Source organism: Coenobita brevimanus, chromosome 26, assembly GCF_032717465.1.
Source record: "Coenobita brevimanus isolate Jiangsu-jjx chromosome 26, ASM3271746v2, whole genome shotgun sequence".
Taxonomy (NCBI): domain Eukaryota; kingdom Metazoa; phylum Arthropoda; class Malacostraca; order Decapoda; family Coenobitidae; genus Coenobita; species Coenobita brevimanus.
Window position 1 is genome coordinate 8,849,855 of NC_136979.1, and position 144,179 is coordinate 8,994,033.

At 43.1% G+C, this 144,179-nt stretch overlaps 2 protein-coding genes across 2 annotated transcripts; both read left to right on the forward strand.

The window, feature by feature from the left end:
* Nucleotides 1-8,300: 8,300 nt before the first annotated feature.
* Nucleotides 8,301-70,124, forward strand: LOC145394153 (uncharacterized). The gene is made up of 17 exons (XM_080268132.1): nucleotides 8,301-8,506; nucleotides 10,964-11,151; nucleotides 19,660-19,773; nucleotides 20,272-20,496; nucleotides 29,104-29,246; nucleotides 36,675-36,819; nucleotides 38,869-38,999; nucleotides 41,619-41,772; nucleotides 42,359-42,664; nucleotides 43,216-43,379; nucleotides 45,643-45,814; nucleotides 51,937-52,085; nucleotides 55,799-56,781; nucleotides 56,887-57,241; nucleotides 60,142-60,232; nucleotides 69,009-69,186; nucleotides 70,058-70,124. The coding sequence occupies exons 1-17, from the start codon at nucleotides 8,301-8,303 to the stop codon at nucleotides 70,122-70,124; spliced, it is 3,771 nt and encodes a 1,256-aa protein (XP_080124258.1).
* LOC145394171 (transient-receptor-potential-like protein) lies at nucleotides 69,030-114,835 on the forward strand. Its single transcript, XM_080268151.1, has 20 exons — nucleotides 69,030-69,186; nucleotides 87,027-87,123; nucleotides 88,039-88,145; nucleotides 89,398-89,638; nucleotides 89,843-89,985; nucleotides 90,237-90,438; nucleotides 91,004-91,177; nucleotides 92,249-92,356; nucleotides 92,671-92,797; nucleotides 95,192-95,344; nucleotides 97,678-97,847; nucleotides 101,018-101,237; nucleotides 101,889-102,012; nucleotides 103,181-103,376; nucleotides 105,122-105,295; nucleotides 106,661-106,886; nucleotides 108,795-108,895; nucleotides 110,313-110,419; nucleotides 112,620-112,894; nucleotides 113,435-114,835. Exons 2-20 carry the CDS (start codon nucleotides 87,043-87,045, stop codon nucleotides 114,718-114,720), a joined length of 4,215 nt encoding a protein of 1,404 aa, XP_080124277.1. The 5' UTR covers nucleotides 69,030-69,186; nucleotides 87,027-87,042; the 3' UTR covers nucleotides 114,721-114,835.
* The last annotated feature ends 29,344 nt before the right edge of the window (nucleotides 114,836-144,179 follow it).

Consider the following 144,179-nt stretch of genomic DNA (forward strand, 5'->3'; position numbering starts at 1 on the left):
TGCCAGACGCCTCAATCCCGTAAGGGGTGGCCACAAACAAATCGCCTCCTTGTCGCCCTGTCCAACGCCATTTCACTGCCATGCTCCCAGCTCACACACCCCCTGTCTCATATACCTCTCCACTTCATCCCTCCATTTCATTCTCGGCCTCCCTCTCCCTCTCCCTCCCTCCACGTTACTCGCATACACTCTCCTCGTTAGTCTCTCGCTGCTGCTATACTGGTGTCACTCATTGGACCTAAAATTGCCGTCTCACCATCTCCAGCTGAGTTATGACAAGAGATAAACACTGGAATATGATGCTAGTCACGAATAAGTGCCACGGAAAGGATGTGGAACTGTAACATTCTTTTTTTCCCGCCACTGAGCTACGTGAAATATGCAACAAAAAGGATGAAAGTGCGAAAACTAAAAGAGATATATGCTAGTCACGAATAAATGCTATGGGAGGAGTATAGAGCTTTAGTATTGTCTTTCTCTGCCACTGAGCTACGTGAAATAAGAGAATGAAAATCTGCGTGACGTAATGGAGGTAAGAAGAATTTTAGGGATCTGTGAATGCTATATAATTTTAACTCCTCTAATTTGCAGTGTCCCGGGTTAAATAAAATCGTGTGGTATTAAGAAGAATAAGCCAATAAAACGTGTTAGGGCATTGAAGGGTTTAATGTTGTCTGTCTGAGTATGTGATTTGTGTTTTATTCCCGCTGCTTCTATACGATGTTTAGCACTGGAGACTTTTTACATTAAGTGGGTGTCAGACAGCCTGCCCTTGTGTCTTCCCAACCAGTTTCTCTGCTGAGCTTGAATGAAATCATTTTGAGACAGCGATAATAATAATCTATCTATCTATCTATCTATAGCCCGACGCCCTAATACCGCAAAGGGTGGCCGCAGCAAAACGCCTCCAAGTCGCTCTGTCACCCACCATTTGACTACCCTCCCCCCAACTCACCCCCCCATCCCTCATATACCTCTCAACTCCATCCCTCCACCTCATCCTCGGTCTACCCCTCCCTCTCCCTCCCTCCACCTCACCTACATACACCCTCTTAGTCAGTCTTTCATTCTCCATTCTCTCCACATGTCCAAACCACCTCGGTGTATTTCTCCTAATCTTCTCATCCACATCCACATCCACCCCACAACGTTCCTTCACTTCTTCATTCGTCAACCTGTCCCTCCATGTCACTCCACATCCTCCTCTCAAGTAACTCATTTCCACTGCCCTCACTCTGGACTTGTTCCCCTCTTGCAAGGTTCACGCCTCGCTTTCAAACGTCAGGGTAGGGATTACAATACTATCATGCAGTGACTTCTTAACTTCCATGTTCACCTCCCTATTTCTCATCACTGCTTTCAGTAATAATAATAGTAATAATAATAATAATAATAATAATAATAATAATAATAATAGTAATAATAATAATCAGTCAATCAATCAGTCATATCCTGTGGCACCCCACGGGATGCATCGGGCATCAGTGAACTCTCTCCACCAATATTTGTCTCTTGCCATCTCCTTCAGGTCCCACCAGCACTCCTCTCCTGCTTCTCTTTTCATTGTCCTCAACCAGGCCTCCCTCGGCCTACCTCTTCCTCTTCTTCCTCTAGCAGTCCACTCTGGCACATCCTGTATTAAACAACCTTCTTTTCTGTATATGTGCCCCAGCCACTTCCAGCGAGACAGTCTCACATATTCATTAACTGGTTCCACTCTCGTAATATCCCTTACTCTTTCATTTGTAACTCTGTCTTGCCACTTTACCCCAAGAATCCTTCTCAGTATTTTATTCTCAAATCCTAATACTTCCTGATCTGTTGCAATTGTACTGTACCATGACTCATGCCCATAAATTAAAATTGGTCTAATCATGGACTTGTAAATTTTCACTTTAGTATGTACCGAAAGCATATTATTATTCCAAACAGATTTCAACATTCCAAGAGCTCGCCAAGCCAGTCTAATCCTCTCCTCAATTTCATTGTTTAATGATCCGTTAGATGATACAATCGTTCCCAGATATTTAAAGTTTTCTACATTCTTCACCACATTATTCCCAATTACACAATCGATTTGGTTCTCCACGTTCATATTAATAGTTTCAGTCTTTCCACAATTTATTGCCAATCCCACTTTTTCTCCTTCCTCCACCAGACAACCAAGCACCCTCTGCATCTCGTAAATACGTTCGCAGATCAATAAATATCATCAGCATAATCCAAATCCATCAGCTTCTTATTTTCTTTCCAGTTAATTCCTGCACCTGTTCTCATTACAGCCTTTTTCATAACATAATCCATAACCAAAACAAACAGCAAAGGCGAAACAGCTCCTCCTTGAATCACTCCTGATTTAACTTCAAACGGATCACTCAAAGAACCACCCACCATTACCTTACAAAAAGTACCTTCATTCAGGCTTCTAATAATATTTACAAACTTTTCTGGTATACCATAGAATCTCATAATTTTCAACATAGCTCCACGTGAAACACTATCAAACTCCTTTTCAAAATCCACAAAACACTAAGTGGCATTTTCATCTCATTAGCTTGTTGCATTAGATGCCTTACAATAAAAATCTGATCATTACAACCTCGACCCTTTCTAAATCCCGCTTGTTCTTCTCTTAAAATTTTATCAGTTACTGGCTCTACTCTGTTCAACAAGATTTTGGAAATAAATAATAGTAATAATAAGTCATAATAAAAAGAATGATAATAATGATTTCAATGACCGTAACTACCCCTTTGTATGTCTCTGATACACACTGCACAGTTTATAAAGCGATATACAAAACATGCATGGCGATGTTAAAATATAATATGCAAAATAAATTGCTAAGAAGATGCTGAGAAGTCTGCTATGCCACACAGAATCCAGCTTGTCATATACACAGCTGCGGGACAAATATTGCGTCACTTCATTACGATGCTGAGGGAGACTGAACAATCGACTTTCTAAACCTAGTGATGCCTTTTTCGGAACCCAACAAGCTTTTTGAGAATATTATACAAGATTTTCATAGCTCAAAGTTATACCTAAAGCCTGAAAATTGTGAAAGAAGGCCCGGGTAGGAGTGAAATTGTTGTACCTTCACAGTATACACAGTTCAAGTATGAGGGTGGAATTTCTTGCCTTTGAGTGACTGGTGACGCTGTGAAATAACCCACGGCCCTATTATTGAACCAAAGGGAAGAGGTATATTTTAACTCGCAATTTCTGGCGGTATCGTATGGAATTGTGAGTATTAGAGGTGGTTTGTTGCGTGCCACATTACAGACGCGCTCACTGGCTAGGCGCTGATACTGGCTCAATCCCACCCACGGGAAGCATTCAAGAGGGTACTGTAGTATTTATGTTTCTTTGTGTGATCTGGCATGTTCTTACCTTGGCGAAGTTCTTTTGGTGGCAAATAGTCTCTCTCTCTCTCTCTCTCTCTCTCTCACACACACACACACACACACACACACACACACACACAACCACTACAACACAGTGCCCACAAACTCAACTCACTTTACCCTCAAAAATCCCAACACACTTATACCCATACGAGAAACACTGGGTGGGGGTGGGTGACTTCTGCAGTGATAGAAGATGGTGTTTTTTCTGTGTTTTAAATCAGTTGACCTTTAGAACCCCTAAACACGGCTCTGATGTATGAAACTGGCCGTCCAAACCAAGGCGTGTGCATGCCGACCTCTACAGTACATACCCTTGACTCTCATTATCAGTTTAACGAGTGACCACAAAAGGAGAGGCTTACCCGTCCCTTCGTGCACTCAAATTTTAAACTCTCACGCTCCTATGACTCCCTCGCAAACAAACTAGAATAAATTGCCAGCTGGAATTAAGTACGTGGGAAGAGGGTTTAATAATATAGATGTCATAATTGTTGCACACACACACACACACACACACACACACACACACACACACACACACACACACACACACACACACAAAAGATACTATTGTTCAAAAGTGTTCATTCCGCAGGCGTTCTTGTTGCTAACGGGTGTGGCCTGGAGGAGACGGGGTGTGGGGGTGGGGTAGGGAGGAAGAGGAGGGTGTGGAGTGAGGGAGGAAGGGATGAGGGGGAGAGGGGAGGGGTTGGAAAAAAAAAAATGTGCTTTGTGGATGAGGGTGAGGACATCTGAGGCGATAAGAGGGTGAGAGGATGAAGGGAGAGGAGTTTGTGTGTGTGTGTGTGTGTGTGTGTGTGTGTGTGTGTGTGTGTGTGTGTGTGTGTGTGTGTGTGTGTGTGTGTGTGAGGACGGAGAACGAAAGGGGGAGGGGGAGAGTGAGGAGGATGGTGTGGATTGATGAGAGGGAGGGAGTGGTGGGGATGAGAGGGACGGGGGGGGGGTTCAGCTCTCCATTCGTGTCCCACAATCCGATTATGCACGCAACCATGGTTTTTACTGGAGATTAAATCCATGCCAGGACTTGTGAATGGAGCGTCTTGTGTACGATAATACACACACACACACACACACACACACACACACACACACACACACACACACACACACACACACACACACACACACACACACACACACACACACACACACACACACACACACACACACACACGCAGGCAGTACAAGTGTTCAATTTCCTCACGACCTACACACCTTTCCCATTCGTGCTTGGCTTGCATGGGGAGGGGCGAGTTCTGGCAGCCACTCTCACTCCGAAGAGAATCATCGTAGTGAAGGGGCCAGGCATATATTAGCTCTGCCAGTATAATTATATAATATTTTGTGTTTTTCCCGCCACAAGGTATCATTACACGCCTATACCATTCCTAACTACACACTCGTTCGTCTCCACTACACAGATTTCCTCAGTCCACCCGCTGCCAAATTATAAACCCTAATTCCTCCTTCATCTTTAGCTCTTATTCATCTGCTGCCGATTTGATGTGTGGATGGTTATGTCTGTGAGGTGGAGTCAGGATTCCGGGTGCTTGGATGATGAATGAATGAGTGTGTGGCCCATATCATTTGGCATGTTGTTGATTAGCTCTCCCTTCATCATGTTTTTTCTTATCCTTCCATGATGATGATGATGATGACAATGATGATGTTAACCCTTTTTTCATTGCCCTCCCACCCTGCTTTTTCCATACTCCTCTCATCTTCACCATCCACACTTTACCCATATCATCACGCAGTCCTATCCACATCTTCTTCCTTCCCTTCATATCGAGGACTTGATTTTATTTATTTATTTATTGATTTATTATTATTATTATTATTATTATTATTATTATTATTGTTGTTGTTGTTATTATTATTTTAAGTTCATGCTACCTCTAGGCAATATCACTCAAACATTTCGAAACAGAGAGATGAGATACAGGCTTCATTGACTCTTCACAGCTACGCGTCCACTCTGAATTAAATAAGATTGTGTAGAGGCAGCAAGAATGAATAAAAAGGACGTTATGGGATTGAAATGGAGAGGCTGGAAATAATGGTAAAATGGTGTGAAAGTTAGCAAGGCGTAATAAGTCAAATCCACCATGGTGCTAAGGACATGTGGCCTTAAATCCAAGTGAGGCTAATAAGGAAAATAAGTGGTGTAAATGATGAAAATACGTGGTGTAAATAATGAAAATACGTGGTGTAAATAATGAAAAATACGTGGTGTAAATAATGAAAATACGTGGTGTAAATAATAAAAATACGTGGTGTAAATAATAAAAATACGTGGTGTAAATAATAAAAATACGTGGTGTAAATAATAAAAATACGATGTGTAAATAATGAAAATACGTGGTGTAAATAAAATACGTGGTGTAAATAATCATACGTGGTGTAAATAATGCAAATACGTGGTGTAAAGTAATGCAAATACCTGGTGTAAATAATGAAAATACGTGGTGTAAATAATGAAAATACGTGGTGTAAATAATGAAAATACGTGGTGTAAATAATGAAAATACGTGGTGTAAATAATGAAAATACGTGGTGTAAATAACAATACGTGGTGTAAATACTTGAGGGTTGTGTTGTGTCATGATTACTGCTTGTGTCCTAACGCCGTGATGGACACTACCCTCGGACACCCCCCCCTCTACACCTGGTCCGTATGCTACCTGCCGTGGGAGCCTTCGTGGCACGGTTTTCATAGTGATTTATCCTGCAGTTTACACCTCAGTATTGTCTTCTTATTAATGAAAAGTGTGGCCGGCATTCTCAATAGCTTTGGAGATTTCGTGGCACCTCTTCCTTAAGCGATTTATTCTGCATAGTACATTGCAATTAAACTAGTTATGACATTGTGTGCAAAATAAATAACTAAGGAAAAGGTGTTACGTCTCCTGTGCCATGGAGATATTAAAACTCTATCAACAACATCCAAGGCAATATTAAAGTGTGATACTGTATACAAAAATAAACAGCGGAGGAATAGTTGCTACGAAGGCAGGGATGACAGGTAAATACGTGTCATTACCCAGGAACATCACCCCTATGGCCAGCAGTGCCTTGGCGTGTGAAGAGAGCTATTGTGGGTGCAACAGCGCTTAGGTTAATCCTGCTGTGGTATTCATGCATTCAGCCACACTCCTGAGCCGGGGGTAGCTGGGGTTAGGTGAGGCTATACTAGGTTAGGTTGGTCTGGGAGGAGTGTTCATGTATTTAACGCCACTCTGGGCTAGGTTAGGTTAGGTTAATCTAGGAGTTGTATTTTCACACACACACACACACACACACACACACACACACACACACACACACACACACACACACACACACACACACACACACACACACACACACACACACACACACCTCTTGCTTAGGCTGGGTTAGGTAAGGATAATCTGGGGTCGTATTCATGCAGTTTCAGACACACTCAAGCATACGCTATATATCAGATTGTTACACCCGCGCTGGCGAAGCTAATGCTAGCACTGTGTTTTACTTGTGTGTGTGTGTGTGTGTGTGTGTGTGAACAAAATAACGCAACTACTTTTTATTCAAATTAGCCAGACTGAATGAAGGGGATAAGATATGGTCATTATTTTATAAAACAACTGGTCATTGGTGAAAGTCACTGGACGAGGTGAAAACTTGACCTAGCAGGATTAACCTACTGTAGTGAGTTTCTATCCAATTTAGAATAATCCCAGGTGGTAATACTTGAGGGTAAGGTAAGCACGAGGCCATTCAATTTTGAGAACAGTTCGTCAAAGGTCATGGTTAATGGGTAAGATCAAATTTCGATCCACTGTGTCTGTGTGAATTTGAACCAAATTTGGTGGAAGTGTTGAGGATCACCCAAGGGTTGACCTACTGCTTTTTAGAACAATATATCAATGGTCAAGGTAACATAGTAAGGTCGACTGAAACAATTTTTATCCGATTTTGACCAACGTGTGTGGAAGGATTCAGGTTAAGGCAGGGATAAAGGGATTCGATTTTGAGAACAATCAGTCAAAGGTAAAGGTCACAGGGAAAGGTCAAAGATCAAGGTCCCCAGGGCATTTTGTGGGCGGGGGTGTTGTACTCTTTGCGTGCTGCCTCTTCTTTATGTTTATACTCGTATGTTCACTCATGGCTGGTGTGGCCTCCCTTGCGTGTCAGGGAGGCCAATTTCCGTCCACCAGCACTTAGGTCAATCTGTTACTCGACTCGGAGGTAATGAACCGGCCCATTTTGTGTCTAGGAGCTTTGTTGTCATCGTCATAATTATTTTCATTAATATAATCCAGGAGGTCTTATGTAAGTCTGGTACAACGTTCACAAACTTTCTTGATTCCAAGTTATCAGGTGTAATGTTTGTGTGTACATGATAAGTATCTGTCTGCATAAAGTTATTGTGTATATCGTACCATAGAACACAGTGGCAAGGGTGGTGTGGCAACGTAGCAGAAGGCTATGGCCATATTTTCTGTTAAGTAATTGCTTTGAAGTTTATTTATTTACAGACATCATGAACTGCAACAACTTCTGCAGAATGGAAGAATCACTGCGTATTAATAAGTAAAATATTCTTAACGCATAATACGTAGCTGTTATTATTAGTTACATCACAGATGCGAATTTTTAAGTCTCTCTCTCTCTGGTTTATATATAAATATAAATATATATATATATATATATATATATATATATATATATATATATATATATATATATATATATATATAGACACACACACACACACAGACACACACACACAAAGTATGTATGTAGGGTAACTGTGCATGGTCCATCTTTCTCAGTACTAGACAGCCAGGAGAACTTCATTAATTTAATATTTCTTTCCACACGGCCATGCTTACCCCTGCATCAACGCCCACGCCTATGGTGTTGCTGGTGACACCCACACTGACGGTGGTGGTGGCAGAGGTGACGGAGTACGTGGAGGGTGTTGTGGGTGGTGTTGCTGACCTGCAGTGCCACTACTACCCCTCCACCCCCGGGGACGCTCCCAAGCTGCTGCTGTGGTACAGGACACACACACCCACGCCCTTCATCAGGTGGGTGGCGGCGGGACATCAGGTACAAAGACTGGCTGAGGGGATGGCACGCACCACAAACCAGGTTCATCCATGCTGCTCCTCAACGACTTTCTCTAATTAGCGTTATGGTGTTGATGTGGATGTGCTGGCAAGTGTTTACAGCAATGCCCCGAAATGGTGTAATTATGTGGAAAGAATGGAGGATGAGGTATTGACTAGGACAGAGTACCGGTATGCGAGTAAGGTGGAGAAGTAGAGAAAGAGGGGCAGGCCAAGGATGAGATATAGGGATGGGGTAGAGATGTGTATGATTGATGGTGGTTTGAGATGATGTGGAGGGGGGGTTACCTTCAGCTTGGAAAACAGGATGTCATGGAGACGATTTGCTTGTGGTAGCCTCCTCCGGGATTAAGGGATCTGGCAATAGGTACAAAGATACACCTCTTCTACTACGACTAATGATCATAATCAAAATAACATTTCGTCTGCAACTCACATGTAACTATTTTTTTTTTTTTAATGTACAGTAACATTCACACACACACACACACACACACACACACACACACACACACACACACACACACACACACACACACACACACACACACACACACACACACACACACACACACACACACAGACTGAGTGCAAGAAGGGCCAACGTCAAAAATTGTTCATATGGAGATGAGGGTACCAGGGAACTTGTAAAATATAGGTTTTTCAGTGGTATAAAGGCCAATGTCGCCCGAGTGTTAGGCAGGCTGCTATAACACAACCAGACGACAGACCACGGAAACTTGCCCCTAAAAAGCTGAAGGACCTGATTGGTCTCCTTCCTCTGATTTCTGCTGACAGTAGACATTTGTACAGGAGTATACAGGCAGCAGGTGGTGTACATGATGATTATTTAGATGATGACACCAGAGTGTAATTTCTCATTGGTCGTTAAATACTGAAAAACGATTGTCTCAAAATTTTTGGAGATGTGGCTAATGTTTCAAATCAGGAATGTTTTTATGAAAAAATTATATATATATATATATATATATATATATATATATATATATATATATATATATATATATATATATATATATATATATATAATTCTCAATTCTTTTTATAAACAATGGAAATATTAACTAAGATAAGGAAATTACACTTAGGTAAATTCAATATTCAGTTAAAAACATGTAACAATAATTTGATTTTAAAAATGGGCTAATTATTACCGAATAGGAAAAAAATTATGTCATAGGAAAATACTCTTTACATTTATTTATTTATTTATTTATTTTACAGTGCAGAGCAGCTTTTAGTTACTGAAAAAATGTTATTGCTACTTGGCTTAAACAACAGCAAAAAATTACTTTTATGTCTGTTCTTTTTAGCTGAATTTTAGTAAAGTCTGCAAACTTTTAAATGCATTTTTCTCAAAACCACATTTTTTTGACATTGGCCCTTCTTGCACTCAGCCCTATTATATATATATATATATATATATATATATATATATATATATATATATATATATATATATATATATATATATATATATATATATATATATATATATATATATATATATATATATATATATATATATATATATATATATATATTTATATAATTTGCAACGATGAAGTAATGGTCCATTGCGGGCTAAGTTTTCTTTTCCCCCAGATGTATTTATGTTGTCAAATACAATGCTGGAGCAGCTGAGCAGCCAAAACAGCATGGGTATAAACAGTAGCAGCAAAATATATAGTTGACAGTGCCATCTCTCAACAGTGAGCAACTGTTGTTTGTTGTTGTTCAACGATCTGTCTGGCCTAGCAGACCCATCAACCACAGGCAAGCAACAGTCTTGGAGGGCCGTCCCATGCAGTGAACCAGTGTTGCCTTGCCTTAGAAAATGCTTTGGCACGGCAGGGCGCGGGGAAACGTGTGGAGGTTTGGTTGCTAGATGGACGCATCTCTCCACCCAGTTAACAGGGACATCACAGAAGGCTCCACATCACCCTGTTATTTGGTTATATGGTTACCACATGACCTTGTATATGGTTTCCTGGGTTACAAGAAACTACTAGGCTTGTCACTCAGTGTACACGTGATGGTACCTGAAGTGGAAGGAAGAGCAATAAAAATTTATTTGCAGTCGAATGTTATTGATGCAAACCATATTCATACTAACGATGTAAACAGCATACAAGAGAATGTTAATATTTGATATGTAAACTAAAGCGCTAAGGAATTGATGCTCTGGCGTTTTTTTATGCCACTTGGAATATGACCGTGTGTCTCATCAGTGTGTGAGTGTGGAAGTGTTCACGTAGGCCCGTAAAATGTATAAACACCTTTACCGTCACTTGTATGTTATGTCAGTTGGGGAGGAAGTAAGACGGGCATTCAGGTAAAAACAACAGCCCAGTAACAGTATGGATGTGTGTCTGTAATTCCCTGTGTGTGCAGCTACGACGAGCGCCAGTCCCCTGGGCGAGAGGTGGTGCGTGGTGACGGTTCGCGGCTGCGGGTGGGTCACGTGGCGGCCACCCTCACCCTCACCAACCTGACCCTGCAGCACTCAGGCCTGTACGAGTGTCGGGTGCACTTCCACGCTTCACGGGGACACACCAGCCTCCTCAACCTTACTGTTGTGGGTTAGTCAGTATTTCCACCAATGTACTCCATCTACTTGTTGTCACTTTATTTTGTTAGTCTACTTATCACAAATTTCCATAATCACCTATATTTATGTCTCGCATCAACCTTGTCTCTCTCACTCATTATCTCGCTGCTTTTATGTACCTGTTGTCAAGGATTTCTGACCTGTAGGTTTTACTTGTCTGTTGTCACGTAGGGTTGGAATTCGCTGCCCAAGATTAGTTTCCCGCTAAACATCAACCAACATTATTTCAGGTCAGCTGTTACAGATTTTTTTTTTTTTTTTTGTAATGAAAGGACGCATGTAATCTAGTGTATGGATTTTTTTTTTCTATATTTAATTTGTTCTTCAATCCTGTGTTAACTTTCTACTAAAAAAAACGTTAACATCGCACATTGTATTTACTTATCTCACGTGTTTCGGCGGCCTCGTCAATATCTCTGTTGTTGGTTACTTGCAGTGTTTATGTAGGTAATTTGACGGGTATGTAGTGGCCTCCCTCACCGCCACCCACGCCAGCAATACCCTACACCACTCCAGCATATACCAGTGTCGAATACAAATCCCCACACCGCGAGGACACACCAGCTTGGTCACCCTAATTTTTGTAGGTTAGTTGGCCATTTATTTGAGATTTACTCGTGTTTTTTTTTTTTTTAATGTTTACTTACGTCTTCTTACCGATTTCGGCAATGACCACCAATCATTTTTGCCCGTGTTGCAAGAAGAAAGGCAAAGGAGAGTAACGCGCGCTTGTCTCATTCTTGTTGGTGAAATCTTTTAAATAAACCTCCACTGCATTCAGAACCATTAATCTTACAACACCTGTTTTCGCACGGTTCTTTCTCATCGCCTTCTCCCATCCCCTGCTACATTTCCAGCTTATTCCACCCATTTCTTTGTCCCCACGCCTCTTTCATTACATCCCTCCCATGACACTTCATTTTGCTGATACAATATAACTCATTGTTGAGACTTTCTCCCCTAATTCCACTTTTAACAATTCCGATGCTATTCTTCCATCTCCTTCTCCTTCTAATATCTTCATGCCTGTCATTAAAATTTCTTTAAAAGATGTATTTTGTGCCACCATTGCCCTGAATACCAATTAGGAGTGCGAGCCTGATAGGGTACGTCCTGTTGTCTTCAAGAATTGTGCTTCTGTTAAAACCCTACCTAGGTAAGCTCTTTCGCCTTTGTCTTTCAACTGGAACATATCCTTATTACTGGAAGCTTCTCATTCAGCCTGCCCCAAAGAAGGATGACCATTCTCATTACGCTGACCATTGCCAGTACTCTGTCATCCAGTTATTTTAATGTCTTGTTTCTGAAGTTTCAGTTGGTCCTTAACAGACAGGTTTTGAAGCATCTTTCCTCTCATAAGCTACACTCCGCTCACCAGTATAGATCTTTTCCACGTGACGTCACGGCTCATGCGACTTTTGTTTACGACGCCATACTGGACGGCAAATTGTCTGACGTCTATAGAGAGAGAATTGCAGATTCCACAATGGTATTCCATTGTCGTGCCTTCGGCTGTAAGACATGGCAGAAAAGTGGAAGTGGGGTAAACTTCTGCGGTTTCCAGTCAATGAGGAAAGGCAACAGAAGTGGATAGGTGCCGTGAAGAGGGAGAATTGGCAGCCGACGGCCTACACCCGACTCTGTTGCAGGCATTTCATATCAGGTGAGCCACCCCCCACCCCCTCCAACCCCACCCCATCCCCCCACCGCCACCCAACCACCTCACACTCCCCCACCCCACCAACACACCCCCAACACCCTCCCAATGCCACCCCAACTCCCTCTCAATGCCACCCCAACTCCCCTATCGTCACCCCGACCCCACCCACCGCCAATTCCACCCCACCACCATCCTCCACCACCCCTCACTTCCACCCCGCAACAACCCACGACCCCCCACTTTCGAACCCCCCACACCCCCACACCCCACGCCCCTCAACTCCCCTCCACAAGCCCCCCAGCTCCCCACAATACCCCCCACCACCACTCAACCCCCTTCCCCTCCACCCCCTACCCGTCCCACCCCTTACCACCCATCCCCAACCCTCCCCCACACCCTCACCCCCACATCCCTCACACCCCCACACCCCAAACCAACCCTAATCCCACCCCCCCACCGCCATTCAAACCCCCCATCTTCCCTCCACCTCCTTCCTGCACTCCCACGCCCCCACCACTCATTCATCAACTATTTGATCCCCCCTTGACCCCACGTCAATATTTTACTGATTACCAAGACGATTTACATGTACTGTATGTCAGTTCCAGCTAGATATGTTACACATATTTACCTTGAGGGATGCCCCGGTGAACTTTCACAGGGTGTTCACGGAACAGTGATAGAGATCGCCATATCTGAGATCTAGTTTCGGTCTCCCGTACTTGAGACGGGTGAATTTCTCCCTAGATATGGTGTAAGCTTCCAGCTTCAAACACGATCTTGTTCCTGTACAGATCTTGGTGGCGTTGATCCAGATTTCTGCATATATCAGACAGTTCAATCTCTGAGAGCCCTGTCTGGACAGCCATTACTGCGAGGTGTTTGCCGTCCAATATGGAGTCGTAAACAAAATCACGTGATTTCTGTGACGTCACTGGGAAAGGTTTATAGGTTCTGCAAAAGATCCTTCGCTGGTGATCTGATCTTCCTTTCTTATTCTTGGTCATACTCCTTTCGGGAATTGACGAAACTTTTATTATTGCTCTTGACATCTCAAAGATGTTCGGTTGGGTCAGCCACAATCCTTAATTTCCAGACTGACCCCTTACAGTTTCTATCCTCGTATCTGTGCCTTCATTTCGAGCTTCCTTTTGGTCGTTCAGTTGCTGCTGTACCTCATCTAAAGCTATCAGTAGTGGTGTTTGTCGAGATTCAGTCCTAACACCAGCTATCTTCCTTCTGTTCATCAGTGATCTGAGCTGCACATCTGGTCAAGTCCACTCGTACATTGATGTCTCAACCCGTCGCATTTCCACCCACTTCCCTCACCATCCATCTCAACAGTTGCTTCAGCAATCACGGAATGAAGCTATGACATAATTTCTGACTGGGATATATTAATCAGAATCTCAGTTCTTGCATCTTTCGGCATGTCAAAATCTTCTACAGAAATGTCCCTTAATATTCAGCACTGCACAACTCAGTTCTCCCTGGTCTCTCAACGTCCTTGGGGTTTCCTTCTCTAGGGATCTGTCGTGGAAAGATCATAGTACTTCCCATGCCAAATCCGTTTCCCAGAGATTGGGTTATTCTAGCCGACTCTGTGTTTTCTTTACCCATACACAGCTGTTGACTTTATATCGGGGTCTTATTCGCTCCTGTGTGGAGTACAGCTCGCGTGTGTAGGAGGTGGATCATCCCACTAACAGCTCATCTGACCTTGGTGGAGTTAGAGGATTATCGTGTCATCAACTCCCGTCTCATGGACTCCCCCCAGCCTCTCTCCCTTTGCTGCAATGTTGCATATTTATCTCATTACTGTCGCTAATTCAATGGTTACTGCTTTTCTGAACTGTCTGATCGATTAAGGCGGGGAAGTAGAACCCGTCTGGCAGCAACATCTCACCCTCTTTCAGTCCATCTCTCTAATGTAAGAGTTAACCGATAATCTTAGCCATTCATGTGTGCAACAGGTCAACTCTGGAACTGTCTTCCTCCGTATGAAGTCTATTTCTCTCTGCCCGTGACGCAGTGTTGTCAGCCATCGCAGAAGGAACGTATCTTGAGTTTGGTTCTCTTCAGTTTTCTCTCTCTTGAAGAAGAAAATTTTCGTAGCAGCTTTTTTGCCTTTGTTCTTTATTTGCATAAGAAAAATAAGCGTTGACTCCACTTCTACAAACCCTACTACCATCATTTCCACGGGGCATGCTTTCACTCCCTTGCTCCACCCTCACCAAATTCCCAGCCCATCCCACCCATTCCTCTGCTCACCACGCCAATTTCTTCTCCGTCTCCCGACCCGCACATTTTAAAATAAGCGTTCACATCATTATTTCTACAACACCCATTCCCACAGGCCATACAGTCCTGCCCAACCACCGATTCCTTTACCTTTGATGGTTGTATGCACGATTAGGCCAGGCGGTCGACCAGTGCACTTACACTCCATCCCACCAGCCTCGTCAGTTTAGTTGTGGTGGATTAATCATTGTCTCTCGCCTTGTATTTACCTGCTGTCACGTAGATTAGGCCCTCGTATCTATTTAATTTTCTCACATATGTCGCCAGTTGCCTATTTCTTATTGGATGTGGGAACTTATCTAGGAGCGGCCCCTGTCATTCTACTAACGATTGTGGAAATGTGGTGCTTCACTCCCGTAGACTTACAAGCGAAGCCATACCACGTCAGACCACACCGCACCGCACCGCACCGCACCACACCACACCAAAGGCCTGGATCTCAGACATTTAGTGCTTTTCTTCCTATTTTAATCCCTCCGGTCTCGTCAATCACACCGCTGTAGAATATTTCACTGTTTATAGCTATATACAGTAAAGAGCGGTAGGTGGGGGCACTCGCCATCCACTCACTCGATGTAGTGCTGCTCTCGGGTGTCTGCCCTTTTCTCTCTTCCATCCTTCTTTCCTTCCACCTTCTTCTCTCTTTCTTTTCTTCATTCTTTCCTCGTCTTTCTGCCCACGGGTGACTTTACACTCCCTCTCCTGTCTTTCTTTCCCTCATTCTTCCCTCTTCCTTCTGCCTGTGGGTGACTCTACACTGATTGACGAGCCAGATGGCTTCCTGTACACCAGGAAACTATTTACTTCGCTGGGTGGTAACCATATAACCAAATTTTGGCTCCTCGTGGTTTAGTCGGTAATTACGGCGCACCAATCGGATTGAGCCGGTGAAAGTTTATAGCCAAGGGATGGTTGGGGTTTATTGCTCATGTAATGCCGCTCAGGGATAAGAGGCTGGTCACTGTCATCTTAAATGTCAGGACCAACTTGCCTAGCCCAGGGCTCCTACGCTCCTCATGGGGCAACGTAGGACTGGATGATGGACTGATGGATGGATTCTATATAAAGTCTGATTTTATGAATTTCATCAGTGACCTTTGCTGTTGTGATGTTATACTGTCTCTCTCTCTCTCTCTCTCTCTCACACACACACACACACACACACACACACACACACACACACACACACACACACACACACACACACACACACACACACACACACACACAGATGTGATAATTAACGTGATCAACTTGGGCTACGTGCTGTCCCTCTGTTGTCAGACACCGGCAGGCAATTTTTCCACGCCCCCTCCACTACACCTACACCCTCACTACTCTCTCTCTCTCTCTCTCTCTCTCTCTCTCACTTTAAAATCTACACCACCTTCCCTCATTTCTCTTTTATTTCTGTATTTATTTTCCCACGGGACTTACTTGATCTTGTTTCTACTGTATTTTGTACCTGGTTTAATTCTCGCCTGGCTGTGTACTGTATTGTAATCTGTAATTTTTATATCCACTGTATTTCTCGTGTATCCAGTGTATTTTATCATTTCGCAGCTGGTTATTTTCTCGTGTATTTTGGTATATTTTTCACCCGCCCTCCCCCCGCGACGGTGAAATGGTACGGGGTGATGTGACGACTGAGTGGCTGGCTGGGAGTGGTGGGTCATGTAGGGGTACAGGTGGAGAGACAGACTATAGGAGAGCAGCTGAGGAGGTCAAGGTGATGTATCTTGGCAAGGGTGGATCTTTACTGATGCTGGATACAGACGCCTTCACGTGGTGGCCCTGATATGACCCGGCGACTCCACTGCCAGGTAGTACAAGCGTCCCTCAACTTCTTCCCTGTCCCCTGCAAGGCGGTTGGTGAGCTGAAGAAAAAATCACCTTCGCTTTGCAGTTCGAGTTCACGTCCAGATGAACCTGGAGCAACAACAACAACAACAACAACAACAACAACAACAACAACGACGACGACTACGATGACAACAATAGCAGCAGCAACAACAGCAACGACAAGAATAACGGATCGTTACTGAGTAGGGACAAAAACACCTGGAGATCATTTTTCAGGCTTGTGATATGCTTCAGGATGGTGCGTCGTGTAAAGAGAGGTCGTCACTGAGTAGGAAGAGAGTGCAATCCTCTTACCAGCTCAGAGTTTGTTGGGTGGAAGAAGATTGCTTGAACGCGCCTCAGTGCTCACATGAACTTATGGGTGTGAGAATGTGCCATGGCGTCAGAGTTATGGATATTTGGTATATTGAGTGTTTATGTGACTGAATGTGGTGCCTACCTGACTGAATGTGATCAATGCATATCTTCGCCTAGAAATGTCTCGCTGTGTCTGCCGAACTGGGCGTTGAGAGGACAAATTAAGGCTTGGAGGCAGCATGCATTGCCTTGGTGTCTGTACGTATCAATAAACCCAGAGATAGTACTACAGGGTTTATTTACGCCCTTAAGACTCTCTAGGCCAGCAGTACATGACTGTGGGAGGTTAAAATTAAACGCAGTGGAAATGTGGCTGTTGAGAATTGTGTGTGATTTGCTAAGAGTGGAGAGAGTAAAAAACTTTGTGATTCGAGAATGATGTGGAGAATGGAAGTCTGTTGATACTAGGGTGGAGGAGAGTGTGCTTAGAGAATGGATGTAGATAGGATGTATGTGACTGTAAATGAAGGTGGGAGGAGGCGTGAAAGACGATGATGGATGGATGTGGAGGTGTGCGGTACGTAGGAGGACTACTGGGCCTTGAAAGCAGGTTGTGAAGCCTATGCCCGGAGTCGGTCACATAAAAAAATAAAAATAAATAAATAAAAAAAGATGTGATCAATAAGTGTGTGAGAAAGCGAAGTTGAGGAAGTTAGGGACAGACAGGGGATGGACCTGATTGGATGACGTATGCATGGAGGAGTTCATAGGAGTGGTTTGGCACCCAATTTTCACCATGATACTCGGTGGAATGACTGATCTGGCAAGTGTGGGAAGGGCAACTATGGAGAAAAAGACCGGTACACTTGATAAGTCTAGTGAGGTGGAGCCAGGATATCGGGATTTGAATGACTGGCTTGTTTCACTGGACATGCCGTTCATAGTTCTTATACTCTGGCACTTTCTTTATCCGTTTTGGGTTCTGTCTCATCTTATACTTGGGTCAAACTGTTAACGTCATTTATCTTCTTGCATTTGGATCCTGCCTCATATTATCCTTTGGTGGGGAGAAGGGATGATGATGATGATGATGATGTGTATGAGTTAAGGTGATGCGGTGCAGAGGGAGGAGTCGTTGATGAGTAGGCAGAGAAAATGCCACGTCTTATTTTCATGCCAGCCATAACAGAGCGCAGCGCCAGACAATAACTGATGGGCAGAGAGAGCAACAGACCCTGCATATAAATCAAACAAACTGTGCATTACCGGGATCACACCACCAGCTTACCCTCTGATCCCAACACCAAGCATATCAACTCTCTTAATCCTTCCATTGTGGTATTCAGGAGTAAATATTTCATTCTCAGTTATCTGCGGACAGTTTTTCTCAGCAAGGAGGTATGTGTAGTGAGGGGGTTAAAAATAATCTCTTTAATCCTTTCAGAGATTTAGTATTTGATTCTCTTTAACACTTGCCGATTTAATTCAACACAGATTAACGCAACACTACACAGTTAGTGGGTTAAATCTGCTGACTGAAATTATTAATGAAGTTCACACACACTCTATAACCCAGATTGTTAAATACCTTGCTATACAATAAATACCTCTGCCATGATGGTGGAAGCACAACTATAGGCGAATTTCTATGAGGTCAACCGTCGTGAGTGGTGTGCGCACAGTGCAGAACGACGTATGGCAGCTTCAAAGCCAATCATAGGTATTTATTGCACACATAACCTACAGCATAAAAAGCTATAACAAATAAAATATAGTGGCATATATAGCCTTCTGACAACTAACTTGTTGTTCGCTAAGCGCAGACCTAAGCGAGCATATTTCTACAAACTGTTCTCAGCTTCATAATGAATAAGAGTACATTAGAAACACGCTGCGCAACAATGGCTTCTCCAGTTTTGCTCCGTTGTCGGATATTCAATAATATAATTAAATTGCTAACCCTTGTGACGCTAAAGCTTATCCTGTTTTCGATACATACGATATATTTTGGACTTGTTTACACAGGTCAGCTTGGTTGTATAACTGAAAAACAAGCTAAGCGAACTCCGTAACCGTTCATACCCACAAACAGGTTTCAGAGGTCTTTTTAATATTACAGAGGGAGGCATTCTCTTCAGACGAATATTATCTTTGCACTTAGAGTCGTCTTTTGTTTACAGAAATACCCGTGACGGCTGCCAAGAGTCAAAATTTGTTGGAAGAGGTTTAGAGTTGTTGTCCGTACCGACAGGGAACGGACTAGCTACAAAAATGTAGGTGCTTTCATTCTGTGCCCGGTCATATCCCTCTCCTCTTGTGTATCCATTGTCTGTTTTTTATTCCCGCTTTATTCATCAGACCCTGTGCTGAGCGTGGCTGTGGAAGAGGCAGGTGTGGGTGAGGTGCATGGAGGTGTGTTGGGGCCATACCGTGTTGGCCACACCATCAACATCACCTGCATAGCCGGACCAGGTATGCCTCTTTCACTTCTCCGCAAACAACAGTAAGTCATCGATGTAAGTCGCCCCCCCCCCCTGTTTTTTTAAATCTAGGGACAGGTGGTGTGGCTGTAGGGATCATCTAAATTTCTCTCTCGTCCACTGTCATGTTTCCTTTACCCAGGTGTTGCTCCTTCTGCTTGTTTACACAGAAATAAACTGTATATTTATATTTTTCACCATGATCATTCTTGCTGTGTTTCTCATCCAGCCCTCGTGTTTCTCCCCTTTTTCCTTCCTCTAATGTTTTCCTCTTTCTTCGTCTTGTGTTTCCGTTCAGCTTGTAACTCTCCTTCACCTTCCTCTTTCTTGCTAATGTTTCTTTCTCTTTTTCTCTCTCATGTTTCTCTGTTCATTGTTTCTCCTCTCATGTCTTTCAGGCTTCATCTCATGCTTCCCATCACCTTGTTATCTTCTTTTCTTCGTCCACCATGTTTCTCTTCTCCCAGTTTACCGAGTACCGTATATCCAGGCACTCCGGCGCCGACAGTGCGATGGTGGAGGGGTGACAAGGTGTTCAAGAGCTCCCGGGGGGACGGTGGCGGCGGCGGTGGTGCTGGTGGAGAGGGTCGGGTGGAGAACAGGCTGGTGGTGGTGAACATCTCCCGCGCCTGGCACCTGCGCTCCCTCACCTGCATCGCCAACAACACACTCCTACACAACGCTGCATCAACCACCATCACCATACATATGACACGTTAGTACATGGCAGGGTGGTAGTTGAAGGACAAGGTATCAGTAGAGTGGAAGGCTGAGGAAGGGAAAGTGGAGGGCAGTGGAAAGGTAGGGAAGAGGGTAGAGGAAAAGGAGGGAAAGAGCAAGAGCACGAGAGACAGTTGAAGAGTTGTAGGTTATGTGCAGTTTGTTGATTTGATTGGAGTGATGTGTATAGTTCTGTCCGTGTTTTGTTTGATAATGACATACATCAGACCCTGCACATGCGCGGTAAAGTGTCAACGTAAGGTACCACGTATATGGAATCCGCGTGCTCGGAGATTCATACCATAATATTAAAATCTAATGTGTCAACCAACCCTCTGGCCCAACCCAAATGTACCCTCTGAAGACCCTCCATGACCCCAACTAACCTACAGATGTGCTTCGTGAGGGCATAGCCAGCTTTAAAGAGGTAAAACAGACATAAGATAGTGACACTGAAGAGGTTAAATGGTTAAAAATGTGAAGTAAAAATTAACTGTGATGGAGCTGTAACTGCAAGAGACTGGGTATGAAAAGCATGCTGCACAGTCGGCATGCTTTTCCCGCGTATATGACGCCTTTGGGACCACTATTTTTGCCTTCGCATTGGAAACCTATACATACGGAGCCTGGGCGTGTGACTACTAAACCATCCAAGATGAGTATATTAAATCTGATGTCTCGTATTTGTTGCCGCCCAGATAAAGTTTCTCGTATTCCCTAAAGATTTTAAAGTATCATATCTGATTACGTACCGAACCTGGTAGCCTGTTCAACTACTGACTGAATGAATGTGTGAACAATATTCTGCATATTTGATCTAGTACATTACGGTGACAATAAAGCATCATAATGTAGTTGGCCACATTATTTTCTTTTAGCAGTGGTGCACTATGGCTTAGCCTTGGTTGTTTCGGGAATATTTTTTACTATAGTCAGGTGTCAGATCCGATCCCCGAACCCACCGACAATATTTTTACTGTATCCTCAGGTGGACCAGGACGCGGCACTGCTGTTCGGTTCACGATGACCGCTAATATATATGCTCATCATCGCCAAGGAAAAAAGAACTCATGGCCCGAAGAGGCTAATTATAAGTACAGCATAATAATAAAGATGGTGTCGGAGTCTTTAATACAGTTGATGGAGGTGCTATCAAAATTTACCTAATCTGCTCTGCCCTGAATCTTCATCACTCAGTATTTTCTCTTTCATTCCGTCTCCCACTCTCCATACGTCGTGTATTATCTCATCGCCTAAAAATACGTCGGTGAACAGTGATTGCAGAACCTCACCTTCCACCCTGTCATTCGTCCATCAGCGCTGACGGTGGCCACACGCACCACAGGCACTCCACACCTCCACACCCCCACACCTCCACATCCCCCCACACCTCCACATCCCCCCACCACTCCCTCAAACATCCATGAGACACCAGTATTACCCGCATACACTCACCCAGATCCATTTTACCTTCTGTGATTTTCATTTTCTGTTTCTTTTCATCTTCTTTCTCTCATTTCTTTTTACCTCACTCGCATTGCATTTTGGACTTGAACCTCTGTGTGTGTTTTTTTTTCGTCCTTTCATCTTCTCTTTTACCTGCTTGTTTTTGCGCCTCTGTTTTTATTTCTTTCTCTTTCCCGTGTTCGTTTTTTTGCGTTTTTTTTTTTCTCTTTTAGTGTACCTGTTCGTTTTCATCCTTTGCTTCCATTCCCAGCCTCTGTTACACTTCACCCTACGCCATTACCACCGTCATCACCATCATCATCATCATCATCATCATCATCATCATTATCATCATTTTCATTATCGCCACTGCCACCACATCTCCACTACCGCCACCACTACCACTGCTGTCATTACTACTGCTATTGCCAGTACTGTTTCACGACCACTATCACTACCATTACTTGGACCATTTCCACTACCAGTACCGCCACCAGTACCACTACCGCATCCATTGCGGCTACCAGTACATCTGCCATTACCACTACCAGTTCAACTACCATTACCACTACCATTGCGGCTGCCACTACCATTACCACTATCATTACGGCTACTACTACCATTACCACTACCATTGCGGCTACCATTACCATTACCACTATCATTACGGCTACCACTACCATTACCACTACCATTACGGCTTCCACTACCATTACTGCCACCACTATCACTACAGTTGCCTCTTCCACCACCACCATCACCTAATCAAGCAAACTGGCACACACACACACACACACACACACACACACACACACACACACACACACACATCTCAGCGATCAGTTCTGTGCCTCTTCAAACCCCGTCCTGAACCTTCTCTCCTATGACTCACTCCCAGCTGAATAAAATCGTCTGGCATTAGCTGGGGTAGAATCGTCCTAACATTCAGTGGGTTAATATATTCCTTTTACCATAACCTGGCCCAGATTTGAGTCCTTTTGCGGCTTGTTTTACGTAGTTGGTGCATCTGGGTATTTTGTTCAAGTTAAAACCAGTTATTATGTGCATATGAGAGGATTTCTGAGAGTCAAAGGCTTCAGACACTATCTTGAATATGTAACCCCTTCTCTGCTGTCTGGCCTCCTAGAATTTTTATTTTGGCTTACACTGGACGATTTTGCACAGCCGAGAGAAATCCTTGCCCTCAAAGGATCACACACACACACACACACACACACACACACACACACACACACACACACACACACACACACACACACACACACACACACACACACACACATTAAACTCGTATTATTCGTGTATACCGATACCTCTTGTACTGAAGATATTAATTATAGCCATATCTAACCCCTCCAGCTGGCGTAGACTCCCAAGGCTGAATATAATAGTTTAGTGACAATAATACGATGACATTCTCGGGCGGAAAGAAATGTTAAAAATGCAGAGTGACAGCGATGATCGGCTATATTTCGCAGAGCTGTTAAGTTGTGGCTCGCTGCATAAATTGGAACAGACTCGCAAATCATCTTTATAGGTAGCAGTGGAATAATTGTGACACGCAGTTATTATTTAATGTGCTGTTGAACGTATACATAAAAAGGTTGTTGTAACGGTGACTGTGTGTATGTATGAAGGTGCAGTTTACCAGTGTCATGTGTAAGCCGTGATGATGTTAGGCTGTGTGACTTATACAGTATATTGCTGGTTGCACGGAATTCTTTACAGTGCACCCCTGCCTTACCCCCTCACTCCCCCCATCATCCTCTCACCCTTCACCACTCCCTAACCTCCTTCTTCATTCCCTCACCCCCCATCAACACCCTCACATTTCGCCCGTCGTCACCCCTCACCCATCATCACTCCCTCATCCTTCCTCCCTCCCTTATCTCTCACCCTTCCTCCCTCCCCACCCTCACCCTCACCCCCATATCTTGATGCAGGGGTCAGTAACACCCATCACTCACTGTGGTTGGCGTGGTTATCATTGCGTATTTTTATTCAGGCTACGAGAGGTTTGGGAAATGGATGGGTGAAATAATAGCCGTCCTTAACTCTTTCACTACCACAGGTCTGCCCAAGCTGCGTCACGTCATGGTACAGAGGCTAGAGCAGAATTTGAAAGACGTCCTCGGGCTGAAGAGGTTAATACTAATTCAGAGTTACCAAAAGTCAAAAGTGTTAAGTTAATATTCCAACATGACATCTACTTAATCATAGATGTCCAATCCCTGAATTGACCGAGGGTGGCAATGACCAAACAGCATTCAGCATTAAGACTTTTTTTTTTTTATTACCTAAACACAGTCAGCTGATTTAAACTTAGGAGACACTCAGCAACGTGGAAGGATCAGATGAAGCCATAACTATAAGCTTTCACTACTTGAAGCTCTTCTTTAGTTGAGTAAAATGGTCTGGTCGTATCCTTGCTTATTTGTCTGAACTCTCCCTCTCTCCTCCTCCTCCCCTCATGTTTGTCTTCCTCTCTCTGTCTTTCTCTGACCACTTCCTCTCCTCCTTTCCTTCCTCCCTTCCTCTTCGACTTTCCTTCCCTCCTTTCCCTCCCTCTTTTCGTCTCTAACTCATCCCTCGCTTCCTCCCCCAAGCATCCATCTCTGACCAATTCTCCTCTACATCATGTATCACCTCTCTTTCCCTTCCTCCCTCCATCCATCCATCTCTGTGGATTCTCTCCCAAACCTTTTCTCTTTCATTTCCTCTGACCCATCCATCCATCCATCCATCCATCTCAGACACGTCCCTCCCGACACCACCATACCATATGCTGTAATATAACACCATACGAACAATTAGAATTATGAACGGAGGAGCACGTAACAAGGGTTTTGCACTGTATTTTTTTTTTTTTAATTGAAAGTCGATGGGTTGACTCGATTTGGTGGGTAATTCGAAACGTATTTATGGAAGAAAATTAAGAAAAAAATGTGCAGATGGTTATAGCTCAGAGACGGACAGGAATCGGGGAGCTGAATGGTGTTTGAATGAGTGTGTGGCTCATTTCCCTCTCTCGTGCTTTCCCTTTTGTTGTTTTCTGGGTCCTGCCTCGTCCAGGTCGTAGGTGTGGAATATAAGGTCAGGTTAATGATGACGGTAATGATGCTGTTGGTCATCTCCGACATCTAGCAAAACACTGGGACCCCCTGAACAGAGGATGAGGGACAACGCCTCTACACTTCCTTATCCTCACACACCTCTCTCACTCTCCCACACACTCTTCCTCTTCTCTCTCTTTCAGTACTCTTCCACTCGCTTCCCTTACCTCATAAGGTCTGCTTGTATCGACACTACTCTCAGTCTCCCCTTCATAGACTTTTTTTCTGTGTGCATTTCGTTGTATCTCCATATTGTCTCAGCGTATTCCTTTTCATCCACTCAGCAATTCTACATCTCACTTCTGTGCCTCATTATTCCATTCCATAAAACCCATAAATTTTACTTACTCCCCCATCCTCCCCATGCCTGCAACTGGTCTGAGAAAATTAATTTATAGTGCTTGCAACCTGGGCCATTCTGTGTCACTCACTGCCCAGGTTTCAGTGCGCTCCATACGAGACAGTCGGCAGTAAGACACGCTCATACAGGGCTCTCCTTAACCTCCGTGTAAACTCTCCTGCCCTTCAAAGTACAACCGATGTCTCCAATTACTGTTCTGCCCTGTCGTGATCTCCACTTCACATCCTACTTCAGTTTGCCATATTTACGCAGTACAGCTCCCAGATACTTAAAATTATCAACTTCTATAAACATTTCACCGGCCGTCTGGATTGGGAGTTCCCTGTGTTTCTTCTGTCTGCTCTACAAGTATACTGTCTGCTAAAACCTATTGTGGCTTATTCTTTCTCTTATCATGTGATTATCTTACTTTTCTGTACACCCACTTTTAATTTTCTTCTTGTTCAAACTCTGCGAATCACTCTCAGTTCCGTCGTATCATCGTTTCGTTTATAAAGGCTCCAAAATGCATGCATGTCTCGGACTTGGTCACCTAATGGCGGCTGTCCACGCTGCTCGATCTCTGGCAGCCTCCCCATTCAGTCCCCCATCCCTGAGGTCACACTGTATGACCCCGTTCCAGGCTTTCTTCGGCCTGCATTTCGCAACCCCATCCTCTACGTTCAAACCTCTCACCCTCCACATCCAATTGTCATCCTCCATCCTCTCATCATGCTCAAACCATTTCGATTTACCCATAGAGGTAGGAGCCTCTATGGATTTACCCCTCATCATCACAGCAGCAATACACTCCGGTCCCATCCCTCCTCTCAACTTTTCAATTGTAATTTTAGCCCCTCCCTCAGGCATCGCATTCAAGGACTCACTACACATCCATCCAGTCATTGTCATTTCTGTATGTTTGAACTTACTAATATCCTATTCCTTTACTGCCCAGTTCTCACCACCACACAGCATTACAGTCCTAACAAATACCGCATATAAAGATTAGCAAGGAGAGAAAGTTCTCTCAGTGTCAGGAGAGGCAACAGTTCCCTGAATTTCCTCCAACCTCTCCGCACCTCAGCCACAGAACTAGCTCCAGCCTTATCACCAGAACATAACATGTCTCTCAAATGACAAAACTCTTTCACACATCCAAGAGACTCACCAGCAAGATCAGTCCTTTCATGTCTGAAACTCTTCACATGCTTTCTTGTACACACTGTGCACACGAAACCAGCATTATCTCGCAGTCTGCCTCAAACACTTCTACATCTCTCATCCATCCACTCATCACAAGCACTGGCAAACTGCACGTGGCCACACTCCTGCTTTGTCAGTGCTGCCACCAGCCCCAGATATCATCCCTTCTGCTTTATCTGCGTTTACTCTCAAACCCTTGTGCCCCATTCCGTCTCTCCATTTCCTAAATCTTTCCTCCGCCTCTCGTTCATTCTCTACAGTCAGCAGCTAGTCATCGGCTTAAACATCTCCCATGGGAGTCCATTTCTGAAGTCACGTGAGAGAGCTTCAGGCACCATGACAAACAATAAGGGGCCAAAGACTGACCGCGAATGCATGCGAACATCCACGGAAAAATCATCCCTCAAATCTCCTGTCGCTCTTACCTGGGTGCGAGCACTCTCATACACAGGCCATAACATCATCATCAGCATACAGACAGGTTAGAAGACTCCATTCATTGCCATTTTGCTTAAGATTTGCTCCTGTACCTGCTGGAATTACTTTCTACTCTTTGACTACTTCATCCAACAACTAAGGTAACATGACACCTGCATGTCTTGTACCTACATTACAGTAATGTTAAAGGGATTACTGAGCTTCTTCCCCAACTTGATACATGCGCTACTGCTTTCATAAAAAGATTTTGCTTCCTACCACCCCTCCATAAGCCTTCTCAATCCACCTTATCATAAGTCTTCTCCAAGTCCATAAATACATCATGTATCTTATTCTGTGTACTTCTTCACTAAAGACCTCATTGTAAAAATCTCGTCTACACATCCTTTGCCCTTTCTAAATGCACCCTTTTTCCCACCTGTGTTATCTTTTATTATGCCACACACCCCTTCTGTAACCACCTAACCTACACATACTCAGATATACTCAATAAAGTACTCCCTCTGTGATGCTTACACTCATCCTTAGTTCTTTTCCTTTATACATTGGAACAATGACCACTTTTCTTCAGTCATACGGTACTTTCCCCGTAGCCCAGGCAAGTCTACACACACTGGGCACGTTATGATGACAGCATAATCACCACAATACTTTGTCATTTCCTCACTAATGCTGTCTACACCTGATGCATTAGGTACCTTCAGCCTATTGATTGCTGTAAGTATCCCCCCCTCCCACACACACACATTCTTCCCCGCGCCTCGCTGTGGCCGTCTATTGCAGGGAACATTGGTTTACTGCACGGGACGGTCCTGCAGGCGCGTTTGCTTGTTAATGGTCGATGGGTCTGCTTGACCAGACAGACCGGGGTTACTTAACAAAAACAATTAACTGGTTCCTGTTCCACCGGTCTACCATCTCCCCATATCCTCGCCCAACAGGATAATTATTGCTTTTTCTTATCTGCTGCTGTCAGAGAAATAGCCTACAATATTCTCTTTGTGTCTGTTATATCATCCTCATCCTCTGGCACATTACCACCTGGCAGTCTGCTGTTGTATGATGACAGAAAATAATAATACATCCAGATTTCTCAGCTTAATAATGTATAAATATGCTGTTCGTCTCTTTACAATCAAACTCTTTCCCTTCCTCTTGGTCTTGTTCGTGTTCTTTGTGTGTGTGTGGTGGGGGGAGAGGGGAAACAAACACACCCGGTAAACATGGCCTCATTTGTTTTTATTATGGTTGATTTGTTTACTGTTTGTGTATTCAGTCCCCATCACCAGCTGCAACACACTGAAAGGAAATACACTGCAATGCGTGTTTAGATGTTCATTCTTCTCTGTCCCTGTCTTTGTTTCTGTTAGTCGTCTTGTTTGCCTGTTTCGCCTTCTCTATACGGGAGACCTACATTCTCTCTCTCTCTCTCTCTCTCTCTCTCTCTCTCTCTCTCTCTCTCAGATAAAAAAAAGAGTGCGTGCTTCGAGTGAATAACGTAATCTATGCATCTCGCCTGACGCAGTATCAACTTTTTACCCCGGGGGTCGACACAAAACACCGTCACGCAACCCTATCCACTACAGTCCCTCAGCCTGTCCTTACCTAGCCTAACCCAACCTAATCTACCTGTCTGCAGTCCCCTAGTCTTTCCTAACCTGACCTAACATTATCCTGGGTTAATTGCCGTTCCTTAGTTTCCGCCAGCTTAATCTAATCTTGTTTAACCTAACCTTTATTTTGACTCAGTTGGAATCTCTCAGTCTCCTCCTACCCAACGTTACCTAACCTACCCTAACTTAATTTAACCTTATCCTGGCTCAGCAGTGCCTTAGTCTATCCCAGCCTTACCTAGTTCACCCTATCTTAAGCTAACCCAGCCTGACCTAACTTCTCCTGACCGTATATTGATTCAACAACAGCCCATCATTCTAACCCAGCCTAGTAGTGTTACATTGTTTGTGATGTGTTACGGTGGTGCTGTAATTGTGTTGTGCAATCGTATTGTGCTGAGTTATAGTGTTGTGTTGTGTTGCAGTGTTGCCGTGTTGTGTTGAAGTCAGCACTCCTGGTCCGGTGTTGGAGGGAGAGTCAGCACGGTTCACCTGTCGGGCCTTCGGATCCAACCCACCGCCCGCCCTCACGTGGGACATCAACGGTGCTCCTGCCTCACCCGAGAAGGTCAGCTTAGCACAGGAGGGGGGAGGAGGAAAGGGGAATGGAGCTGGTGCGGGAGGGGAGGAAGAAGCTATGGAGGTGGGGGAAGAGGTGGTGGTGGGAGAGGCAGGGAAGAGGTGGTGGCGGGAGAGGCGGGGTAAGGACGAGATTCGCAAACCCTCACCCACACAGCCTCAACAAATCGATTGGTCGAACCACAGCGAATGCAGAATAAGCTCTTCGATTTGTCAGCAGCGAATGATGCCCTTGGAACATAACCTATAAATAGACGCCTGAGAGATGCTGCCTGTAAAGTATGGGAAAAAACATAAATTAGTGATAACCTAAATTTCATATGACACACCTAGAGAAAGCCACACACATGGAATGCACATTATTCCCTCAGAACCTGAAAACTTTGAGATCACCGCAACTCCACAGTTTTACCTAACTTAATGAGTCCAGTTATTGGCATAGCATAGAATCTCATTCATAAACAAACAAAAACATTCACATAGACACCTGTGGTAGGCGGGGGAACAAAAATAAGGCAACTCATTATCTCAGCACTAACAGCATCACGTAACCTACACCGCACAGCAATACTCTTTTGTTGTGTTCTGTTTCAGCTCTGTACATTTTTGACAAACCTGTTCTCTTCCTATTAGGCATCTTCTTAGGTTCCCGCCCCCTCCCCTCCCCTAAATGGATCACAGTTAATGAATACTGTATATCAGTAGCCAGCTGGGTCAGGTTTTCAGTTTTGCAGTCTTCCCCTCTCCTCCATACATTTGTGGATGACGTATCTCAGTAATCTAGCCACCTTTTGTTGTGCAGTTTTACACAGTCATTATGGGATTGGTACAGACAGAGCCTATTAGTTTTCAAGATTCTCTGTACACTTATCCTTTCACTGATGGCCGGCCACTCTCCTCCATTTTTATTTTTTTTAACATTACACTCTGGTCCTTATCCTCATTGACTGAGGAGGCTCCCCATCACCTATTCCACAGCGATTTATTTTGTATATAACACCTTACTATTTCATGTTATTTGTCTTTGCATTATCGACACACTGTATATTGCATAATTATTATACAAGAGATTAGTAAAGTTCCAAATGCATTCATTAGTTAGTGAGGGAGAGGTATTAGAAAGCTTACTAACCTCATGAAAATACGACCCGATATCTTAGTAACCAAGCCACCTGATGGTGTCCAGCCGTACACATACTATGGGCCAAGCCTGCTAGTATTCTTTGTTCCAAGTTCTAGTTCCCCAAACATCACAGTTTGTGGAGGCTTTATCTCAGTAGGATAACTAAACCACCTCATGCTGTACAATGTTCCACACTCGATAGGCCTGCGGTAAAGGTGTTGCCTGTCAGCTTTGAAGGTTCTAGTTTTCCTCTCCCCTATAACCTTGATGCCTTGCAGTTTATGAATCCTGTATTTTAGTAGCTAAGCCACCTTCGGTTGCTCTGCTCTGTATTTTGAGTCGGCAAAAGTCCTTCCCAGGACTCCCTCCCCCTTTTAGCACGGCCTGTGCATATCATACCTAAATAATAAGACTGTTTTATATCACCCTACATGCACACTCGGCCTGTGGTGTAAGTGTAACATATGGGCACATCATTGAAATGTTATGGTGTAGAAGAATATGGCTGAATATCAACCCCATTGCCTTGAACCAGTATCTGTCAGCACCATACATAAACACTGGAAAATCTCATTATCTATGCCTTTCAAATACATCGCAGTATGTGGGTGCCTTATCTCAGTTACCAGTCCACCTTTTGTTTTACTATTTTATACGCACACAATAGCACCACGGTAAATGTCAACCATATTGCTTTTCCATATTCTTGATCTCCCCCCTTTCCCATCGATCCACACCTTGGACACATGGTAGTCTGTGGGCTTTGTATCTCCAGAGCCAGGCCACCTACGGTTATACTACGTTAGAGAGATTACAGGCCTGTGTCAGTCCACCCTTTTGATATTCAAGGCTCTATATCCTCTGTTGCATAATAGTTTGCAGATGCCGTACCCCAATAACCAGGCTATCTGTTGTTACACATTCCAACACGCAGATACAACAGACCTATGCCTAACAGATGGGCTTTGCTAAATAAAAATGCATTAGGGAAAAGGCTGCTGAAGTCATCCCTCCTTTACTAACACCTCTTTGCCCCGATTCAGCAAGTGTGTTACATTACGTACGATGTAACCTACAGATTTTCAAAGTTTTTAAGGTCCTGAAACCCCACTTCCCCCTCCCCATGCATCACAGTTTGTAGACACTGTACCAGAGTTTATGTGTAGGCGTACTGGATAATTGTAATATTACCAGAAAAACTGCAGCCAAATCTTGTTCTGTGGTACAAGTAGTTTAGGGCACTGTCATCCATTATGTAATTACTGTTATCTAAGATCCTAGCGATCTGTATTTCTTTCACATTTGTGCCAAGACTGTGAACATATATTTTCATTTTTTTACAGGAACAGGTGTTTCTGAACTATGAATGTTTTATAAATCCTTTATAGTTCCCATCCAAAACCTATAATATATTACGTTTACATTTTGCTATTGCATATATCAAATCAAATTTACACAGTGACGATTAATTTGCATGTGTTTTGCGTTTTGTAATCAAACTGTTGCACAGAGGAAGTGGTTATAAAAATTAGCAGCTTCCTATTGCCTTATACGTTGACTTTTATTTCACTCTAAAGACACAGCTGAGGATCTTCAAAATTGAGCTTCATTTAATACTTCGCTGGTTCAAACCCTGATATAGCTAGTTTTACAACCTCTCATTGGACAAATCGAGTTTTCTCCTTTGCTAAACTCTGCCAGACACACATTTCTTGATATCAGTGTATTCGACACAAGTAAGCCATGTGGTGTTTAATTCCAAATATGCTATAGAAGGTAGGGATGCAAGGAGGGGTGAGAGGGAGGTAGGGGGACATGATGATAGTCAAGATTAGAGTGGGTCTGATGAGAACAGATGTGTCAGTCCTTAGGGAATACAGACATGAGAGAGAGAGAGAGAGAGAGAGAGAGAGAGAGAGAGAGAGAGAGAGAGAGAGAGAGAGAGAGAGAGAGAGAGAGTAAGCCAAGGGGAGGAAGGGAGAGAGGGGAGGGGTAAAGAGTGAGTTTACATCTGAGAGGTGTAGGCCACAGAGAATTTGTCTTGATGCCCAGAAAGTTCCAACACGGTCTTATCCTCCACGTTCAAAATGAAATACGTACAGTACTGAATGATGTAAATTTACGTCTCAGCCAGCAGGGGATGCAGTGAACATTTGTGTCTCAGATAGCGATGGTTGAAGTGATTTGCAATGGATTTGAGAACAGTGATGCAAGCTAAAAAAGTGTAGTGTGTTTACCATGTATGCTACAGATTGGTGGGTGTTTAAGTAATCCGGTGCCTGGTCTCCTGTCTCCCTCATTAAGAGTTTAGGATATTACTGCATAATTAGTAAGAATCTGACTAAAATCCAATTACTGTAGGACAGAAAAATTAGATATACTATGACTGATTTGGGGGATGTAATTACCAGGGCACCACTCTTCCACCGGGTAGTGCTGTAATTATTCCTGTAGAGTACTGCTTATACTATCGATGAACGTAGCCGTGGGGGTGAGACTAGATGGAGAGAGACTGTAGGTGTATCGTGATGAATGACTGCACCTGTATCACCAGTGGAGGGTGTGGGCCGCTGAGAGTAAAATGGTGTGTCGTCAAGTAAAGGGATCTCTCTCTCTCTCTCACACACACACACACACACACACACACACACACACACACACACACACACACACACCTTCTCACTTTGTGTATTCTTTTATCTTCTTATTACAATGGAAATACTGAAATAATTAGTTAGCAGAAGAAGACAATAATTACAAGTGACAAAAAAAGAAATATATCAGAGAATCGCAACATGGCATGAGACAACAGGACATAAGAATATTTAAAAGCATAACAGAGCAGTTTTACCGCATTATACCGCTGGACGTGTGTACCATGATGTGCCTCGTAAGTTTAGTTGCCCATAAGGAAATATCTGTAGTAATGTCCATTTTTCTACGTCTGAGTATTAGAATATCAAGTTGCCTGTTACTGTACGGACCAAGGATATGAATTATCTAGGTTTAATACGGTACAGTGTTGTGTTCAGTAGTATGACCGCTGGTGGGTACAGTGGTGTGTGTGTCGGTGTGCGGATCATGTCTGGTTTTACTCTGGATTCTGTATTAACTGGTGGGTTAACTGAGGGGGAGAGGGTGGTGAGGTGCAGCGGTCATCATTGTTTTCCTCACTACCTGCCACACTGCCCATATATTAACACCAAACATTCCTTTACTGCTTTCACTCTCAGAATTGTAATCACAGATGAATGAAATTATATACAGTACAGTCGGCATCAGAAATTTTATCACCACACTCATCTGTATTTAGGGCCAAATCTGTCAGCTGCTGTGAATTCACCACAACGATTTTCAGAGTCCATGGTGAGGCACGCAGGACACGCCACAGGACTTTTGAGGCCGACTATACGTATTATCCACTCAACCACACCTGCACCTTATATGTGGTTGTGTGGTAGGAGTGGTGGATGAGGAGGCTGTGGTAGTTGTAGTGGTGATAGTAGTGGTGGCGGTAGTAGTAGTGTTGATGGTAGAGCTGATGGTAGTAGTAATGGTTGATGGAGTGGTGGTAGTAATAGTAGAGTGTGGAAGTGGTAGTGCTATTGAAGTGGTAGTAGTGGTAGGTGTGGTAGCAAGGTGAAGTGATCAGTACACTACATAATTCACTCTGCCATTGATCACTTTCTCTACCTTCGTGTCACCACTTCTTTGACTCACGCTCTCAAAGTGTGTGTGTGTGTGTGTGTGTGTGTGTGTGTGTGTGTGTGTGTGTTCTTCGTGGTCGGATTTCTCTCTCTCTCTCTCTCTCTCTCTCTCTCTGAACATTTCCAGAAATTGTGTCCGTCTGTCTGTCATTAACGATTTTCGGAAACGTGGAGCTTTACTTCCATAGACTTTAGCGACAGCCGTTTCAGAGCTTTCTTGCCGTCTCCTTACGATTTTCTTCTGGTCAAGGGAGACTAGAGTGGAGAGGTTAGGTATACGCTGATTTACTGGCTTCAATACTATATACTTCCTCTAAGCTGCCTGAAGTGTTGTAGTGATGGGATGTGAAAAGGATGTAATCAGAATGAAGAAGTTAAAGTTTTGTGTACTGATGTGGTGTCGGACACTATGAGAGAGAGAGAGAGAGAGAGAGAGAGAGAGAGAAACCAAATTACCGTTACTTAACCTAACTTAACCTACTTGCATTCACAAATGTTATGCAGTTTAAGATCATATCATGCTTGAAGGCATTCGAAATGACATCATGATTTGCAAGCACTCTCCATACACGCAAGACAGGAGGCTCAAGAGCATGAATAATGGAGATAACTCACCCTCTTCATGACAAAAGAAGGAAGAAGGGAAAACAGATGGGAAAATAGTTTAAACCTGGGGATGAAAAGAGGAGCACGGGAAAGGAGCACCGGGCATGGACAGTGGCGTAAAGTGTTAGATGCGGGGGATGGAGGAAGGGCAAGTAGTTTTTTTTTTTTTTTTTTTGGTTCTTCGTGTCACGGTTTCACCAAAAACGATGTCGTTGATATGGTAGCAGAAAAAAGTGTCTTTCCCTGCCGTAAAATGTTCAATTAATACAACTTCCGCCTGGCAGCCGAACGGTCAGGGGCACTACTCGGAAATGTTCTAGATTACTTTACGACGGGAGTTCATAGGTCCCAGAGGTGACCGAAGATTTTTTGTTCGTGTGCATGTTTCCAGGGCTGGGTAAAGATTGGTCACATAATCTTAAATGTTTCTGATTACCAGGTAATGTAAAATGGCATGAAACGAGGTTTACACTGGAGTAGCAGAACACAGAATAAATAACTCTGGCATTGTTTCGAGTTTTTAGTAGCAGCAGCGCATCACTGATAGTGCTTTATTCCTGCCTTCACAAATATACATGCCGCGTACGGTAATCTCTAAGCATGGACGGTTTTCCCTCCGTGTTAAGGGATCCTTGAATACGGCATGGAGTGCAATGCAGTATGGTACTGAGACCTGGGTAGTAAAAGAAGAGGGTATTTGTTGGCTCATACGTAAAGAAATGACAATGATTAGATGCATGTGTAGTCCGTCCTTGAATTCGGGGCATGGGAGGAGGGGGAAGGAGGCTATGATTACGATGAAAGAGCTTAGAGGAGAGATGGGACTGGAAGGTATGGTGTGATGAGGAGGGGTGGATTGAGATGGTTTGGGCTTGTTGAAAGGATAGAGGATGACAGTTGGGTGAGGAAGGTGAGAACTGTGAACGCTGGGGATAGGTTTGCGAGAAGCAGACCGAAAAAGACCTGGGACGAGGTCATAGAGTGTGACCTCAGGGGTAAGAGACTGAATAGGGAGATTGCCAGAGATCGAGCAGCGTGAAGAGTCGCCGTTAGGTGACCAAGGCCGACACATTGAAGCATGCTGGAGTCTTAACAAACGATACGAACGATTCACTCGGTGCAATTGGGCCACTCCCACAACTTGAATAAGTCGTGATTATGTGAAAATCGGTGACCCTTAGTTTTGAGATGGGAGTCACCTTGGTTACGAAGCATGTCTAACCTTCACGTTGACTACACGTGGACATCAACTGAGCTGAAAAGGTTTAGAGTGCTGTGTCAGATTAGAACAAACGTGCTGTCATTTGTGTTAAAATGAAGATTGTTGGATCTATTTGTGAGCTTGGACTGTTGTATAATTGCTACGTTGATGTGTCTGTGTGTAATTATATATATATATATATATATATATATATATATATATATATATATATATATATATATATATATATATATGCGGAGAGAGGGAGATATATATATATATATATATATATATATATATATATATATATATATGCGGAGAGAGAGAGAGAGAGAGAGAGAGAGAGAGAGAGAGAGAGAGAGAGAGAGAGAGAGAGGTTTAATTTTGTAGTTTTGATGATCAATGCATTGATATTTACTCTCTTTTTGTGCGTGTGTGATCTTTTGAATGTCGCTGCAGCATGTGTCAGTCGTGAGGTGGGTGTTTGTGTTGGCAGACCCGCACAGCCGATATGGAGCCACTTTTTACAACAATTGCTCTTGATTGAACGGTGTCTGTCTCTGATGTGTTTACATTTTGGACACTGTATCTATGTGGCCCAGGGTTGTATGCCATGTGTGCGAGGGAGTAAGGGAGACTGGCACGCTGAGTAACTGCAGGCCTTAAAAAAAACTGATGTATGTCTCCTAACCTAACCTAACTTAACTTTTAATTCAACTCAGACATTACTTAACCCAATCTAATTGGTGTTAATCTAACCTGTGAATGTTGTTGTGTCAGGGTGGTGTGGAGGGCAACGTGACGTGGTCTGTGGTGGAGGTGACGGCCAGGCGTGAGCTGCACCAGGCCCGTGTGACCTGCACCGCCACCAACCCAGCCATCAGCGACACACCGGTAGCCAATACCACCACACTCATCGTTCACTGTAAGGCCACACACACACACTAACCCATGTACCCTCGAAAAAAAAAGTATGGGCACCCTGGGGTCGGATAAGATGTGAAATACTTCGTCTCTGGTGCAATCGGTGGTGTTGGTATGCCTGTTTAATTCACAAAAATAGTTGATTTACCATGTAGTACAATGTTACTCCAACTAAATATTTGAAAGATATATGATAACACAAATGAAGGATACGAAGCGACATAACCATGGCATTTCCCGTAAATCATAGTCCGTGTATCATAATGTCTCACACTGAAAGGGTGCCAATACTTATTTCATCGATGGTAAATTAACTCCTCTACACAGTGAATCCCTTCTCCTCACCCCTTGCCTACGATGACCCCTGTTTCATTTAATTCTCTGTCTCCCGATTTCTCTCTCGCTTCATTTTTCCACTTTAATGAATTACTGTATGCCAACTACTGAAATTACGTTGTGTGAGGCCGCGATAAACATAATGTCAATACGGAGGGATGTGTTCTGTTTTATTCTGTTTTTATTCTTTCAAACACCAGGGGATTTTCTGTTGTGTAGGCGAGATTTTAAAAACTGGATTAGGATAGATAATTTTAGCCTTCGTTACACCCTTCACTGCCATTTTTTTTCTTGTTTGTTTCCTATGCTGAGTAGTTTTCTGAAGGGTTAAGCAGTTCAAGAAGGAGAGAGAGAGAGAGAGAGAGAGAGGATACGGAACAGGAAGAGGACTGTACTCAACACAGATTTCCGAATTAAAGGAGTTATATGTATCCTTCAATAAACGATTCATTACCAGTAAATATAACTCAGATAAAATAGTTTGATGGTAGGAAGATTAGAGATACGTCATTGGACTGAAGGGGTTTATGTTATTGTATTTGGGAACAGTGTTATGGTGATGAGGTGTAGACTAATGTTTCTATGTTTATCTACTTCTCTCTTTATCTATCTGTATATCTACTTGTTTATCTCTCCATCTACCTATCTATCCATCTATCTATCTACATATCTGTCTATCCACCTACCATATCTGTCTGTCTGTCTATCTATCTATCTGTCTGCCCAGCTAATATCTCTCTATATCACTCATTCCCTCATTGGCCCATAAGGAGCGTCAGGGCCCAGGGCTAGGCTACTGATAACCAGACACAGAGGACGAGACCCGTCTTTCCCATCCCTGAGTAGCATAACGGACCCCAGCACACCCCAACCATCCCTCAGATACAAACACAAGCGGTCCACGGGTTTTGAAAAGTTTGGATCAATTTTACGTATTCCTTGGTGTATTAAACTTACCATATATCTTTTCGTTTTACTGGCAATACGTTGATTTTGTTTTTCTTATTTTTTTCTGAAGAGTTGGTGGTGATGGAAGTAACCTGGATTTTGTATTTGTTTTTGTTGTTGTTGTGGTATTGATGCATTTTGTGGAGCGTATGTTAGCGGTGTGATTTGTTGGGTCTGTTTGTGCTCTGTTTTGCTTGTGGCTTTCATTCCGTTGTTTTTCTTGGTGTGTTGTATATTTTTAAATGTAGGATTTCTCTCTCTCTCTCTCTCTCTCTCTCTCTCTCTCTCCAGCTAAACATATTCACCCTTCACTGATACATTTTAACATTAATAATACAAATCGTGAAGGGACAAGTACAGAAAAACATCGCTATATAGTAATGTTCATGTTACGGTACTTCTCCTCATTGTGTAAAATAGTGTATAATATATATTTCTTTCATCCTTTCCTTTTAAATTTTCCTGACAGTTTTTCCTTGCTTCATGGTAATCCTTTTCACAATTTTTATACTAGCTTCGGCTGCAGGGATTGGTGGGTGGGAGGAGTGTTGCTGTTTGGCTGCCCTTAATTTAGTCTCTCCTGCTCTACCTTCGTTTTCTCTCTTCTTTTTCTATTCCTGTTTCTGGCTCCTCCGTCTCGCTCTCTCCTGCCCTCTTCCTTCCACCTCTTTCTTGGTTATAATCTCAAGAACAAACTACCTGATGGGCCAATAAATCTGCTGGTGTTTGGTGTCCTTTGTACTCCCTTCAACCCCCCCGCCTCCAGACCCGCCCTCGGTGAACGCCTCGCTGGGCCCGTCACTCAGCCCTGCACTGCTGAAGGAGGGAGATGACGTGTACTTCACCTGCACCGTCCACGCATCGCCACCTGCCACAACACTCAGATGGTACCACGAGGTGAGGCAGGGCACGGCAGATGGACTTGGGTTAGGTTGGGTTGGGTCAGGTTAGGGGTGGGAGCAGAGGGGAAGGTTGCTTGTGTTGCGTCAGGTTAGGCTGGACTGCACTGGGTTAGGTTAGGTTGATTTAAGATAAGGTAAATAAGATAAGGTTTAAGTTAGGTAAAAGTATATGATAACTGTTTGGCCGAAGATAAAATGTAAAATAATCACTCCTGTACACAACTTAACCCCAAGAATGTCATTGAATATGGTTATAGAGAACAGTGGCGAGGTGCGACCGTGTGAAGAAGCCAGAGGTAGTGACTGATAAAATGCGGACAAGGAAGCACAGCCAACCCAAGACCCACATACAGCCAAGGTCTAGTGAGAAACCCCAGCCACGCGGGTCACGAGCCACGTAGAGATATTACCACCTTGAGTCACGTAACTTATTCTCGTGGTGCAATCTTGTTTGCATCCCGCCTCATGATTTTATTCAGCCAGGGACGGACCTGTCATGGTGAAGGGGTTCATGAAGGATATACTGTACATATAACACCTCAGAGTCCAAAAATTCTCTCAAAATAAATATTAAGTAAATAAAATCGTCTGGTGATAGCAATAATAGAACGCACAATACGTCATCGAGATGAAAAAGATAATGAAACCCAACATAAACGCAAATTAAAAAAAAAAAAAAAAAATGAAGGCGATCCCAGTAAACTCTACTTTCTCTGCCATGGATTCCCTTCAGTATGTACAGCACAGCACCATAATCTGGAACCAGACGGCGTGTAATACCTTTACTCCGATGACGTTATTACGTCGTCCGGACGGAGTTCGACGAGGTATTGTTTTTGGTCGAGTTTGTTTGGTTGTTTGTCTGTTAGCAACATTACGGAAAAACAGCTGTATGAAATTACATGAAACTTTCAGGATATGTGTGTACTGGTCCCAAAAGAAAGTTATTAAATTTTGGAGGTAATCAAGTGACCTTGAAAGGCCAGAATCAAGGTCACAGATTTCCAGAGGACTATAACTTGAAACCGGTTGAAGACAGAGATATTTACTATTATGAACATGCAGGAAGTAGTAATATGGGCTTTCATTTGGCATCAAGACTTTGACCTTGAGTGACCTTGAAAGGTCAAACTCAAAGTCACGGATATTCAGGGGACTATAACTCGAAACTCGCTGAAGATAGGTATTTACTATTATCAAGATATAGTAAGTCTCATATGGGCTTTCATTTGGCGGCATGACCTTTGACCTTGAAAGGTCAAATGCAAGATCACGGATTTTCAGAGGGCCTAACTTGAAATCACTTGCACCATTACCGTAGACTTTAATTGTGTAAAGAACTGACACTATATGGCAGTACCGATTCAGTATTTAACAGCAATGAAACAACTGCTGTCAAGCGAGGTTTGTTCTACCTGGCACCGCTTGTTTATATTCTGTTTTGCCACCACTAGACAGTTCTGTTCAGTTTTAAAGAGTCTGTAGACGTGTAGAGGGTTAGATACAGCATTCCTTAACCCTTTCACAACAAGGAATCTCCCATAATGTGGATAAAATCGGCTGTAGGTAGCAAAAGTTAAAAAAGTCATCGAACTGAAGTGGTCAAAACGGAAGTAAAGACACACTAGACTGAAATATAATACACAGTACAAGGTATTATCACGATCAGAAATCCGCCAACACTTCCCTACCGACTGTCTTGATGGAAGGCGTTATGTGAGAAATTTACTGTTATAACAAAATGAAGCAAACAGCAAAGGAACATGACGCCTGGGGAGCAATGAGAAATATGAAAGACAGAACACAGTAATGGCAGGAGGACTGTCTGGGAAATTTAGCTTGTAATACTGCTGTGTAAGAGGAGATAGCTGGGTGTCAAAATAATGTCCAATAGTTGATTCTATTTATGGAGGCGATTTGTTTGTGGCCACCCCTTACGGAATTAAGGCGTCTGGCAATAGGTAGATTGACTTGTGTTCCTCTCCCCTGCCACGGTAGGGATGGAAGGAGGGAAGAACAGGGTAGGAAAGTAATAGGGGATCTGAAGGCGAGGATAAAGAGTAGATATGTGGCTTCCAGTAGTTAACATGACCAGTAGTATAGAGACGAGTGATAGTTGAGGACAGTGAGTGAAATGAGTTACCAATGAATGACAGTGGCGTTACCTGTAGGAAGAGGCAGGCAGTGGAAGGATGTGTAGACAGAGAGGAGTGGAGGTGAACGTGACTGATGTGGAAAAGAGGAGTGTGTTTGTATAGTTATAAATTAATCTTTTTTTTCACAATAAATGGTACAAGGAAGGTTATTTTTGGCACTGCAGGAAAGTGGCACAGGACAAGTAAAGATTTCTGTTGGTGTGTAGTTCCTAATTCTTAAAGTAAATCATAGCGAGGGGAGCGTACTTTATATTTACTTCACTTCCTGACGTCAGAGCCAGAATGTGAGACTAAACTATCATGACGAGAGAGTTGACATTAAGGTTTTGGATTTAACTTTTTGAGTTGAAATTGTGGTGGTGATAAGAGGTTGTGAGGCTGGTGATGGTGTTGGCATGGTGATGAACTGGGTGTTATATTTCATGATGCTTTTCCTGGCCTGGGTGGTGTTGGTACAGGGGCGTGAGGTGACTGAGGGTGCTGGCGTGGTGGTGAGCGGGGACTCCCTGGCGCTGCAGAAGGCCAGGCGGGACAGGGCCGGGAGTTATCGCTGTGCCGCCACCAACACACTGGCCACCGTCAAGAGTCAGCCCGTCACACTGTCGTTCAGGTGTAAGTATGCAGACACACTGGCACTCATCGCCACATGTAAACACTCACACACTGTTACAATCACAGTTACCTGTGACCAATAACTCATTTATATTCACACTCACCTTCATAGGAAAGCAAAAAGTACACACTCACCCACTTGCACACTCGCCTTCAACATGTAAGCTCTCACTCACTCAGTACTTGTACACACACACACACACACACACACACACACACACACACACACACACACACACACACACACACACACACACACACACACACAAAGTACTTGAAAAATAAAATCAAGAGGATACAGGAGGAAATTCTAAATGTGAGAGGTGATAAAAATGTTACGAAGCAACATAGTGTCGGAATGAAAGCAGTTGACTTTTGGGAGCAGCTACCAGTTAAGCTTTGTGTCACAACAGTTCCTAAACGTACAGAAATTTATAATAAAGTACTAATAGGAAACTGGACATCAATACCATAAATCGGTGCTGAAAAAATACAGTTAAGAACATTGAGATAACACACACACATGTAGTCCCGTCAATACTGTATATCCTTACCTCATTATGAATACTTGTCCTCTGTCCACCAGACAAGCCTGAATGCCTGACATCGCTGACCTCGTACTTCATCTACGACAAGGCCATCAACGTGACCTGCACCCTCACCGCGCACCCCGCCGTCACCTCAGTGCAGTGGCAGTGGATGGACCGGCGGCGGGGCGGGGGCGGGGACAGGGCCAACGTGACCACCACGGCGCCATTCAGGGTGGAGGGCCAGGTGGCGTCGGCGCAGCTCACCGTACACCCGACATCTGGTGGCGAAGACAGGAAGCTGACCTGCTGGGGCGTCAACCAGATGGGTCAGCAGCTGTACCCCTGTAACTTCACCATAACAGGTGCATGGCAGCCTGACCCACTACATGGCAACGTTATAAACTATTACTATAACTACAGGGACCCTCTCGAAATTTTGGTAATAATTGGAATGAACTGAAAAATGGGATAGAGATCAGAATTACATTTATGTGAGGTCCACTGAAGAAGAGGGATATATACATAACTATATATATATATATATATATATATATATATATATATATATATATAACTATATATATATAACTATATATATATATATATATATATATATATATATATATATATATATATATATAACTATATATATATATATAACTATATAACTATATATATATATGTATATATATATATATAACTATATATATATATATAACTATATAACTATATAACTATATATATATATATATATAACTATATATATATATATAACTATATATATATATATAACTATATATATATATAACTATATATATATATATATATATATATATATATATATATATATATATATATATATATATATATATATATATTATACTGTTGATTTAAGGAATGTATATTTTGTCAGCTGTGAAGGTGCCAGTGTCGTCATGTGGTGTTGCTCACATCACCAGTACGTCCCTCAGCCTGGCCTGCCACACACCCCACCTCCCACCCCCGTCACCAGCAGCGCCAGCATCGTCATCAGCATCAGCATCCACCGCTGCCAACACTACGCTGTATACCGCTGAAGTATGGCGTTTTGATCCTTGGTTTTTATTGGTGTTTTTGTGGTAATATGGGGGTTTGGGAGAGGGTGTAATGTGGGATTGGTGGTTCTCGTTTACAGTTCTTTTTATTTTGATAGCTTTCTCACCCATCTTTAGGTGAAGAAAAAGCCAGGATGGTGATGAACATAATTATTTACGTTGCATTTGGTTGATGGTCAGAGTCTGTTACATGTATTCAGCTGAGACGTGTAGGTTGCATTCTAGGTGGTATGGGAGGTTTTGTAGCACTTTTTTGCAATTCATTTTGCATACTGCACTTTCATATTCTCCTGTATGGTATTTATATCATTATAATATGATCACTGGTTTCTAGCAATAACATAAAAATAATATTGATGTTTAGTGTGCAGTGCAGATCGCTACAGAAGATGAAGAGAAAAGTGGTAGGCAGACGTCATGAGGGGCTTAGTCACGATGGTCATCTCAGTTACTTTGTCCTTTGAGTCGGCTCGTCTGTCGGGGTACAAGGCCACTGCATCATCCAGGTTGTTACAGTTGCCTCCCATTGGTATTTCCATACTGTAAGAGTTCATTTTACCAACCAACCCATGAAGGGTGGATGAACATTTGTCGTGTGGCTGTAGGTGTCCGCACCAGGATTGGAATTCTGACGTGAAAGTGCTGGCAGCTTTCTTTCTAAGGACACTAACCAGTCGGCTACTGCGGCGGTGCCTAGAAAATGTTACGAAATCTCCAGAGCCACTTAACAATCGGACTCATGACCTTGTGAATGTAGCCACTCCTGAGCTACTTGGCCTGCGTCACGGAATACCTGGGGTGTATAAGATTTTTAACACCTTCAGTCCCGTCATGTATTTTTCAGATCATTATTGCTACCACTAAACGATTTTTGTCCAGTTTAGGGAGGGGGGTCAGTTAAGTCTGTATCTAATCCCTCCAGTTCAAAAAGTCTCCAAACCTAAATAAAATCGTGCGTAGGTATAAAGAGCAAAGCAATAGATTACGTCACGGGATTCAGTTGGCTAATACACTGAACACCACCCGTACATATGCATCAGTTTAAAATGGACACCTTCATCATCTCCTGTCATCAGTATTGCCTCTTTCAAACAATATAGCTTTTTCCTTTTATTTACACTACACCTTCCCTCCCTCCTTCACCCTCTCTCAAGCATTTGTCCACCTCTCACTTAATCTTTTCATAACAGTATCTTTTTCTTAAGTGTTCGTTTCTTTCTCATTTCATCCTTCGTCATCCATACTTCAGTAGTCTCCCTCTACTCTCTCCAATAACATTATCTCGCTTTCCTCAACCTCATTTATCGTGTGTTATTCCATTTTCCCTTCAGTTTTCCCTCCAGTCAACGTAATTCATCCTGTACTCTGCCTCTCCTTTTATTCTTTCCCAGTCAGGTTTTTAAAAAGTGTTTGTGTCTACATATGTATTTTTCCTTTACCCTTACAACCGCTCTTTTTGCTGAGTGTGTGTGTGTGTGTGTGTGTGTGTGTGTGTGTGTGTGTGTGTGTGTTTACCTCTGTTTTCATTTTTTTCCTTTCTAAACTAGACATTTTTCTCTGAGAGTTCATGTTTATACATATATATATATTTTTTGCCGTCTCTCGCCCAGCTTTTTTTTGTGTGTGTGTGTGTATGTAGTTATCTCTATCCAATCACCCTTCCTCTTCCACGTCTGCTTAAAACTCAGGCTTCTATAACTTTCAGCTGACTAAAATCGTCTGGCATTAGCTGGAAGAGAGTACAAGAGTTATCCTGATCATAAAAGGGGTAACGTGACAGATACATAAGAAACTAGTAATGAAGGAAGAAATAATAGGATGCTTCGTTACCTCCTTCAACCTGGGAACGTCTTTTATTTATTGCTTAATTATTTATTCATTTATTTCGTCCTTACTGTCAACATGGATTTTAATTAACGTAGGAAGGATCTAGAACAAGCTATATCAAACCCCTCTAGGTTGAAAATCCTCACCTAACATGAATAAAATGATCTTAAGTAGCAATAATAATAGAATGAAAAGATCACAGGAAACTAAAGTACATTATATAATACGTTGGAGTGATAGATTAGCACTAGATTATTATATTAGTCACGAAGAAGTGTTATGGGAAGAGTGTAGATCCGTTGCAGTGTCTTGTTTTGCCACTGAGATACGTGAAATAAGCAGCCAAAGGACGAGAATCTCACCCAAATTAGTGTAAAGGGACCATAGAATACATACCATGATTCTTGTCTCCCCTTCAGGTGTACTTCGCCAACCGCACCTTATTTACGAATGTGTCATCAACGCGTCCCACCTTCAACGTGAGCCAACTGGACGCCGGCACCAACTACCAGATCAAGGTGTACGTGACGCAGGGCACCGTCACATCACCGCCCGTGGTTGTGTCCGCGTATACGTCACGACCTCCACCCGGTTAGTACACACACACACACACACACACTCACTCACACACACACACACACACACACACACACACACACACACACACAAGGAGTACAATGGAAGACAAACAGCGAGACGCCCACTAAGCCCTTCGAGGCTGTCTCTTCTAGGGTGGGTTGTAACTAACAAAACTACAGTCCTACGAGTCAAATTCATGAATAGGAAGACAGGAAGGCTCTTCCCCATCCACCAAATCCTCCAGCAGAATCGGTAAGAAAACAGTGCGAAGGACTGCCATGTAGCATGAAAAAGCTATCATGGAAATTTGATAGGAGAGGATGAAAGGAAATCATATTTTGTACTACATTACAGTGAAAAGGAAGATACATCCAGACAACATTAGGTATATCACTACCGATGTTCCTCTTTGGTTATGCCGTCCAGTGTAATTCAGAAATGAATTTATCAAAAATGAATATGCTTACCTGGGGATTGTAAGATAACTACTTATCCAACAGGTTTTTAAATGTTAGTACTGTATCACAGTTTAACCCATTTGGTGGCAACTTATTCTGTATATTTAAAACTCTGTTGAATAAGCGCTTAGCTTCATGTGATTTGAAAAGCATGCCAACAGATGTGACCATTTCTTCTACTATATATTGACCGATCTTTTGTGAAGTATTTGCTGACAACCATATTATCATGTCTTTGAAGATTTTTGTCTACTTGTATAAAATTTTGTCTTAGTCTGCGCTTTATTATGATGAAAAAATTAAACTCTTCTAAATGTTCCTGATACGGTTTACTTCCCAGTCTAGGCATCATTTTTGTCACACTTCGCTAATCTCTCGTGTTGCTCCATACTTTTTTCTTTTATTGTAATAAGGTGACCAGAACTAGACAATACTTAAAGTGTGAGCGTACTAAAGTGAGGACGATATTCCCCGAATTATATTAGAATGTTGTGTCTGTGAATCCAGTTAATGTATTGGCTTTTGTAACATCCTTTGCACACTTGCTTTAAAGTTGTTTCTTATTACAATTCCTTTTTTCTCATGGTTTATATACTTAAGTTGAATATTATTCACTTTGTAAACAGCCCTTACATTTATACTGCCAATGTTTAGTATTGTACTTTATTCATACTGAAGTCCATCTGCTGTGTCTCAGCCCACTTGAACAGTCGATCAAGGTCTCTCTGAACTGCTTGCCTTTGTAATGATGTGTCTTCTCTGTTACTGTTGGGAAATCTAGATATTTTACAAAATCATCCTTCATCAGTATCATTTATGTACTGAAAACACACTGCGAATTAACACTTGTAAGTTAAGGTGGACGAAGTATGGATAATTTGTAGCACAAACATTTTTGTTTCACGAATATTCTTTTTGTGATTAAATACTGATTAACTTCCCTGACTCGCCATCAACTTAATAAAGTCTAGCGTATTAACTCTCAGGCTGTTTAACTTTGAAAAAAAAAAAAAAAAAAAAAAAAAACCTGGGCGCGTTATCTGGAATAGCATACCAAAGCTTTCCCGACCGTGAGGGGGCGAAAGTGGACGATATATAGTTAACAGGGATAACATTTCAGAAGGTTTCTTGTTACCATGATTCAGTACCGATTAATGGCAGCTCTTCTCATGTACTGTACATAAGGCATTCGTTTATAACACTGCACAGTAACACCGCGTTATAAATCGCCTTTTATGTTATTCTTTTCTTCTTCAGATCTTCAGTAAGCCACACAAACATTGCCTATCATAATTTCGTTGTTTTATGTAGGTTTTATTTGTCAGGTCCTTCACTTTGCAGTACCAGCTGTATGAAAAAGCCGTAATATTCCGACACATCCCACATTTACACAGAGGACTGTCTGTGTTCTCTCTTGTGGCAATTATGGGTGACGGTGGCCGGGTTGGCACTGCATTCTCTCATGCTTTACTACTGGTTAATTCCAAGCCTTCCCGTATAACAAAAATATAATTCCGTCTGATTAATATTAAGCCTGCTCATTAGGAAAATAAAAATGCTTCCTTTACTGATCCACGCATTGTTGACAGCTGGTGGTGATGGTGGGGGTGTGGGGAGGGGTGTGGCGGTGGGCGGTGTGGTGTGTGGTGTGGTGGTGGCCGGATGTCTGCTGGGGGCGGCGGTGTGGGCAAGGCTGTACTGGACCAGGCGCATACGTCACCCTGCCTCACCCACCACTGCAGCAAAGACTCTCACCCTCGCCACACCAGAGGACGCCAGGCCAATGCTACACCAGGGTATGCCTTACTTATTTCTACCCCACCTTCACTCATACCTACCCTACCTTTACTCATACCTACCCCACCTTCACTCATACCTACCCTACCTTTACTCATACCTACCCTACCTTCACTCATACCTACCCTACCTTTACTCATACCTACCCTACCTTTACTCATACCTACCCTACCTTCACTCAGACCTACCCTTCCTTTACTCATACCTACCCTGCCTTTGGGATGTGGCGGTGGTGTAATAGGAAACATATTCGGGCCGCAACCGTGAAGTCCCAGGTTCGACTCCCGGGCTGGCTATAAGATCTTTGGTCGTTTTTTTTTTTTTTTTTTTTTTTAACAGCCTGTATCTAGAACTGAAATAGGGACTTGGATTATATATTCGACGGTTGCCTGTCTGTCTGAGGAATGATTTGGACTCAGTAAAAACCTCTGCCTTAATCACCTTCGTGTTGTCGATAGGCATTAACCCTAAGCCTTCTCCCCCCCCCCCACACACAGTGATATCTTCACTGTTAGTTATGATGGTAAGAGTCATGTTATTGTCCTTGTCTAGCATGTGAAGTACGGTACGCCAGTTTTAAATCTGACCTCTCTGTATCTTCTCATTTTCTAATCATCATCATCATCATTTCCAACGCCTTCCTCCCTCCTGAGGGGATGGCCATGACAGAACCACTTCCAGGCTACTTTGTTGTCACATAAGCTACCCCTTATTCTTCCATTTTACGTAACACCTTCCATCACCATAGAACGTAGGGAAGTGTCAGCGAACATTTGTTCGTCTATCTATCTATCTATTGCCAGACGCCTCAATCCCGTTTGGGGTGGCCACAAACAAATCGCCTCCAAGTCACCCTGTCCCCCGCCATTTCACTGCCCTGCTCCCAACTCACACCCCCCTCTCTCATATACCTCTCCACCCCATCCCTCCATCTCATTTGTTCGTGATACATGTAATACATGCAGGTATTCACTGTGGAATACGACATTAGTGTAGGAGGACTGGTTGCCAGTACTGACCAGAAGAACCAAGGCTTCTCCTTGGTATTAATGTCAGTAGAATACACGAGGGTTATTGAAGCAAACCACTCACACACATCAATGCTGTAGCCGTCAGTGTCATGTTCAGTTTTCCAGTTGTACTGCCGGATGAATAGGGACAAGGGGGAACAAACCACTGTCCATGAGTAACAAGCCTGAGAACTGCATAAGAGTTCTTTGGGCTGCTAGCTATAGCTATGCCAGCCAGTGTGCTACCAATTCCCCCTGTTAACCAATATAATGTTAGATTGTTTTGGTTGCCACCATCAACTCCTCTGTGCATCACCTTTGTTGGTGACCCATTCACTAAGGTGACGCCTTTTTTATTGTTCTTGCTATCTTCAGATAACTTTTTATGTCTTAGGAGTAATTTGTGAGCTGGAAGTGTTACAGCCGTAACTAACTTTCGCTACAAGGAACTGAATCAGAGGGTGAGGTAATAGCAAGAGTGGAATAAAAATGGCGTCCTCTGGCTGAAAGAGTTAACCCGTTTCACCTTGTCAAGTGTGTTACCTGCCATACCTTTGTGTTTCACCTTTGTTAATTGTGTTACCTGCCATACCTTTGTGTTTTACCTTTGTAACTTGTGTTACCTGTCATACCTTTCTGTTTCATCTTTGTTAATTGTGTTACCTGCCATACCTTTGTGTTTCACCATTGTAACTTGTGTTACCTGCCATACCTTTGTGTTTCACCTTTGTTAATTGTGTTACCTGCCATACCTTTGTGTTTCACCTTTGTAACTTGTGTTACCTGTCATACCATTGTGTTTCACCTTTGTTAATTGTGTTACCTGCCATACCTTTGTGTTTCACCTTTGTTAATTGTGTTACCTGCCATACCTTTGTGTTTCACCTTTGTTAATTGTGTTACCTGCCATACCTTTGTGTTTCACCTTTGTTACGTGTACAACCTGCTATACCTTTGTGTTTCACCTTTGTTACGTGTGTTACCTGCCTTGCCTTTGTGTTTCACCCAGGTCACGTGTGTTACCTGGTATACCTTTGTGTTTCACCTTTGTTACATGTGTTACCTGGTATATCTTTGTGTTTCACCTTTGTTACGTGTACAACTTGCTATACCTTTGTGTTTCACCTTTGTTACGTGTGTTACCTGCCTTGCCTTTGTGTTTCACCCAGGTCACGTGTGTTACCTGCCATACCTTTGTGTTTCACCTTTGTCACGTGTGTTACCCGGTATACCTTAGTGTTTCACCTTTGTCACGTGTGTTACTTGGTATACCTTAGTGTTTCACCTTTGTCACGTGTGCTAGGGGTCTTGAATGATGCGTCTGTGAGTATGTAACCATTTTGCTATGCTTGCTGTTGATAGCTATACAGTACGTCTACTCTTTCTTTCCTTGTTTTCTGTTTCTTACCTAATGCCATGATCGCTTGGGAAATTAGGTCTGGTTGATGCTGCTGGTGGTGGTGGTGGTGATGATGATGATGATGATGATGATGCGACTTTTTTATCTCCTTTTTTTTTTTTTCACCTTTGTCGCGTGTGTTCCCTGCCTCACCTGCCTATATATTATTACAGGTGTGGGGTGGCTGGGTGGACCGGTAAGAACTTCCACCACACTGGACCGCTGGCACAAGGGTTAGTCTCCCACCCCTCACTCCCTCACCCACACTACTATAATCACTAAACCCTCTCCCCCTCACTCCCTCACCCACACATAGTTCATACCTGGCAACGTTATAGGCTACTCCCTGTCCCCCTCAACTCTCACCAGTATACTTTGTCTGCCTTAACTTTCTACTGGAGAGGGACGCCTTCACGTGGTGGCTCTGATAAAACTGGGCGGCTCCACTATCCACTTATACAAAGCCCTTCATTTACCTACCTATCCTCCGAAAGGAGAATGATGGCCTGCTGGAGGAGGGAAACTTTAGCCTGCCGTCCTTTGTGTTCACATTTTAGATGAACCTGGGGCTACGACAACAACAACAACAACAACAACAACAACTACTACTACTACTACTACTACTACTACCACCATAATTTAGCAGTGGTTTTCATTATGCTGTTGTTACTTCTCGTAGCTTAGTTGCAGAAGCAGATGATATAATGGCTTTACACCTTAGCCAGGGTCCCAGGGCAATCCAGTGAACAGAACTGTATTGTAATCTCTTGTTATGGGATTCTAGATGGAGGGATGGCAATTTTAGGCCAAGACAAAGTATACAGAGCTTAGTTCATAATATTTTACTCTCCCTTCTCCTTCCCTTCACCTCACAATAATAGTTCATGAAAGTATCTCCTCTCTTCCCTTATTAAATTCACACTACTAGCTCATGTTTTTACTGTCACCCCTTCTCACAGTAGTGGTTCACAATCCCCTCTCCTCACACACACACACACACACACACACACACACACACACACACACACACACACACACACACACACACACACACACACACACACACACACACACACTCTACTAACTCCTGTACCACATGTTTACCTTTACGTATTATCCTTGTCACTGTCATTGCCTCCTTTTTTTATACTTCGTTTGTTGCTCCGTTTGTTTTTCGTTTTAGTGTGGAGGCGACTGTTCGTACCTGTAGAGGTGAGAATCAATCTTCATTAACCATTACAGTACAGATTCATGTTTTCATTTATTTTATATTTGCATCAACCAAGCAATTTGATCCAGTTTAGTCTTCAGTTAAAAAGTTCAAGATTCTGTTATTACATTTTTACTTGCTTTCTGATATATAGTTCATGTTGCGCTAAGACATTATACAATAGGTTATGATTTAGTTTCCTGTCTGTCCTCACTTCCTGTTTCCCTCTCTTACATAAATTCGTGGTTGTGTGTTGTCAGGGGAGGAGCCGATGTACCAGGTGGTGGCCGGGGACGATGAGGAAGACGACGACGAAGAGGAAGAGGAGGATGAGAGGGACAGACTGCTGGAGAGGAGCGAGGACGCGTACAGCGTGGAGGTGGATCCCGTGGCCCTGAATGCTGCCCTGGTGGGTACCGCTGCTCTCACTTTTTTCATCCCTCCCAGCACCTTTCCTACTTCATTCATTCTAAAGATCACTTCTACATCTACTCTTCCATCCACAGCAACATGTGACCCTAAAGACTTAAAACACTCTACCTCCTCAAGCAACTCACCATTCAAAACTGTATTCATCCTCCTACCATCTACCAACCTCGTACTCTTCATCACTTTACTCTTATTCTCATTTAATCTCAATTTCCCCCTTTCACACACCCATCCAAACTCCTCTACCATCTGTCTCAGTCTCTCCTCCGAATCAGCCACCAGTGCAGTATCATCCGCAAACAGCAGCTGATTCAGATTCCACTCACTACCATCTGCATTAACCTGACCCAAACCTCCGCTTAACACTCTTGCATTCACCTCCCTTACAACACCATCCATGTAAATATTAAACAAGCATGTAAACATCACACATCCTTGCCGCAGCCCCACTCTCACGGGAAACCAATCATTTACAGTATTTCCCACTCTTACACACGCTCTACCATTTACATAAAAACTCTTCTCACCTTTTAATAACCTACCATCAAGTCCATACAATCTCAAAACAATCCACGAAGCCTCCCTATCAGTTCTGTTATACTCTTTCTCTAAATCCATGAATGCCCAAAACACAACCTTACCTTTCGCTAAATACTTTTCACACACCTGTCTCACTGCAAACACCTGATCCACGCATCCCCTCCCTCTCCTAAAGCCACACTGCTCATCACCAATCACCCCCATTGCACCCTTTCCAACTCTCATGATTAACACTCTATCATAAACCTTACCTACAACATTCAACAGACTTATACTCCTAAAGCTAGTACATTCATACTTATCACCCTTACCTTAATACAGTGGAACCACACAAGCACTTGCCCAATCAATTGGCACCATATCGCTCACAAAACACACGTTCAACAATCTTACTAACCAGTCAACAATAGTCACTCCACCACCCTTCAGGCATTCCACAGCACACCCATCCATACCTGCAGCTTTCCCTGTTTTCATCTCCTTTACTGCCTCCTGCACTTCCTCCATCGTGATCAAAGAATCATTCAACTTGATCTCCCGACACATTTATTCCTTGTATCCTTCCATCTGCCACAGTCTCAGCCTCCCTTTCCTCTTCTACATTTAACAATCTTGCAAAATACTCCTCCCATTTCTTCCTTACTACATCCATCTCAGGTATCATCCTTCCATCCTCTGCTTTTACTCTCTCTTCTTTCCCAGACTCTCCCTTTCGCACCATTTTCATCTCTTTCCAAAACATTTTCTTATTCTGTTGAAAATTCTCAGTCAACCGCCTACTCCTCCTCTCATCTGTTGCCACTTTAGCATCACGCACAGCCCTTCTCGCCCTTTTCCACTTTTCCTCATACCTCTCATATGACACCTCATCCTTCCTCTGCAGCCATACTTCATATGCACGTCTCTTCTGAGCCACAGCCATACTTCCTCGCACCACCATTCACTTCCCTTTCTTACACCACCACCCACTCGTCTCACACCACAGACCTCTTCCGCATGCCCCACCACAGTTTAACGTCAGGATTATAAAAGTTCCGTAGACAACACTGGTAATAAACTAATGCATCTAAGCCTAACAGGGGCAGGTCAGCGTTATCACGTACCGTGACAAAAGGGTCAGTTTTGATGTGTTCTTTACTTAGGGTCTTACACTAGAACGGGGAGCACAGTAGCTCGGTGGTAGGGTGTCGGGCTCGTAATCGTGAGGTTGGGAGTTCGCGCCCCGCCCGGTGGCTGCCGTGCTGGGAGGGGTAGCGCTCTCCTGTAACCCTAGCAGGGCTATATGATCTGATGAGGTCTAGCTCGAGGATTAATCCCTTTACACTAGAACTCGACATTACCCAAGAGTACAATTACACATGTGCTGTGTACCTCAGGGTCAGGCGACGTAATTTTATCCATCAGACCACATTGCCTTACTATCCTCAAAGGCAGCATAGTGTTGGTAGCCCCCGTGTCTGTCAGAATAGGGAAACTATGCCCACCTTCTTCCACCTCAGTTAACGACAAAACTGGATATTCCTCCCCGACGGGACCATAAACAACTTTGACAGATGACATTGTGAATAACAGCCGCCGGTAATGTATTATAATCTGAAAGTTTGTAATATATAAAACGATATATATATATATTTTTTAATGGAGAAATGAATTCCCCGAGCTAGACCTTAATAGATCTTATAGCCTCCCTAGGCGACGGGAGAGCGTTACCTATCCTAGCCGGGTAGCTACCCGGGCGGGCCGCGAACTGTCAACCCTTTGGTCTCAAGTTAGGCACTGTGCCACTGAGCCATCCTACTCCCCAGTTTTTGTGTTTGCGCTGTTAATAGTACACGTAGTTGGCGACAGACCGTGCTGTCACAAGGATGCACACTCGAATAATGATAAATTGGCGATGCTGCCTCTCCTATTATACCCAGTCAGTTGACTGCAACAATTATGATATTTACTGCCCAGGATTTTGTGGTACAAGACACCAGTAGAATTACAGTTGCCTTTGCAGTAATTAAACTGCTCTCACACAGAAGAAAAAATGTGCCTCAGTGCGTTAAAATCATGCATGCTCTTCCGTTCTTTAGAATTAAATTTTGCCCTGGTCTCCCGGGCGTTAGTTCCGGCTTCACAAACACAACTCTCTCGTTCCGGCCCAGATTTGTTTCTGTGGTAGGAATAAGGAAAATGTAGACTGTTCACATCTCTTGTTGTGCAAAATCAGAGCCTGTAGTAATAAGACACGTGACTGCGTGGCGTCACAGGTCAGTCGGATATTAGAGACTCGCTACAGGGTCTCTAGGATATACGAACTCAGGATCAGTGCGATATGATAACCTGGGCATCCTTTAATAAGCCATAAATTCACTGCCACAGGACACTTCGTAGCACCTATTCCTCAGCCACTAATTGTGCGCAATTCTATTATTTTCGACACACACACACACACACACACACACACACACACACACAATTATATATGATTCAAATGCAAGAAGACCTATCTCCTCCAGCCTGAAGATTTTCGTTGGTTTATGCTTGCTGTTTATCACCCTACCATCCATTTTTTTTTTTCTTTTTTTTTTCACTATCAGCAGCATCGGGGTTCGAGCTTAACCTACTCAGTCGCAACATTTAACTCTTCTACATATTTGGGTTCAAACGTCGGGTGTTATAATGTGCAGTTCATTGTGTACATAAAAGCATAAAACCTGAGTGAGTAGATTTCCTTGACTAATCTGTTGTTATGTGTAATATATCTAGATTTTTATCAGATATTTTGTTGCAAGGCAGTACACTCGTATGTTCTTGAAATGATTATACCATCGAACAGACAGGCCTGCAGAAATTCAAATTTAGTATATACTTTATTATGTGATAGAGAAACAAGAAATCAAAGAAATAATGTAGTAGATAATAAGTAATAAGAGAAGAGCAGTACTTGAAAGACAACTACTTTTAGCTGTATTTATAAGCCATGAAGTGTCCATAATTTTATCCCACTTACAGAGGAAAGTGGACGCAGAGGCAGCGTGCAGAGGAAAAAAGACAAAGAAGGAAGAGGCAGAAGTGAACGAGGATGAGAAGGAGGAGGCTGAGAGTACGAAGGATGGAGAGAAGAGGAAGGTCGAGCTGGAGGGTTGGGTTCAGCTGTTGCCGCAGGATTGTGAGGACACGCTGGCCAGGAAGCTGCAGCACGTCGGCGCCAGGAAGAAGAGGCGGGAAGAAGAGGGGGCCAGAAGGAAGGGAGAACTGGAGGAGGGAGGCAGGGAAAGGCTGGCAGGGAGGGAGTGGCTGCAGTACCTGCCTGAAGGATGGGTGATTGCATCCTCTCCTCACAGTCTTCCCAGTATCGAAAATTCCACCGACTTATGGATCAGCCCCGAAATGGATGATGATGAAGATATGTCAGGGCTGGATCCCTCTCTCGACCCTGGTGGCAAATTTCAAGGTGGTGTTCCCCAGGAGACAGAGAAGTTCCCGGTAATTATTCCTACGATCGATACGAAGAAGTTGCTGGAGAGCTTTGAAGACTGGAAGGCTAAGTACACCCAGGCTCAAGCACCCCAATCGCCTGCACTCACAGACGATAACTATAACAACCACAACAACCACCACCGCCGTGGTGACTTGCTACGATCGTCGACTAGAGAGCACAACCTCCTCAACAGTTTGCTGGATCCACTAAACCGAAGAGACAGCAATCACAACACCAGTGCCTTACAACTCAACAATAACAACAACAACAGCGACGACGACAGTGCTTCCCTACAACCAAGCACGGGTAGACAAGACCACAACCACAACTACAGCTATCCACAACAGGTCCCCACAGAGGTCAATCAGAATTACACCCCAGGTGACAGACTCCAACGGTCTCCGAAAAGAAACAAGAGAGTGAACAGTAACCGTGTCAGTTTTCCGCCACCATTACCCTCATCCAGAGAGGACCCCCTTGAAACTCACAAGCACAGTTACCACAGCAAACAACCACATTCTGGCCGGGGCGTCACTGGTTACCACAACCGCAGCAGTCTACCACCACTCTCCACACCCTCCCAAGACACACCCAGCAACTACCACAACTACCAAAATCTAACATGCCTGCCCCCACCTCCTTCACCAAAGACTATCTACCAGCACAAGCGCACCAACTTATCAAATTTTCCCCACAACTACCACTATCGTCTCAGCCTACCACCACCACTACCTTCCACACAGATTCCAGAAGTCCACCACAATCGCTTCAGTCTACCACAACAACCAAACACAAGGGTTCCCATCAACCACCAAGGCCGCCGGGGGAGACCACAGGACAACCAGAAGCGCTGGAGCCTTCCACACCCCCTCCGAGCTGATGACCGCAGGGACAGAGTGAAACCAGGGACGAGTAAGGCTTTGGGTTCTGGAGTGGCGTTAGCGAGGGGACCAGGAATGCCAATGGATTCTAGGTCTAATTTAGGACTTGGAAGAGACCCTGGGACCGAACTGTCAATGGGAACTGGGTTAGGACAGGTCCAAGGACTGGGGATCGAACCAGGAACTGAGGAGTGGCAGGACCAGCTGCTGAGACAGGGGCTGGGGCTTGAGGCCGGCTGTGCACAGGTATTGGGACATGGAGGAGAAAGGCAAGGACAGGAACTTAGGAGGTTCAGTCCCAGAAAGAGCAAGGAAAAGGACCAGAAAGAAAGGCTTAGTTTAGAATTAGGGCAACGACATGTTCAGGGACAGAAGTTTGGCCAAGGTGAACAAAGATTAGGGCAGGATGGACAGAGACCAAGACAGGAACAGCGAGAGGAATGTTCGAATAATGGAGAAGAGACTCTGTCTTCTTCTTCTCTCCTTCAACTTATGTTTTCCGAGGAAACTGTTCTCTGAAAACGCTTATCCTGTTCAGGTCGACGATGTTTGTATGGGCTGTTCTTGCAATTTCAGGACAGTTTTAATCTATGCAGGAGATATTTTTGACAATGAATTAGATATTATTCCACTATGTTCCGAAAGTTGAATAAAAATGATTTTGTGGTAGCAGGAATAAACAAGAAACCACTCACAGAGCGCATACCTTCGTCAGCCCCTGTACCAGACAATTCAGATCACCACCAAAATTTAATCAACTACTCTTCCTTGGCCCATGATCCTTATATCCACAAAATATAATTGACATCCATCCATAACTTTTTTAGATATCATGTGGACAAATAGACAAACAGAAAAACAGGGATGAATACATACAGTAATATCCTCCAACCCCGTAGGCGGAGGTAACTATAAAAAGAATTCACTGTAGTGTTTATATGAGGCCAACGCCATGTGCATTATCACATTCCATGTATTTATACATTTTTGGTAGCCATTGCAGATTGTTACTTTGTTTATCATCATGTAAAATTATTTTAGGGTACTGTGTGCAAGCTGAATCAAAAACACTAGACTAGAGGACTTGTAATAGTCTGTTGTTGGAGTCTTCACTCCCTGTACGTCACTTTTATCATTGCTGCCGCCAGACGATTTTATTCAGCTCGAGAAACTTTTCAAACGGGGAGCAGTTTGACACAGCCTCCATGAACCCACTCACCGTAACGCGTCTCACGTAAGCTGAAGAAAGTCGCTTGGAGGCAGCGGGAATAAAATACAAAATACGTGATGAGAATGAAGGTTTGAAGCGTTACTGGCAGTCGTCAACACTGCTCTCATGCCGTCCAGTCTATGCTTTGTTTCCTACAATAAACAAAGAATCAAAGAGTCTGTTTACTAGGGAACCATTCACCTAAAAATATACATATGTAATTTATTCCAGACCCAGGATTTCGGGGGATGACTGATGTATGAATGAGTGCCTGGCCCATTTCACTGGCCATGCTGGTGATATTTCTCCTACTTCCGTACTTTTTTCTTGCTCCAGTATCATTCTGTCCTTGGGTGAGAAAAATGTCACTATGATGATGATGATTTTCAGGAACTATTATCGTCCTAACACACACACACACACACACACACACACACACACACACACACACGTCTTTATCGAGGTTAGAGTTTACAAAATTTTAATTGCACGCCCTGTTGTGATCAGAGTTAGGGATTCGTTTATAAACCACCATAATGTATAAATTTTCTCGTCACTCCTCCCTTAAAGATACATAATAAGTAAATAAATAAATAAATAAATAGTGCAGGGGCGTTGAGGTGAGGAATAATGGATCCACATTTACCAACTTTTTTGAGCTTAAGTTATTTTTGCTTGTTTATAAATTTCCCTTCTCTGGAACACCAAGTATACGCATCACAAACACAGAAGCGAAAATGTCTGTGTGAAGAATTAGAAAAACAAACAGTTTCTGATAATAGTAAACGCTATGGAGACTTCTTAACCTCGCACATCGGCAAAGACCCTTGATAATTGCTGACCCTACGATGCAAGAAGCCTAATCAGCCAGTTGTGAGTGTGCTGTGCCGGTTGAGGTATGCAAACTGCCTCACGTCGTTTATTTATTTATTTATATATTCGTTTATTTAGGATGAAGATGATATAAGGGAAAGTTCTTTAGGCTCCTGTCCTTGTCCTTCCTGCGGTTTGATATCTTGCACAATAATTTTCCTCTCTTGGCTGAAGTTTGTTGTTGTAGGCGAAAGAGGGGACATGGGAAGACTCGGCACTCTGCATTTCTCGTCCATCCTACCAAAATAATTCACAGTTACGATAGGAATTGATCATAAATTTGAGCCTCAGGGCCGTGGGTGTGTTGGTCTCTTGCGCAAATAATAGTCGATTTATCTTCATCTGACGGAGCTGGGCCACTCACAACTTTCGTATTAAGTCGTGTTTGCATAAAATTCGATAATCCCTAGTTATGAGGTAGGGACAAATCTCCTTCGTTACTAGTCAAATCAACCTTCCAATTTGATTGCGTTTGACCTTCATCTGAATTAAAAATGGTTATGGATCGTATCAGTATAAAACAATAATACAGGACCACCACATGTGCCTTCATTTAAACTATCACTCACTCTGCAAATTTGCTTAAAAAGTGTGTGTGTGTGTGTGTGTGTGTGTGTGTGTGTGTGTGTGTGTGTGTGTGTGTGTGTGTTTTGGGCAGTGATATAAGCTGGAAACTTAGGGAACTGTGGCCCAGCTTACCAACAAAGCTGTAACTCTGAGCACAACAAAGTCAACACTCCGAGCCGAAATAAGATTTTTTAATATTCTTGTTTTCTGTGACTGGGCAGTGAGGAAGGGGAAAAACTGAATTGTAACCTTGCGTATCAACGAAATCGTACCTTTGAGCTCCACAACAGGGGCGGAATGAAAACAGGGACGGTGTGATGCAGATTAAAGAAGCAAAGTGGTGACGAGGAAAAGGAAGGTTGAGGAGCGCAGTGACGTAGGTAAGTGGATGAAGGTGTGAGTGGCTTCCCTCTCAGCTCCTAAATGTGGTCTGGTGCTCGCCTCTTGAGTAAAGCTGAATAGCCTATACAGTTTCTAAGGCCTAATGTGTCAACAGGAGTATAAGCTGAAGGCCAGTGTTGCTATGGACGGTGTATTACTGTTTCATCCAGTAGTTGACTTTGAATTCGCGCCACTTGTGTATAAAGGTAATCGAATATCTTCTGTAGTTTGTATGGCTTAATGTGTCAACAAAAACAAATCCTTCTATGCAGTCATGTGATGGTTTGATATAGAGACCAGTGTATGATATAACAGTATTTAATGCAGTAAGTGGCTTTAACCAGAGCAAGTGAATATCGTTTGATGACTTGCTATAACCGAGCAAAACTAAAACTCCTGCTACTAAGGAAGGGGCTAATCGTGTGTGGCAGGCTCTGTTAATCCCAAAGTATTGTATTCTGCAAATCTACTCCTAAAAGATTTTTACGAGAATTTTGTATTATTCCATTCCACACGGCAATAATTAAAATTATATTTTTACAATGTTTCCTTAGATTAGCCATGATATGGGAAATCTTGGCTATGAATGAAGGAGTTACTTCGGGTCGTATTCCCGTTGCCTCTGATGAGTTCGTAACACTTCTTCCTCAACTGTTTATTTCCCACATTTATCATAATTAAAGCAATGTATATTGATATGTCTATATCCAGACACTTTAGTACTGGAGGGGGTAGCGACAGACACCTGAATGTCGTCCTGCTTTCCGCCACAGGTTGCCCTTCCCCCAGCTCACACCCGTCATTCCTTTACCTCCACATTCCATCCCATCCCTCCACTTCAGCCACGGTTTCCCCCTCCCTACACTTCCAGTCGCGTACAATCTTCCAATCAGTCTCGCTTTCTCCATTCTCTCCGCATGGCCAAACCATCTCAAGGGCACTTAAGTAGATGGTTTATTTGCACTCATCTTACTCTTGATTTATATCCTTCCAAAAAAAAGTCCAAGCTTCACTTCTATACGTTAGGGTTGGGATGACAATACTTTCATGCAGTAATTTCTTTGGTTCCATGTTCATCTGTCTTTCTAATTATTGTCTTCAAAGTAGCTGTAACCTTCATTTTCTGGGGTACCCTTTCTTGCACTTCATCCTCCGATAACGTTCTAGGTAAAATTAAAGCACTCACGTTCTGCATATCCTCATCATTACAGTGTGGTATGCAGGATTGTATTGCAAACAGGAATCAATTCTACACGCAAACCGTGGCAAGTGGCCACCCGCAATGGCAGACTTTCAATTTGATTCTGCTCCACAGTCAATCCGTTACTAATCGTTCGTCCCTAGTAACATAAATTAATGTGACCTAACCTAACGCAGCACAACCTAACTTAACCTAATTCAGCCTAACCTAACTTCATTTAACCTAACTAACCGGAATGATTTGAGGATGAATGAGTTTCGGGTCCGAATCGACCCATTGCCCTCTGTGGGGAGCCACTGCCATCAACAAACCTAATTACCTCGTGCTCTTTATCAACACGTTATTTTCGCAGTTTGAGTAACATAAATGCACCACACAATCTTTCGTAGCATAAATGTAATTTCTGCAGAATCTGGGTGTCGTAAATGAATTTACAGTCATGAAAGATAATCCCTGTCATAAAATATTCATCACTTGTTAACTGGAGCGCTCTTGAAGTTTGTTGTTTTGCATGCCACACCTTATTCTTTTACGAAATTTATACCTTTTTCATATTGAGACATTAGTCACTGGTAAAATACTAGAGGATAATAAGGCGCTGTATGCAAAATAAATTAGTGAAGGTATTCTCTAAGATTTAGTTTTTTTTTTTTTTTTTTTTTTTTGAGAGTCCTGCAGTAAGATAGGCTGCTGATACAACATAAATCTCTTTGGATAATCTTGTGCTATTTATATTTTCATATTCTCAAGAGTTTGTCAATGAAATACTTGAGAATAATTGTCATATTCTAAGTAAACTGCTAAGTAAGAAGTGATCCATTGCAAAATACAGTGTTATGCTTGTTTAGCAAGGCATGTTGCCCAGTTTGACTACCATTTAGCGGCGGATTTTTAGGGGGTTACATCATTCATAGATATTTGCAAGTGCTCGTGGGCCCTTCGGGCCCCTCGCACTTCCTCCTGCAGAGGGCTCTTGCGCTGCTATAATATATTTTAGTTATAGCTAGGGGCAACAGATTCTGCGGAGATCCTATGCCGGGCGCCAGGAGCGGCGTTTTTGGGTCAAAATGTGATCACTCACTAAATATAGTAAAAGTTTTTCAATCGTGATGAGACCAAGTTTTTTCACATCAGCGATTTTTTTGCGATTTTTGTGCCAATTTTGGTGCGATTTGAATGTGTAGTTTCGGCTGCCCAAAACACACACACACACACACACACACACACACGGCTAGTCCTATAGTATATAAGATATTTATGACCTCATTCACCTTTTACGTAAACGATTTTTTATTGGCACTAAGAGTGGTGACGGATGTATATTCAAGGTTGTATTTTCTATAAAAATAATTTAGCTGGCTTTGGGATATTATTTCTTTTCTAGAATTATTGTGACGTTTTTAGCAGAGGATACTTTCCTGTTCTTTCCTCTCTTTGTCCTGAAAAATTGCTCTATTAATATTGATGACTGGAAAAATTTGATTCACAGGATATATCGGTGACAATTGCATTTTCGACATGGAAAATTATTCCTGTAGCGAATTCCGTGTGGAAGCAGCGCCACTCGCCTGCGGAGTATAAACAAGAAGCATGTGTGTAGGACGTTCGTTTACAGGGTGATGTTTCGTCAGTCCTACAGGTGAGAAGCATTATCGGTGAATATGTAGTATTTCAGCAGGTACTTATATCACATACTTGAATGTTTTTAATGTTGTAGGATTAATGTACTGGTAGAATGGAAAGTAAGGAATGTCAATATTTTACCTTCTGACGTTATCGCCCACTAATGTCGTTGACTGAGTAGGCGATCCATTGCCATAGGTTTTCAACGGCGATAGTCCATTACCCCTGTAGTCCGATGGCGTACTGTTGGTTTGTTCTTGCTGCTTCCAGACGATTGTAGTCATCTTGAGGGAGACTTTTTGTATTGAAGGGTCAGTGAAATCTCTAACCTCAGCATCAGAACAGTCTCCTTTAACCTGCATGAAATTACCTTTTTTTTTTTTTATGCGAAGAAGAAGGAACCAAAGATCACGAGCCCGCAGATTGTTCCTTCCAGAAGAAAAACAAAATACAAGAGGAAGCCAAATTCAAGATCCGTTCTTTTCGAGATGCCTGGACACACTGCGTTTGATAGACTGGAGATCATAGGAAGCAGGAAATACAGACAGAGGGAGACAGTTCCAGAATTGACCTGTTGCATAAATGAATGACTGCGAGTAACGGTTAACTCTTGATTAGAGAGTTGGACAGAAAAGGGATGAGAGCTTGTTGCTAGACGGGTACTACGCGCCCGTCAAAGAGGTGGAGGAATGCAAGCAGGAATGACGTGATGAATACCGTGTCAGGTTAAAGGGGTTACTGTGAGGGGAGTTAAAGATAGCAAGGAGAACCGAGTGCAACACCAGCCCACCAACTGGTCTAAGGGCTGAATTTTTGACCTTTAACTTTTTTCTTAACACTGAATCCCTTCTTTCTTGCCTAACCCTTAATACTTCCACCAAGTTTGATTGAAATGCTGTAGGATCAAAACTCTGAGCTAACCTTGCCCTTTGATCTTGTAACCTTCCCGCGACCTCAGTCATTGGCGGACTGTTCTCAAAATCGAAATATCGGATTTAATTTGTTCGCACACACACACACACACACACACACACACACACACACACACACACACACACACACACACACACACACACACACACACACACACACACAGCTACCGATCAAAACAACACCACTCTTGCTTCGCCAGGGTGGGTGTAACAAACCTTGACTCGTAAATATTTTCGCCATTATCCATGATGGAGTGAAAGCTCAAGTTTATATTTTATTGTAAAAGACTATCTATCTATCTATCTATTGCCAGACGCCTCAATCCCGTTTGGGGTGGCTACAAACAAATCGCCTCCAAGTCGCCCTGTCCCCCGCCATTTCACTGCCCTGCTCCCAACTCACACCCCCCTCTCTCATATACCTCTCCACCCCATCCCTCCATCTCATCCTCGGCCTCCCCCTCCCTCTTCCCCCCTCCACCTCACTCACATACACTCTCTTCGTCAGTCTTTCACCCTCCATCCTCTCCACATGGCCAAACCACCTCAATGTGTTCCTCATAACGCTCCCTATCACATCCACATCAACACCACAACGTTCCTTTATATCCTCATTCGTCAGCCTATCTCTCCATGTGACTCCACAGGCTCCTCTTAAATAACTCATTTCCACTGCTCTCACTCTTGACTTGTGTCCTTCCAAGCTTCACTTCCGTACGTTACCTTGGCCCAGAGATTCGTCCTTTTGCAACTTATTTAACACACGTCAGGGACAGAGGGGAAAAAATAATACTACGACTCCATTCTTTCTACAGCACTCCTTCGTGACTAGCACCATTTTCTAGTGTTAATCTTACCTGCTTCCACAACTCGACATTCAAGAAGCAGAGATAATTTTAGGCTAAGTCAGAGTGAAAAACAGTATGGCGTAGGTCTCACCAGCATAGTAAGAAATTGGTATGGGAATATATAAACTATTTTGCCTATGGTTTCTAGTTTTTTTTTTCTATTACTTGTAGCCAGTGCCGTAGCCAAAGGGAGTCAGTGGCCACAAGAACCCCACTAGTAGGATCGATATACCATGACATCTTTCATTAATAAGTAGACCCTTCATTTCCTTGACGTATTTTTGTAACCTAGTTTTTATTTGTCACCTCCAGACTATTCTATTTAGCTTAGTACAGCCTTTTCGAAATGGACGGGTTAAAAGATACAACTTTAATTAATCTGTTCACTACGAGAGACTCTAAGTTGATTAAAATATATGGGGATGACAAAAATAAAGTATGTGTACAATTTCTTCCTGTACATTCAGAGAAAACAAGCCAAATGGTTTCCTGTACACCAGGAAACCAGTTTCTACGCTGGGTGGTAACCATATAACCAAATTGTGGCGCCTGGTGGTTTAGTGGGTAAAAGGCACTCCAGTCGGATTGAGCTGGTGCAGGTTTATATCCAAGGTGTGGTTGGGGTTATTGCCCAGGTAATGCCACTCAGGGAAGAGTGAGGCTGGTCACTCTCATCTTAATTGTCAGGACCAACTTGCCTAACCTCGGGCTCCTACGCTGCTCATGGGACAACACTGGATTAGATGATGGATGGATGAACATTCAGGGAAAACACTGAAACTGCATACCCCAGTCCAGCGATATGCCTGCTGTTTTGAAAGAATTACCGAAGAATATTACTGCATCATACAAAAATTTAGTACAGTATCTCGTTGTAAAAGCCGCATGATCGTAATGAAGGCTTATGTGAAGGAGTGATATCCCAGGATACACTCAATGAGTATTAATAATATTAATGATAATAATAACAATAATAATAATAATAATAATAATGATGATGATGATGATGCTAGTAATAATAACTAGAATTCTGAAGGTGCTGAAGCAATATTCATAGATCTCCACATTCCAGATGAAAATACTTTTGTTATCATTGTAGACCGAATACCTTTAGCCTTTTCCTCAACAAAAATGGTGAGTCATATTCAATGTGTACAGTGTATACTGAAGTGGAGGTAGAGAAAGTGAAACCCTATCCAGGCTGCTTAGCAATTGGCCTTTGCCTTGGTGCCTGATCCCCTGAACAGATGGCAGCATGTGTCGGTTAGCTGACTCAGAGTGAACATTAAACTGCCATGGTGACGACACAACGCTGCTTCATTCCAACAATCAAGGTGAATCTCAATGCATCATCCATTTCCACAGATGCCTTTGCGTCATCATACATATTGAATCTAGCTTTGAAAAATCTCCTCTCCACTCCGTATATTCGTAGTGATTTATAATATGCCGGTCTATCTGATCTGTCGGTTATGTCTCTCCAAGTCTTTAAATTCTAAACACCAACCTTGTGTTTGCTTCCAACTGTGTTTTGCAAAATATTTTAGTGCAAATATCTGATCAACACATCCCCTGCCTTCACTGAATGCACCCTATTCTTTGCACACTGAGTTTTCTGTCCCCGCCTTACCCTCATAGTCAATACTCCGCCATACAGAACTCTTACTACCCTCAACATGCAGACACTCATCTTGTTCCCGCAGTTTTCCATCGTAATTTACTACTCCGAGGCTCCAGACTAAAGCCAGTATATCCGTTATTAAGGAATGAATCTAAATGTAATTCCGTTCTTACAAACTTCACTCTTTGTCAGTCACATACTTCATTTGAGAAACCCTCCGATATTTGCTGTTAAAGGTACATACATGAAATTAAAATGCTGCTGTCCCATGTGTGTGGCGCTGAGTTGGTTACAGTTAGTTAACTACATGCTTTTAATTCTCTTGACTATGCGATCACCTCATGGGAAAAGGTTATAAAAACAAGCCTCGTACATGCCTAGCTAAAAGAAAACATAACAAGTATTAGGCGGAAAGTAGCCGTTCCGGTGGGTAAGGTGCACAGAAAAGTACCTAGTTAGGAACACCAGGTTCAGCTATGTCTGAATAGTGAAGGAGGCTGCTTTCAAAATTTGGTGAATCTGTGGATGCATTGCAGTGAAATGAAGAAAGTATCAAACTGCATTTAATTTTGTTCATTAATGATGAATATATTGGAATTATTTTGTGGCCTCAGACAGTAGCGCTGGAAACATTTCAGCATGGGAAGGGAGGAAGGACACAAGTACAGCCAGTGTCGGTAAAAACGCGCGCACACACACACACACACACACACACACACACACACACATATATATATATATATATATATATATATATATATATATATATATATATATATACATACACGAGTATATGGCACTCACTTGCGAATGCAGTATATGAGAGTAAAACAGTAGGTTCAGGTGTACGAGGGATACCTCCGATATGCTGGGAGGACAGACTTCAAGAATATGTGAAAGAGGTGGAATAGGAAGGCAATGCAGAGATCAGGATGTGAGAAGTGCATGATTAAACAAGCATGTCTGGAGGCCCACCTGCCAAGCGGCCACTACTTGGAGGTAGTTCTCAGACGGAACGATGCATCAGAGCCAGAAACAGAGTTATTAAGCCACCTCTACATCACCCTCCTCTACATCTCAGGTTCTTGACCATGTAAGTAGTGCCTGATCCAAAAAGTAACACATTTCCTCATAAATTATAGTTTTTCAAATATGATCTTGCCAGATATCATTCAAATAATTATTTAATTGTTATTCTAAGCACGTTCTTGACTGATTACAATAGGAACTTACCGGTACTCTTGTGAAGGATACCATACCGTAGTATATGTACTGATATATATTTCTTGTGTTAGTGTTGCACAGTATATCTGCAGTGAGTTCACCACGAGATACTGGGGGGCAAAACCCATTGTTTGCACCCTCACAAAATTCAGGGGGGACTACTGCATCCGTAGCCCCGCACTTTCAGGACCCTTGAGCTAAGTAGTAAATCACCGCGTACCAGAATGCATATACCCATGATATCAGTTTCATGGTTGTGGAGTTGCACAGTACGTCAGTTACTCATGATTTAGGGCAACATCAGGGCTGTAATTGTTGAAGTTGAACAAGCAGGACTCTGATTCGATATTTAAATTGTGAAGAGCAGTTCTGTAGTCCAGAAAAAATGTGTACTCCGAGAGGCCAACACCCGCACCCTATAATCCGTGTGAGGCACAACACTGGACCCTGCCAAGTGACCTGATCGATTGTTCTTAAAATTGACTGACTTCATCCTTTTCTTATCCTCAACACTTTCACTAAGTTTGGTCAAATTCTGATCAAATTTCTCTGAGTTAGCTTTGCCTTGACTTTTTTCGACCAAAGTTTAATAACTTGTTCCCATGATGGTCGTCAATATTCCATAAATGGTCCAGCTCTGTTTAATACTTTTTCCATAATTTTGCTTACAGACAGAAGGACAGACAAGCAAACCGAAATTAACGCCCTCGTATCACGCTTGCGGGTGTAACAAAAGTGTGGTCGAATGTGGGAGCATTATAACCTTCTTGAGTTATATACATGAAAACTACAGCGTTCTGGCACTGGCTTACAAAATTAGATCAAAGAAAATTATGAAAACGTCTTAGTGATATTTCAAAAATAGTTCGTGGTTTAAGCAGGTATTTTATATACTACTAACCCCATCCAATGTCCTGTTCACATTTTCAAATGTACTATTCATAAATTTTAGGTAAATGATCGTTTATTTTCATCGCAACTACTAAAGCTCTTTTATATCCCACAGGTCTTGTATGACTCTCACTGTAGTATTATTGCGGAAGATATGTAATGTGGTCTTCTTGATAAATGAAGCGTAGTGACGATTTCATAAAATAAGTAAGTAAATATATATACAACAGCACGATGTACCGCTTCGTTCCGCCTCAACCCAAACGCTGGCAAGACACAGCAAGATTAACACAGCTTCAAGAGCAGCAGCGAGGAAGCACCCACACTGCACACGGCGGGTGTTTAGTATTAAAAGGGAAAACAAATGACAGCGTTCTTGTTTTGTCTCAAGCCTAATTTTACCACTGGGTCAGAATGATTGATTTGATAAGTGACGTATGATCGGCGTTATGAAAAGTGACACGAGCAGTTGCGAAGTGTCAGTTTGCATAGTGTGTGTGGTGTGACCTCCATGTAGGCGCCGTTGGTTGTCATTATTCCCGTTATGGTGTGGTGGAGGCCGTTGGCAGGTGCTCTCGTGGCACCACTTCTACCCTGGCTTCCAGGTCCAACAGCTAAACAGATGAACAGAAACCCTACAAGTCCAGTATAAGAGGGACTCATGCAGCGTGCACGTGCTAGTCTCTGTGTGCAAGCGTGAAGAGCCAGCCTGTGTTGTTGGTTGCACGCTGATCCAGTCTCCAGGAGGCCGTTCTGGGTTTATGGAACTGGAGAGCACCACACTGCAGCATCCATCTGTGTCCGCTACTCTTGACGTCTGGTGAGTGTCCCACATACCGTTACACCTGACGGAGCTATAGTGTACACAGTCTTCTAATTACTGAGGATCATTTTATGGAAAAACTGTGTGCATTAGATGTGATTAGTTTCCAGGCCACGTTACAGGGCGCACTAAGCAACGAGGCAGAAAAAACCAAACACGCCTGACTTCATCATGGGATTCACAATATGCTGTCAGATTTCTGTGAGCTTACACCTGCGCATTCTCACATTCGTCTATGATGGTGAATGATCACCTCACGTGGACCAGCCTCTGCGCTACACTGTTGGGTTTACCTTCGGAAGTCTATGATGGTGCAATGAAAATGTAAAATCTAGTTTGTCTCGTTACCATGGCAGAAGGACAGTCTCTTTTCCTGAATTCAGTGAAACTAATATACACGGCGGCAATATTGATATGTTCTCTGTCAAGGAAGTACCTGTATTTTGAGTGTCCGTAACGTGGTCACCACTGCAGAGTTATGAGGGAACAATTTGTAAATATTATGTGATGAAGTACTTGACCACCACACTAAATTATTCTGCAATATACGCCTGTCCAACTGACCAATATATATGTAGTATAAGTACACACACACACACACACACACACACACACACACACACACACACACACACACACACACACACACACATATTCTCGTAAATAAATAAATAAATAAATATATATATATATATATATATATATATATATATATATATATATATATATATACTCTGTGAAAAAAGTAAACCTTAGACAGCATATCAGTGAAACTTTCTAATGAACTGATACAGCGGTAAGCTGCAGCCACAACTACTGGGGACAATGAAGATTATATCACTTATCAGTTTATAAACTTTAACCTCAGTACACGGGCTTTGGGTGCCTCAGTGGTTACCGTGTTGGCCTCCTGTATTGCTGTGCATTCACAGTGAGATTGAAGTCATCTGTGGTGACCGTTCATCGTGGGTGGTGGTAGTATGTTCTTTAATATGGTAGCATTTGTACCTTGCTGGTTCGTATCGATTAAAATATACAGACTCCGACACACAGTTCTCCACACACACACACACACACACACACACACACACACACACACACACACACACACACACTGCCCTCACCCCTTTCTGATTTCAAATTTTCTGGAAATCGCGGTCATGAAGTGTGCCTCCTACGGGCTGATACAAATAACAGTCCGGGAACGTAATTATTAGCTTATTGCTGATACTAAGAGGCGATTATTGATTTTCATTTTAAGAAATGCTTTTCCAACTGGAGGAATTAAATACAGGCTTCGTGCATCCTTCCTGATAGAAATCTTTTGTAACCTTTAAAGAATTTTCTCTGGGTAGCAAGAATACACTAAACAGGACGTCACTCGGACTGAAGGGGTTAACACACCTTGACTTGAATTGGGTATAAATCAGGCAGAGTGAAGCTGATACTGTACTGAACAGTTTAATGCATTTCCTTGAATTAACCGGCAGCCACAGTACATACATACATACATACATACATACGCTGTTATATTTCTGATCTATGCAGTTTAGATCTTTATCAATATATTACAGGTGTTTTCCTTTCCTTTACATCCCCTCACCCACCCATGCCCTCCTTTACCCATCTTCCCCTTAGAGGCGGCGGTGGTGTCATCCAAAGCTTACTCGACCCGTAAAAGGCAGGTTAAAGACTCGATGCGCACACCGTCATGAGAGATTTGGCCTAGACCTTCTTTACCTGTGACACCCTGTTCCTACCTTCAAATGAAATAGGGACCTGCACTGCAAATTTGACAGTTGCGTGTCATAGTATATGCAAAAACCAAATGGCTGGCTTAATGACCCTCGTGTAATCGATAGGCATCTACATAAGCTCTCCTTTTCCCTCTGCCCCTCCCTCCCCACTCTTTGTCATCTTTTCTCTTTCCTCTTCATTTCACCTTCCCTGTGTTCGCTATCCATCTCCCCTCCTTGCTTCTCTGTACACACCCTTTTCCCTTCCCCCCCCCTCTCTCCCCCTCCTCTCCTCCCTCTCTCACCTTGGCAAGCTTTTATTTTGTTCTCTTTACGTTGTTCATGTAGCTGTGTAAGACGTCGTTCTGTGCTTGTATTGTGATAATGTGTGAATGGAAACAGCGATGAAGATGTTAGGTCATATGCGAGTATAGTAATGACCAAAGTGGAAATGAGGCTGTGAGTGTGTATGCATGTATATAGGTGTGTGTGTGTGTGTGTGTGTGTGTGTGTGTGTGTGTGTGTGTGTGTGTAAGCAACAAGGATTAGCGAGTTTGTCCTGACGTCACCCAAACATCCCGTCTTACCCACCATTACCCCCATAAGGCTAAACACATTACCAAGACCTACGAGTGCACCTCAAGTCTAACTCCTTCCTTTGCATCACGTATTCCTCTGGTTTATTTTGGCTGCCTCTTCACCAGTATATTTTGATTAAGATCCTTCACTGTGTACTCGAAATTTAACTTCAATAGCAAGAGGATGCGTTTTCTTACTGCTGCTACGTTCAGACTCTTATATTCAGTTGAGTAAGGACGTATAGTAGTGAAAGGGTTAATGTTTCCTACGCCAAGCACCGCCAGTTTGAAAAGTCTCCTAAGCTGAGTAAAGTTGCCTGATGATAGCGAGAATGAGGTGTAGAAGACGCCATTGGACTGAGGGAATTAACATGCCGGGAAAAAAGATAATAAACACATGAGTAGGGAGGATCCAATAAAAGTGCTTCTGGTCTTTAACCATTTCATTACGGTGGCGTCTTTCTCTGTTTACCTACACTCCAAACAGACGATTTTTTTTCTTCGATTTTCTTCAACTGTGGTAGTGAAGGGGTTGATTAAGTCTATATCTAACTCTTCCAGCTCGAAAATCTCCCTTCAGCTGAATAAAATCGTCTGGAGTTGGCAAAAGCAATAAAGCCCGATTCGTACTGAAAGGGTATGCCTTAAACTTTTCTCTCCAGTTCGTACACAAGGATATTTCATTTTGGCGAAAACTAAAATATTTTTGTCCAACTGAGAGAAATCCCACCAATACAAGACTTAAAAAAAAAAAAAAAAAAAAAAACACTAGCAACACCCTCTTTGCCACTGGAACATGCTCATTTATGAATTTATTTAGACTAACATGAGACGATTTTGTTCAGTCGAGAGAAATCCTGTGAGTCAGATGGTTAAAACTGAATACTTGCATCTGTGTGTTCGCCACTGTCTTCCACACGAGCATCCATTCGCCTTCATTAACTCACAGCCGGATTATATCAAACTGTGAACGCCGAGGTGTGAGCAGGACCCTACCTCTGACGGTCACTTATGGAACACCTGATACTGCTGGACCTCTTGAGTCTTCACCCAACATTACCCTTCAGTCCTGTGACCCGGTTTTCCTGATACGTTCTTGCTGCCACTTCATTCAGCTAAGGAGATATCTGTTGTGGTGAAGGGGTGAATGAAGGTTATACTGTACGTATCCTCCTCAGTTCCACAAATCTTTACAGAGTTGAATAAAACTTTCTAGAGTTGGCGGGAAAAAAATATGTGATCGTCAAGAGAGGATTAAAGAGTGTTGTCAGCAGCGATACAGAAAGAACAGACTTGTTACCTGTCATCGCATGCTTCGCAAATTATTTACGTGTGGAACCCTTAGTGCCGTAGTATCGGACGCCGCTAAAGTCTACAGCAGTGGAACACCTTGAATGTGAAAAACCTTAAAAGTGACTGACTGACAGGGCCGCCGAAAGAGATGTTGTCCAGTTTTAAAATTTCGAGACTTATCCACACTTCCGTGCTGTCATTTTCAGTGGTATTCTCTCCGTGTTATTTGATGTTTTGTTTACTTGTGATCTTTCTTGAAGGTGTTACGTTAATTTGGGTGCAGATTATATTTCGGAGGTTGAGTGTGTTGAACTGACTCGGTATTTTCTTCTGTGTGTGTGTGTGTGTGTGTGTGTGTGTTGGGGGAAGGATTAGAATTCCATGTGTTATTTTTCCGAAGAATGATTAAAAATGGTTTCGTCTCGTCACCTCTCCCTTCCTCTGGCTGATCGATTACTTTGTCTCACTTCACCACAGCGCTTCATCTCTTTCCTTCACCGTTGTTGTTACGCTAGAAAATTCTGTTCAAAGTTCTTGTCTTCTATCCTTTTTTCTGCAGGACGATCATGTAGTATCCTTCTGCCCACGTGTGCTCCTTCACTGTTTGTTTGTCACTTTAATGCGAGAGTTTAGAGAAATTCTTGTTTTAGTCCATCCGTTTACAATCGTCAGTCTTTAAGGTGATGTACTCAAACTTCTCGAAATGAGCAGACCTTGATTTTGCTTCTTATGGATTTGACTTTATTATTTACACATTAAAACGTTTCCTTCACCGTCTTCAAATTTAAACATCTACTTTCTCTGGGGTAGGTAAGTGAGGGCAGGACTAACCTTGTTCAAATGAGCCTTCCGTGCCATTAATTTTTCAAGACCAGGTCACCGCTGGGAACGAGGAAAAGTTGTTGTACACAGCTAAGCAGATTACTGGGGAGGGGAAGGGGAGGGAGGGAAGGGCAGAGGGGAGACGGGAATGGAAGGGAGGGGGAGAGGAGAGGGAGGAGCGAGTGCTAAAGGGAGAAAAAAGGGAAGAGAGAAAGATGAGAGAGAATGGGTGCTTGTGTTGCCACGCGCCTCTCCCGAGGTCCATCCAGAGGGTTACCATGATTTTCAGTAAACATCCTCCAGCTCTGCAGTCATCATCTTCACCTAACCCACCCCCGCCCACCTGGCCAGCCTGCCTTACTTCATGCAGTTTTACACATTATCCTTCCATCTTGTTTTTGGTCTTCGTCATTTCCTTCCATCTAAATCACCGTAATCCTAACAAAAATTTCTATTCGTATAATTTTGATGGCCAAGAACCAAAATTCAAAGAAAAATACGGTAGTAATACCGAAGGAAATTTGTCATACATCCACTGCCCCATTATTCAAGTGTTCGAAATTCTGTCCTGCACCCTACAGGCGAAAACACCCACACTGTTGCGGTTCATTTGATTATACAGTTGTCACACGTCAAGCCGTTATGCAGATTGACACGTTACTAAAGGAATGTCACTTTTGTTATGTGTGTACCGTAATCGTACATCCTCTCTCCACCCAGATCTAGCTTTGTAAATTTCCTTTGCTTTCTTAGCATCCTTAGCTTCGTTCCCCACGTATTCAATTGATGTACTCGTGGGATAACTTTTTTCTTCCAAGCCTCCTCAAATCTTCAAACTCACTCACATCAATCTTTTCACCTTGTGGGTCATATCAGTTCTGCCAGTTAGCACATCATCAAAGAACACACATTTTTACATTCTGATCAGTAGCACTCCTCACTCCATATCCTTCATGAGTTCATATTTCTTAACCCATCATTTTTATGCAGTCTACATATAAGCTTCAACCGTCCCATTCCCTCTGCCCTCACTCCAAAACTTTTATCATGTCGTACCAATGTTTCAGACCTACATTTTCTGGTCTGGGTACCGACACCCACCCATACAGTGTTCATTCGGCCTCTGGTCTCAGTTTTCTGTACCGTAACAAGACAGTCATAGCAACAGACAATTTCTTTCTTGACACTACTCCCCACTTCTTTTGCACACTACCGACTCATTTCTCTCACTTCATCAAAACATTTCCATTGATTCAAGTCTGTTGCAGTTCACCGCCACACCGCATTGTCACCATGTCCTAACAACCATTACTTCAGTGTGTACTGCACTGTTTCATTGTCTCACGCTGCCATGACATTTTCAAACTTATAAATGCTACTCAGTTACATTTTCTACATGTGAGTATAAGTCATTCATCCGTGTCTTTATTTTCTATCTATCTATCTATCTATCTATTGCCAGACGCCATAATCCCCTAAGGGGTGGCCATTTGACTTTGAGTTATTTGTTTTACGGGGAGGGGCACTACCCTCCACCAACCCACTTGTTGACACATAGGGAGCACGTATGGTTTGGTTATATGGTTACCATCCAGCGTTGTAAATGGTTTCTCGACTAATAGGAAACCATTTGGCTTGTCACTCAATGTAAAGCCACCTGTAAAGGAAAGAAAAGCAATAAGAAGTGACAGGAAAGATGGGATAAATAGGAAGAGGGGAAGGCAGGCACAGAAAAAGAATGATAAAGGCTAAGGAAGAAGTAGGCATCACTACATGAAGTGAGTGGATGATGGTCGCCGTAGTATATTTACCTCCACACATTACTGTTCACAAATAATCACAAACTTCTGCCCAGTCTGCAAAGATCCCGTTCACTGTTGACGAGAGGCAGTAATATTGCATCCACTGGTTATAAAGCATTCCATCTTTCACCACTCTTCATCATCTACTCTGAAATTTTCCCCCACTTTTGTTTTTACCTCCCTCATAACCTCATACATTTAGGTGGGGCTGAAAGGGACACATACATCGTAAATCCACTGGGACATCAGGTACCCTTGTGTCACCCCAAACTTTGATACTGAAGCACACTCACTCACATAAACATTCTTATACTTTTACATACGCATCACTTCTATAATAATTTTATCTTCAAACCCCAGAAATTTTTCTTGTATACTGTGCATACGTAACACTTTGTATACTCCCTCTCCTGTTCATCATATATTAATTTTCAAGATCCATAAATACCACACATTTTTTGCAAACTTCCCTACATGCCCTCTCCACCGTTTGCATTATTTCAGGTACAGTATATAATGGATACACAGACCTCCACCATCACTGAACACTACGCTGTTTATTGGTGGTTACAGCCCAAGGATAAGGAAGGAGGGGGGTCACTGGAAATGGGAATTTGTATAACTCATGTCCCCCTAGGACACACACACACACACACACACACACACACACACACACACACACACACACACGAGCTACAAGAAGAATTAAATAAACTTCATGAATGGAGTAATACATGGCAAATGGAATTCAGTGTGGACAAGTGTCATGTAATCAAGTTTGGTAAAAGTGGAAAAAGACCTGATTGGGATTATACGTTAGGAAATAAAACCCTATACACATCAGAAAGAGAGAAGGACCTAGGTGTGATTATCAATAACAGACTATCTCCGGCTGACCACATCAGTGAGAAGGTACGGAACATGTATACACTGCTTGCAAATATGAGAATAGCATTCACATACATAAATGAAGACATGCTAAGAAGGATAATAACATCATTCATCTGACCAACCCTGGAATATGCATCAGTAGTCTGGAGTCCTCATCTCAAAAAGCATATAGACAAGATTGAAAAAGTTCAAAGGGCCGCTACAAGATGGATACCAAGCTTAAGGGACCTAAGCTACGAAGAAAGACTAAATAAACTGAATCTACCAACACTACAGGAGAGAAGGAAAAGAGGTGACATGATAATGCTATATAAATGCATATCAGGGAAGGAGAAAATAGACATAAATGATTACTTAACATATGGGGAAGCATCAGGAAGAGGACACTGCAAAAAACTGCATAAGAAGAGAGGTGATAAAGACGTAAGGAAATTCAGTTTCCCAAACAGAGCAATTGATCAATGGAATGCACTACCGAATGAAATAGTGTGTGCCAAAACAATTCACAAATTTAAGGATATGTACGATAAATATGGTTTAAGACACGGGACAGTACGAGCTTGACTCATTCCTGTAAAGATACAATTAGGTAAGAACAATTAGGTAGGTAAGAACACACACACACACACACACACACACACACACACACACACACACACACACACACACACACACCACTCGCTGGCCCAGTGGTATCTCTCTCGCCTGCCATCTGGTCGACGGTGGCTCGCGTCTGCTCCGGACGTGGTTACTGTCCCCCTTAAGCAAGGGGATGGGTGTGTGCGTGTGAGAAGGTCACAGCCTTGCCCTTAGGTCGGACAATATGAGCTCTCACTTCTCTTCCGGGAGGGTAAAAGCTGACGATCACGACCATCACGTGACCCTGACCGACCCGGTGAATTACACACACACACACACACACACACACACACACACACACACACACACTCATGGTACTTACATTAACTGTGTAACACTTAACACAGCATTTAAAATGAGACTTAAAAGGATCGTAAATTCACAAACTGTTGTATGTTTACCCGAAAATTTGTACCGTAATATGAAAAATAATAATTGTTGTTTGATACTAAATTATATGAAAAAAAAATATATATATATATATATATATATATATATATATATATATATATATATATCTATATATATATATATATATATATATATATATATATATATATATATATATATATATATATATATATATATATATATATATATATATATACCTACACCCAAATATACAGTCCGTGTCGAGACTCAGAAGAAAAAGACTGAGTGTGAATGTATGCAAAATAAACAATATGGAGGATTCATTCATTCATTCATTGCCAGACGCCATGTATCCCAAACGGGGTGGCCAAGGGCTTAGAGTTAATTGTTTTACAGGGAGGGGCACTAATCCTCCACCAACCCCACTTGACACGTAGGGATGCCAACAGCATCTGGTGTTCCCAGGCGGTCACCCATTTGGAGGATGCTGGGAATAATTGCTTTTTATATCTCATCAGCCAAATTAGCCGTGGTTTTTGGCTAAATTTTGAGATTTATTATGATGAGAAAACCAAGCTGTTATTCCTTTAGTGTTTCCTTCTGCTGTGCAGGGAAAGAAGGATGGGTGCAAATAACAAGGCTGAGTAAATTAACACCCCAGTAACTCTCAGTCTCCTCGAGTAACCTTCCTCCATGTCTCGTATACAAGTCATATTTTTGCCAGTATTTCGGTACCTTCGTAGCTCCCATGCATCTCAAAACTTGTCACAAGATACTCCACTATCGTCTCTCTCCCACTCATCATTTCACCATATTTCCAGTCTTCTACAGAGCTTTTCCCAGCTACTTCTTCGAAAGCGGGGGGGATTGGACGAGGGGAAAGAGAACGCTAAAGGAAAACTAACGGGAATGGGAGTGAAAGCAGTAAATGGGGAGTCAGGGGATGAGAAATGGAGGGAAAGGAGGAAGTGGTTGAAGAAGCAAGGAGGGAAGGAGAAAGAGAAGGAAGTAAAGATGCAAGGAGGGGTAGAGGAAGACAGTGAGACAAGACGGGAGGGAGGAAAGGAAGAAAAGAGTGGAAAAGGGAGACAAAAACATAGGGAGGGAAGAAATGTGACAAGGACTGAGGAAGGGAGGGAGGGAGGGCAGGTTGAAGACAGGGAAGCAAGGAGACGGCCGGGGCCAAGTGACGCAGGCTTCCCACACTGTAAGGCTTCTCGCGGGTGTGACCAGGAACTTGCACAAAGCGGGTTAGTCCCATTCCGCCACCTGGATACTTTTTGTGGCCTCCCAGCGTCCTTCCTGCACACTCACGCTCTCTGTCGGTATTCACAAACTCCCTGGAGGTGGAGTGGTGGGTAAGACTGTTTGCTTATATTACCCTTTTTTATATACGGCCACCAGACACTTCACAGCCAAATATCAAAATAAAAATACGAAAAAAACAAAGTGATTCCTGAATATTAGCTGCCATGGAGACTTACATTTGATGGGATTTTGCTGAGATCTTTTATAAATCCGGACTCTGCTGCTCTGCCCTCGCGTCTCGTCTGCTGTGCTGGGGCCATGAGGGAAGCCAGGGGACATAACGAGATAACACAAATTCACGCTGGAATGTTTTGCAGATTTGTTCATTGGGATTTTGCAGCCGTACGCGTAAACACTTCAATCCGATGGCGTGCTGGTGTTTTCTAGTTCATGCCTGCGATCTCCAGACGGTTTCATTAAGCTTTGGAAGGAATTTTCAAACTGGAAGAGACAGAGACATGGCCTTCGTTAACCCTTCATTGGCACACTGAATAAATTAGCCTTTGAATGATAGGAATAAAACCTGAAATACATCATCGGACTGAAGGGATTAAAGATTATGTGGCAAAGAGGAAGGCAATCCCTCAGTTTGTGCTGGGCGATTATGTGACGCTTGTGGGTGTTAGTTCAGTATATAGACAGCGGCACGAGGAGCTGTCCGTCACACTGATGCACAGACCAGACAAGATGGAGTTCCCACACGTGCAACACACATGGTCATAAAACACTTTTAGCTATGTAAACTTTAACCCCTTCCGTCCGGTGACGTACTTTTTTCTGCTTCTTGCTATCACTAAACGATCTTGTTCACATTAAGAGAGATTTTCCAAAAGAAGCGGGATATCTATTGCCAGACGCCATAATCCCGTAAGGGGTGGTAGTTTGTGTTTGAGTTAGTTGTTTTACGGGGAAGGGCATTAACCCTCCGTCAACCCACTTGTTAACACGTAGGAAACACATGTGAGTTGGTTATATGGTTACCACTCATGGTTGTAAATGGTTTCCTGGCTTATAGGAAACCATTAGGCTTGTTACTCAATGTAAAACCACCTGAAAAGGAAAGGGAGTAATAAAAAGTGACGGAAAGTTGGGAGTAATAGGAAGAGAGGAGGACAGACAAAGAAAAATAATCAATATGAAGGCGGAAGTAGGCAGCACAACATCATGTGAGTGGATGATGGTCGCCACCGCCTACCACACACAACCTTACTTAACACATCATCCGCGTCCTAAAGTTGTGTAAAATCGTCTTGATGTAGAAAAATAAATAAGTAAATAAATATTTAAATAAAAGTTAGCGTCCTGGGATAGGCCTAGTTAACCCGTTTGGCCGGATGACGGAATTTTCTATTCATTCTTGTCACCATTTGTCGATTTTAGTCAGATCAGGAGAGTTTTCGAACTAGAGGGGTTAAATGTAATTAGATATGTTTCATTAACCCCTTCACAATAAGGGGACTCCTAAGTTCAGTGAAATCGTCTGAAAATAACAAGGATAAACTACAAAACACTTTAGGGGATTTAAGATGCTTACCCTACACACCTTCGACCCAGCCTTGGGTACACAGTGCTGGCGTCAGCGTTGTAAGTGCAGGCAGGTTAAGCCGAAGCCGTAGCAGCACAGCCCACAGGAATTAGGCAGCAGCTCAACAGGTTTAATCAGACACTGACTCATATTTTTCGCAGTTTTTGTTGCCGGATATATATATATATATATATATATATATATATATATATATATATATATATATATATATATATATATATATATATATTTCTTTTTCTTTTCTTCTTCCTTTCTTTTTATCTTTTTCCTCTTATGTATTTAGGCTATTTATTTATACTGTTCTTTGTAGCAGGCGACGGAGCAGCAACAAGTACGGTATAATGAAATGAGGTAGCATGACATAACAAACTGGCTAAAAATCTGTTATGATATATCAAAAGAAATTTAGGTCTTGGGTTAAATAGACTATTACAGAAAACTGTCGCTAATGGGGAGGATATTAAAGAAGGGAAACGCAATTATTTATTTTTACACTGATCTATTAGGGTAAAATAAATGGGATGGCATATGTTTATATTTCCTTTTCCTATACCAGATTTCCTTACATGATTCATACATTACTGTAGGCCTACTCCTTTCACCTTAACCAGAGTTTCGTCCCTTTGAGGTTTATATCACATAGTTCAGTGGCAGATAAAGTTAATAGTAGGCTATGACTTTGTATCCGTACCATTGCACTTCTTCATGACTAGCATCATATTCTAGTGTCATTCTCTTGTTACAACTCAGCATTGAAGATGGCGAGACGGCAATTTTAGGCTAAGATAGAGTAAAAGGAGTGTTATCATTCACCTTACTTTTTCGACCATTTGCATGAAGTGAACACATGATTACCTGCGATGCTTTCCTGTTTGCTTGCCCCTAGTTAAATATTTCAGTTAACATTCCTGATGGCAATACAGCCCAGTCTACAACCCCAATCTTACTGCGTGTACTCCCCCCATCCCCACCGCCCTCCTACAACCATCGCAGCCTGTCCCGCCCATTCCTTTCCGTCCATACCACCATTTTTTCCCACAAAAAAAAATAAAAAAAATAAATAAATAAATTATTATTTTGGAAACCAGTGTCTAGATTTTTTTTTTTATACGGTTTGTAAGACTAGACCAGAATCACTGTGGAAAGAAATGAAGTGATCTGACAGACCTAAAATTCCCTAAAAGTTTTTGAAATGACTTAATTATTTACACATTTAAACGTTTCCTTCACTATCTTCAAATTTAGAGACGTATTTTGGATGGCTTGGAAGGCTTTGTAACATCCTTTCCTTAGCACTTCATGTTGACCATTACATTTACATATTCTCATAATTTATGTTATTTATAGTGTTTTAATACCGACATAGTTTGTATCAGTGACATCTGTCTATTATCTTGTCTTTTTTGCTCCAACTGTTGCGTAGACACCCGAGGCTAGGCTACTCAGTCCGCTTATAGAAGGCAAGAGCGACCAGCCTTTCTCTTCCTTCGAGTGGTTTTACGCGGGCAATAAACCCCAGTGTTCCCTTGTATGAAAACTCTACTGGCCCCAACCGCCTGCAGCGCCTTAACCTACTAGATGATCCGCCATCCATTTGATCATAATTATGTTCACTAAACAATGTAGAAACTTGTTTCCTGGAATATAGGAAAACATTTGGCTTGTCACTCAGTGTAGAGTCAGCAGAAGGTTGCAGTACATTAAGTGAATGACCGGTGAGGGCCACCATCCACCACATATTGGTAACATACAAGAGGGTAATAAGGTGCAACAGGCAATATAAATCGCTGAAGAAGAGGTGCAACGTATTCTCCAAAGCCTCTTAGAATGCAACACTGAATACCATGAAGGTTGGCAAATGGACCTCACCTCATTATAATTACTTCCTTAACGCATTCGGTTCAGCGACGTATTTTTGCTGCACTCACAGGAGACGACTACATCCAGTGAGTGTTCCTGTGTCACTCATTCATTGTATCTTTTTGAAGGGTGAAATTTGGCACGATGCAACCGTAGAGTTTTGTAAGTCACAGTTACTTGGGGAATATTGAGAGGGAGTATTACTGGTATGTGTGGTGTGCGTCTGAGGCATGTCTGGAGTGTGTCTGAGGTGTGTGACCAAAAACAAGGGACAAATTTGGGGATGTGTTGAGGTGGCGGATACTGTTATGGTGGGTACAGCTTTCAGAAGTGTCCTTCGTCTTGTTTAACTTTGTTTTTGATATCTCCACACACTTCTATTCAACGTTTGTCTAGCGGTGAAGAAGATAATAGGCCTACGAAAAAAGGCAACATGTAACCCCTCAAGCTTGAAGAGTCAGGCCTGAGCTGTCAAATGATGTAATGATTGTGGTAAGGAATAAATACCAGACACTCGTACGTTGCTGATCTGAAGGGGTTAATGGACTTGGGACCTAATTGGACCCTAATTGACCTGATTTGCCGGGTATGGGTGGACCTGTAAATGGCTGTGAAAAGGGTCAGTGTTGTAAGCGGCCTCGGGTAATTATTCTGCACATAACACCTTAATATCTTCTTGTATGTTATTGATGTAAATTATACAAATATTAAAAAGATTCAAGCATCATACAAGACAAGGAAAAGGTGTGATATGCAAAACAATTCGCCAAGAAAGAGGTGCAACGAAGCCAGTTATGCCACCTAGAATACGGATCTATGCCTGAAATTATCTTGAAATACTTGAATACATTTTAACCATTGTGCCCTGGGACGTCTTTTTACTTTATACTCATGTGCGCTGCAGACGCGGTGGGATATTGTACCGCTAAGTGTGCGTGCGTGCATGTGTGTATGTACGGTCCGTAGGTATGTATTTATGTATGTATGTATGTATGTAAGCGCGCATGTGTCTGTCAGTGTGTCTACCAAACGTATAGCTTAACCACTTAGAATCTAATTTTAGCCAGATTTGGTGGAAGGGTTGAGAGTTAGCCAGGGGATTGACCCATTATTTCCTAGGACAGTAGCTCAGAAGTCAAGGTCACATGGCGATGTTAAGTTAAACAGTTTTGATTCGGTTCACATCAGACTTACTGTGGGGGTGGAGGGTAAGGCAAGGGCGAATGGAATCGACTTTGAAAACAGTCAAAGGTCACGGGGTGAAAGTTAGACTAGTGTCTCTGCGAACGAAATAACTAAAACACTTTCTTGTTTGTTATTTGGGTCAAGCTTGCGAGAAGGGTTGACGCTCGGACAAGGAACTGCCTTTGTCTTACTGAGGGCAGTGGGTCAAGGGTCAAGGTTACATGGCAAGGTTAACTTACGTAGTTGTTATCTGATTTATAACAAACTTGCTGGAAGGGTTGCAGGTAAGGCAAGGATGAAGGGATTTAATATTAGGATCAGTTGGTGAGAGATGAAAGTCACGGGTCAAGGCAAAAAAACTCAACCCTGTAACCCAAACAGTTTTGACTCGATATGAACCAGGTTTGGTGGACATGCTGAGGGTAAGGCAAGGACGAAGGTGTTTGATTTTTAGAACAATAGGTCAGAGTCACACGGCAAGGTCAAAATTTGCCCTGTATGCCTGAACATGATAGAAAGCATTGAGAGAGCACATACCTCCGCCAGTGCCATTGCAGGGTCCGGATCCGGATCCGCCCCCAAATTTAATCAGTTCTTTCTTGGCCCATTGCCCACCCTTCCACAAAATTTAATTAAAATTCATTGAGTTCTTTTGGAGATACCGTGTGGACATACAAACAAACAAACAGACAAACATAGGTGAATACATAACCTCCTCCAACTTCGCTGGCGGAGGTAATAAAATAACTAAAACAATCTTGCTCTGATTTTGGTCAAACTTGGTGGGATCGTTGACAGTTGTCCAAGGAGCTGACATTTTTTCTTTTTTCTAATACCAGTAGATCAAAAGTCAAAGTCGCATGGGAAGGTCAGTTCAAAATGTTTGTATTCGATTTATACCAGACATGATGGTGCGGTTTAGGGTGCTGCAAAGGTGAAGAGATTCACGGCGGTATTCTTAAACATTTCCATCCCTTGTAGAGGCCTGGGAAGGAAACCCCTGTCGAGACTGGTATTCTTAAAAAGGAAAAAAATCCTTTCTTTTCGTGGGCTTGAAATCTTACCTTCGAGCAGCAAATATTGCTGGAGGTTGAAGAAATTATTTGACCCATTTCTTCAATAACCCCTTCGCAATTGTTGTGTTCTGCCGTGTTTCGTTGTCTTATATAGCCTATTAGATGAGAGTTACTGTGTAATATCATTAACACAGTTTACACCGATATAATAATGTATTATCTGTATCTCTTTTAAAATGTTACCCGCGTAGGTTGAGACGCTTAGCCAGACAAACAACATAAACCATGTACTGCCGCATGGTTGATTCACACACTATATCCGATAAACATCTGATAGTATACGATCTAACACTCCCAAATCTTCTGCACGAAGATTTTTGCAAGTAACAGTTTGCTTGATAGTTTGCCCGAAAAAGGGAAAATCTGCCATCAAGGTCATAGACCTACGAGTGATTCTGGTTGTGTATTCCAGCAGGAAATACCAAGTAAGCGCTGCCATTTCATTATAAAAGACGGACGATAAACAAGGGAATCCTATACCGGTATTTATGAACAACAAGACTGAATTTAATGCTATTCCTGAAGTATTATTTATGATGAAAAGATACGTCTTCTGGATAGTACACTGCTGTGGTCTTGGCCAGACTGGTATTTATAGCTGAATACAAACCAATAGTAATGGGAGAGGGGGCGTCCCACTTCTCAAATGTGTTGTGCTTTCATTATCCAGCACAAGAGATATGTGTACAAGCATGAGTTTACAGATCTAACGCTCCACCATACCAAATATCAGCAGTATCAGTGTGCCTGGTCTTTTTTTTTTTTTTTTTTTTTGTTAGCTCAGCTGGACTACCAGGCTGAAAATTCTCCCATTCCTTCCGAGGAAATATTTAAGTATATCGAAGTGAAAGAAAATTCCTTGGAAGTGAAGTAGTTTGTGGAAGGAATTATTTTTAGGAATATGACCGCCAGTTCTGGGTACAATCAGCCAGAAATTAAGGTCACAGGTCAAGGTCAAATGTTCGACCCTATAGCTCAGCAAATATTGATTCGATTTGGATCATATTTGGTGGAAGGGTTGAGGGCCAGGCAAGGAAAAAAGGAAGCAAATTTGAGAACAGTGGGTCATAGGTCAAAGTCACGGGGCAAGATCAACTTAGGAGTTTTCATCTGACTTGGACCAACATAGTGGAAGGGTTGAAGGTCAGGCAGAAATGAAACAGCCCAATTTTGAGAACAAGCAGTCGAAGGTCGTTAAGATCACAGGGCAAAGTCAAATGGCTGGCCTCTAAACCAACTGTAGGACGTACTGTAGGTGTTGCACTCTCGCCTCCTTATTCATCACCAGCAGGGGTACCCGGCGTTGCTTGGGTGAAACCCTATGATCGTGCATATAAACATTGCCTGGGACCCTGGATGGCCACTCCTTCTGTGGGAGAAGACCCTCGGGGTCCCATTTTACCCACTGAACCTATGTTCCTCCCAGGGATATATTCCCGTCAGACCTATCCGGAGCATGGGTCTATTTTCCCATTACCCACCCACCCACCTCCCCTTCCCACTCACCCTGCTCACCCACCTACTGTACCCATTAATCCACCCACTTTCCCACCCACCTCGCCCACCCTCACACCTACACTCATCCACCCACGCTGCCTCACCACACCCGCCCAGCCTTGACCACCCACCCTGCCAACCCTGCCCCACCACACTCATCCTCTCACCCTCCCACCCACCCTGCCTCTCCACACCCACCCACCCACTCAACTCTGCTCGTGTCAACTAATCTGTCCACCCATCCGACCTGGTGGCTAGCAGAGGTTAAAAACTCTGCAGTGAATGGCTGCCGTGTGTTCACCATGTTGACTCGATTATTTCTAATTAGTTCTAATTTTCACCTTCAGAGGCGCCACTTTAGGAACTGTATTGTACACATCTAAATTTGTCGTAAAAAGTCACACCTGTTAGAGCTGTTTAGAGGACAGGTAGAAAGACAAACATTTTCTTATACAGTATGTATAAATTATATGAATCATGAGTTAATCTGAATTATTTTCTCTGAGCTCAACCCTAAAATTAACACATGAAGATTTGTTCGCCCTGCCTGCACTACCCTGGCCTACTCCGCTCCAGCGCCCCCCAAAACGTGCAGTACCAGTTCGAATTGCAAGGGGGGCACTAAGAAAACCCGCCTGTTTGCAAATTTAGAAACTTTTCGCAGAAGTTTAGCAACTGTCTTCCTCTGTCCGTACTTCCTACTAACCATGACCTCCAGTCTTTACAACGCATTGTGTCCAGGCATCTCGAAATTAATGGATCTTGAATTTTGCTTTTATTTTTTTTTTTCTTGGAGGGAACAGTTTGCTGGCTTCTAGCCTTTGGTTCCTTCTTCCTTGCATTTTATACGTTGGGTCTGGTTAGTACTTGGATGGGTGACAGCCTGGGAACACCAGATGCTGTTGGCATCCCTACGTCAAGTGGGGTTGGTGGAGGATTAGTGTCCCTCCCTGTAAAACAATTAACTCTAAGCCATTGGCCACCCCATTTGGGATACATGGCGTCTGGCAATGGATGGATGGATGGATGTATTTATAAATTCGTCATAAACAGTAACACCTGTTAGAACTTTGTAGAGAGTCCCATATGGATGCCCCTCGGTTTCCGTAAAGGTCAGACAACAGACAAACAGACAGACATTCTCTTTTATATGTTTGATTAGTCTTCCATTTATATTTTATTCATTTTTTCTGTTTATGCTTTACCATCCTTTTTTCTTCTCTCCTTCGCAGAGCCAAGACCGGGAAGATGTGTAAGGGAGAGAAGGAGAAAAAGGAGAAATCGCAGAGCGTCTCTATGGAGGAGAAAAGTGATCTCGCCATGGAGGAGGTACCGCCAGTGTTTGAAATTTATACCTAGTGGTGCTTTAAGCCATTTTCTTTGATTTTGTTGTCTTTTTTAACATTAGTGTGAGGTGACGGGTATATGGGAACGGCGAGAGATTACCATACCTTCTTAATTTTGTTTTTCCTTGTGTGAACTGTTTTTCTGGTTATGTGCTTCAGTTGCCTTAAGTCATTGATAGAGCCTGTCATCTTAAACCCTTGTGTGTGTGTGTGTGTGTGTGTGTGTGTGTGTGTGTGTGTGTGTGTGTGTGTGTGTTTTGTTGCTTTTCTCTGTCAAACCCTTCCGTACCATGACCTCCTACCATTCTACCCATGGTTTTATTCAGAAAGGGAAAGATTCCTGTATTTAAATGGCTAAATGAAGGGTAAATCTGAGCTCTCCAGTTTGTCTAGTAATTCCAAGGTGAACACTAGGCCTGGTGGTAGCGAGAATGAATGTTGTAGAAGCCAGAGCAGTGAAGGGGTTGAGTTTAGCTGCGTGTTGTCTGTCGGTGTGATGTGGGGAAGAGGAGAAACAATATGAATGTTTTAGTGAGGTGCGATGTTGTGGTGTGTGTGGTGATGTGATGCTGTGTAGTGGCTGGTGTTGTGGGGTGTGGTACAGTGGTGCAATTTGCCGTGCTGTCATAATAAGCCATTTTACGTTGCTTATGGTGGTTGTGTGTGGATCTGGGTGGCAGTGTGTGATGTTGTATGGTGTGTGGTGGGGGAGCAGCTGTATGGTTGTGTGTGCTGTTGTATGGTATTGTGTAGTATTGTGTGTGGTGCTGGTATAGCGTTGTGTGCTGTGTGTGGTGTGTGGTGTTGCTTTTTGTGTTGTGTGGTGTACGGTGTTTGATGGTGTGTGGCGGTGTGGTAGTGTGGTGTAGTGACGTAACCATGTGGTATGTGTTTACAGGGCAAGTGTCAGGTGATAGAGATGCCCAACCTGCCGAAGCCTCTGACACTGGAGGAGAAGAAATATCTCCTAGCTGTGGAACGAGGCGACATCACCACCACCAGGAAGTAAGATACCCGTCACCTTTACTGACTTTCCTCCTCCCTCTCTCACATAACAGTTTCATCTACTTCCTTTGTTCCCTTACATGTTTTCCTGCCTTGTCTACCCACCAACTTTCCAATACTCGTTTTTGGCCAGTCCATGCTACCCTGATTGTTATTCGCGTTATCTTTCTCGTAGTCTTGTATTCTTGTTTAATTGTGGCAGGCACGTATACCCTTCAGAATTAACCGATTCTGACCAAACCTGGACACAATGACTAGCCTACGACCTAGTTTTGTCCGCAAGGTTTTGGTTGCCAGGCAACTACTCGTTGCCTAGCAATGGCCTGCTTAGCCCCTCCGTGACCATGGGTTAAATTGTATGGATCCAGTGGCCAGCCCCGGCACCATTTTTTAAAATTTCGATTTTTTTCCTTTCCAAATTAATACCAAATTGAAGAGAAACGTCTGGCGCACCTAGCAATGCAATTTTTATCTTCCTAAACCCATCCTCTGCTTCGTAATGCAGCGCGGAAATTTTTGCATAACGACTGCGTACACGTTGAAGAAAACTGCGGAGTGAAAAAAAACATCGCATTAAGAAAATCCATATTTTCGCTCGCCAAAAGATTTCAGTGGTGCTGTAATGGCTTGAAATGACTAGATATGTGTATTATGAACAAAATCAGTACACAGTATGGAAGGTTTATTAAAAAAAAATTTATTATATTTTTTTCACAGTTTTTGACGTTTATTGTGTTTATGCAAGCATAGAGCTATTTCTGTTGTCTAGGTGGTTTAGTTTGTGTCCAGAGAGAGGCGAGATGTTATTTTTAGACTCTCTCCAGATAAGGATTCTCATTTGTGTGCTCGGGCTGAACCGCAACGGCCTGCATACAGTAGAGCTGGCCATCGGCACCTAGCGGCTTGTCCTAGTAGTTCTTTCCAACCACATGATCCCAGTAGGCCAGCTTTTTCTGCATTAATATACAAGCCTAATAAAAATTTTATAATAACCTTAGCTCTTTTATTTATATATATACATACATATCTGTATCTAGGCTATCTGTCGTGTACGTGTATCTATCTGTATTTCTATCTATCTATCTATCTATCTATCTGTGTGTCTATCTATCTATCTATCTGTCTATATCTTTATACATATATCTGTCTCTGTCTGTCAGTCTGTCTTTCTATCTAATTGTGTGTGTGTGTGTGTGTGTGTGTGTGTGTGTGTGGTATCACTGAGCCCCTCTTACTATGGCGTGTGCCACAGGATGCTGCAGAAGGCTCACCGCCACCACGACTACATGAACATGAACTGTGTGGACCCGCTGGGCCGGTCGGCGCTGCATATGGCCATCTCCAACGAGAACCTGGAGATGGTGGAGCTCCTGGTGGTGATGGGGGTGGAGACCAGGGACGCGCTCCTCCATGCCATTGATGCAGAGTTCGTGGAGGCCGTTGAGGTCCTCCTCGAGCACGAAGAAGTCGTGCATAAGGAGGGAGATCCTTACGTAAGTCCCGCACACCATAGCAAACACCACTTGTGACATCTGTGTTTGTATCTGGTGGCTCTCATAGATAATCGGGAGGTCAGGGTGAATGATTACATTAATTCTAGCGTTTTTAATATTGCTGGATCACACAAAATAGTGATGGTATGATGAAGGTATACGAGGCTGTACTGTCACTCATATCTTTCTTTGTGCGGATGACAGTCATGGGAGAAGGCCGACCGCAACATCTCTGCCTTCACCCCCGAGATCACGCCGCTCATCCTGGCCGCCCACAAGGACAACTATGAAATTCTTAAGATCCTGCTGGACCGCGGCGCCATGATACCCATGCCACACGACATCAGGTGTGTGTAGTGGGTGAGGGTGTGTGGCTGTGGGTAAAGTGTATGCCAAAGCTATGGTTTCTGTGTGATATATATATATATATATATATATATATATATATATATATATATATATATATACAGGTATAGTATTAGATGACAGCATATGCATCTCGTTTCGCTGACTGCTGAAAATACTTTTGCTGTGAGTGTGACAGCAGGCATACCGGTCTCAGGAGATGACAATAGGTGTAACGGTGTGTTGTGTGCAGGTGTGGGTGTCCTGAGTGCATCAAGTCATCCAGCGAGGACTCCCTGCGATACTCCCGCTCCCGCATCAACAGCTACCGCGCCCTGTCCTCACCCTCTCTCATCGCCCTCACCTCCACCGACCCCATCCTCACCGCCTTCCAACTCTCGCTGGAGCTGAAGAACCTCGCCTACACCGAGCATGAGTTTCGCTCCGATTACCTGGTGAGATCACTTGGCCCTGTAGTGTACATTTTCATGGTCTCATCTCCTCATGTAAACCTGTAATTATATTATTCCACCGGACGTCAGACGATTTTTTCACATCAGAATGAGTCATAACAGCCTGAGATTGTAAAAAAAAAAGAAAAAAAAGAAGGTGTATCATTCACCGGTTTGATAAAATATTCCTGGTATTTTATCTCTGATGTAGAAATGTGGAGGTGTATAACAAAGAAAACAACGAAACTAGTTCATTTCCTCTTATATTGCTTCTGTTTTGTTCGTTTCCCTTGAATTTGCAATAGTCTTCAGGTTTTCAACCACTGGCTTTCTTTTTAAATAGCAAAGTTGTTCCCTAAATCCAGATACGTATTTCTTACAGTAGAAATACAGACTGATGAATGGATTACCAGTACCAACACCCACCTCAAATAAACTACAGACGTTTTCCTAGTGAAGGAATTTTTTTTCATTTTTATTCCTCGGTAAGAATTTCATTCCAGTAAATAGACTGGGTAATTTATAGACTGACTGCCATCACGTCTCATCTAACTCATCTCTGATACAGGAGCTGCGTTCCAAGGTGATGCATTTCGCCGAGGAGCTGTTGGGTCACGCTCGCTCCTCCACCGAGTTGGCCGTGATGCTGAACCACGACCCTGAGAGCCTGTGCCCCTACCAGGACGGCACACACATGTCGCTCAAGAGGCTGGAACTGGCTATTGACTGCAAGCAAAAGCGGGTCAGTCAGTGTTAGGATCTTTTCACGTTTAATTTGGCGTGAAATTACCCTCTTCATCCTAAATGCAAAGTTGTAACAATAGATATGATGCTAGTCATAAAGAAGTGCCATGCCAAGGATGTACCAGCCTTGGCATTATCTTTTTCTGTTGCTGAACCACGTAAAGGAAACCGCAAAGGGACGGAGATTTGGGCCAAGTTAAGATGAAAGAACTTTAGTGTGTAGCAGCCGAACTCTAATTGGCACAGAGGACTTCGTAGTACTTCTCCCTAAGCGACTTATTTTGCATATTTTAACCTTGACATTCACTTAGGTATGTACTTATTACAAGGGGATAAGTTGTACTAGTCAGACAGATGGCGAAAAAGGTGAACTCTCCCAATTCAAGGGAAGTACGCCTCTGTGTGTGTGTGTGTGTGTGTGTGTGTGTGTGTGTGTGTGTGTGTGTGTGTGTGTAGAGGTAATTTATTGGTTTACGTTCAGTCAATTAATTATTCCTTTAAACTGCCGGTACGAGATATAATCCTTTAAAAAATCTTGATAAATGTTGATTAGAAAGATTTGATTAGAGTCGTTTACTATTGAGAGTTTTGAGGCGGTGTAAATGAACTACTGACCACACCTGTCCGCTTGTGAAGATGCCTGAGTGTTACAGTGGCATTAGCGATAGTCATGTCATAATGTCTTTTTTTTTTTTTTTTCTTAAGTATAGTTCTTTTCTACTGTTCTGTCAAACTGTTCACCCCACATCACACCACACCATACCATACCATATCACACCACACCATACCATAATCATACCATATCACACCACACATCATGTTCTTTCTCTCCAAACTTCACCATACCACACATCATGTTCTTTGATTCCATACCACATCACAGCACATAATATCCTTCCACACCATACCACACTAAATCACTCCACACCACAGCACACCACACCACACCCTATTCCCCCCCCATCACACCATATACACTATTCCCCCTCTCACTCTTCTCCCCCCTCCACATCCCTACCACACCCCGCCACCCCACCACACCCCACCTCACCCTCTTTCCTTTTAACAGTTCGTGGCGCACCCCAACATCCAGCAGCTGTTGGCGGCGCTGTGGTACGAGGGACTGCCGGGGTTCAGGAGAAAGTCGCTTATTGAAAAGTGTTTGGAGATCGTCAAGGTGAGAACGATAATATTTAGAGTTACAGAGGACTTTGGCGGTGATTGTAGGATAATGGTTGTGGGATAGTGGTTGTGGGATCAGTCTTAGTGGTTGTAGGATAGTTTTTGTAGGATAAAGGTTGGTGGTTGTAGGATAATTGATAAGCATTAAAATATACAGTTACTAAGATAAAATATGACCAACATGATAAGACAGTACAAACTTATAATTAAAACTGACTGGAGAATGCATCTTGTATTTTCAGACCCATCCCTGACTTTAATAACAACTGACTATATTAATGTATCCTGTGTTTTTCTCTTTCTTTCCAGGTAGTGGCGCTGTTCCCGTTCTACTGTATGTGGTATATGATCATGCCCAACAGTCCCACAGGCCACCTCATCCGCACCCCCTTCATGAAGTTCCTCACCCACTCCGCCTCCTACCTCTTCTTCCTCCGTGAGTTTCCTTCGCTTCTTCTATCACCTTGGCAACTATATTTCCGTAGATTATGTACGGCCACGATCAAAAGGTTGCCGACACTTACCTGCCGGCTGTGGTGATGGGAAGTGTCACATTAACTAAAGATATATTTCTGATGAGGATGACACAAAGTGTTGAGTTTGGACCCATTTTATTTCAACGTTTCACCAAGACTGTCTTCTTCAGGAATGTCCGCTCCTGAAGAAGACAATTTTGGCGAAACGTTGAAATGAACTCTGCACTTTGTCATCCTTATCGGAGTTGTCGCAGCGCCGAATTCACCACATATATTTCTGTATGATAGCAATATGATACATGCAACCAAAGAGATGTTAAGGAAGAATGAATATGATGAAAAACAAGGAGAATGTATAGCAGTATGACACACACGTCAAAAGAATATACGGTAATCAGGCAGGATACAGTCTGGCTTTGGAGGTGTAAAAGAGAACTATGCAAGCCAGGACACAATGCTGAGAGGAAAGCGCCGGTAAATTTTTCGTGAGGATGCCACGTTCGCCCTGGCTTGGAGGCTTCACCGCACCTCCTCCTTAGCGATGTAAAGGAAGGGACGTAAATAGCGCCCTCTTGTCTTGTGGGTCGGAGGGGAGATATCAGTCCACTGGTTTGAGGAGAGCGGACATTTTTTGACTGCATCTTGAAATTACTAACTGTTTATACTATTGGCGTAAAAAAGCAACGCTATATGGCATGAAAAGGGTAATGGTAGGCAGAAAATTAAGCAGGACAGACACTGGTAATAAAATGACTGAGCCGTCCCCGCAGCACGGAAGAGGGATGTATAAAATATGCCGCCCACCTTTAACTTTTTTATTGCACCTTAATGTTCTCGTATGTTATTTTTACCTTTTACTGTCTGCTTAACAGGCATCAGTAGTATACAAGATCTTATTATGCCGTAACAGACAAAACACATCACAGGGGAAGGGAGGAAGAATGTTACTAAATGTCTAATCACTCTCAGCAAGAAATACCCAGCATTGTTGTTTGTTTACCCCTATGACGTATTCTTTTTCCTCTCCACCAGCGAAAGTTGGAGGAGGATATGTATTGACCCCTGTTTGTATGTTTGCCCACAAGATATCTTAAAAAGTTAGTGATGGATTCAGTGAAATTTTGTGGAAATGTGGGTCATGGGTCAAGGAATAGTTTATTAAATTTGGCGGTGGGCTAAGTTGTCTGGTATAGGTGTTGACGGAGGTATGCGCTCTGTGAGTGCTGTCTAGTTCTTGTTTTAATCAAACTACCACCAGACGATTATCTTTACGGTTGGGAGGACGCCTTGCTGTGTAGGGGTTAATGAAGGCTAAATCTACCTCCTGTAGTTCAAAAAGTCTGCCCAATAAAATCGTCTGGTGATACAAACAATACAGTAAATGTACGTCATTGCAGTGAAGGGGTTAAGGACATATTCTTGTTGACTTCGGACAATTCGTAACATCTCTTCCTTAGCTATTTATTTTGTAACCTGTATTCCACTTTATATCCGCTGATATTATTATTACTGTTGGAAGCCACGTCAGTGTAAAGCAGGTATAAAATATATATATATATATATATATATATATCAGTATGGAAAAACAGATCGCTAAGGCAGAGGTATTATGAAGCCAGTCATGCCAACAACAGTGCGGCATATTATGTGTTTGGCCAGCGGGTTTAGTATTGATATATCTGTCCATAATCCCTTTCAGTTCAGTTGATGATCGTATGTAGCTATTATAGAGGTTTATTTGACTGTATCCTTTTTTTTTTTCTCTCTCTCTCTAACTTGGCTTAAAACTGCTTTCTCTCTATGTTAAATGCAGAGTTGGATCAATATGTCAAGGTTAGAATATCATGCTAGTCATAAAGAAGTGCGATGGAAAGTATGTAGAGCCATAGTATTACCTTATTCTGCAACTGAGCTACTTGAAATGACCTGCAAAAGAACGAAAAACTAAGCCAAGTTAGAGTAAAAACAGTAGACCTATAGGCTCATTCCTTCCTCATAACGAGGACTCAGCGAACATCGTATAGCCTCTCCCTAGTACTCTCGTTGTGGAAATGGCCCAGTTTTGTCAGGCGAAAACAGATCCACTAAATTCAACGCTGTCACTCAAAAATTGTTGCCGCTGACGTAAGCTGAAAGTGATCTAAAGAGTTACGTGTAACACTTAACTGTATACCTTGGTGAATATTCTTGTTTATAGAAGGATAGCTGATATTAGTAAATAATCACAGGTTGCTTCACAAGTCTTCCCCATCTTATTTTTTAAAATCATTTTTCATTTATATTACCGTGGTATTTATTTTTGTTACTCTGTGCTTCTTGTATCATTGTCATGTGTTGCCCCTTCCGCGCCACAGTGATGTTGATCCTGGTATCGGTACGGTTCGAGAATCTTGTCATCTGGCTGTTCGGGACTGAGGAGATGCAACGGAGACTAATTGAGTCCATGAGGCGCCAACGCGGAAACCTGCCCACGCCCATAGAGTGTGTCGTAGCGCTCTGGGTCTTTGGTGAGTATTGAATTATATAAAAAATGTAAATAAGTGTGACTGACTTACTTCCAGGAGATAATATATATTAGTATTTTTTGTCTGTTCATGAGCATAATCACTACAGCCTGCCTTCCTACTTCCAGTGAGTAGTAAGATCATGCAGATATTTAGATTATTTCAGTTCAGTAAGAAATACTAGTGAGGTTTGGCCGCTGTTTACGAAAGTGAAATACTTAACACTGTGCCGTATCGGGATGTTTGGCCAGGGAGCTAAAATCACCTGATTCAAGATGATATCACTTACTTATACTTAAAGATAACAAAAATATTCTTGCGCTCTGTCATCATTTCTTGTCAGGATTATTATCACAACACTTCTTCTTCATAGTATGTTAACACTCCGCTATATAATTCAATATACTGGGTATGTTATTGTTCGACGCTGCATCCTGTGAAGAACTGCAGCTAGAAAAAGGGCTTCAGGCATATCTGTGTTTACTCACTGGGATTCATTTATCCAACCCTCCTTCATGTACACACCCAGACAATGTTACTTTAATCTTTCACTTCAAAAACAAAAATAACTGGAATTAGTACGGTAAACATCGCTGGCCCGTTCATTGCACCATGCAATATTAATTATAGAAGGAGAGTGAAACAAAACAGTGGCAGTGTGATGGTATACTTGTTCCTATAGTACATGATCTTCGCACCCATGGCTTTCAGAGGAGCTGTTATATGATTTAGCATAGTGCCAGACTATATATATATATATATATATATATATATATATATATATATATATATATATATATATATATATATATATATATATATATATATATATATATATATATATATATATATATATATATATGAAGATAGATCGATAGATATCCGAATTAAGCAGTGTCTGTCTCCTTTACCAGTCTAATGCCGGTCTGTGATCTTGTTTTCTTACAGTTTCACAGCTGTTGATCCTCAATGAACGAAGGTCATCGCAACACTCATCACCTTCATACAGAGCTCATTAAATCCCATTGTGAGAGAACTGGAGTAAATCAAGGAGACAGAAACAGATCGTCGATCTAAACAATAAAAATAATCCAGTACCAGAACTCCTCCGTTGATTTTCGTTCCACACAAGTAGGTTTAAGTGTGTCAATCATCGTAAAACCTTGCAATACTTTTCCTTCATGAGGTAGTGCCTTAGTTTCACAATGACAGATTTGTAACCACCGCGCAGTCACAAGAGGAGGGGTACATAGTTCAGCTCTGTAACTCCTAATTGTACTTTATTTTTGTCTGCTTTCATCTTCCTTACTGCTATAATGACACCCACTGAGCTTGTGTTTGGAGACAAGGAGTGTGGTGATAGCCTTCGTTCATGGAGGGGTCAAGAGAACACGATCATGAGACGAACATCAGACGAGAAAAAAAATCCGAAAGCATGCCAAATCGTATACTAGCAGTGCTGAAAAAGATGGGTGCAAAGATCAAAACACTACCGGGCACATGTAGGACGTCAAATGGCCATACTTTTGCTTCATTCTCTTCCAGTAAATAATATGCTGCATTTATTGCCTGCTGCCACAAACAAGCCGGAGATGTTTGCCGGACTGACGCATTGATTTTTCTTTCTTTTTTCTTTTTTTTTCTCCTGTGGTATGTGTAGTAATTTGCCTCTTCTTCACACCAAACGACACCACAACGCATCACGCTATATCACACCACACCACGCCATATCACACTACACCACACCACACACCACGCCATATCACACTGCATCACACCACACTACATCACACCATATCACACTACACCACGTCACACAACGCCATATCACACCACACCACATCACACCATATGACACTACACCACGTCACACAACGCCATATCACACCACACCACACCACACCACGCCGTATCACACTGCACCACGTCACAGCACGCCATTTCACACTGCACCACACCACACTACGCCATATCACGCTACACCACACCACATCACACCATATCAGACTACACACACCACCCAACACCACCCCATATCAGACTACACCACACCACAGTACGCCATATCACACTACACCACGTCACATCACGCCATATCACACTGCATCACACCACACCACATCACACCACGCCATATCACACTGCGCCACACCACACTACGCCATATCGCACTACACCACACCACATCGCACCATGTCACACCATGCAACACCGCACCACACCACACCACACCACACCACTCCACACCATTCACCCTCATCAACTCCCCGGCCATCATCCCTCACTTGTACTTCTACCTTGCAGCTTCCTAAACGCGATGACTATTTTATTGGCAGGGTTTTTGTGGGAGGAGGTTCGGGAGATGCTGAAGGAAGGCCTCAAGAAATACCTACGCAACATGTGGAACCTCATGGACATCATGCGGGACTGCCTGTACGTGGTCACCATGGTACTCAGGATTATCGCATACATTCAGCAGACGCAGGAGATCGCCCGTGTCCCATCGGTAGGTCATCCAGTTATGTTGTTGGTTTTTGCGACGCCCTAACGCGGACGTGAGGAGGAGTGTGTGTGTGTGTGTGTGTGTGTGTGTGTGTGTGTGAGCCTAAATACTATTGATGTGATTTATATCAAACTTGGTGGGACTGTTAACGGTCAGTCATGAGTGATGTGATATAATTTGGAGAACAACAGGTCACATGTCAGGGTCACAGGGCAAGGTCAGCCCAAGATTTTGATTACATTAGAACCAAACTTGCTAAATTGTTGAGGGTCAGCCAAGGATGAGGTGATTCGTTTTACAGAACAAGCGATCAAAGGTCAAACTCACAAGGCAAAGTCAGAGTTTCAGCTCTATAACTGTTTGAAATCGGTCTGAACCACAGTAAACCTGATAGAAGACCTGAGGGTCAGCGGGTCTGAAGTGTTTGTCTCGAGACAAATATATCAAAGGTCATAGTGTTCGGGCAAGCTCAGTTCAAATTATTTAAATCCGATTTGGGTAAAATTTGGTTGAAGGGTTGAGGGCCATGAAAGGATTAATAATTCAATTTTGAGAACAGTCAGTCGAAAGTCGTCTTAGGGCAGGGTCAAATGTTCAGCACTATATGGATTGTAGGGCGCGGGTGTTGCACTCTGTGAGTGATCATTCTTGCTGTTGCCTTGGCCCCACGCTCATCTGGACTTAACCCAAGATAGGAAGACGTCCCTTCTGACCTCGGGATAGGAATACCTGTGCCAATTGGTTACGCTGAAGGAAAATAATAAAAATAAAATATATAAAGATGTTTTATGCAAAACTAATGGAGCTGAAAAACAAATATAACTCCTGTGGAGACCAGATGACTTGGATTTGATAAAACTGAGCTAAAATAAATACATTTATAAGTTACTTCAAAAATAATAGTGAAGGAAAAAAGTGGTACTGACTTACTTTCTTCCTGAGATGCACATACATGGAACTGAGCAAAAAAAAAAAAAAAAAAAAAAAAAACTAGAAATCTAATACCTAAATATCACACAGCCGGCCTGCCAACCCTGGGTTCCACAGAAAACTGGGTGCCTGGCATAAATGGAAACAGGTAATAAATATACACACCGCTACCCTCAAAGCACTCAATCAATGTGTCAGGCTCCTGTTGTGGGTCCTTGTGTGGTGTAATGACGGCCGTCACACCACCACTAGGGTCACTGGTACACTCAATCAGTGTCACATCACCCACACTAACTAACATCACGGGTTTCTGTGTCACTCTGGGGTTCCAGTGTGGTGTCAACAGTCCTGCTGAACTCCTTTGACATCAGATACTCTGCCAGCTCTTCGTCTGATAGGTATCTTGTTCGTTTGGGGCCCATGACTAAACACTTGTAAATAACAATTCCCAATTACCCATTATTCCGGCTACCATCGACCCCTAAAACCATCCCATTGCTGGGTCACTGCTACACTAGGTCAATTTCCCATCACCCACAATAACAATCAAGGGTTTCTGTGTCACTCAGGGTTCTAATGTGACGTCAACAGCCCTCTTGAAATACACCAGCTTCAGAACATTCTGCCAGCTCTGTGTGGGACAGCCACCTTGCTCGTTTTGCCTCCATTATCTACACAAATACACTAAAAGCCAAAGAAAACCAAATATACTACTTTATACTGCATATAGTGGGACATGTTACACGCATGTACATGGTCATATTGTGCCTAAAACACTCAAAATGTGCGTTCAAGTCTTCGATCTTGACCAGGATGGCCCTTCACTCTCTCTCTTTTTGTTTTTACAAAAATTATTCGCTACAGGAAGACATATGCCAATTGGATACACAGGTATTCACCAGAGAGTCGACAATGGCTGGAACTTGAGCCTGCAGGCAGAAACAGCATAAGTTGGCTCAGGACTGCTTGGTGTAAGTAAAAAAGTTGCCCATTACCCATTATTATGAACACCATTAACCGCGAAACTTAAACGCACCCTGGCCGTGTATCCATATGGCACAGGTCTTCTTATCTAGGGTTAAACCCAGTGGACTGCAGAAACCAGCGACTTCAGCCAGGCAGTCCCAGTCCCAAAGAACTTTTGTTGAGGTTATGTTGAAGGATTTGTCACTTTTTGTGTGTTGTGAAAATGTGAAGCATGGAGTAAGCAAGTCTGCTGTTGTGTTGGGAGCTACATTATAGTGTGGTCGTGCGCCTGTGAGTGCTTTCAAGATATGGAGTCCATCAGATGTCTTTCCACTGATGCTGGCTTGTATGTTGAGCAAAAAACATTGTGTGTATCCTACGTAAGTCCGAGAACTGTAGGATGTCTCTCCACTGGGAGAAGCTAGTTAAATGTAAAAACTTGAGGGTGTGTCTGAGGTTCGTGTGTGTCTTGAGTGAAGAGAGCGATAGTGGAGTTAGCTGGTAAAGTAGTCATTTCCTTTTGTGTAAGTCATTATTGTTCTGGTGAGTTTAGGTAAGAGAGGGTATGATCCTTGGTGAGTTCTGGAATTCTGTGAAATTATTGCTGGGTCATCAGCATAGGACAGTAATGCTATTGAAGGAGGGAGGGTGTTTGATAGGTCGTAGAGGAAAAATTTAAAAAGTGAGGGTCAAAGGACTGAGCCCTGTGGGACATCGTTGGAATGAGTCCTGAAACCGGAGAATTGGTTTTGGCCGCGTACTTGGACCTGTCTGCCTGAGAGGAAGCTGGTTAGTTTCATGTCACTGTATGTGCCGTGTTGATTTGTTTATCAGAATATGCCTTGGTACTGAATCAAAACTTATTTTTTCTGTTGTTGCTAGTGTGGTTCTGAAGGGGGGGAGGGGTGTTTCTTGTTGAAACCATCTCAAATGAGTTGGGCTGACTTGGAAAGGTGTGTTTTGCTTGTGTGTGTGGGGGGGAGGGTTAGTTCATGTTGGGAATCTGAGAGAGGTATGTTGGCGCAATGTTCTTTAGAATTGTTCTCTCACTGTTTGTGGATGATATATATGGATGAACCATTCGGTGGTTTGACCTCGCTTAAGTATAAGGATAATAATTCATTTCTTCCAAATATCAGGGATTTGGTTCTGAGTTGGAAGGGATGACGGTTTCGGACGGCCTATTTATAGCTAGAGGGCCAAGGTCTTTCTCTTCTTCTTTTTATTCTTCTTCCAGTCAGTGAGCATAAACATAAGCCGTCTCCTTCTCCCCCCAGACTGCATTCATCCCACGCGAGGAATGGAACGCCTTTGACCCTCAGCTGATCTCAGAGGGCCTCTTCGCCGCCGCCAACATCCTCTCTGCTCTCAAGCTGGTGCACATCTTCAGCATCAATCCATACCTCGGACCCCTCCAGATCTCCCTCGGACGCATGGTCATCGATATCGTCAAGTTCTTCTTCATCTACACTCTCGTGCTCTTTGCGTTTGCTTGTGGTTAGTGTTGGATTTGTGGTGGTCGTGCGTGTGTGTGTGTGGGTATATGGATTTGTGAGTAATAGAGTGGTGCACGCACACACGTACTCGCGCACATCCGCACCCCTATCCATGCACAGCACATATACCATATATATATATATATATATATATATATATATATATATATATATATATATATATATATATATATATATATATGCACACACACACACACACACACACACATCCATTGAATTTGTAAGCACAAATGAATTGAATGTATTTGAATATACAAACCGCAACGTTTTAAAGAACAGTAGTACACTCCAGCCGGACCAAAAACTGTGTGCCGTCTTTGGTACCGTAATGATCCTCATGTAGCCAATAGGCAGACTTGTAAATCTAAGAAAAAAAAAATGTCTCAAGGACCTTCGTGCAGTCGATGAGCATGACAAAAAATTAATTGTGACAAAAAATTAATTGTGTACCTTAATGAGCCTCACACAGTGATTAGGCATAAATCTAACTGTTCCTCTTGCCTGTGTCCCAATGACTTTTATGCCGTCAACAGGCATAACTAAAAAAAAAAAAAATGTCTATCTTACCAAGCCTCGTCTAGTCGAGATGCATTGCACACATCGAACCGTTCTTGTTGGTGCGTGCCCCCAGGTCTGACCCAGCTGCTGTGGTACTACAACGACCTGGAGAGACAAAAGTGCTACTCCCTCCCCGGCGGCCTCCCCGACTGGACCAAGCAGGGTGACGCGTGTATGAGGTGGCGCAGGTTCTTCAAGTAAGTCATCCGCATCACTAAAATCCCCTGCCTCATATTCAGATTATATCAATAAGTTCTCTACAACGCATTCAGAATCTAGTAAAGTCCTCTACCCTACATTCAGATTCAACCAGTAGCCTAAGTCCTCAACAACACATTCAGACTCCACAAACTAGTCTTCTTCCTATCATTTGTCTCTTGCCTCTTCATAAACCGTTCCTGCCATGTACTGTACATCTCTCTGCCTCTCCTCACGTTGGTGTTGTTGTCTTAGTTTACTGTAGATATAACATATTCTGTAAATAAGTATTCGTTTACACACTTCCCTCGTATGTCTTCGTAATAAGTTTCTACAAGTAAATTTAATCCCCCCACCATCTCTCTCTCGCTAGCATAGTTTCTTTCTGAGTCTAAATCCATATTTTTCAAGTATTTTCCTATCCTGTACGGTATAGAACTCGGCTCTGAACTCCCTTTCTCCTCCCCAGCGTTTCATTCCCAAGTCATACACTGAATATTCTTAACTTTCTTTTCTTCTCCCTCTGTTTTGTTTTTCTTTGTGGCCTTTTTAAAATCTCACTATTGTCACGTACGATTGCTGTTCTCCACATAACAAATACATGATGTCCGCAGCAACCCCAAACCTAAATTCAAACAGCATCCCCAGTGAACCACCAGCCATTCATTCTACAAAAACTGCCGTTCCCTGAGACACATAAGTTAGCCGCGCTTGACTGCCATGTGGCCGTTACCCTTCTATGCTTCAGTAAGAACACAACAACACAGATATAATTCACAGTCAGTTCACTATACCCTTACTGTAATGTAACCCCTCACACTACAACTTATTCACATTAAGCACCTCACTCTAACAACGCACTATGCCATCAGTAATGCAAGCCATCATACCATTACACAGTTGTTTCATTTAATCTTGTTATTCCAGCAGCAGTGATCTTTGCTGTTATGCTGCCAAGATATCTTCACCTAATCAGTCATTCTAACCTCCCTCTATTCTTCCTTCTCTTCCTCTTCCCCGAATTATCCTCGTCTCCTCCTCTTACGTATTATCTTTCTTCCTCACTCTAACCTCTTCACTCTCCCATCAACAATCCGTTTCTTCTGCTTGTTTCTCCGCCTCCTTCTCCTTATTCCTGGTCTAACCTCTCTTCGTCTTCCTCTCCAGCTTGTTCGAGGCGTCCCAGTCCCTCTTCTGGGCGGGCTTCGGGATGGTTGGGCTGGCAGACTTCGAGCTGACTGGCATCCGTGAATACACTCGCTTCTGGTCCATGCTTATGTTTGGCGCCTACTCCGTGATCAATATTATCGTCCTGCTGAACCTCCTCATTGCTATGATGTCCAGCTCTTATTCCTTCATTGTGGTGCGTATATCAGGTCGAGATAGACAGATAGATAGATAGACAGACAGACAGTATACAGGGAGAGAGAAGGGAGGGGGGGGGACTACTGTTTATCGTGCTTCTCAGCCTTCTCGTTGTGGTGATGTCCTGCTCTGCCTCTTCATTGTGGTGGGTACAAGCGGTGAAAAGAAAAGAAAAAAAGACAACAAAAAGGTATTAAAAAGAAAGAGGGATGGATACGATGAGAGAAACTTGGCTGTGATATAGAAGGAATTGTAAGCTGCAGATAGAAGATGGTAAAAGAGAACTAGAAAGACGAGCGAATGTTGACAGGCAGAAAGGTTGGTGGCGGAATGAGAAACGAGACGAAAGACAGCGAGAGAGAAGTGGAATGTCAAGATAAATTAGTATGAAGTGGAAACTGTGTGGGGGAAGAGACGAGAAATGGCAGTATGACACATTTCACTGGGTATACTGGTGAAAATTTTCTTACTTTTTCTTTCTCTCTGAATCCTACCTCGCCTCATTCGTAAATGGGAAAAGAGAACAGGGTGATGATGAGTATGTAGTGTATTTGTACTGCATGTTGAACACCCAGTTAGCTTCTTGTGATGTGTGGCGGTAGCGATGTGCAATGATTATTTTAGAACTTTTTTATGTGATTATTGTAAAACTTATTTTCGATTTTACTTTCTATTATGATGGTTTTTCCGTTACCCCGGCAGAATTACACCGCCCTTTGAAGTGTGTATCTACATGTTACTTGTTCACTTTTACCTTCATCTGTCACGTAAGGTTTGGAGGTACAGGCAGCAAGAATTATACGTCAAAGCTCTCTCAAAACTACATTAAAATCTTCATACAAGTGCTACTGTAAATTGGGGAAAACTAGCGAAGCAGCTTTACACGCACTTGTGAAAATTTAACAAGCGATGTGTCTGACTTAACCCCCTTGTATCCGGTGACGTGTTTGTTGGTTTAATTTTGCTAACTCCATGTCGGGTTATCCAGCTTACCAGAACCATCTAGTAGAGAAGGGCTTAATGAAGGCTAGAGCTAACCTTAGAATCCAGTACAATCCTCCTACGGCCAGTAAAATTGTCTGAAAGAAAAAAAAAAAAAAAGCAAGAAAGCACCTTATCGAAGGAATTAACCTTTCCAAAATGATGACGTATTTTTTCGCTTTATTTTTGCTGCATCCAAGCGGTTACTGTTTATATTTAGAGAAACTTTACGAACAGGAGGTTAGATATACTGCACCCTTCATTAATCCCTTCACTAGTAGAGGCTCTGCTCAGAATACTTTGACAGCGGTAACATTGAATTGCCGAAGTCGTTATCGTGCCGGAGTGGTTCATCCTTGCAGTCCGGTGACATATTTTTTCTGGCCATCTCCAGGTGACTGTTCAGATTAGAAGACTTTCGAAATCGAGAATTTAGATATACCCTTCATACATTATATCTTTTCTCTACCAGGTGGCTGTCAGTAGCTAAACAGAATCGTCCGGAAGTTGTAAGAATAAAGCAAGAAATACGTCATCGTATTTAAGAGGTGAATAGCAATAAGGCATGTAGAGAGAGAGAGAGAGGAAAAAAAAAACTTACTTGAGACTTACAGGGATGACTTATAACAGGAACATGAGTGGAATTTCTAATGCTAATCACATAGTCACTTCTGCTTTAGCTTTCACTTAAAATTTAAGGTCACTTCACTAATACTTCAGTTTGGACTCAAATTTATAATCATTTTCTGTTAAACCCTACAGGAACACGCTGACACTGAGTGGAAATTCGCTCGCACCAAGCTGTGGATGTCGTACTTTGAGGAGGGTAACACACTGCCGCCGCCCTTCAACATGTTCCCCACCTGGAAGGGCTTCCTTAGGATGTGTGGCAAGCAGAGCAAGAAGGAGGAGCTCATCAGAAGGATGTCTACAAGGGTGGGTGCTGGGACATGGGCCACGGCTCGTATTGTCGTTGGCTCAAGAGGCTTTCTTTCACCTCTTGTTATTAACTTATTGTTTCATATTATGGCTTAGTATTCTCTTGCATATTATTTAGATCTGTTTTATATTGACATACATCACAAAAACAGTATTTCATTCATTCATTCATTGCCAGACGCCATGTATCCCAAACGGGGTGGCCAACGGCTTAGAGTTAATTGTTTTACAGGGAGGGGCACTAATCCTCCACCAACCCCACTTGACACGTAGTATACAAGGCTATATTAACTTACCCGTGGCAGAAAGAAACTGGTAAGCAAGAGGTACCAGCGAGCCTCCTTAGCCGCCTATCATACTGGCTCAGGGATAGCTGCAGTGAAGGGACGGGATCAAGTGCCCTATTCATAAGCTTTATTGAGCTTAAGTTTGGTTTTGAGAATGTACGTATTCAGCAGCTCGCACAACTTCCAAATTCTTCACAATCACGAAAGCATGTTAAAGTAATATTATACAAGGGGAAAATATGATTCATGATAATGGAGATGCCTTTATGGTAAAAAAAAAAAAAAAAAAAAAAATCCTGACTAAATATGGATCCTGGGGTAGTAGTGTCAGTAACAAGAGCTGAATAAGGAGACGGGGACAGTGGTAGCAGCAACAACATTAGTGTTATGAGGTGGTGAGGAAGTTAAATATTTGTACGATAGAAACAGCATATTGTCATCATGTACTGTACCCTGAGGAGGGACACTTCCTTACGATTTCATGTGATTAATACGATACCATAGCATGAGTCTGCATATGGTCCTTTAGCTGCTTAGTACCATTTTCTTGATAGCGCCTATGTTAGTTCTGTATTAAAGTTACCAGTTCGGAAGGGGCGCCACCCCCAGCGGACCGGGGCAGATCAAGGATTATTTTGGAGATGTTCCCCATTTTACTTTCAAAATTATACTATTGCACTGCGAGGAAGGTGAGAACATGGAGATAAAACCTATAGTCTGTCAACCAAGGATGGATAGAATCATATACTTGTAAGAGAAATAAACTTAATACTCCGGGGAATTGCAGTCAATAGATATAAATTATACCATTCTAATCTCAGTGTCAAAAACCATGGATGTTGCCCGGACAACAAAGGCAACATCCCGGATTTTGTTTGGAGAAGTTTCCTCTTACTGTAAAAAGTTCAGTATGCACCCCCACAAACGTAATATACTACGCTGTTTAAGTGATGTGTATAACCCTTTGACAGCTAGAATTTCTCTCAGGTCAGCTAACCTAAATAAGATATCCAACTGCACCAACCACCTCGAAAGAATGTTAATTAATGGAATATTATTTGCGGCGTCTCCACAGACCCAGAACCGCCGTCGCCGCGCCCGTGACTACCGGTACCTGTCAGTGATGCGGGCACTCATCTGGCGCTACGTGTGCTCACTACAGCGACGCAACGAGGAACGACCCGTCAATGAGGACGACATCAGCGAGGTCAAGGGCGACATCTCCTCACTCAGGTTCGAGTTAATTGACCTCTTCGGCCAGAACGGGATGGACGTGTCGATGTGCGCCAAGAAGAGCCGAGGTGAGGATATGCCGAAAGGAACACACCCTGTAGCTTACACGGAAACAGAAGGGAAGCCGAAACAAAGACATTTCCTCAATTCCTTATCTGACATTGACCTCAGTGATTGAAGGTTCTGTTTTTAGTGAATATAGAGACTTCGATTTATCCTGCACCTTAAACTTCAATATCCTTCTGAATATTACTGCTGTAAACTATGTAAAGATATTTAAATAACACGCAGGACGATATTAAGGTCGATACGGGAATAAGTCGCTTAGGAAGAAGTGCAACGAAGTCTTCTATGTCAACTAGAATATAACTCAAACTGACAGACAGGGAGCCGAAAGAAAGGCCGTATGCACATCTCTTTAAGTACGATGACAACTTTATATTTATATCTCAGTCTCTGTCACCATACAGTAATGTTTGTAGCATGAGATTTCCCCTTACTTTTGGATTAACAAATGTTTTGCTTGACCCCTCCAGTTCGAAAAATCTCAAGTGGGTAAAATAATCTGGGAGATAACACGACTAAGAAAAAAGAAGGAATTTACACCCACTTTGCTATGGTAAATTCTACAGCACTTGACGAATATAGACCATGTATGGCCCCTCTGATTCACTGCTAACTGCACTATAATAATGTGGGATGCAGGCTGATAGGCGCTCCATATATGACTGTCAAGTATTGGGGGTTTGTCTTTCCCTTCACAAATCATTTTAACCCAATGAATCCAATGACGGAATTTTCACCTAATCTTTGCTGCCACCAGGCGATATTTACTCAACTTTCATACGATCTCTTGCACTGAAGGGTCAGTTAAGGGGTTAGTTACGGGGGCATCTCATCTCTCTCTCCCAAAAGCTCTTGCTAAAACTGAATAAAACCGTCTGGAAGTAGCGTGAGTAAACGAAAAATCACGTTATGGCATTCAGTGGGTTTAATATACTGCCTGACGACAAAATACATCAGGCCCCATGCTTATAAATCTTGTCGAGCTAAAACTGTGCACGAGATTGCCTGAGTATTATTTTGTCTTCACTCAGACAGCAACCATACACTTTCCTACCAAACCAGAGAAAAAAAAATCTGATAATAGTAAACTGCAGTGGAGACGTATTATTCCCGCAAATTGACTAAAGGGACTTGATAACTATGTCCCCTGATACACTGAGAAAACTAAATAAGCTTTCAGAAACGTCCATTAAATTAACACCGATGTCATTTTAAGACCTTGAGTGAGTTGAACATGGCCTTTCAGTAACTCTTTTACTTACACGGGGATCTTTGAAGCTGAATAAAATCGTCTGACGGCAGTGAAAAAAAAAATACTTACTTTTCCTGACAGGGTTAGAGAGCGAGTTGGAACTAAATGTTGAAAAATCTTGAACGACAGGTTTTTCTTCCCCTGCACCTTTTCCTTTCCTTCATATGCATCTTCCTCCTCCCTCCCTCCCTCCGTCTCCCTCTCCCTCACATACCCCGTTCCCCATCACCCTCTCTCTCTCTCTCTCTCTCTCTCTCTCTCTCTCTCTCTCTCTCAGATTCCTTCTACTCGTATTGCTCTCCATTTTCTCCTTCCTCGCCTTCATGTTAACTCCCCTCTTCTCCCTCATATTCCCTACCTTGATCTTCTCCTTGCAATTGTCCCATCTCCTTCTCTCTCACATATCGTTCCCCTCACATACTCATCCTTTCACATACATCTCCCTCACATAATCCACCTTTCACATACTTGTCCATCACACACCTCTGTAATAACCCTCCCTCTCATACCCACCCCACCCATATATCCTCTCATATATACCCTTCGGCTTACATACTTTTACTTTCCCATATCCCTTCCTCACATATCCCTCTCACATAGCCATTCACATACCCTTTCCTTAAATAACCCTCCTCTCACGTGCCCTGTGTGCCTGCAGCTGCCCTTGGGAGGAAGATGCGAGTGTGGGAGCGACGTCTGATGCGGGACTTCCACGTGTCTCCTGCTATGGGCTCAGAGGACGCCATCGAGGCAGAGCAGGTGACGTATCCACTGACTTTCGTACCTCGTCCGGACGGAGTCCGCCGCGATATTGTTTTTGGTTGAGTTTGTTTCTTTCTTGCTTTGTTAGCAACATTACGGAAAAACGGTAGAATGAAATTACATGAAACTTTCAGGATATGTGGGCACTGGTCCCAAAAGGAATTTATTAAATTTTGGAGGTATTCGAGTGACCCTGAAAGGTAAAAATCAAGGTCACATTTTCAGAGGGCTATGACTTGAAACCTGTTGAAGATAGAGATATTTATTATAATCACCATACAGGAACTCCCATGTGGGTTTCATTTGGTACCAAGAGCTTTGACTTTGAGTGACCTTGAAAGGTCAAACTCAAGGTCACGGATATGCAGGGGACTATAGCCTAACTCGAAACTGGTTGCAGATAGATAGTTACTATTCATCATATAGGAAGTTCCATATGGGATTTTAATTGGTACCATGACCTTTGACCTTAAGTGACCTTGAAAGGCCAGAGTCAAGCTCACAGTTATTCAAGGGGCTAGAACTCGAAACTCGTTGAAGATAAAGATATTCACTATTATCAACGTATAGGAAATCCCACATGGGTTTTGAATTGATACCTCGCCGTTTGACCTTAAGTGATCTTGAAAGGTTAAACTTAAGGTCACGGATATTCAGGGGGCTATAACTCGAAACTGGTTGAAGGGAGAGATATTTACTATTATGGAGGTATAGGAACTCTCATATGGGCTTTCATTTGGCACTATGACCTTTGACCTTGAGTGACCTTGAAAGGTTAAACGCAAGATCACGGGTTTTCAGAGGGCTATAACTTAAAAACGGTTGAAAACGAAATAATTGCTGTCGGGCGAAGTTTGTTGTGTCTGGCACCATTTTTTTTTTTTTTTTTTACTTAAGTCCCGTAATAGATTCCTTGTTTGTACTGTAACTTCACTCAGACTACTATCAAACACTTCAGTAACAGATTAGAGCTTAAGCTATAGGTGAAATTATTTTTCATCCTTAAACTTCACGCATTCTTCCACCAAACACTTCATCACCAGACTAGGAGTTGTGTATAAGATTGTTTATTCTTTATATTTACTCATACAGCTATCACACACTTCATCACCAAATTTTAGTTGAAACTGTGTATGAGATTGTGTGTTTATACTTTCAACTTCACTTTATAACCGAGCTAAAACTTCAGTTGTGTGCCAGATACTTCATAACAAAACTAGAACTGAATATTACTGTTTCCCTTAAAGACACTATGGACCATCCCAATATGTGTAAGTCTTTTCACTTGATGGCAGCTCTCCATGTGTCACGATCTTGAGCCATAAATCAAAATGAGCTCAGAAAATACGAAATTGGAATGGAATCTTATTCATCGTAGGAAATAATTACTATCCTTTATTAATGCAACCCACAGGAGCCCGCTCAGGAGACCTCGGCAAATGAGAGCGCCGCCGACAGGTTCCGCAGAGTGGCGTGGCTTGCTATGAGAGCACGCAAGATGGACGACAACCACACCGAAATGTAAGAGACACCGCCATAGTCTCGGCAGCTTGGCAAGGTTTCTTGCATCCCTGCCTTAACAATGTACTCTGACTGTTACAGCTTATTAGTCTCTTGTACGCTATTTGTACCTTCTTGTAACTGATTTAGTATCCATAAATAATATAAAAGAATATATTAACATGCCAGTACAGAGGTATACTGGCAAGGAAGAGTTGTTGGGGACCTCCATGATCAACGAGTATATGGTCTAAGGACATATCCATGATATTAGGTAGGGGATCCACTTCGAGAGAAATAAAGTTAGAAAACAAAATATAATACTAGGAATGCAAAGACTCCCAGAAAAAGAAAATGGAACGACTATTTGAAAAAACTTGTACTCTTGCCTCAGGGCATTCCTTTCCCCCCTGCAATGACTGGCAGACATGTGGCCGAGTCTCAGCGCTCGCTGACCCCTTTAGGCCAGTGACGTATTTCGTGTTCTAACTCTCGTCAGACATTTTTATTCAGCTTAGGGATATTTTTCGAATTGGAGAGTTAGACTTATCCTTCATTAACCCCTCGAAACAAATCTTTCTTAAGTTGAATGACATCGTCGAAAGTATCAAGAATAAATCAAACTAATGCGTTATGGCACTGAAGGGGTTAAGTCCATACACACATTCACATAGTGTATCTAATATACTATAGCACTAGCCGTGTGTGTGTGTGTGTGTGTGTGTGTGTGTGTGTGTGTGTTTTGGGCAGCCGAAACTACACATTCAAATCTCACCAAAATTGACACAAAAATTGCAAAAACTTCGCTGATGTGAAAAAACTTGGTCCCATCACGATTGAAAAACTTTTACTATATTTAATGAGCGATCACATTTTGACCAAAAAACGCCGCTCCAGGCGCCTGGCATAGGATCTCCGCAGAATTTTTTCACCATAGGTACAACTAAAATAAACTACAGCAGCGCGAGAGCCCTCCGCAGGAGGAAGTGCGAGGGGCCCGAAGGGCCCACGAGCACTTATATTCTTCTATATACCTGTCCTGCCTCTGTGACTCTGCCACATAAAAGCCAGAAATCACAAGGGAAGACTTCAAGGCAATTGTGAAGTAAATTTGTCACATCCACTGACATGAGAGAAGAGGTATTTCCAGAGGACCATTGGAAAACTGGATATGCTCCTTTGATCCAGTGGCTCAGTCAGGGTCGGGACTCACACAAACTTGCTTTCAGTTTCCTCTGGTTGCTGTGATTAATTTTTGTGTGGGAAGGACAATGAGTGTGTAGAATCTTCCCACGTCGTTTGTTGTCTCTTTTTACACATCTTAATTACGACAGGAAAGTTACCGTAGGTTGTCTTGATCCATAGCAGAGACGGTGAGTGAATAATGAATGAATGATCTTTCCATGTTCCTTGCTCTTCTTGCAAAGCAAATCTGAGTTATGAAAGGTAGGTTTGTTTGTGAATCCTGGCCCAGGATGTGATATGGTGCAGGAGACTGAGAGGAAGTTGATGAGATTAAGGAATTAAACAAAGGACTGAAATTATTTATGAAACATGTAAGGATAAACACACGATATGCATTTGACACCATCTTTTTATAATTCAAATGAATGTCTCAATCCCTTATTCACAGAAAAAATAATACAATTAGATCATTATGCCTGCAAGGCTGAGTCAGGATTCCGAAGACTTGAATGATGTCAGTGATTATACCTGTTTCACATAGCATGCTGTTTGATAAGTAACCTACTTTTGAGCTTTCTTTCTTTGTTTCAGCACCTACCTCGCACCATCTCTTAAGTAAGATCCTGGGTTGAGATGATGACGAAATTAATGCTAATAACCAACTGTACCTGTTGACAGTGACATCTGACTAGAGAACTCGTCTGCTGCCTGAAAGAGAGGGGGTTCACTAACTGGCTAGGGCGGAGAAGAACTTGATTATGTACGTTTTTTGTTAAAACAGATTTAATAATATTCTACAAGACTTGTCCTAAAAACACTTCCATCAGTGCCCTCCCACCAGTCCTCACAGACACTTATAGCATGTATTCAGTGTTGATGTTGGATATTAGCTCCGAACTGGAAACATGTGAAGGTATGTGACATGTAGGAGGATAGCTTTGCCTAAGGAAATGGGGTATATCATGTCTTATCTGCATTTTTCTGTTTCTCTTCGCCAGCGTATTTTCTTCCACTTCATATTTTGGTTTCATCTCAGGTCCCAGATTGGTTTTGGTGACGATATAGGACGTGAGAGCCTGAAGGCAGCGATGGAGAGGGCACGGCGCCGCATGGAGGAAGGCACCCCCGACGGGTCCCCAGGTTCCTCCCGCGGCTGCTCGCCCTTCCCTGACCTGTACACCGGCCCACACCTGTTGGACGCCATCAAGAACCTCGACCTCAGCCCTCAAGCCTCGCCTTCTGAGTCACCCATGCCGCCCCGCAACGACATGATCAACAAGCCATGGTCGCCCCCGGGCAAGGCCAGGGATGGTGGGTGCAATACACACATAATATTGTTTTTGCTAATCTAACGAAGGTCCCAAACTCCATTCTGTTCAGTTGGTGGACAAGTGTAGTCAGCCTGCAGGGTTGCTTTGACTTGTAACTAGGCTCACTGAAATTCATGCAGCCACAACTTCCTATGTAAGTTGGGGGAGTGGCCCATTTCTGCCAGGTAAAAACAAATTAGCTATATTACTATTCACAGTGCTTGTAAATAATCTTAGGATGCAAATGATCTGTGAATGCTGAAGAAGAACCCCTTCACACAATGACCTTAATATGTCCGGCTCCTCCGCTCAGCTATATACAAACGTCCTTCGACCCCCTCCCTATCCCCCGAAAGGAGGATGGTGTTCTGCAGGAGAAAGGCAACTTCAGCCTGCAGTCCACCAGGTTCACGTTTCAGATGATGCAAACCACAACAACATTAACAATCAAGGTATAACATATATAATGACATCAGAAGTGCGTTCATACTGGTGAAGGTAGGTGTTGATATGTGATTGTGTTGTTTGGTTCCGTTCGCAGGTCAGGTGAAGGACCCCAACATGCTGGCAGTGCCTGGCCGTCGTTCCTCCACATCCCTGAAGCGCGATGGTGAGGAGAATAAGGCCAACGTCTCTCTCGATGTGCCTGTCAACATCTTCTCCAAGGACTCCATCAAGAAGCTCACTGGATCCAAAGCTGACACCAAGACTGCCACATCTGCTGATGATGCGAAAACTGGAACAAAGGCACCTGCCCTTATCAAGACAGAATCCGAAACACCTGGAGAAAAAAAAATGATGAAATCTGAGAGCAAGGTGCAGAAAAAAGAAGCCCCAGGCCCAGCTAAGGCACCCGCCCTCCTGAAGGTGAACAAAGATGATACCAAGAGGGAGGGTCCCGTGCCTCCCCGGCCTTCTGCCCCAGCCCCAGAGAATGAAGAAATACTTAAACCAAGCCAGATCAAAGCCAATGGACTTCTGCCCCTTAACAATCATCTGCAGCAGAAGCAGCAGCAACAGCAGCAGCAGCCCCGCCCCGTCCCCAAAGTGGCACACGTCAATCGACAGCCAGAAAAGGAAGTAGGTCAGTCCCACCGACCATCTGCTGCTGTCCGTCACGGCCCTGAACCCTACCACGCCGCCCCTCGCCCCCGTCAGCCCCAGCCCCAGCCATCGGGTCACAACAACTTCACAGGCACCGACGACCTAGAGACCATGGACTTTGTACGCCGCCCTGCCCGCCCTCCTATCCGCACCTCCCCACCCCCCGCCATCACCGTCATTCCCTCCACACCCAAGCCCCAAGAAACGCCTGTGCATGAGCGCAGCTGCGCCCCGCCGCGTCCGGTCTTGTCCGAGCCAGCAGTGGCTAAGAAGCCAACAGCAAACAAGACCAAGCCAGCTGAAGCCCTGCTAATAGATGTAGAGCCAGAAGAGACCAATACCAAACCTAAGGAAAAGAAAGCATCAGAAGAGAAGACGATGCCAGAAAAGAAAACGGTGCCAGAGGAGAAGACAGTTCCAGAAAAGACAGTACCAGCGGAGAAGGAAACAGTGCCAGAAAAGAAGACAATGCCAGACAAGAAGACAGTGCCAGAGGAGAAGAAGACAGAGCCGGAGAGGAAGAAAGAAAAGCCCGTTGAAGCGAAGAGCAAATCAAGTGAGAGTAAGGACAAGCCATCTGCTCCTCAGCCCTCCACTTCCTCTAGCCCTGAACAGAAGGCCCCCACACCCCCGGCCGCCACTTTCCAAGGCAACTCCTCCACCACCCAGTCTGACCCACTCCTTACGCCAACAGAGGGCAAGAAGAAGGGTGGCTGGCTATAAACCGCCCTCGCACCACCATTCATAAGGGCTCTGCAGATTTTTAATGCCTTCAGCCCAAGGAGATAGTCTTTGTTTTATCCTTGCTAGTTCCAGACAATTTATGACAGTCTGTAGGAGAAGTCTTGTTGTAGCGGGATTTACGAAGACTTATGAAAACCCTCACTTTAATTAGTCTTTCCTAAGATAATCCCCTTCTTATTTGGCTTAGAACTGACATGACAAACAGCAGTGTTCATTAACCTCCTCTCAACCTGGGGATCTCTAAAGCTGGTAAAAAGATTAATTAAAAATGATGCTCTCAGCCCAAATGGGTCAAATATGAGACGGATTTTGAGGAAGAGTTACCCACCTGAAGAATATAAAAAATTATTGAAGATCTGGGGTACCTTATAAATAAACAAATAAGAATTAAACATTACAACCACGCCATGCCAGATTAAAGTTTTTCAGTTCAGTTCAGTTAAAAATCCTAACTGGCGTCGGTTAACCAGAAAACAAACAGAAAAGGTTACTGATTCCTCTGTCATATTCTCCATGTTTATCGAAGTAGCGCTTCTTTACAAGTTCATTACATGTTGGTTTCTAGAAAATGAATGACAAAACAAAATTAAAATGCTTTGATTTTACATTGTTGCTCGTTGATATGTATTCAAAATATAATGTATTATTAACCTATAACTTTCTTGTGTACTAATGCTTTCAGTTGGGGGGGGGGGCTCCTAAATTGGCTGGCCGGAGTGAGGCCTCTCCGTACTGAAGGGGTTCCAGTATTCCTCATTAACTTTGGCTGATAGCATTACTGTTACTTGTGTTTGTATACAGTACACTGATTCATGTAATAAAAATAGTGTTATCTGTAAGCCATATGATTAATGAAACTCGCTAAAAAAAATTTATGTAAACCATTGAAGATGTGTATTTAGGTTAGAATTTTCTCACAGTAAATCCAATATTTAGCAAAAAAACTTAAATTTAAAATAATGTTTAAAAATATTTATGCTGTATCTCACAATTATAATAAAACTGCCTACATGACATATCATTTATTATATCAGTTATTAAAATGAGTGGTGTCACATAGCTGGGATGAGTATTGTTGTGTGTTGAATCAAACACCATGTGTTAGTTTTGAGTGTTGGGGCAAAGAAATAGGAATAGCTTTGCATGTTAGGTAAAAAAAAAATACTAGTTTTTAGTTTTGGGTTAAATAGTGTAAAAGTTGCATGACTCAGATGACTGTTATGCTTACAGTGCTCCAGCCGTGTATTAACACTGGCAACACGAAGGTAAGACCCACCTCACACACTGGCAAGCATTCAGAAAACACCTCCTTCCGTCCTTGGTGTTATTTTGAGGAGGGTATATAAAAATAAATTCTTAAAAATAACGGCAATTACTCATATTCAGTCTAACAAGCGTTTAAGTTTTGATGTATGTGTGTTACTAGTATTAATAATCATGATTTTCAGTGTACAGAAAATAGTTTTCCAACAAAGAATCTATCCTTGCTGACGACTATACTTTTAGTGTATTACATTATTCGAGAAACATTACCCAGTTACTGTAATTTTTAGAAGTGGTGATTGGCAAATACGTTTGTGTGTATCTCAGGCGCGTCCACACCTGTGCTCAAACAAGTGCTGGCAACATGTAAGCAACGCAGTTCGAACACGCTGCAAAAATGCTGGGAACAGCAGTGTCCAGATCATGTTAGCAACATCATGATGAAGTCTCAGCTGCCTGGTATGGAAACACTTATCCCATCGCCTCAGCTGCCAGTGTTCGAAGCCGCCTTGAAACATGTTTGCATACATCAGTCAAAATAATGCTGCAAACATGTTCCCGAACATGTTGCCTGCCGTGTTGCCAACATATGTTCGAGAGCACGCGTGGACGCGCCCCCACATGCCAGTGTTTGGGGCTCTCACTGTTAACTGTGGATCTGTTTTACCTTTCGCGATGTGGTATGTATCGAGAATATGGCTGATTCCTGTATTATCACATTTCTGGAAAAGATAGACATATTGGAGCTTCCATTTTGGGTATTGTAACAGACATCAAGATATGCTTTATGTGACAGGATATAACCATGTTGATGAAAATAATAAAAACAGTTGTCAAAACAGTTACCCTTCACACTGACTTTCATCACCCCACGTCGTACAAACCCACAGTCAGGGATGAAGTTTGCCTGCTATTGTGCGTTTGTGTTAACTTGACAAGCTCTCTTCTTTCTCCTGCTGCTCTCCACTCCCTTTTTCCTGAACGCATGTCTTCTCATTCTTCTGCTACTCCTATCTTTACCGATGTTTCCAAATCCCTTCGTGGTGTTGGTTTTGCTGTTGTCTCCCCTGAGTCTCCTTTTTCCGGTTCTCTTTCTTCTGTTGCAGATGTTCTCACACCAGAACTTTAGTTATTCTTTTCGCTCTGAAGTCTGTTTCGTTCCTCTTCATCCTTTTTTTGTTATCTCCTCCGATTCTTACAGTGCGTTTTCTTTACGGGCCTCTTTTTCTCATCCCCTTGTCACCCAAATTCAAGAGTGGCTCTTCCGTTTTCTGTGGGCAAGAAGTCGTTTAAGTTTTGCTGGATTCCTCGTCATGTTGCAATTGCTGGTAATGAACGTGCAGACTTGCTAGCATTTTCTGCTGCTCGACTCATTCCTGCTCTTGATTGCCTTCCTTTTCTTACTCACCTCTTCTGTGACCTATGGCAAACTTCCTGGGACTCCCAGGTCACCATTAAACTTCATCTCGTTATGCCCCAGTCACACTGCAGGTACGACTTGTCGCAAACCTGAAAATCGCGAAACCAGTCCCCAGCCACTGAGGTCTCCGAGCAGTAGTGCCACCGCTCGGCTACTGGTGGTCGTCCAGTGTCCGTCCAGCATCCGTCCAGTGGGTGGCCGAACGGCGACCATGGCCAGGTACACACAGGTCAAGACACCGACAGTCGTCAGCAGGCAGCCAACAAACGGCGGCTGGTCCACGTCCTGTCGCAGTTTAGATCACAACCTCTAGGCCGCCACTAGACCAACACTGGCCACGGATCGGCCGGCGGCTGGTCTTGGTCCAGCCCAGCACCTGTTGCTCGACCAGTTGCCGGCTGACAGCGGCCGGACTTAAACCACCACCCCGGACAGGAGGCTTGTGGACGGCAGCTGCCGCAGTCCAGTTGATGCCTTGACGGAGTGCGGACAGCCATTGCACAGAACAGGCGGCGACCGGCCTCTGTCCGGATGGCAACCACCGCTCAAAAATCAGGTGTCGCCGACCAGTCACAGTCCGTTATCTGGCCAGACGCAGTCCAGCCACCCACTGGGTGGCTTCCGTGCCACGACATTGGTGGTCATGGGGAGGTTTTTTGTGCAGCACGAGTAACCTCGTGATGATTTTTTGGTCGCCATGGTGGCCTGCGGCTAGACCGAGGTATATGAAGACTGGTCATAAACCTCACCAAAACCACCCACGACTTGCAGGTCGCGGGTGGTTTGCGATAAGTTTTACCTGCAGTGTGACTAGGGCCTTAAAAATTCTGTTCTCCCTTGGTCTATTTCCACCACTGAACTGTATAATATGGAAGGGCTATCTCCGCAGCGAGCGTGTGACTTTGGCCGCCACATTGAAACGCCCGCACTCATCACCTCCACCACGATAATGCAATCCTCACCGTCACTAACTCAAGAGTTGCCATTGATCGCCAGCTAGTTCAATATGGAAGTCGGGCTACTCATACAGAGACCACAGAAATCGCATATCTTTAAAAATATCTCCCGTGATAGTTAATGATGTACCGTACGTTAGTTCTTCATGATATTATTCTTTAGTAGTTATACTAATTTCCTAGATATGCTTTAATGCGGTAAATGCAGGAAAACGTTACTCTAGCCGCCGTGAAAGCACACCAAGTATGACGAGTCAGTTGACGACATTCATCACATATTTACAAGTCTCTAGGTGCATCTTTTGTTTGAAACCCATATAATTTAGCTTTCTAAAAGAACAATGCTGAAGAATATCTACAAAGTTTTTCATATGAAAATATTACAATGTTTAAAGCCGAAATCATGCAGAGACGAGACCACCGACCGAAATCTGACGATACCGAGGGCTCCAAAATACCGTACAAAAAGTCAAAACAACACGCCACTGGTGTACCCTGAACCAGGTAAGGCAACCTTCTGCAGGTCCTCAACACGTCCCCGAGGCACTGCCACGGTTCCTTGGTGGACAGAGGACCACACCAGGGTTGTCCGGGCTAGGAGGTCTTCCTGGAACGTCTGGCGGAGATGTCCCTGCCCTAGCCACCGAGATACTCACCGCCGTAGGGATGCAGAATGCAAGCGGACTCTCACCCGAGCTCGCCGTGCTGCCTGGTCTGCTTTCTGCTCAACCCTGTCATTCTCAAGCTCACCATCCCCGACCTGGTCCTTTATTCGGGCAATGAAGGGTCGCCCTACCACCCTTTCGTATCCTCTGGTGAAGGAGGGTAATCTTCTGGCAGGCCTCCAAGACAAGGCTACCTTACTGGCTGCCTTCTTTGGAGCTAGACTTGGCTCCCCAGCTCCACTTCCAAGTCTTCAACACCTACTCAGCGTCACTCAGGCAGGCATCTCCTCCTCCCCCCCAGCAGGCTTAGCCTCTCCTTTTACCCAGGCAGAACTCTCCTCTGCTCTGCGGACCCTACTACCAAAGAAGGCATGTCGGCCAGATTTAGTACCTAACGAATTTCTGATTCATCTCCCTGTCCGCCTTCAAATGGCACTCTTAGACATCTTTAACAACAGCTGGGCATCAGGGATATTCCCATCTCACTGGAAAACCTCCCACCTCCTGCCCTTCCCCAAGTTGGGTTGGGACCCCTCCGGCTTCTTACAGACCAATTGTACTGCTCTCCAATATTGGGAAGGTGCTTGAGAGGATGGTGTGCCGTCGGTTCTCCTGGTGGCTGGAGCACAATAGCCGCATGTCTGATGTACAATGTGGATTCCGCCCAGGGAGAGGGACATCTGACATCTTCCTCCAGTTTGACTGTCATGTCCACCAGGCATCCTGTCATAAGAAGATACTCCTGGCTGCCTTCGTGGATCTCCAGGGGGCTTTTGATTCTGCCTCCCATGATGGGATACTGTACAAGTTGTGCCGTCTTGGCATCACAGGCTCTGCACTGGCCTGGGTGCAAAGTTTTTTTGGAGGAGCAATCCTTTCGTGTTTCCCTTGGAGGTACATACTCTTCCCCTACCCCAGTCAGGCAGGGAGTGCCACAGGGATCATGCCTCAGTCCCTTACTTTTCAGTGTCTTGATGTATGACCTCCCTCATCCTCCTGGAGTATCCACCTTAGTCTTTGCAGATGATTTCTCAATCCTCAGCAGTGCTGCCTCCCTATGGGAGGCCCAACATCACCTCCAACAGGCTGTGGATGACTTTGCCACCTGGGCCGCAGATTGGGGGCTAACAATCAATGCACCCGAGAGTGCTCTTATGTACTTTGGCCAAAGGAGGCTCCCCTCCATGATTCAGCTAGCTGGAGAACCTCTCACCCTCCGGACTCGGCACAAGTTTCTGGGCCTCCATTTGGACAGTCCCCGTCTCACCTGGGCCCCCCATATTGACCATCTTCAATCGGCATGCCTTAGGCGCCTGGACATCATGAAGTGTGTCGCAGGAGCTCGCTGGGGTGCTGATCGAAACACTCTTCTTAGACTATATCTGGCCTTCATCCGCAGTAAGATCACGTACGGCACCACCCTTTATGGATCAGCTGCCCAGACCCACCTAAAGAAGTTGGATGTTGTCCAGAACACGGCACTTCGCATTGCCCTAGGTGCCTTCAAGTCCACCTCAATTATTTCGCTTCATGCAGAGTCAGGGGTGATGCCCCTTTCCATCTACCGCATGGAACTGGACTGTCGGCTGCTTCACTGTATTTCAGCCCTTCCCTCCAGCCATCCGGTCTCCTCCCTTTATCACCTCTCCACAGTCCTTCGTCAGCCCCCAACTTGGCCGCGAGTGAGGTTACCGTACATTATCCGCAGCATCCGAGCCTGCCACACCCTGTCTCTCGATCTGCCCAGGCCTGCCCCAGTGGCCCCTCTCTCCCCAGTGCCCCCTTGGAAGGATTTGTCTCCATTTGTCTCCCCCTACTTCCCAGTAGCCTACCGTTCTCGAAGTCGACAGATGCGGTCTTGGCACGGCAGATCTTTTACAGTTTGGACTCCTCGGTTTATAAGGACTTCCTGCGAATTTACACGGATGGGTCTCACTCCCCTCCATCTTCCTTTGCCTCAGCGGCTTATTTTGATGATCTTTCCATATGCCAAACTTGGTCGTTCAGCGGGCGGTACGATGTCCTAACCGCAGAACTCATAGCCATCCTCCAAGCCCTTGAATTTATCCGGACTTTCTTCCAGCCTCAATCGGTAGTCTTATACACCGACTCACAGTCTGCACTTACCCTCCTTCTCTCGGATCGTCCAGTGACTCATGTCAAGACTGTTCATGCTATTATGGAACACCTCCTTTTCCTTGTTACTCCTCCCTGGTACCTCCACCTTCAGTGGATTCCCTCACATGTGGGCATCCGTGGCAACGAAATAGTAGATGCAGCAGCAAAGCGAGCACTGACATACAGTACACTGGTCCATGTGACACCAGATAGTGCCACATTCCCTAAACTTGCGCGTAGCGCCTGCATATCGCACTGGAATGCGCACCTAGCAACCACCCTACCTGCCTCCCACTTGGGGCGTTTGCGCTCTGACTCCTTTGAACACCCTTGGGCACGCCATCCCCGCAGAGACATTGATGTAGCCATCACCAGGTTACGGTTGGGCCACACAGGCCTTGCAAGCCACCTGTACTGTTTGGGTATGATAGAGCATCCATGGTGCCAGTGGTGTCCTCAGGTTGAAGAAACCATAGAACATTTCATGTTATGGTGTCCTAGGTTCCACTCGCTTTGCACCCTTTTGCGGGAACGTTTGGCATCTCTGGGAGTTCTCAGTTTGTCTCTCCACACACTCCTGGGAGGCAGTATCGGGGACCCTCGGTTATGAGAACGGGTTGTGAGGTGCACGTCTGACTTTATCCGAAAATCTAGACAGCTCTCCCGCATATAATGTGAGGCCCTAAGCAGTTTGCATTGGCAGGGCATTGGGCCATTGTACTGGCCGTGGCCCTTAAACCCACAAGAAGAAGAAGAAGAAGAAGAAGGTGTACCCTGAACAGGGTATTCCTCTAGACTTCAGGAAATACTTCAGTCTAGGCACTGTCCATTTTTCTCTGCAACGGTTTTCCATGATCTTTGTACAGCAGGTCCAGCGGGGCAGTAGACACGTTTGAGTTTGTTATTGTTTATAATCCTAACGTACGATCTTCAGCCGTGTCGTGCTAATATTTCTTAATGAAGAATCGTTACATGTTTCTCATAACACTGTTTATTTTGTTTTGATTGACACATACATGAAATGGATGTAAAATAAAGCTTCAGGAAGGAAAGAATAATAACCGTCCCCAAACCAAGATGGTAGACTCAGCCCACCATTTCTTTATTTTCTTTGACTATAATACAGCCTCTCTTCCTTGTAGCAGTGACTAAAATAATGTTGTTATAATTCCTCCCTTCCTTTTAGTGACACAGAGGGCACATAAAATGAACGGAGTTTAGTAGACCGACTTTGATGTCGAAAATTAAATAATCTGGTGAAGAGTGGCAGTTTTTCCTTGGTTAGTGACATCGGGAATTGGAACACTGTTTTTAGCTTGCTGTTTCTATATCACTGTTGCTTACATAAGCTGAGCAATGGGCCATGGCACTACTGTATGTTTTAGCTGCGCAGTGGACCATGGCACTATATTTTAAAAGGCGCAGGCGTCAGGTGTAGTGCATAAACATCATCAGTGCTGCCCTGGGCCGCTGGCGGCAGGCGCATAAACTACACAGTGCTACCCATAAGAAAGCCTCCTCAATAATAGACAGCTCAGTGATTTCCACTCATCTCAATGGTCGATGGGAGACTGTCCTTGCTCGCCTTTGCTTGAGCCACACCTGCCTCACTCACTTAAGCCGCGTTTTTGCGGGCCGCTTTGGACTGATTTAGACTGGTCTGGACTCATAAGTGGTCATGAGAACAGGCTAATGTCGGTCCGATCCTGTCCGAGCCTCCTATTGGCTGTGAGAGTGATTAGGAGTGGCCTAGAGAAATGTCACTAGAGTAAGAAATAAAAGATTCTTGCCGAATTCTCAAACAATTTGGGCTGAAACCTGCCTAAAAGGTTCACAGAATACATTTAAAGCTGAAGATGACTATTATTTCGACGAACTTTGAGCTATCCCTCTGCTTCACCTTGAATTTTATTTCAGCCTTTAATGCTGTAATAATCTTATTTCGTGTGATCTAAAGTAATACAAAGCCTTTACTTCATGGTGAGATTTATTTGGTTCCCTTCTTGGTTGATCATGGGCTTCTACCAGTGTTAAAAATATAATTTAAAACAAACCTTATTCCCAAGTCCGCCATTGTTGACCATCGATGTTTACACTCTGGCACAGACGCTCCTGGGTCTTCCCAATGGTCGTGAGGAAGCTCTATCCCAGTATCGTTTTCTGACCTTCTGACGTAGTTCAGTATACTGTGCAATTGCCACCATACTGGTTCGCACCTCACTGTCACTAGATAGGATTGTTCTGCTAGTGCCTCTGCAAGTTAGCCAGTGTCTTCTGCCATCCTAGTATTGCTGGATCAGTAGTATATGTGAAGTACCAGCACCGGGAAGGCCAGCCCCAAGGGGAGTCCACAGCGAGGTGTGGGAAGGGCCTGAGCCAAACGGGCATATGTCCCCTACCACCAGATGCCCCTCTTTCCCTCAACGGAGCTCACAGGGAGTACGCCACCCCGCCACACTACTCTCGGGCCAGACCAACACTCACCAGGATCATGGTGGGACTTGCTTTTTGCCAGTCCCAGGTAGAACCGTGGTGATGGCCACCATCCGCATTGGAGAGAAGTCGGCTGCCGTATGCTTCTCACCTACCACCCCCTGCAGGACTGCAGCAACGGCCACTGTCCGTGCCAGGGAAGGATCAGCCACTGTCCATCCTTCACCTGCAGCCTCCACTGGGAGCAGAACCATGGCAACGGCCGCCATCCACACCGGGGAGAGAATGGCCACCGTCCTTCTCTCATCTGCGGTCCCAGGGCAAGGCAGAACTGTGCAACGGCCACCATCCCTGCCAAGGAGGGATCGGCCACCGTCCATCCCTCCTCTGGTACCCCTGTGACGCCCCTCAAGGGGAAATGTTCCTTGCTGTCCTCACCCCTCCAAAGGCTGAGTGGGACACCCCTCTCACTCTCCCCACAGAGCCAGCCCCCTGGGAAGGCCCAGGCCTATGGTCAGCCGGAAGGAGGGCGGTGCCCTAACTGGGCTGCCATCATGTCCGGCAGGGGCAGCCATCAGGGAGGGACTGCAGCCACCTGCACCATGGGGAAGTCTGGCTGCCACAGCGAGCATCTGGAGGGGCCCGCTGACTCCGGGAAGTGCGGTCTCATCTACGAGAGGAGGCTGTCAGGGCTGGACTGCGGCCTTTCATCCTGACAGAGCCCATCAGCACCTGGGAAGGGCGGGGCTGCAAGGACCGGACACCTGGCCTTGGGGACGTCTCGCCCAGTCTGGTCTCGGATGAGGTACCTGTAGGGAAGCAGATCCCGCCCTCTTGAGGAAAGAGATGGGGAGAGGGGTGTCTCGCTCTGCTGCAGGAGTGGTGGGCGGAGCTAGAGGTGTTTTCCTCTGTAGGATGGGGACTAGCAGAGGAAGGGCAGCTGAGGGCCGGTCCTCCAACTTGGCAGGCCCGTGAGGCGCCACCGAAACTCCAGTCTGGAGTGTGTGGGGAGGTCTGGGGGATGTTCCCTCCATCGGGCAGCCCCATTGGGCACTGCCTGTGCTCGTGCAGAAGACAGGAGTCGGGGGAGACTCTCCCGGACACCGCCGACCCTGGCGGCTGAGAGTAGGTGCCTGTCGGGCTCTCCCGGCCACAGCCACGGTTCTGGTGGAGTCTGCACTCCAGCCGTAAGGCCTGGGACTCCTGCCCCAGTGACGTCAGGAGAAGAGGTCGGGCGTACTCTCTTGGCTTGTGCCACAGCCCTGACGGAGCGTGCCCTCCTTCTGCTGGGGTAGGGATTCCTGTCCCTGCGAAGTCAGGAGGAAGAGGTTGTACAAACTTTCTCGGCTTACGTCACAGCTCCAACGGAGCATGCCCTCCTTCTGTCGGGGTAGGGTTTGTCCCAGGGACATCGGGAGGAAGAAGTCAGACGAACTCTCGGCTTACACCACAGCTCCGGCACAGCGTCCCCTCCTTCTGTCAGGGCAGTGGGATAGCAACCCTTGAGGCTCCTCCTGAGTCCTCTGTTAATTGGGAGGCCGATCCAGGGGACTCGGCGTCCAAGGGTTTGCTTGGGACTTTGCCACTGCAAATCCCACCCCGATTCTGGCGAGCGTTCCCTCTGCTGAAGAGCAGTGTACTTTTCCTGTACACTGCCGGGTGGTCTGGCTGTGGGCAAGAGGGGCGCCGGGTCACGGGAGAGATATGTCGCTTTTGCCTGGACGGTGAGCCAGGTAAGCCAGCCTCTCCATCATCCCCTTGTAGGGTGGGTATCACCCCCTCATACTCTCCTCCTGGGGTGGTGGTGTCGGGTTCACTCTGCCACGTGGGTATTTCACCAGTGTCATGGGGGTAAAAGTTACGTCCCCATGACTGGGATTGGAAAGTGTCGGAGGTGGCGGTGCGGTGTGAGAGTGTGAGGTGGCGAAAGAAGTTGATCCAGTGGATGGTCCACGGGTTGGGTTGGAGATACGGGGAGTAAAGGTGTAGATGTCTGCCGCAGGCGGCGGAGGAGCTGGTCGGTGCCGTGGAGGCGGCGCTTGTGCCCCTGGGGTGGGGTCCAGATCACAAGGGTGATTTTCATCTCTGGTGGTGGTGATGGGGCGTGCTGGAAGAAGTCCGGTTGTCACACCAGTGTGACGCATGAAAATATACACAAATGAGCGGGTGGAAGAAGTGGTTCTCAGTTACCTTTTTCAAAAATCGGTTTCTCTAGTTCTAATTATGATGGAAGCTTGCAGTTTGCTTAATGCTGCTCTTAGAGAGTTGTACTTTACGATTCTGCATTAAAAAAAAAAATGCTTAAAATCTGTAGGAGAAAACCAGCCGGAGTACAATGTGTATAAACATTTTGCATGCCATTTTTTTCTCTCTTAAAACACTTACAGCGCCCTAACTAATGTGTTTATTTCATCTCAGGTGCATCATGCTCAGAGACAATTTCCTTCCTATCCTTACCAAATTTATACACATACATCTATTAGGCGGTGATACAGGAAGAGTGGTAAGTTAGAGCTATGTGACAGTTTTGAATTCTGCATGTTGAACTGGTTTTACTTATCATCTTGTCTTTTTCTGAGGCATCCATATGAAAATTCAGTCTTTGCTGTGTCTCAAGACATAGGTTTCGTAACGATATGACTAAGTTTATGCACCAAAAAATGCTCAGTAAAAGAGTTCAGTTTGTGTGGTAGGTGGGGACGCCCACCATCCACTCACTCAATGTAGTGGTGCTCTCAGGTGTCTGCCCTTTCCTCTCCTTCCTGGTTTCCTTCCTTCCACTTCTGTCATTCTTTACCTCATTCTTTCCTCGTCCTTCTGCCTACGGGTGACTTTACATTCCTCTCTTGTCTGTCTTTCCTTAATTCTTTCCTCTTCCTGCTGCCTGTGGATGACTCTGCACTGAGTGACAAGCCAAATGCTTTCCTGTACACCAGGAAACCATTTACTATGCTGGGTGGTAACCGTATAACCAAATTATGGCGCCTGGTGGTTTAGTTTGTAACTGCGGCACTCCAATCGGATTGAGCCAGTGAAGGGGTGATTGGAGTTATTGCTCATGTAATGCCACTCAGGGATGAGTGAGGCTGGTCACTCATCTTAAATGTCAGGACCAACTTGCCTGGCCACGGGCTCCTACGCTTCCCATGCGGCAGCGTAGGATTGAATGATGATGATGATGATGAAAAAAGTCCAGAAAAGATTACTGAGCAAAATCTTTGAAAAACACATTATTATTATCATTGCAAGTTGCACAATATTATGGTGTTGTAATTGTTTTGTGAATTATAAAATCAAAAATTGAAATGAGTGATATAGCATTTATAGAAAAACAAATCACTGCTTTAGCTTTTTTATGTAAAATGTTGTTAGCCTCTGAAAAGCTTGACGGTCGGGCTGGGCCTGGCTAGGCTGCTCATTGTGACATACAATGACAGTAAACTTAGCTCACTTAATTGTATTGAGATTGAAATGTGGCCACAAGTTTGGGAGCTAGCCACAGTCATCACTCTTTGGCAGGAAAATTTCAACTACGCATTAAGTCACACAATTATTTTTCTTTTGAGTATCTGTACATAGAGTCCAGTTCAAGCTGAGACCCACATTGCTACAAATCGTATTATGCATCTCAAATTTCTTTTTTCTCAACGGCTTTCAGCAACTACTGAGAAATAATTAGCTGGTTTTGGCACTTAGTTTAGCTTCCAGTCCATAGAAAACATCAGCTGTACCATGGCCAGCCCCAATACAGGGTGTCCTCAGCGCTTTCATGTTCCATCCACTCTCCAACTCACCATTGAATTCCTCCTCTCCCCCCCCCCTCCTTTTTCCCCCCAGCTGTCAGAGCCCTTTATGTAGATTCTCCAGAGCTTTTCAGATTCAGGGTATCCTCCATAGTTCCAGTGGTACTGATTTTTCTGAGCATAATGAGTCAACCATACTCAGGTTGTGCTTTTAAAGCTTTGATGTCCTGGGGCATCTAAAGAATGAGAAATTGTTCAGAGGAACCATGGGATCATTTTTATGTATTAAGTATATCGTGGCTTAAGTCTGTTGAGTGTTGTAAGGAAGGTATATGGAAGAATTATTATACAGAAAGTAAGAGAGATATCAGAAGGCCTAGTGAGTGATGAACAGGATGGCTTTAGGAGTTGGAGGATGTGTAGATCAAATATCTGCAGTGAAACATAGTGGAGAAGGCTTGTGAGAAGGACTATATGGTGTTTATGGCATTTCTGGATCTGGAAAAAGCAAATGACCAAGCAGAGAGGGATTGTGGAAGGTTTTGCTTACAGTGTAGACAGTAAGCTGCTTGGTGACATTAAATTTTTATGATGGTAGTTAGGCATGTGTAAGAGTAAATGGACATCTAAATGAATGATTCATATCAGTGTGGGCTTGCGACAAGGTTGTGTGATGTCCCCATGATTGTTCAATATATATATGTGGATGGGGTGATGAGAGAAGTAAAAACACGAGTAGTGGAGAGAGTGATGGCGTTGGTAACGAATGGTGGTGGATGGAATATCTCGAATTTGATGTATGCTGATGATGCAGTACTACTTGCAAATACCAGACAAGAGCATGGTAGACTAGTGCAGAGTTTTGTGGATGTCTGTGAGTGTCGTGCCTTGAGAGTAAATGTAGAAAAGAGTAAAGTGATGGTTATGTAGAGAGAAGGTTACTCCTAGTGTGATATTACAGTGAATGGAGGGAGACTGGAATTGGTGAGAGAGTTCAAATACCTTGGTGCAATGACAGAAAACAGAAGAAAATGTGCCAAAGAAGTGGAAGGTTGAGTGACACAAGGAAGGAAAGTAGCTGGTGCTATGAGGGCCTTTATAAGTAACAGAGGCTTGAGTGTTGCAGCTGCATGAGGCTTACATGAAGGAGTATTAGTGCCAACTTTAACATACGGGTGTGAGACTATGGTGTGGTATGAAAATGAAAAGTCAAGAGTGAGAGTAGTGGAGATGGGACTATTGAGGAATGTGTGTGGGTTACAGAGAGTGGATAGGATACGGAGGATACGGAATAATGTGATTCATGAAAGATGCGGAGTGAGGAAATCTGTGGACACCAGAATTGAAGAGTGTACTGAGATGGTATGGTCACGTGGAGAGAATGGATGATAATGGAGTGGTGAAAAAGGTATATCTGAGCAATGGAAGTTGGTGAGGCTAAGGGACTGACAAATGATCAAGCTGGCTAGATGAATTTTTTGAGGAGAAGCGCATGACCAGCATTTGGAACCTCTTTTAATGTGATGACATTTGGATTGACTCTGTTGAATAGATACTGTATTTGTGAAACTACAGTACATGTTGAAACCTTTTGACATATCAGATAGAGCTAGGATTCCGTGGGCTTGAATGGTAAGTGAATGGAAACATGGCCCATTGAAGTGGGCAAACTTTGGCTGTCTGGACGCTGCTACTCCTCACCCCACTCTAGGGTAGGAAAGGAGGTCCGGATGATGACGATGATGATAACGTATGTGTGTAATGTGACGTTAACTGGTGTGGGGTTCACAAGTTTACACTCGCCTTTTTCCCTAATAACCAAATGTAAACCCCAGAACAGACAAGAGAGACTGGGTTGGTGATGTTAACACCAGTTCTGATAATCATGAACCAGATGACTTTTTTCTGTCATATTTCTTACAGCTAGTAAGTCTGATCAAAAACTCATTTCTGTCACTGATATGTAATAAAGCACTTCACAAGTAAGTGCAGAGAGCACAGAGTATCACATTTTGGAATTATTGGTGGGACTGGAGAACAATGTCTCCCTCTGAGGCAAGTCAGCTCTGCTTTTATCTCAGTAACCGATACAGACTCACTGACCTACTGCAGTGTCAGCCCTGCCTATATATTTCACTCATCCATGTGGTCAGAATGGTGCATTAGTAGCTCTCTGGGGGATGTTATGTATTAAGAACTTTTTACGAAGCTAAAGACAATGTGTGTGTGTGTGTGTGTGTGTGTGTGTGTGTGTGTGTGTGTGTAATGCAGTGCAGTATTTAAAATCCCTTACTGACCGTACAGTATGTTTACAGTTCTCAAAAGGGTTTTTTTTTTTTTTCTTAGCACTTTCACTGAAAGGAGGAGCACAGTATTTCTGGTGCTCTCCTTAATATTCTTTGATTTTCTTATAGCTTAACAGCAATCAAGGCGATTTTACCCGCTACATTGAAGGTACTGCACTTTTTTAAAGAAAACCAAGGTAAAGAAAAACTGCAGTAATGAAACCAGCAATCAAGGACATACTTCTGCTTCTGTGCCTGTCTCTGTGAACATCCATGTGGCCATTTTCCCTCTGCAGCCTGTGGCCAGTCCCCTGATTTGTACTGTAGTAGATTCTTGATTATCCTTATTGACTTCAACAATATTTATGGGTCTGTTCATTTAGTTAGTACCTCCAGTTCCAGTCTGTTGATCCTTCGGTTCCGTATCCATCAAATAGTAATACCAATATTGGTACCCAAGTGTTTTGCCCCTAATTGATTTTATAAGAGGAGGCAGTATTGTACTGACCACATAAGCATACTGCAAGTGCTGCATACATTTTTAAAGGCAATGTTCCATGCTTGCATGGCACAGCCATGTTCACTTAATTGCTGCAGTACAACCTGCATGGTCTCCTACCACATCCCTGCCAAGTCCCCTAATCCTGAGGTTCCACACTAAATTCAAATCTGCCACAAGGATTTTCCTTTTCATGCATAGGTCCATGTAGCTCTTCACCTGGTTACTTGACTGTCACACATTGCCACTGTGTCCAAATTGCTTCAGTCTGGCAGTACACATCACCTCACTAACATTTCTCATCGAACAAGCATCCTCTTAATTCTATACATGTTGTTGTGCCCCTTAGTTTGACATTGCACATCCATCATACCATGCTCACGTCAGTACATTCAGATTTGTGGACAATATCCTTTGCTTCCTATGTATCACTGCCATAGAGCATTACCCTTCTCATGCATGAAGATGTGATTTCCCGTCCACACAAGGCTTGTCATTGTCAGTAGTGGCAATAGCTCTCTCTCTCTCTCTCTTAACATCCAACTCATCCAGTTGAACTAGTTTTGCATCATTCCTTTTCCTAATTATATCACTCAAGTAGTACTTATTCAGCTCATCAGCACCTTTATATTGGACTCCTCCAGCCTTGGCTAGATCACATGATCTCCCTTACATATGGCATATTTATAAATAGTTTTATCTTGCAGTGTACCATCTGCATTGCTACATCTCGCATGGTCCCATTTACCGTTTATTATGTTTAGAGACATCATCATCATCATCATCCGGACCTTCTTTCCCACCCTAGCTCAGGGTGAGGAGTAGCAGCATCCAAACAGCCTAAGTTTCCCCAGTTTAATGGGCCATGCTTCCACTCATCATTCAAGCCCACGGAATCCTGGCTCCATCAGTTGAGAGACTATTGGCCATTTTACAATGTGTAGGTCTAACTTGATGGCAGCTCTCAGTGTGCTGCAATCTTGAACTATTTTCTATTTGGTCTCTCAGCCTGGAGGTCTTCGTGCATGAGCTCACATGATGACATCCTTGGTCTGCTTGAAGGGATTCCCACCACATTCATACCTGCGACCTTCCTCAGGCAGTCCCCATCCTTCCTCTCCCAACATATCGAGACCAACGCAACCAACTAGTTTGCATCACTTCTTTTAATATTTCCTATTATAAAATGCCTCTTGTTGTAAATAATTCTCAGTTGTCACCGTGTGAAACCACTCATTCTATTCCAGTCTGTAATTATTATTATCCCTCACAGACCAAGTCTCACTGTCATATATCATAATGTATCTCATGTTTTTGGCATGAAAGGAGATGCCTTTCTTAATCAGGGGAAAGAATATTTCCCAAATATTTTTCCTTCCATTAAATGCACCTGCCTCACTCAACATGTCCCTCATATAACAAAACTCTCCTGAGTATTCCAGGTAGCTGTTTCTCAGTCAGTACTTTCCATTCTGTGATTCTCACTTCAGATACCCTGACATCAGGGCTATTCAACTGGCAGCCCGCAGGCCAAGTCCGGCCCTTGAGTCGTTTTTGTTTGGCCCTTTGACCGACTCAGAAGAATGAAAAAAAAGCAAATAAACAAGCATAAAACGTGCGTTTTTCTTTTTGTTTATGTATATATTGGAAAATGTAAATGCAAATGATATATGAATTTCTTATTTCTTCCTGTGTAAATGTGTTTAGGTAAATGAAAAAAATACAGGTAAAATAAGGTATGGCCCTTTGTTAGGCTGAGTTTCATAATTTGGCCCTACTAGGGTAGCTGCATAGCCCCACCCAACATGATGCTCATTGAAAGTTTCTCACATCCTGCTGTCTACCTTTAACATTACTGTACTGCATCTATTGTAGACCCATCTCTTACAAGCTGTACAGAACACAGAATTGAATTTCTCTTCATAAATACTACCCAGGGTTGGGGTCATTATTAACCTTTTTCTTGTTTGGGGCACTAAGTCAGTACAGTCTATCCTCGTCTAAAACAGTTTTCCCTAACATGAAAATGGTCTAACACTGTACAATTTTCCGGAAGCAGTATCGCTTCTAACACGGCCATTGATGAAGCCAACACGGTCTTTTGAATCAGGCAGGTGGTGATGAGATGAATCATGGGAGCGTTGCCTTGCCAACAGGCGTCATCTACCTCCCAGCCAATCACGCTTCAGCTGCTGAACGCCAGGTAGAGGATATCCAACACCAGCAGGAAGAAGAAGCCATGGATAACAGAGCTGATAATGTGAGAAGTCTTGTAAATGCTACTGACTTTGAAGTATTTTAACCAGTGTTCTCCCCTCTACCTCCTCTCCGGCATAGTGTCTCCTCTTATCCTCCCATAAGGTAAATAAGATGTGGCTTTTAACTGTAAGAATACTCTTTTATAATTTTTTGAACTATATTAATGCTTTTTAGGACGTTAAAATTGGGGGTGTAAAAAAATTTTGCACCACAAAGGGGGAAAAAGTGGACTTTGGGCAGGGGTGCGGAAGGAAATAGGGAGTTTCAAGAGTCCCTGTAACACAAAATTTCTCGAACACGGTAGAGGAGCGGAAGCAATTAACCGTGTTAGACGAGGACTGACTGTAACTGCTCTCCCAGTGTTGCTGTTTGTTTTTGAGTTAGTTGTTTACAGGGAGGGGCACTAACCGTCTGCCAACCCACCTGTTCACACAGGGAACACACATAGGTTGGTTATATTAGTATCACCCAGCATTGTAAATGGTTTCCTGACTTACAGGAAATCATCAGGCTTGTCACTTGATGTAAAGCCACCCTGAATTTCTCCCCAGCACATGCATTGTTACCAGCCATCAGTACCAGCTTATCTGCATAAAGCAACTGCCATGGCACCTTGGACTACACAATTGTACATCAGTTTAAATATAATAAAAAAGAAGGGGAACACTCACCTTAAACTACTCACTTCTTACACCACTCACTCTCACAGTTGTTGAACTGCCACATTTTCATTACAACACGAACCAACCAGTCTCCTATTTCCGACTTTCTTGTTGCCTTTTGTAAATCTCTCAGAGCACCTTATCCAATGCTTTCTCCAGATCCACAAAATTTAACAATTTCTTTTCTTCACAAGGAATTTCTTTTCTGACTAATAAGAGTTGCATACGGTATATTTTGCCCCTACCTGATATAAATCCAAACTGCATCAAAACTTTATCCTCATCTTCTTAGCAACTTCCGTTAATCTAATTTCATATGGCACCAAGTCCTCTTATACAGCAGTATGACTTAACTTAGCCTGTATATCACCTGAATCCACTGACATTTCAGTGACTACATCATGGCTAAAAGCTTCTGGCTGTTTTTAGATGCAGCAGCATTGTTTGGAGTGGCCCTGCCCATCTGTCTGTCACTGATGATTTACAGACATGAGATACCTCATTCCCGTATACTTAAGCGACTTCAGTAAAGCCACATCACACTAAATACTGCCTCTTCAAGCTACATCACACTACAGAAAAACACCCTCCCCCTACACCACTTTACACCAAGAGCATTAACAGAATAATCCTGAAGTTCCTGCATCAAATACTTTTGTACTTTTTATTTGTTGCATCCTTCATAGTAACACTAAATCAGAGGGGATGGATCTTGAATTGCTTTTGCTGGGTCCTGGCTATTCCTTTTCTGTCACACTTCACATTCTGCAAATTGTTTTATACAGTCAGCTCTCACTTAATGCGTGATCTGCGTCTGTGAACCTTACATAACAAGAGATTAATCCCCAAGCTAGACCTCATCAGATCATATAGCCCTGCTAGGGTTACAGGAGAGCGCTACCCCTCCCAGCACAGCAGCCACCGGGTGGGGCGCGAATTCGCAACCTCATGATTACGTGCCTGACACCCTACCACCGAGCTACCGCGCTCCCCATCTTACATAAAATGGTAGGCAATTTTTGAAGTCAGGAAATGGTCAAATTGCGAAAATGACAACGCAGGTGAAAAAAAAAAATCAGCCCATTTTTCAGAAAACCGTACTACGCTACGATAATAGGGATTATGCAGCCTGAGCCACAAGTAATGATTTAAACAGTCATTACACGAAAAAAAATTGGTCATGATGTGGTGGGAACAGACATAACACGAGCAGCGATAGGTGGGTTGCATCAGCCAGTGACGTATGGCTGTCACGTGTCTGCGTGGGGTATCGTCACGGTCCACTGAGCATTCCTGCCCCAGTTGAGCCCAAAGTACAGTATATAGACTCCTACCCTCTCCCCGCGGTCTGGCTCCACACGTGCTGTGTGTTTTCTTTGCTCTTTATATTTTGGCCACCTGGGGACCAGTAGGAGTCCTCTCCTGCTGCGAAATCCCACTCCTCCTCCCCCCAGGAATCCCACAACCTCTTCAGTTCAAGGTGTGGAATCCTCCAGTGTTTGTATGCAATGAAGTCATTATTAGGCAGGTAAATGCCCTGGGAAAAATCCCTGAAAATTGCCCCAAAAGGTGAACATGGGGCTGGCTTGGGTACCATGAAACCCTTTAACATGTAAATATATGACCCTATAATGCGAAAATCTCATAAAGCTGGACATTCTGGGGCAATTGTTCTGGGGACAATATTCACGTGTTATGTGCTAGCTCGCTGTATCACGTTTTTTGGTGTGCATATTGTACTTACTGTACTTGTAACTCTAGCAAACAGGTAAAGCTCTTTACACTCACCTTTTTTTCTGGTCTTGAACAAACTTTTCCATTATATTATTTCATTTACATGTAAGAGTATCATTCCACCACCACACAATTTTCTGTCCCAGTGGTGCCTCTGTCCAATCACAGACTTGGTCCATTGTTTCTAGGAGGGCACGTTTTAATGTATCATACAGACCCCTACATTTTTCCATCAAGTCTTTTCCACTCAGCACATGTCAGCATGAAATACATTCCAACATTTCCCATTCCTAAGCTTCTCCACCTTCATTTGCATATTGGGCATGTGTCCATTCAGGTTTCCCAACTAGTGTATGATCATCCTGACTTAGGCAGCCTGATTCATGTGAAATCAGTCCTATTGCTTTCTTTATACACATTTGTGTTGTACAGTTATTTACAGTGTACTATATCACTGAACTGAAGTACAGTGCACTATCTCAAATTTGAAAATATGCTTTCCCTAAAAGTTCATTTTTCAAAATATTTTTTCATGCAATAGGAGGTAGTTCATATCACCTTTTCTTGCTCAATAAGTGTTTATTTGAATATTTGTGTGTGTGTGTGTGTGTGTGTGTGTGTGTGTGTGTGTGTGTGTGTGTGTGTTCTTACCTACCTAATTGTTCTTACCTAATTGTATCTTTACAGGAATGAGTCAAGCTCATACTGTCCCGTGCCTTAAACCGTATTTATCGTACATATCCTTAAATTTGTGAATTGTTTTGGCACACACTATTTCATTCGGTAGTGCATTCCATTGGTCAATTGCCCTGTTTGGGAAACTGAATTTCCTTACGTCTTTATCACCTCTCTTCTTATGCAGTTTTTTGTAGTGTCCTCTTGCTGATGCTTCTCCATATGTTAAGTAATCATTTATGTCTATTTTCTCCTTTCCTGATATGCACTTATATAGCATTATCATGTCACCTCTTTTCCTTCTCTCCTGTAGTGTTGGTAGATTCAGTTTATTTAGTCTTTCTTCGTAGCTTAGGTCCCTTAAGCTTGGTATCCATCTTGTAGCGGCCCTTTGAACTTTTTCAATCTTGTCTATATGCTTTTTGAGATGAGGACTCCAGACTACTGATGCATATTCCAGGGTTGGTCTAATGAATGATGTTCTTATCCTTCTTAGCATGTCTTCATTTATGTATGTGAATGCTATTCTCATATTTGCAAGCAGTGTATACATGTTCCGTACCTTCTCGCTGATGTGGTCAGCCGGAGATAGTCTGTTATTGATAATCACACCTAGGTCTTTCTCTCTTTCTGATGTGTATAGGGTTTTATTTCCTAACTTATAATCCCAATCAGGTCTTTTTCCACTTTTACCAAACTTGATTACATGACACTTGTCCACATTGAATTCCATTTGCCATGTACAACTCCATTCATGAAGTTTATTTAATTCTTCTTGTAGCTCCCTACAAGAGTCTGTGTTAGTAATTCTCCTTTGTATTTTTGCATCATCTGCAAACATATTCAGATAGCTCTCATTTCCAGTGTTACTGTTTATATCATTTCTATACACTAAAAACATGATTGGTGCCAGCACCGAACCCTGTGGTACTCCACTAGTCACTTCTTTCCATGATGAGTAGTTTCCTCTTAGTACTGTCCTCATTTCTCTTTTTATGAGAAAGTCTTGCATCCAACAAAACAGTTTGCCTCAAATTCCTCCTTGATGGTACAGTTTCCATAAAAGTCTTTGGTGTGGTACTGTCAAAAGCTTTCTTGAAATCTAAATAGATACTGTCCACCTATCCTTCCCTTTCCTGTATTGTGTTTGTTACTTTGTCATAGTAGCTCAACAGATTAGTAACACATGATTTTCCTTTTCTGAAACCAAACTGTCTTTCTGTTATCATACTGTGTTCTTCTAGATGATTTACCCAAGCTTTTCTTATAAGTTTTTCTAATACCTTGCTTACAACACTGGTCAGTGATACTGGTCGGTAGTTGAGAGGATTTTGTCTATTTCCTTTCTTGAATAAGGGGACTATATTTGCTTTTTTCCAAATATCAGATAGTTTCCCTTGACTCAAGGATTTCTTGAAAATTAAAAATAATGGTTTACTTAACTCCTTTGCACATTCTCGTAATACCCAACATGAAATTTCATCAGGACCACTTGCTTTTCCTCTGTCTAATCTACTTAACTCTTCCTGTATTACTTTTTCTGCTATTTGTATATCTGGTAGTATGTGTGGACATGCGTGTTCCACATAGTCCCTCTCAAAATTTTTTTCTTCTGTAAAAACTAATTGGAAATTTTTATTTAGTGCTTCACAAATATCTTTCTCTTGTGTATAAGTGATTCCCTCGTCCGTAATGGATTGTATTATATCTTTTACTTTGGTTTTTCTTCTGATATAGCTGTAAAACAGCTTTGGTTGATCACTACTTTTATTTATTATATCCTCCTCAAACTGTTTCTGGGCTTCCCTCCTTATTCTTGTATAGTCGTTTCTTGCCTGTTTGTAATTATTATACGCCCTTTCACTATTGTGTCTTCTGTATCTATTCCACAACAAATCTCTTCTTTCTTTTGATTTTTTACATTCTGTATTGAACCATTTCTGTATTTTCTTATCTGCTTCTTTGTGCTGTGGGATGTACTTCTGGACTCCTATTTCCTAAAATTCACAAAATTTTTTATATACAGCATTTAAATCTTGTCCTCTAAGCTCATTTTCCCAATCAGCTTCTAAGAAATACTTCTTTAGGTCTTGATAATTTCCCTTTTTATAGTTTAGGCTCTTTTTGTAACTGTCATTGCTGTTTACTATGTCATATGCTATCCTGAAGTTATAATTTAGTACTGCATGATCGCTTTTGCCGAGTGGAGGGTAATATATTAAACTGTCAATGTCATTTTCTTGCCTAGTAAATATTAGATCTAGCACTGAAGGTACATCAAGTCCTCTTTTTCTGGTGGTTTCCCTCACATGTTGCGTTAAGAAAAACTCTTGTACGAGATCCAGGAGCTTTTGGTCCCAACAGCTTTCTTGGCTATTTATATCTAGAGTATTCCAATTTATATTTGTATTGAAGTCCCCAGTTAGTATAATTCTTTCCGATTTCTCTTCCATTTTATGTAGCAATGATCTTATACTCTGAATTGTACTCTCTGCCAGGTCCTCATATTCGTCTCTTTCCCATGTGTTTGATCTGGCTGGCATGTACAAATTGGCTACAATTACTTTACCTTCAGATGTGTCGATCTCAACTGCAATCAGTTCTACTTGTGATGGTATATCTAGCTTTATTTCCTTGACTTTTAGATTTTTCTTAGTTAATATTATAATTCCTCCTCCTTTTTTTAAATTTCTGTCTCTTCTCCATATATTGTATTCCTCTAAGGTTAGTATGTCATTGGATATCCTTGGTGTTAATTTTGTCTCAGTTAGGCATATTATTTGTGGTTCATTTTCTCTGACATAATCATTCATCTCTAGTAATTTAGATACCATTCCATCCACATTTGAGTACATCAACTTTATCATCTTGTTTATATACTTGTCATGACATGGTTCCACTACCTTCCTCCTTTTTCTTCCATCCTGTTTGTGTACCACTTTCATACCTGCAATCCTATTACTTTGTAAAAAAATTTCTTCTTCTCCTCTTCTGATCTTCTCTCATTTTTTGTTTTTGCTTTCTCCCTTTTCTCTTTCAGTAATTCCAGTTCCTCTTGTGTTAGGCATCTTTTTAACCATACATTTTTGAACTCCTCTTTTTCCATAAGATTCTTTGCATTTTTTAGTATCTCTTCCACAGTGTTTACACTCTGGAAAGTCACCTTTAGAGGTCTTGTCTTGCTTTTCTCGTATTTCCTTAACCTTTTGTGTTCCTTTATGTCTTTACTACAGATTTCCTCTGATACTTCTTTCAGTAAGCCCATTACATTTGCCATCTCCTTTGTCTCTAGTGATCTTGTTTTTAACTTCTTCCTCTTCTATACCAGTGATTACTATTGATTTATTTATCTCTACTGAATCTCTGACTAACTTTGGATTGTTTTGGATTATTCTTTTCACTTCCTTTTTAATGCGTTTTTCCTCCACCCTTGTTTCTAAGTCATTCTTTACTTTCACCATTTCAGCATACGTGGTTTCTACATCATTTTTGTAGCTTTGCACAGCTTCATTCACCTGTGTTATCTTCGCCTCAATATCAATGCTCTGGTCCATAAGACTGTTTGCTTGCCTAATTGTCTCTGTGTTATTTTTGAACTCTTCCATAACACTCGTGATTGACTACTGTACTTGCCATTTCACTCACTTTCTTCCTAAGCGTACTCAATTCCACTGTTAGTTCACTGATGGTTGTGTCTTTCTTATTGGCCTCCCTTCCTAGTTTTTCTATCTATTCCTTTTGCAAGTGCATTTGCTTCTTTATTTCATCAATTTCATTTTTGAAAGCCATTTCTAGTTTGTGTACACGTTCAGCCAGTCTATTGTGAGTCTCCACTTCAACCAGTTCTTGGTAGAAATCATCATTTTGCTTTTTACTTTTATCCCTTTTCTTTTCCAAATTTGTTTTACTGAAGTATGTATCCATTTTGTAATACTAAATGACAGAGTATGTACTTACAGAGTATGTACACTTTCCTCGTGTTGCTGTAGTCTAAACAAACCCAGCTGACTCAGCTCATCGTGGTTCTTTGTTCTGTTTGAACCAGTCTTATTTAAACTTATTATTTCTTTTCCTTTTAATAATGAAAAATCATTTAGTCTAACCTGGTACAGAGCTTGACTCACTCAAAGATACTAATTTAGGTAATGCCACTGGCCGTGTTGGTCTGGTACGGAGCGCCGATGACGGACGTCTACCTCCGATGACGACCTCTGTGTGTGTGTGTGTGTGTGTGTGTGTGCAAATAATAAAATACTAACACAAAGTTCAGAACTTCCTTGCACTTACTGTGCTATGTGACATGATTTTCTCATTAGTTATCTAGGTTTTATATTCCAAAATTTTCCATTTCCTGTAGTGCCTTTGGTCTTAAGATTTTCAAATGTGAGAGATTATACTTTGTTCTCTTAACTCCATTCTTTAAACCTGTGTCCCAGCCCACCATACAACCTCTGGTATCCATAAGCTAGTGTATCTACATGGACATTCAAATCTCCACACAATACCATTTGATATCTTCTCTCCCAGTTCTGATATCACATGCAGTAGTTCATCCCAAAGCCTGTCCATCACCTGGTCATTTCACATACCCAAGCGGGGGGCATACATTGAAGGAATTGCTAGGGTGTGATTACCAGCCAAGATCTTCATGACCATTATCTGAATGGTATTCTCATACTCGCTTCCTCACCTCCAGCATCCTATCTACCCACTGTTAAGTAGGGATGCATCCCAGGGAGCTTTTAATTGCCCTGAAACCCTCGCTCTTTCTCCACAAGGCATATAGCGTATGAAATATTATGTATACAGTATTTGTTTCTCCTTTTTTTACAGATGAGTACAAATACAGCTCATTACAGCGACGCTTCTGTATGCAAGGATAAAGTATTAACCTTGGGTTTCATGCACTCAGAAATTACACACTTGGAGATCTGTATCCCATTATAAAAATATAATGTGTTAACCAACCCTCTGGCTTGACCCCAACTTGCCTACTAAAAACCCTCTGTGACCCCAACTAGGCAATAGATATGCTTCCTGAGGGCATAGCCTACTGTACATAGGTAATGCGCACATAGGACATGATGTAAAAGAGATTTAAACAAATTAAAATGTGGGAAGAACTCACCATGATAAACCCAAACTTGCTTCTGGTACTGACGATCGTCTATGACCCAGTCTATAGTAGACTGCAAGTATGATTCCAAAGGGTATAGCCTACTTTATGGAGTAAAGCAGACTTGGATGAGTGACATTTAGGAAGTCGAAAGGAATAAATAAAATGGGAAAAACTAGCTGCATGGGCAGTTTCAGCCATAGGTACTGTGTTTGAATTCCATGCTACACAATCGGCATTCATAGTCCATTCATATGACATTTCTGGTACAGTACTATCCCCCCCCCCCGTTTTTTTTTTTCCTGCACACCGAGAATCCATGCACAGGGAGCTTGAACACATGGAGGGGTCAGTATATCAGTATATTAATATCTTCAAGGAGACCCTCACAGAATCTTATAGAGTTTATACTCGTTTTGTTTCATTTGTAAGGGCTCTAACATGGATAAGTTGGCCTTGGTGACCTAGTGGCGATTCTTCACACTTCCCACTCTGTGGCAGCCTCCCTGTTCTGTGTGTTTTCTTTAAGGTCACACTCTCCTAGGTCTTTTTTGATCTGCATCTCACAACTCTACCCTCTGTGTTTATATCTCAACATTAAAGCATTTGAGTCCCATCCTTCCTCTCAACTCTTCAATTGCAGTCCTAACCCCCCCCCCCTTCCCAGCCTCTCATTCAAAGACACACTGCTCATGCATTTGATCGTTATCAGTTCTATTGAGCCTACAAATATCCTCTTCTTTTACTGCCTAGGCCTACAGCAGCATTACACTCCTAACACATGCTGCATACAAGGACCTCTTAATACAGACGGAGAGCTCTTTCAGTGTCAGGAGAGGCAACATCTCCCTGGACTTCCTCCATTCACTCCTTACCCAAGGCACAGATTTAGCTCCAGCCCCACCTCTAGCACATAACCTGTCCCCCAAATATCAAATTCCTCCACACATTCAAGTGACTCTCCGGCATGATCAGTTCTTTCTTGCATCTCTGTACATGCTTTCCCCGACACACCGCACACACAAAATAAACGTTATTTTGCAGGCTACCTTTAACCCCTCCTTGGCCGCCGGTGTCGTATGCTCGGAGTGACTAATGCTGGAAGTTACCGTTCCGCTCAGTGCGCATGAGCCGAGTGCCCTTCTAACTGCTATGTTGAAAGTATCCACATGTTATCTCAAGTATTGTGCCATTTATCAACAACATTTATGAAATACATGTGTCAGGGAGATAATTGGATGTTTTATCGACCTATAGGTAATTATAGGTCGAGATATAGATGATATAAATAAAAATATTCGTGTAAACAGGCTGATGTGAAATCAGTCATTTCGTGAATTGAAGTTAGTTTAGTTCAGGTTTATTTAGGCTAAACTGTTCTAGGATAAAGTTAGGTTTGGTTAGTTTAGGTTTGGTTAGGTTAGATTAATTTAAGCTAAACAGAGAGGGAAACGGTAACTTCCAGCATAAAGTCACTCCGTGCATATGACACCGGCATTGAATGACGTTTTACCGTAACTTGGTTGCCGGTGTTCATGCAGCGCGACTTGTAGAAAACTGAGAAAATTTTTGGGAAGTGAACGAATGTCTGGTACGTGTTGAGACTGACCTACACTCCAACACACACAGCCAGTCACTTTAGAGTCTGCTGCCGTGATGAATGGATTTTCAGTTTTTTCGCTCGTGGGCATGCCTAAACAGGCACAGCTACACCCATTATCTCAACCCAGATGAAAATAATTATCATCTTTCTCCTCCCTTGCGAAACACACACAAAACCACCCTATTTGCGATTGTAAATAAACACAGGCATAAACAAAAGACATGAAAATAAGAGAAAAATACATTTTTGTTTTGGTATCTTTACCTGTTTGGTCAGGTTTGTTGTACTGGTTTGTATCATTCGATGCAGTGTGAGTTGTAGGAAACCACAAAAACTTTTGGGAAGTAAATGAACGTCTGGGACATTCTGAGACTGACCTTGACTACACTCCCTCACCCCATCTGTCATTTCACAGCTGCTGCTGTGACGAGTGGATGTACGATATTTTTGCTCGTGGCCATGCCTAAACACATACAGTTATACCTATTATCTTGACCCAGACAGAAAGTATCAACTTTCTCCTCCCTTGCAGAACTCACACAACCACCCTGTTTATGACTATAAATACAGTAATCCCTCCAAGATCCGACGTAATAGAGCCAAAGGCATGTCTGGGACTTGGTTTTGTCCGGGACTTGGGAAAAATGCCCCTGGACAGGTACTTATAGACCCCAACCCAACCTAACTTTGAAAGCCACCTAAATAACTCCCTACCGGACATGCACAGCACCTATTTAAGACCCTATGCACACAAATAAGGGACATAAACCATGAAATAAATGAAAAGGAATAAGAGAATGAGAAATTAGAAGTATGGAAAATATTTAGCAGTGTGCAGGGTACTTACGACACGTCTGTGGCTGTCGCGAAGATTAACCTGCCGCATCCCATTGACATATATATACGTCCACACGTTTTGTCACTGTCAGTCCCGTTGATGTATATAAACGCGGATCAATTGCATGGTCCCTAATTTGCACAATTTTCAATTTTCGCGAGTGATTTTTGGTACGTATACACGGGACACCTTCCTCTACAAGATGCCAGGCAGGGACAATGCCTTACCCAGCATGACCTCCCCCCCCCCGGCACGCCATTATCTCGGCAATTCACCTGTTACCAGTGACCTGGCCAGTAAAGACATGTCATGCCATGGTATGAAATTCAGGGCCAGAGTGATTCCTCAATCGATGATAATGTGGAGGACAAAGTTTACCTAGCATTAGAGGAAGAAACAATTGATGATCAGGTAATGTCACCAAAAGAGGTCAGGTATGTTGATGTGTTAGTGAGTGAAACAATGCTTATATTGCCTATATTACTGTTTGAAAACCAATATACTCATGTACTACATATAAATTCGTACCAAATAAATAAATACCATTTATGAGTGGTGTGGAATAGTTACCCTCCCATAGAACTCGTTTTCTTTCGAGCCAGCCTGATAAAAAACCCAGTAAGGTAAGGAGTACTGATGTCTGTATTGAGTATTTAAAACCTCAGGTGAGCGATTTCTCTGTGAATTTTCGATGTTTCTCACCAAAAGCAGAGGTTTGAGCCAAAAAAAAAAAAAAAAAATCCAAATATGGTCGGGACTGGGGGGAGTCAGTGGTGGAAGGCTGGAGGCTGCCATTAGGGAGGAGTGGGGCATCGTAGACCCAAGTATCCTTGGAAAACTTGCTGAAACAGTGCCCACATGCCTTAAGGAGTGCATGAAGAGGCAAGGAAAGCCCATTGACCACTAGATAAATAGTCTATCTATCTATTGCCAGACGCCTCAATCCCGTTTGGGGTGGCCACAAACAAATTGCCTCCACGTCGCCCTGTCCCCCACCATTTCACTGCCCTGCTCCCAACTCACACCCCCCTCTCTCATATACCTCTCCATCCCATCCCTCCATCTCATCCTCGGCCTCCCCCTCCCTCTTGCCCCCTCCACCTCACTCACATACACTCTCTTCGTCAGTCTCTCACCCTCCATCCTCTCCACATGGCCAAACCACCTCA

Coding starts and splice junctions, on each gene's coding strand:
- LOC145394171 (XM_080268151.1), top strand. CDS start 87,043: ATGTGTAAGGGAGAGAAGGAGAAAAAGGAGAAATCGCAGAGCGTCTCT. Junction 91,178..92,248: donor TTGACTGCAAGCAAAAGCGG/GTCAGTCAGTGT, acceptor TCCTTTTAACAG/TTCGTGGCGCACCCCAACAT. Junction 92,798..95,191: donor CTCCTACCTCTTCTTCCTCC/GTGAGTTTCCTT, acceptor TCCGCGCCACAG/TGATGTTGATCCTGGTATCG.
- LOC145394153 (XM_080268132.1), top strand. CDS start 8,301: ATGCTTACCCCTGCATCAACGCCCACGCCTATGGTGTTGCTGGTGACA. Junction 8,507..10,963: donor ACACCCACGCCCTTCATCAG/GTGGGTGGCGGC, acceptor CTGTGTGTGCAG/CTACGACGAGCGCCAGTCCC. Junction 56,782..56,886: donor AAGACTATCTACCAGCACAA/GCGCACCAACTT, acceptor CAATCGCTTCAG/TCTACCACAACAACCAAACA.